Raw genomic sequence first — 144,179 nt, forward strand, 5'->3', positions numbered from 1 at the left:
ATCCTTGATGATAGAAGCTGCTTTCTTGAGACACCACCTCTAAAAGATGTCCTCAATGAGTAAAGACTAATGCCATGATGGTGGTAGCTGAGTTTACAACCCTCTGTGCCATTTTCCTGTGCCATGCATTGGCACTTCTGTACCAAACAGTGATACCACAGTCAGAAAGCTCACCACGGAACATCTTGCAAGAATTTTTGGTGATATAACAAATCTCTGATCTCCTAATGAAATATAGATGCTGACTTGCTGCCTTCATGACTGTATTGACATGATGGCCCTAGGATGGGTCATCAGAGATGTTGACACCCAGGAAGTTGAATTCTCCATTCTCCAATGTTTACTCCTCGATGAGAACTGGTTTGTGTTCCCCTGATTTCCCCTTCCGAAAGTCCACAATCAATTAGCTTTGTCAGCTGATCTATTTCACTCTGGTACGCTTCCTCATTGCTATCTGTGATTCTGCTGACAACAGTGGTGTCATCAACAAATTTGTAGATGGTATTTGAATTAGTCCAGTAGACTAGAAGACAAAGGAGCAGAAATAGGCCAGTCAGCTCATCGAGTTTTCCCTGTCATTTAATCATGAGCTGGTCCATTTTCCCACTCTGCCCCACTGCCCAGCCTTCTCTCCGTAACCTTTGATGTCCTGTCTAATCAAGAACCTATCAGTCTCTGCTTTAAATAAACCCAATGACTTGGCTTCCAGAACCACCAGTGGCGACAAATTTACCACACTCTGGCTAAGGAAATGTCTCGAATACCCTTCCAATCCTAAAGTTGTACCCCCTTGTTCTAGACTCTCCCACCTTTCTATATCTACTCTAAATATGCCTTTTCAACATTCAAAATGTTTCAATGAGATTCCTTCTCATTCCCCTAAATTCCGAAGATCCGCCTGTCTTCTGGAGGTCGCGACAATCCATCTTTGTATTTCTCTTGTAACCTTGATTAGAGGGAAGAGTTAGATTACTATTAACTTTAGGATTTTTTTCTTTTAAATAAATAGATTTATGGGGTTTAATTATGATTCTCCCTTTTTTCTGATTTTATTAAGGTAATAATGTGATTTGTTATTATAGTATTTAACTGATATATATGTATAATCATTTTAATAGACAATCACATTTAATAACAAGGGATGGAATTTAAAATTTGTCTTAATTTTATGTTATGCATATGTTATTATTTTGCCTTGCTTTATTAATATCTTGTGTATGGATTATTATGTTAAACTCAATAAAAATATTTTGAAAAGAAACAACATCACATCTCTATTCTTATATTCTATTCCTCTTGAAATGAATGCTACCATTTAGTTTGTCTTCTACACCAAGTCAATAATGAAGTTTAAACTCAGGCAATCCTACGTGAGGACTCCCAGATTCCTCTGCAAGAGATAGCATTCAGAGCGAGCTGAAACCTAATAAAAGGTCATCTTCAACAACTACTGTTATCCATTTCTTTCTGACATTTATCAGCCTTTCCATCTTCAAATCCTCCATCATCAACTTTGTTGGGAGTCAACTTCCCTAGAATTCAGGGATGTTTTAGATGGATGAGTGCACATCCAACAATATCCACATTCATAACACAGCACACAAGAACAATTGGATGAGAGAAAAAATGCATTTCTTCATTTATTTCAGAAAAGTGAGAATCTTTGGCAGGGGTAAGAGCAAAGAAAAACATTGGATGTTTGGAAGACAATTGTATGAAAGAAAGGCTGCCAACAACATCAGTAGCAATTGCCCAGTAACTACCACTGCAGAAGGAAGACCCCGAATTCAGAGCTCAGACAAATCTACAAACCCCATCAGAATGAACAATTCTGCTCACACAGGTCATATTAAGTCCAAACGGAGTCTTGTGATGTAAAAAAAAAATGATATTAGAAAAGTAATTCAAATGTGAAATTAACTGGAAGTTCATTGTACATTGGCATGCTTAAGGTGGTATGTGAGTGGGAAGGGAAGGTTGAGAATCACTGCTCTAGACCCAATTGTTACTGAAATATTTTGCTTGAGAAAAATTGTCATTGGCCCATTTCCTTTGGAGTTATGAAACCTTGCACATAACGAGTCAATGAGGCAGGATTAAAACAGTGGTTTTCAAACTTTCTACTCACATTCCACCTTAAGCAATCTCTTATTAATCACAGAGCACCTTTGGCATAGGGAATACATAAAGTGGAGTGTGAGTTTAGGGGTCAGTTTGAAAATCACTGGTTTAGAATAATAATAAAAGTGAAACCAGTCTGCTTTCTTTGATGGATTTAGTAGAGCAAATTTTTCATTTTGTTTGCAGTATTATTGTTCCCTAGATGAGGACAAAAATTAATTGTCACATTTGTTTCTATGTGAGTTACTCTGTGAACGTCAGCAAGTGCGTCTAACTGTAGCTACATGTTAAAAATACTTATTTGGGTGGGGCATCCGAGGTCATACATGTGCTGTAGAAATAAAGTTCTTTTTGTGTATCATCAACCACCCAAACAAAGACATTGATTTACACTGTATTAACATGGAAGCCAGCCACAACTGTACACTTCTTGTAAGCTTGTATATAATATCTCAGATATTTGCGCTTGGCATGTACTCGCAATGAAATGTAACAGCACTGAATATCTGCAGAATTCTTCTGATTTCCTATGATATGTTCAGTAGATCAGGCACAATCACAAAGCTGAATGGTTTAGTTATTATCTCATAGCGTGAGATCCTATGACATTAAAACTGTCTGGTTCTCATAATGCAGCACTAACTATACTTTGGTAGCATTTTGATGAAATTAAGTCATTTGGACATCCTGGAATTGTGGAAGTGGATGTAATTTTGCAAAGAATATTCAGTATAGAAGTACCCCTTGTTCATGGTCAGTATTCTGGGTTATTTTTCCACTGCTATCTGGCCGAGATTTACACAAGATATAAGAGCAAAATTATGCTGTTCTGCTCATCAACTCTGTTCTGCCTTTCAAATCATGGCTGATATATTTTTATTTCAATCCCATTTTCCTGCCTTCTCTCCATAACCTTTGACTACATTACTTATCAATCTCTGCTTTAAATATGCCCAATGACTAGGGCTCCACAACTGAAAGAAATTTTGACTGAAGAAACTTTTCATCTCTGTTCTGAAGGGACATCTTTTTATTCTGAGATTGTGCCCTCTGATCCTCGACTCTTCCACTGTTGCAAACATATTCTCTGTGTTGACTCTCTCCAGCCCTTCCAATATTTGGAATTTCTCAAAGAAATTCTCTCTCATTCTTTTCAGATCCAATCAGAACAGACCCAGATCCATCAAACGCTCCTCATATGTTAACTCTCTCAACCCTGGGATCATTCTTGTAAACCTCCTCTGAACCCTCATCAACACCAGCACATCTTTCCATAAATATGGGGCTAAAAACTGCTCACGATACTTCAAATGTGGTCTGACCAGGAAAAATTCATCCATTTCATGGAGCTTGTATGAAGCAGGCATTTCATTTCAACCTTGAAAAATATAATTGGATCAGTATAGGATGTGGGTAATATAAAAGAAACAGGATTTTTCAAAGCATTACAATCCATTGATAAAACCAGGATTCTCCAATCCATTTGAAATAAATGCACTGTATAAGATTGAGGATATTGACTATAAGAAAGAAACAATTATATTCAATCTTCCTATTACAAATGCCTCTGTAAAACAAATAAATCAATAAATAAGGGAGACTATTTGACTTGTTTCTTATCAATGATACAGATTAATGTATTAAGCTAATAAAAATCCAACAAAAATTAGAAAAAGATGTGAAAATAATACTAAAACAGCATCTGTGACTAGAATATCATGAAACAAGATGTATGAAGTGTACATCTGAAAAGTTGGAAATGGGAGATTGTGAGCTAAGGTGAACAAGCACTTGAATAATTATATGAATAGTGTTTCAAGAAAAGCTATTATTAGGATTTCAAATTTGTACATTTCCTAAATAATGTGTATTTATACGAATTGGACATTGAGGATTCAGTGATGGTGCAAGCCTAATTCTTAATGGTTTTGTGCACGTGCCCACCTTTTAATTTATACATGGAACATGGGCATCTCTGATAGAGTTGGCTGCTACTGCCCATCTTCGCAAGGCTTTAATGTATGAACTGCTGCAGTGTATGTGGTGAGCAGATGCACAAAATTTTATTAGGCAGGCCAATACACAAGCATCAGAACGAATGATGCAATGGGGGCTGAAATGGACAAAATAAAATAAAGCCTAAAGGCTCTGGAAGAAAAAGACAGAACATGGGACACAGACAGCAAAGGAATGATGGACAAGATCGACCATTTGGAAAATTTAAGTGGGTGTAATAATGTAAGAATTATTGGACTGATAGGAGAAATCGAGGAGAAAGACCCATTGAGATTTTTTGAAACCTGGATCCCACAAATGCTGGGGAAAAACAAGCTAAGTTCAAAGCTGCAAATTGAAAGGGCACTTGGACCCAGAAGAACCAGCGATCAATGACCACAACCAGTCCTGGTAAGACTTTTAAGTTACTGGCAGCGGGATGCGATCTTGGGAGCAGCCTACAAATATTCAAAAAATAACAATGGCCCAACAAAAAAGTAATGTTTTTCCAGGACTTCAACCCAGTCAAACAAAGAAAAGAGTTTGATGAGGTAGAGACAAATGCAACCCAAAAACTTAAAATCCTCAAATCACTTAATCAGCGATGCTGAGGGTTGATGTCTCAAATTGTAATCAAAGAATTTTCAAGAATAAGAATGAAGTGGAAGAATTTTTATGAACACTGTGAAAAGATTAAAGTTGCCAGATGAGAAGATTGAACAGTCCATTTTAAAACAGGACTAACTGAAAAATGTATCTTTTTTTCAATCTTGTAGTATTGAACCATCTTATTTTTACTGCTAAAAGGAAAAAATATCACTGTAATATACATGGAGAGCTCTGGAGAGAAAGGAAAGTGACAAGGTTGGGACTCCAATCTAAGGGGAAAATGGTGCTGGGAGAGAAGCAATTTTAAAAGTTCCACTTAGAAAATTTCAAGAGTCTTTTTTGTGGGCTTCTGAGTTTTACTGCTTATGTCACCATCAGAGCTAGGGATGTGCATGTTTCTTAAAAGGAAATGTTACTTGAATGGAAATGTTACTTGAAAGGAAAATGTTGCAGTATTATTCAAAAAGTCGGAGAAAGATTTTACTGTTATATAATATGTGTTTGAAAAATGGTCTGGATAAAACACTGATGGCATTAGTCTTAATATTAATGGGTTAAAAGGGATGGTGAAAATGAAAAGGGACTTGGCATACTTAAAGAAATTAAAAGTAGATATAATCTTCCTTCAGGAAACATATCTTACTATTGAAAAAAGGCTGGGTAGGACAAATAATATCATCTTCTTTTGGTTCAAAGGCAAGAGGGACATCAATTCTAATTAATAAAAATACATCAGTATTAATAGAAGACACATTGCTTGACTGGGCTGAAAGTATGTAATGGAAAATTGTAAAATTTATGGATAAGCATGGACACTTATGACTATCTATGCCTCAAATTATGACAATGAAGCCTTTATGAAGGATATATTCTTGAAAAAAGTTGAAGGAAGACAAAATATGTTGGTCAGAGGAGATTTTAATTTTTGCTTGGACCAAATGTTAGATAAATCTGCAAAAATAGTAATGAAGATGAAAGTGGCAAAAGCTACATTTCAATATATTAAGAATATAAATCTTATCAATATATTGAGACTAGAGAGAGAGAGAGAGAGAGAGAGAGAGAGAGAGAGAGAGAGAGAGAGAGAGAGAGAGAGAGAGAGAGAGAGACTATTCCTTTTACTTAAGGGTACATGATTCCTATACAAGGATTAACTATTGCCATAATGGAAAATCAAGAAAATGTATACAGATGGCATCTCAATGCCTCACTAAAAAGAACAAACTTCTGTGAGTTTATTAAAAGATAGATAGAAATGTTTTGTGAAATAAATCAGCCATCTACTAATAATAACTTTTTGATATGGGACATGCTGAGGGGACAAATTATATCCTATACAATCAAATCTTCAGAGAGAATATATGGCAGAAATAAACAGTTTGTAGAAAGATATTACAGTATTAGAAAGAAAAATTAAAAGAACAGGAATAAGAATAGAGACTACTGGAAATAAAATCTAATATAGAAACATAAAACAGAGAAAGCTATGTTAAAAACAAAACAAAAATATTATGAGTTAGGTGAATGGGTACAAAGTCTTGGCAAGTAAAACAGAGGACTCATCAAAAATAATAAATGCATAAAAACATTTGATACTCTAATGTATAAACAAAAGGAAATCAATGATATTTTTAGGCAATATTGCATGAAATTATACAAATTAGAATTTCTAGGAGACAAGAATGAAATGAAAGAATTTCTGTCAAATGTTGAACTTCCAAAACTAGAAGAGAGAGAAAAGATAGAAGTAGACACCCTCTTTAAAAGAGAAGAAATTGGAAAAAGCCCTGGGTACCTTATAGGCTAATATATCACTGGAGAGGATGGATTCCCTTCCAGGTTTTACACACAATTCAAAGAATTACTAATGCCCTTATTAGTGGATGTTCTGGACCAAGCAATAGAGACATAGGCCCTTCTAGAATCATTCTCAAATGCTATTATTACAGTATTATCAAAACAAACAAAAAATCCATTAAAAACATCATATAGACCAATTTCACTGTTAAATGCTGATTATAAGATACTAGCAAAAGCATTGGCTAATAGATTAGGACAATATCTAACAAAACTGATGCATATGGACCAGTTAGTATTTGTTAAACTAAGACATGCATCAAATAGTCAAGGAAGGTTATTTAATTTAATACATATGGCAAAATGCAAATAGAATCCAATTATTACAGTGTCCCTGGAGATGGAAAAATCATTCAACCATTTGGAATGGATTTTCTATTTAAAACACTGGAAAAAACCTAGCATGGACAGAACACTTTATATCACACATGTCAAACTCAGGCCTGCGGGCCAAATTTGGCCCGTGATATAATTATATTTGGCCCGCAAGATCATATCAAATATGTATTAGAGCTGGCCCGCTGGCTGCCATGCCAGTATAGCGCATGCACAGCTAATACTACAAATCCCAGAATGCTTTGCAAATATGTTGGCACCGGCCCGTCAGCCCGCTAATCGCCCCCCCCCCTCTCTTTACTTTCATTAGCATCTGCGACCTGTCGCCCAACTCACATGTAATAAACCCCTTACGAAAAATGGTCAAACCAAAGACAGAAAACAGGACCTTTCAAGACAGGCGGGAGGGAACTTTGACCCCAGAGTTTGATGAACTTGCATCTAAGAAGAGATGCCAAGTATCTGGTTTAGACCCAGGGGCATCAGAGTAAATTACAGTGTAGCAAGCTAAGCTTGGATTAATATTTTCTTTGGTTAACTTTGGACTATTCATAGTTGAAAGATTGGATTTTCATTGAAGCAAGTTATTATTTTTTTGACTTGTTGGCTTGTGAAAAAAATACATTTAAAAGGAGCTTAAAGGCTATAGAGAAATATTATTTATTGAATATTTTATTTCTCATTTGTTAATGCTTCTTCTGGAAAGAGTTTAACCAAAACTATTATTAAACATTTATTTTAATAAGAAAAAGTTTAACATTACATATGTTGAAAGAAGAGAAAACATGCAGATGTTGTTGAAAATTTTCAATAAATATTTAGTTTGGCCCACGACTTAGTCCAATTTTTTAATTTTGGCCCTCTGTGAATTTGAGTTTGACACCCCTGCTTTATATCATTAACCACAGGCAAAAATTATAACCAATAGCCAGATATCAGCTGTGTTTCCCTTGAGTAGTTCGAATAGACAAGGATGCCCTCTGTCCCCAGTGTTTATTATACTAGTGATTGAACCACTAGTAGAGATTTTAAAAAAAGAAGGGATCCAGATATAAAGGGCTTCCAAGTGGGTCAAGAAGAAAACAAAATTAGTCTATTTGTTGATGACATGCTATTGTACCCATCAGGCCCGGTAAAATCTTTGTAAAAATTAGAAGGAATGGAATATGGATGAGTATCTGGCTGTAAAATAAATATGAACAAAAGTGAGATAATGCCATTGACACATTTAGAATGTGAAAGGTATCAAAAAGGAAGTAAAATTAAATGGAAGACAAAGTGAATAAAATATCTGGGAATAGCTAATGAAAATAATCTACAGAATCTGTATAAACTATATTATGTTCCTCTTTTGGGTAAGATAGAAAAAGACCTGCAGAAATGGAGAGATTTACCAATTACTTTAATGGGAAGAGTGAATTGCATTGAAATGAAAGTAATAGAAACATAGAAACATAGAAGATAGGAGCAGGAGTAGGTCATTCGACCCTTCGAGCCTGCTCCACCATTCAACGAGATCATGGCTGATCTTAAAGTTCACTACCCCGTCCCCGCCTTCTCTCCGTAACCTTTAATACCCTTTTACTGAAGAAATAGATCTAATTGCCTCTTAAATATATTCAATGAACCTGCCTCTACTGCCCTCTGTGGCAATGAATTCCACAGATTCACCACCCTCTGGGTCAATAAATTCCTCCTCATCTCGGTCCTAAATGGTTTGCCTATTATCCTCAAACCATGGCCCCGGGTTCTGGATTTTCCCATCATTGGAAACATCCCATCTGCATCCACTCTGACCAGTCCTGCCAGAATTTTATAGGTCTCTATAAGATCCCCTCTCAATCTTCTAAACTCCAGTGAGTACAATCCCAATTTGCGCAATCTTTCCTCATAAGTCATTCCTGCCATTCCAGGTATCAGCCTGGTGAATCGCCTCTGCACTCCCTCCATTGCAAGAACATCCTTCCTTAGATAAGGTGACCAAAACTGCACACAATACTCCAGGTGGGGTCTCACCAAGGCCCTGTACAGCTGCAATAAGGTATCCTTGTTCCTATACTCAAACCCTTTTGATATGAAGGCCAACATACCATTTGCCTTTTTAACCGCCTGCTGTACCTGCATGCTCGCCTTCAGAGACTGGTGTACAAGTACCCCTAGGTCTCTCTGCATTTCCCCATCTCTTAATCTGTTGCCATTCAAATAGTATTACCAAAGTGGATAACCTCACATTTATCCACATTGTAGTGCATTTGCCATGTATCTGCCCAGTCCCTCAATTTATCCAAATCACACTGGAGCTTCCTGACCCCCTCTTCCATGCACACAACGCCTCCTAGTTTAGTGTCATCTGCAAATTATTACATCCAATCCCCTCATCCAGATCATTAATGTAAATTGTGAACAGCTGGGGTCCCAGTACAGATCCCTGTGGCACTCCACTGGTCACCGCCTGCCACTCAGAAAACGAGCCATTTATCCCAACTCTCTGTCTTCTACCTGCCAGCCAGTTCTCAATCCACATCAATACTTTTCCCCCCAATCCCATGAACCTTGATTTTGGAAGCCAGTCGTTTATGCGGGACCTTATCGAAGGCCTTTTGGAAGTCCAGGTACGCCACATCCACTGGCTCTCCCCCATCTATTTTACCTGTCACCATCTCAAAGAATTCCAATAGATTTGTCAAGCACGATTTACCTTTTGTAAATCCATGTTGACTCCGTCCGATCCCTTTTCTGCTAGTCATATGCTCCGCTATTACATCCTTAATAATGGATTCCATAATTTTGCCCACTACTGATGTAAGGCTCACCGGCCTATAATTCCCCACTTTTTCTCTACCCCCCTTTTTAAATAGTGGGGTAACATTAGCTACCCTCCAATCCATGGGTACTGATCCTGAGTCTATCGAGTTCTGGAAAAATCCATGGGTACTGATCCTGAGTCTATCGAGTTCTGGAAAATGCCAAGACTACAATCTTTTTCAATCGCTGCCTATCCCATTACTTAAAAATGTCTTTAAATTATATTAGATAGTTCCTATGTAATAACAAGGTACCAAGAATTGCATTGGAAAAACTGACATGGAGCTACAGGCTGAAGGGCTTAGACTTCCAGGCTTTAAAAAAATACTACCAAGCTGCACAGGCTAGATTTCTCCCAAACTTCTTTGTGGAAGACAACCATCCTCTTGGATTCAAATGGGAATGCACTCAAAGGGGGAGGGGGAAGCAAAGGATTTTATCTATAAATGGAGAGTCAAGTCACTAAAATAAAAGAGATAATCCCATACTAATGGTCAGAACATGCCAGGAAATTGATGGATGTATTGGGAAAAAAAGTAGGGATATCAATAAAAGCTCCATTGTGTAAAAAAAATTGTAATTGCCTATGAATGTAGACAATAGAATATTGAATTCATGGTATGACAAAGGAATAAGATATATTAAAGACTGTTACAAAGAAGGAACTCTTATGTCATTCGAACAACTAAAATATAAATGCGGAGTGGCCATTATGACCTTCCTATTGTTTTCTCCAGCTAAGATCATTCCTAAGAGAAAGATGGGGACCCCACTTGAAACCAGTGAAATGGAATGAACTGTATGGATGGAGAATACACCCAAATTTAAAACAAAAATGTATACTCTCCAAAGTCAAAGTGCAAAACTAGTTTTATAAGAGGTCAAGGGAAAGATGGGAGTTGGACTTGGGTGTAGTAATCTCAGAAAGAAACTGGTCAGATTGGTTTATGGACAGTATGACATCAATTATAAATGCAAGATATGGACTAGTCCAGTATCATTTTCTGCACAATTTTATCTTACTCCACAGAAGTTACATAGATCAAAAGCAGAAATTTCAGAGATGTGTTTCAGATATGGGACTGAAATCAAAACTTTTCTACATGTTACGTAGTCAGGCATGAAGGTGAGGTCATTTTGGCAAGATATCACAGAAAAATTAACCAGGACAACAGGAATGGCCTTTGCAGGCGACCTGGAGCTATATTTACTAGGATGTAGCAGGGTTGCTATAGTTATTGCTCGGGTTATATCTTGAGGCAGAAAGAAGACTCACACTGTTGAAATGGGAAAAAGATTTAGGTTTTATAATAGCTGAAGAAGCCTGGATGGAAATTTGTCAGAATAGTATTAGGAAATTGGTTAATGCTAGATTAGCGATGATTAATTACAATTTTATACATCAGTTATATTTAACACTGGAGAAACTAAAAAAGTTTGGTCTTGGTAAGTCGGGTTGCTGTTTTCGTTGTGACCAGACGGCTAATACTTTTTTGCATACTGTTTGGTTTTGTGATCGATTGCAACAGTTTTGGAAGGGTATTTATTCTATATTTAATAGTTTATATAACATTTGTCTTGAATGAGATCCTGGTATATTTTTATTAGGGAATATGCAATCATTAATTGATTTGGGCCTACAAGATCATCAGATTTCTTTTATCTAATTAGCTTTAGCTGTGGCCAAGAAATGTATAGCTCTTACTTGGAAAGATAGAAATATATTAACTTTAGATAGGTGGTATTTGGAGATTAAGTTCTGTTTGACTATGGAAAGGATATCTTTTTCAATTCAGGATAAGATGTCTTTTTCTAGGTTGAAGTGGACTCCGTTTGCTAAATAAGTGCATTTAAGTTTGATTTAAATATGTTTTTAAGTTTGATATTTTAGTATTGATAATTTTTTTTTCTTTTTTTTGATGTTAGTATCTTTATTTGTTATGTTTTATCTTCTTTTGTGTAAGGGGTTTTTTTATACATAATTATTGTTCATTTTATTAACTCTTCACTCTTTCACTCTTTATTTGGGGGGGTTGGACTAACTTTAAGCTAGGTCATTAATGTTGTGTACTAATTTGGGGAGGGGGGGTTTAGTTTATTTAGTCTGCCGATGTAGTATTGTCATTTTTATTACCTTATGTTTAATCTTTTTACTGTATCTTTCTATTTTATGCATGATATAAAAATCTTAAATAAAGTTTAAAAAAAAAGAAGACTCACACTAAGGGAATGTGATCAACATTGAATATTGGGCTGCAGCTCTTCCTTTTATAGGCAGCTGGCCATATCACCACAGGGGTGTGGTTTGAGCGAGGCCAGCCGCTAATTGATCATCCCGGATGCTCGGGCCCAGATTGGATCCCCTGTGATCCACTGGCTGTGGTTGGCTGATTTGACCACTATTCCTACAGCCTATGGGAGCGGGTGTCTCAGCCCGTGTGCTGACTGCCCGATTGTCGTATTCGACGACCGTTTGCTGTGTCAACCTGTGGAAGGGGCCAAGGGCCACTACAAGGACATTTTATTGAAATAAGCAACAAATTGGTTCAATATCCAATCTCATTTACAAAAATAGTACTGGTGGTAGCAAAAACAAAATGTATTGTGATCACTTGGAAGACTGACTCCCCTCTACTTATAGCATGACTGTGGAAATGAACAGCTATATACCTATGGGGAAAAAAAATCATATATAATTTAAAGAATAAGTATGACACTTTTGTAAAGATCTGGCAGCCATACCTGGACCACGTCGGGGCCCAAATTCAATAACAGAAAAGAATATAACTGCTGATATTAAGCATATCCAAAAGGGATTTCCCCAACTGTATTCTTATACATTTAAATGATATGATACAGTGTGCAGATCTGTATGTTTAGAAGGGGGGAGGAAGGGAGGCATCCATTAGAGCCAGGAAAGAGAGAGAATGTTAGTTTTCTGCAGCAAGGAAAGTGGGGGAGGGATGGGTAAAACAAAGGGAACATCTCTGATTGGGTGAGAATGTTTAACTTAACATATCCGTTGTTAAGATTGTCATGTTTCTTTGTGTTACGTCTCGCCAGTAGCATGACAGGTGGATGTGTTTCGATGGCTGGACTGCACTAAAAATAAGAAAAATATCAAGTCAAAATGTTGACAGACAGATATAACCAGTTCTGGAGTATTAGTTATCAAGTCAGGATTGTACTGAGACAGAAGAGTAGAGAAGGAAAGCTCCTGGTTCCCAGTCAGGAGGTTAGATGACAAAGCACCCAGCAAAGAAGGTATGGAACAGGATTGTATTGATTTGCCAGCAAAGGGCTGCAAAGAACATGATTTTATAGTCAAAATACATCAAGCTTATAAGGGAGCAACAAGGAATATGTATTCATTGTTTGTTTCACATTACTTTGATCCACCAAGTGCTGTCTTTTTGTACTGTCGTAAACCTTTTTGCATTGAAACACTGCACATGCTTTCAACCAACTCCATTTCCTAATATTCTTACTTTCAGTGCAGGCGTATCCAGGTTAACCAACAAGGATAACCAGCTATCTTCTCTGTGGGAGGCCTTTTGCATTGTTCCAGTGAATCCTAATATAAAGCTTGAGGAACAATACATCATCTCCAACATATGCATCATATACATCACCACCCCTGGCCCCAAGCTCAACTTTGAATCTTGTGTCAAAGAATGGAATGCTGTGGTTCTTGGCTGGTTCGATTGTGAGTAGATGACCTTTTGTGGTGCCACTTGTTGACTTGCAGAATTGTCATCCTGGGGTGTCAGCTCAATGTCTTTCCTCACTGACACTGCTTTGGCTGCTGAACACTTACAGCATTTTCTGTGCTTATTTTGGGTTTCTTTGAATGCATAGATGATTCTGTGTAGAGCTCGTCGAAAGATCCAAAGACTTGTTGATCCAAACCAAGGCTTTTATTAGCTAAAGACAGGAGCTCTTCACAGGTGGCCGACCAGTCCGGAATGATCCGACCTGGCTAGGGACACAACCCTTTAAGGCCCAGACAGTAGGCGTGGCTAAGCTTTCAGCCAATCGCTGTAAGCACAGTCATTACACTCTAGATACTGTAACTATGAAATCTCTTGGTGCCTGCCACATTGACCACCGCCAGTGCACTGATATCACCTCAAACCGTGCATCTTGGTGCCTCACAGTTCGGCGGGCAGCAACCTCCTTTGAAGAAGACCGCAGAGCCCATCTCACTGACAAAAGACAAAGGAGGAAAAACCCAACACCCAACCCCAACCAACCAATTTTCCCTTGCAACCGCTGCAACCGTGTCTGCCTGTCCTGCATCGGACTTGTCAGCCACAAACAAGCCTGCAGCTGACGTGGACATTACCCCTCCATAAATCTTTGTCCGCGAAGCCAAGCCAAAGAAGATACATTGGTGATAGGTCTGTACTATCACATTCTGATATGAAACATATTCCTTTCTTCACAAGTACTTTCTTGACCTGGTGAGGTTTCCCAGATTAATACTTAGTTACAGATTTTCAATAATTGCTGTATTCTGTACCTGACTTCCAGCAGTATGTTTACATTCTCACCTCTCTGTTCTCCCACTTGTTACAGCCCCTCCTTGAGAAATTACTTGCTATTAACAAGCTGCCTTCACTTTGGTTTAGTTTATACTAATACAGTAAAATCCCTGTTATCTGGAATGAAAACAACTGACCACTTCAAGCAACCGGCAAAAAAAAAGCACGGGTGAATGGCTTAAAAAAAAGGAAGTTTAAAATTGGTGTGCCTTGTTCTCCATTCATGCAACTCGCAGTCTCAAGCATCGGAGAAATTAACTCATCTGGGATCTACCAATCCCTATAGGTGCTGGATACCGGGTGCTTTTCATATGGTTTCTTTTGATTTCCATCTATTCTTTGTCCTCTCACCTCTCACCTTTCTCTGCCCACTTCCTAAATGAATCTTAATTCTACAAATGATCATCAAACTGAACTATGTCTCACTGTAAAGCTGCTCAATCTGATGAGCATCTCCAGGGTTTACTTTATTTAAATTTGAATTACATTTCACTGCACCATCCCACTTCCCCACGTGACGCCACAAGTTCTTTTCGATGAAATTTCTGTGCAAAGATTGCGCTCATTTAATCTCTGATGAATTATTGTGCAACAGTTTCACTGGAGATTCATTGTCAAAAGAGTGGCAAATGTTTCTGATCCTGCAAGAGACTGCATATTAGTTCCTATGCCAGCAAATGAAGAGCTGGGGTTTGTGTGTGATTTATATTAAATCCAACATTTGAACATTGATGGATAGATAAAGAATACAGGCTACCTGTGTCTTACTCCCACTTAATGATGGTGTCTCGGGTACTGTTATTAGTTATAGAATAAATTGCCATGAGTTTCTCAAGGGAGGAAAAGATAATAAATTGCAGCCAGGTTAATAATTGGAGGTAAGGTGTGTGAGCAGGGGAAGATTCTTTGCTGCTTCACTTGATTGGTTGAAGCTACCCCGGCATTTGGATGAAGTGTTGAAGATACCATTTTTGCTCAAAGCAATTCATTCAGTTGACACTCACTACATAAAAAGGAAACCTGTTACAGAGATCTTCTCTTCTCTTGAGATTTTTTCCTCTAGTGTTTAACTGAAATTTCATTCTGCACAACTTCAAATAATAAGCACTGGTGATTCCAAACTAAAACAAAATTGGCAGCATTGGTGGAGCTTCTTTAATAGCACTGCTGCTAGTGTGGACCTGGGAGACCAGGGACCAGAGACACAGAACTACTCCACAAGGTCTTACAGCCTGGTCTTCATGCTGACGGCTTTAAACCATCTGTTAATGGAGCTGGCAGTGTTTTTTAAAAAGAAGCCTTCAACCACAGAGACTTGTGCCCAAATGCAGTACCTCTAGCTTACCACGAAGGGTTGCAAACTCTGGGAGAGCAGTGGATCAGCACCAGAAATGGGGAGAACACCCTCTCTCCAATGTTGAGATGGAGAAGCATTGGAGAGCACCCTTCAAGGAAGTTAACTTCGACAGAAGACCAGCAGCAGGATGTGGGAAGATGTCAACTTGTGGTTGAACAACTCACACAGGCTGCAGGCTGCAGGTTGCTTGCGGTCGAAGGACCCGCAAAGGCAGCAAGGTGCTGGAGATTAGCTGATGGGAACCAGGTATTTGGAATTTGAGAGGGTGCTCAGGGCAAGAATGGCTCCCAAAGGCCCCCAGGTATTGTAGGCTTCCTGATTGTATCGGAGATTTGGACCTGGTGCTTAGGCTGCCAATAGTTTAAAAAGGAGTCCATGCGGCTGCAGAGGCTGTGGGAGCACTGGAGGCGAGTCCACAGATACTCAATGACTCTCTTTTGCTTCTCTTTCACTTATTTGCACCTGGCAATGGTCATGGCAATCCTTTGTTTGCCTTGTGGCAGTCAAAAGTTGAGTATATCATATATATTACATTTTTATGTAACAGTAAATGGCACCAAGAAACTTGATTGTATTGCATGATCAATTTCTGCACCATTTCGCAAACACTGGCATGGACGGGGGAGAGAGCAATACAGAGGCAGGGAAAAATACTGTGCTTTCTTCTGTCATTGGGAAGCTAGAATTAATGATCTGTGCTTATGAGCAAAGTCAGGTGAAGATCCTGCAAAAGCCCCTGGAAAAAGACAAAGGCAAAATGTTAGGGAGTCATGTCTTTGCTTTGTATTGTATCTATTCTTCTGGCAGCCCTAGACTGTGGATACAGTTTGATAGGTCTTTCTCCACCTCTTTGACAAATGTAATCTTGCAAAGGGACTCGTCTGCTTTAACAGAGGAAAGATTTGTTTAAAAGGACAACCATTTCAATTCTGTGTCACACTCTCACACTTACATGTCTGTCTGTGGCCTCATGTACTATCCCACCAAGTCCACCAACAAATTGGAGGAACAACACCTGATTTTCCATCTGGTCACTCTCCAGCCAGTTGGCATTAACGTCTGCTTTTCCAGTTTCTGCTAACCTGCTCTCCTCTTGCCTCTCCCTCCTTCTGTTCTCCTTCCCTTCACCTAGCCATCCCTCCTCCCCTTGATCGCTGCTGTCCCCTCCCTCCCCTCACAACCTTTTACCTCCTGCCTTTGTGAGCACCCCTCTCCCCCTACTCTTTTGTTCGGATGCCTGTTTGATCTGCTGAGTTTCTCCAGCAATATGTTTTGACTAATGGATTGTGAGTCTTCTTTTTCTGTTTGGGATAATGACTTGAAGCATTCCAAAATTAATTATTTGTTTCTTTTTCACACCAGGTAAGGTGGAATTCCAAAAGGCTGGTTAACTTTTAGCAAGTCCTTTTATTCCAAAATTCTTGTTTTCTAATCATCCCTCTCTCCATGCTCTGGTCCATTCCAGTCTCTCATCTTTTTACCCGGCCTTCTGTATATCTGTCTCACAATTGCTGCTTGTTTCTGCTCTCCTTCCCACATATTTGTGAGGCTCCTACTCTCGCATTAAATCCCATTATTGCTTCTGCCAAAGGCATCATTTTCAAGCATTAATGAGTAACACGAGAAGAAATTTGTGATTTTGGGAAAATTGCTATGTGGAGTATAGAGTGAGTTTAATCTCTTCTGGTTACAATAGAAACTAGAAAAGCCCCACTTCCCCAATGGTTTCTCATTGTAACTTAACACCTGGCGTCCAGGTCTTAATTTGGTTTTCATTCTTTTGGGCCACTCTATGCTTCCTAAAATGTGCTGCTCTAAATAGCGAACAGTAATGGATATTTATTCTAAACAGGATGTTTTGTTCACTAGTAGATTGTAGCATCTAATTTTCCAGTTTTCTAAATATGGAGGTCACTGTTGAATTAACCTCTGTATTCTTTTATCTGTTTGGGATAGTATACTGATCAATGTACAAGGACAGCTAATCCCTTTGACCTCAACAGCTTCTAGTGTTTTACAACTAACAAATGTTTTGTTCCATTATCTCTTCAGTTTCATATCCTGTTCAGTTACTTGTCAAAATTACAGAAACACATAGCACCTTGCATCTCATGATTTGTGCAAACCATTCTTTTGAACAATGATTTCATGACTTTGAGATTCAATGCAACAACTTTGTTCAGAACTTGTGCAGTAATTGTTTTTATGAAGACTTGGCATCTTTCTAAAGATGCATTGGCAGCCAAGGAGGGCAGATTCATGGGCAATTCTCACTCTGCTGTTTCGAAAGCAATACAGTGACCATAGCCCCAGTTTCCACAGGAAAGTCAGATAATACTGGTGAGACTATTAAAAGTTGAAACACTTGACAAGTGTTTCAACCACTGCTCATGAGGAATCACAAGTATTTAAACTTAAATCCACAGCCGTTGTTATCATGATATTGCACAATGTGAAAAAGGCTGATTGGTTTGAATTCACCCAATCTGTCTGGTACTAATAGATTTAATTTGTGCTTCATTCATTGTTCAATGTGTTTAACAGTGCAGAAAATTTAACTTGTGGTAATTAGCTAAAGAGCGTTACCAGTGTGTGCTTTGATATGTGATAACTAGGCAATATTCCTAAACCAAATTGGGTAATTCCAATAATAGGTTTTTAATATTTATTTCTGCACCTATTCCCCTGTTCAGATGGAGATGATAAGGGAGGTCAACTGCTATGTTCTATTCTGCTTGTCAATGCTCATAGCTGTTTGGAATTGAGAGGATCAGTGCTCATTATATTCCAGATGTTTTATTAACCTTCAATTCTCCAATAACATAGATTCTCGGATTATTTTAAGGCAACATATTTTAATTGAGCCAAAGGAATTGTTTCTGTCATATACTGTGTTAATGGTCCTACTAATAGTGGTTGCAATTTACTGTTAAGTTCCAAAATGACGAACTCCATTTGGCGTTCACATTGTAGTGTCCCCAACATTGGGGAAATGAAACTCGGATTGGATGATTGCTTCAGTCCACAGAAGTGACCCAGAGCTTCCTTTTGCCTGTTAATTTAATTCATCATCCCACTCATACTCTGATCTATCAGTCTATGGCCTCCTGTAAGGTCACCATAAGGCCCAATGCAAGCTTAAACATGTTATGTCACCCCATTGCAACCATTTGGATTCAAATCTGAATTCTATAACATTAAGTAACTTGATTTCTTGATCTGTACCAGTCATTCTTCTGTAATATTAGCCCAGCTTTATTTTTAAATCATTTCATCCTATTACTTTCTTTCTTTTCCTTCTGGAAGTGGAGGACATGTCCAACCTGATCTGCCAGGCATTTCACAACTCCCAAGTTCTTCTGTCTTTGCTGTTTTGTCTATGGTCTCTCTCTCTATTAGTTGCTCACATTTCCTCATTAACCAGATAACTTTAGATTCATGGTCATGGCTTTGATTTACAGTTAATTTCCATCGTCACCCAGGTTTACCCCATCAGAGATACCCTGTCTATCACTCTCCCTACAGCTTACCAAGATATCTTTGTCTCTTATGAAGGACTCTCTCCTAAATCATGAACCTTGCTTCTCTCCTATAGATGCAGCCTGACCTGCTGTTTATTTTTCCATAATTTCTGTTTTGTTTTCATGTTCAGAGTGCTCAGGTGGGATTTCTGCCCTCTCACTTTTACCCATTACCTGGGAATTCAGAAGGAATAAGTGGTGAGATTTTGCACATTTTGTTTTTTTTTGCAGTTGGAAATATGACTCATTAGAAAGCACATTAAACAATTGAGAGCATCTAGTGTAGTTAGAGAAGTCAGACATACTATATGTCTTGAGATATTAAGACTCTAATGAGAGGAATTCATGGATAAATAATGAAGGTTTTGCTATCATTAAGGATTTCAATAGATTGAATAGGGAAGGCCTACCTTGTCTGACAAAGATCATCAATTTTCTGTCAAGGCTAAGTAAAGAGAACTTTGAAGAATTTTTATCATACACTTAGATTGTGGAATACTTCACCACAAAAACTGGCTGGCGCAGATACCAATTGAATCCAATGATTGACATTTTTGGCAAAATCTGATGTTTTGAAATATTTGGAAATGCAAATATTATCAATGGCACTTTGCCACTTTAATTAAACAAAATACAATGGAAATCTAAATCTCTGTTGCAAAACCTATTTGGTACATTAAGGACATCTACATTTTTTCTTCTGTCTTTTATGGTGCAATAATTAAAGTTAAGTATCTCCTCATTTATTATTTCAAATTTTGTTCATTCTATCTGACATTTCAACATTAGAATAAGGAATGTAGCTGATTAAAGATTTAATGTGGTGAAGACATTCTGACTACACATCATTTGGGCATTGTTGGCTCATTGATGAGAACTTCACTTCTGCTATCAATCACTGTCATTTGACTGAGGTCACGTTGAAGTTCTGATTAGATGACTATACCCATCTCTGTATAAATTAGAAATTTTCAAAAATTATTTGACAGTAGATTTAGCCATTAGATCTTATAACCACAGCAAAGACCATATCTAATTCAATTTGATGACATTCCACTCTTTAAGTATCTGGTTCTGCAGGGCTGCTTTGAACAGTGCCTAATTTTAGCCCAAGCTTCTCCAGCTATGAGTTGTTTTTGTTCATTTAAATTGTACTTTTTAATTAAACATGACTAGGTGGCAGGGTGAGGGCAATGCTATACAATGTCAGTGATCGAATCCGGATAACTGGTTCGAATCCAGTGTCGTATGTAAGGAATTGTACATTCTTCCCGTGTCTGTGTGGATTTCCTCCAGTTGCTCTGGCTTCCTCCCACCCTTTAAAAATTTAGGCATTAATTGGTGTATTTGAAGAGAACAGGCTTATAGACTGGAAGGGCCTGTTACTGTGCTGCTTGTCTAAGTAGAAGGTGTGAAAGATGTTTGAATCGCTAAAGGACATGACATTAGCCTTCCATCTGTGTTGACAAATATCTACTGCCATCGTTAGTACAGGGTATATATAAGAAAAATAGAAAAGTATTGGTGAAGTTTAATGATTAGAGATATGCAGTTTAGCCCAAATCTGCATATGGCAACGTGAGAGGTGGAATATCAGCAGAGCAGAGTTGCTGGACCCAGCCCACAATTTCTTTAATCTCTTCCTACACCATTTTTATACAAGGAGCTGAATGAGTTAACCCTCCAGTGAGGTAAATTAATTTTTAGCAGTAAGCCTGAACCAGGGAGTGTATGTTACTTTTTAAATGTTTCTGATCCATTAATAGATCAAAATGTAAAATATTATTGTAAAATAAGGTTAAGAATAATAAAATACGTCAGAAATTTGTCTGCCCTGACTTTTATTCACAAGGTTGATGACTAGAAGTTAGCTGAAATTGGAAAAAAAAATTGTTCATGGCACTGGGTTTAAGGATGTCTTGCAGAAATATGATGTGTTGTTCTTTAAGATGTTAATGCTGTTGAGTTTATTTTTATGTCAGTTTTTATTTTGTCAGCCTTGGTATTCTTACAAGCTTCTGTTTTTTTAGTGAGTGTTACTTTGGGGGTTGGTGCCCAGTGCAAATCATCCATAGATTTCACAACATTTTTACAGACTACCTGGCACCATTGAGAGTTGACGATAAAAAAAGTAATGGCTTTGGCAGAAGAACCAAGAAACTATAGCATTTTACCAAGGAAAAACAGATGAGACACTTGCAGAGGATCATATGATTATGGGTCATATGTTTGGGACTCTTAAAAAAGGAGTATTTCAGTATTGATCAGCAGGTCACCTGTTAAAAACAGAGTAGGAATGGCCCTGTGAAATGGACAATTCTGATAATTCCCCTTAGAAGGAAGTCTTTTCCGTGACAACCGCCTCTCTCTATTCTAATTAAGTGTTTATGATATCATGATCAGGAAATTATATTGAGAGTTGCAGTACAGAACGCAAGAAAACACCAGACCCCCCCCCCCCCCACCTTGTGGGTTGGAAATAATAGAATATTTTTTCTATGTAGATTTGAGTCAAACTATTAGTAAACATCGCAAGGAATTTAATGTTGCTGTGTTATGGAAAAGGGGTATAAATTTTCTTTTTAGATACCCCGCCACACTTAAGGTTTTTTATGGAGAATTCCAATCACAATTCTTTGCTGATGAAGATGGCGGTCTTTTATTTGCTAACTCACTGCCTGACAACAAGCAGAAGGGGAATCAAGACCAGTCTTCTCAACAGGTGAAGTTGGCTCAAGAGAAGAAATGGTTCACAGAAGGTGGAATGTCATGAATTAACTGAAATTGACATTGATGATTATCAAGTTAATAGAGACGTGCAAGCGGCTTATCATACTTGAAGTATTATTGATTACTGTTGCTTTTATATTATTTGGTTTGGGGGAGGCAGATTTGTTTGTTTCCCCTTCTGAAGTTGCTGGCCACTTGGTGGCGTTGGTTGCTTCCCATAAAATAGAGTGAAGTAGTACTGCTTCTCTAAGTGGTGTATTTTTTTCTTTTGTTTTTTTTTAACTTTCTTTTTTATTCTAGGGATTTCTTTCTTTTCTATTGATGGAGATGTATTTTATTGTGAAGAATTGCCATGGATCAGAGTCCCCTCACTGTGGGTGGTGGGAATTTGATGTTTTTAGTATTAAGTACGTCGATGGCTAATTTGAATTTTGCAATATTTAATGTGAATGGGCTCAACAGTACAATTAAGAGAAAAAGGGTTTTAGCTTGTATAAAGAAAATGAAAGTAGATATTACTTTTTTTAAACAAGAGACTCATTTGACTGAAATGGAACATCAAAACTTCAAGAGAGACTGGGTCGATCAGGTTATAGCTTCTTTTAATTCAAAAGCAAGAGTTGTTGCTATTTTAACATAAGAAGTAGGAACAGGAATAGGCCACAAATGGCCCATCGAGCCTGCTCCGCCATTCAATATGATCATGGCTGATCTAATTTATGACCTAACTCCACCTACCTGCCTTCTCCCCATATCCCCTAATTCCACTATCATGTAAAAATTTATCTAACCAAATTTTAAATATGTTTAATGAGGCAGCCTCAACCACTTCCCTGGTTAGAGAATTCCAAACATTCACTACTCTCTGGGAAAAACTATTTTTCCTCATCTCTGTCCTAAATCTACTCCCCCGAATCTTTAGACTGTGTCCTCTCGTTTTAGTTTTCCCGGCCAGCTCAAAAAACCTTCCTACATCTATCCTATATGTCCTTCATAATCCTATATGTTTCTATAAGATCTCCTCTCATTCTTCATAATCCCTTCATAATCCTATATGTTTCTATAAGATCTCCTCTCATTCTTCTGAACTTGAGCGAATACAATCCTAGACAATTTAATCTTTCATCATAAGTCAACCCCTTCATCTCAGGGATCAACCTAGTAAACCTCCTCTGGACCGTCACCAAAGCCAGTATATCCTTCCTCAAATATGGAGACCAGAACTGGACACAGTACTCCAGGTGCGGTCTCACCAGTACCTTGTACAGTTGCAACATTACCTCCCTACTCCTAAATTCAATTCCTCTCGCGATAAAGGCCAACATTCCATTTGCCTTCTTAATAACCTGCTGCACCTGCAACCTAACTTTTTGCGATTCATGCACAAGCACTCCCAAGTTCCTCTACACAACAGCATGCTGTAGTTTTTCACCCTTTAAATAATATTCTGCTCTTTTACTTTTCTTGCCAAAGTGGATAACCTCACACTTACTGACATTGTACTCCATCTGCCAGACCTTTGCCCACTCATCCAGCTTAACTATATCCCTCTGCAGACTCTCCACATCCTCATTACAATTTGCTCTTCCACTCAATTTAGTGTCATCCGCGAACTTGGCTACACCACATTTTGTCCCCTCCTCCAAGTCACCAATGTAAATGATGAACAGTTGTGGGCCTAATGCTGACCCCTGCGGCACCCCACTTACCACTCTCTGCCAACCTGAAAAACTCCCATTTATCCCGACTCTCTGCCTCCTGTCAGACAACCAATTTTCAATCCAAGCCAATATACTTCCCCGGACTCCACTTTCCTGTAACTTACTGATAAGTCTCTTGTGCAGCACCTTATTAAACGCTTTCTGGGAATTCAAATATACAACATCAACCTGTTCCCCTCTATCCACCGCACCCATTATATCCTCAAAGAATCCTAACAAGTTTGTCAAACAAGATCTTCCCTTTCTAAAACCATGCTGTGTCTGCCTGATTGAACCCTTACATTCCAAAAGTTTCACTATTTCATCTTTAATGACAGCTTCAAGCATTTTTCCAACTACAGATGTCAAGCTAATTGGCCAATAATTTCCAGTCTTCTGCCTACATCCCTTCTTAAAAAGTGGCATGACATTTGCTGTCTTCCAGTCTGCCGAGACCTGCCCAGAATCCAAGGAATTTTGGTATATGACCACCAATGCCTCAACTATAACTTCTGCCATTTCCTTCAGAACCCTTGGATGCATATCATCAGGACCAGGTGATTTGTCTGGCTTTAGTCCCATTAGTTTCTCCATCACTACTTCCTTTGTAACAACTATTTTATCAAGGCCCTTCCCAACATTCGCATCCTTAACTCCGCACTTGGGCATGCTGGACGCGTCTTCCACCGTGAAGACTGACACAAAATATTTGTTTAATGCCTCGGCCATTTCCTCATTTTTTGCTACCAGTTTTCCTTTCTCATTCCTCTGAGGGTCCTATGTTAACTCTGGCCACCCTCTTCCGTTTTATATATTTATAAAATTTTTTGCTTTCTGTTTTTATATTTTGTGCCAATTTACTTTCATAATCCTTTTTCCCATTTCTTATTACCCGCTTTGTAACCCCTTGTTGTCTCTTAAAGTTTTCCCAATCTTCCAGTTTCCCACTGCTCTTTGCAGCTTTGTACACCTGTGCCTTCAATTTTATACTCTCCTTTATTTCCTTTGTTAACCATGGTTGATTTTTCCCTCTCTTGCTGCCCTTTTTCCTGACCGGAACATATATATTTTTTGAACATTACAAAATATTTCTTTGAAAATCTTCCACTGTTCCTCAACTGTTCCATCAATTAGCCTGTTTCCCAGTCCACTCTGCCCAATTCCTCCCTCATCCTATGGTAGTCACCCCTGTTTAAGCATAATATATTAGTTTTAGATCTAACTATTTCCCCGTCCATCTGAATGAGAAATTCAATTATACTATGATCACTATTTCCCAGATGGTCTCATTGCACAACACTAGGTCCAGGAGAGCATTTTCTCTTGTGGGTTCCTTAACATGCTGCTCAAGAAAGCTATCGCGGATGCATTCTATGAAGTCCTCTTCCAGACTCCCATAAATTTTAGTTTATGAAATTGACAACTGATCCTGATTTAAAAGACAATGATTCAGCGGGTAGATTTCTTGTTGTAAATTGCCAAATTTATTCAGAATTTTGAACACTTATGAATATTTATGCTCCAAATGTTGATAAGAAATTTATTCAAGATTCTTTTTTTAATTTGACGCAAGCATATGAAAACTTAATGATTGGTGGAGATTTTAATTGGTGTTTAGATCCATTATTAGATGAATCTCTGAAAACAGTGATCAAAACTAAAATGGCAAAACAAATTTTTTCATTGATGAAGGAAATTAATTTAGTAGATATTTGGAGAAGATTACATCCTAAGGAGAAGGATTATTCATTTTATTCTTTCAATATGATTCTTTTTCTAGAATAGACTTTTTTTATTAGGTTGTAGTGGCACACATCCTCATGGCGAACTGGCCCCACTTGTATCGCCACGTGGCGGGGCAGCCATGGGGAAATGGCGTCGTCAGAGGTTTCTCTCTGACTCCAGCATCCCTTCCAGCGTGCACCCTGGGCAGCGATTATGATGTCACAATGAACCAGGTGACTGAGCTTATGCTGCCCTTAAAGGGGCATGCTGAATTTGAATAAAAACAGTTGTTAATGACCCTGGTGGTTGTGTTTCTTCCACTGCTCACACCGCCACAGTGGTGACCCTGACGAGCCTAGATGTTTTTCTGAACTCAAAACAACATGGATTCAGCAGAGGTTAACACTGTCTCCATCAAGCTTCTCCCCTTTTGGACGCACTGACCAAGAACATGGCTCGGGCAGGTGGAAGCACAATTTCAACTCTGCAACATTCCTTAGACCCCACGATGTTCTATCATGTCGTGAGCACTCTGGATCAAGATATGGCAGCGAGGGTGGACGACATCATCCACCACACCCCCCCCCCCCCACGGCTATGGGCAAGTACACCACCCTCAAAGACTTGCTGCTTGGAATTTTCAGGCTAACTCCCCAGCAATGGGCTTCCAGGCCATTCACCTAGATGGGCTTGGAGACCGTAGTCCATCGGCGCTGATGGACGAAATGCTGGCCCTGGCGGAAGACCACAAGCCTTGTTTTCTCTTCCACCAGATATTCCTGGAACAGATGCCGAAGGACATCCTACTGCTCCTCACAGATGAAGACTTCTTGAACCCGAGCAGAGCAGCAGCCCACGTGGATGCCGTCTGGCACACAAAGAGGGAGAACAAGGCAGCCCTCAACCAGGTGGCACGACTAGGAGCCAGCCGACCGCAAGCTGCTCCCAAGACCAAGCCAGAGGAAGGCCAGTCAACCTGGTGTTTCTACCACCAGCGCTGGAAATGACCAGGCCAGCTGCCATTGATTGCTGCGACAGCTGGCCACGCAAACAGTCTCCTTCAAGTGACGGACAGATCCACCGGCCACTGATTTCTGGTGGACACAGAGGCTAAGCTCAGCATCCTTCCCCCCACACTGCATTAGAGACTCGAACCCGATCTCGAGGTCCAACCCTGCGGACGGCCAACGGCTCCACTGTCAGGACCTACAGCACCCGCAGGGCACATATCCAGATCGGGAAGGAGAAGTTCCACTGGAGGTTTGTCCTAGCCTCCGTGGGCACCGCACTGTTAGGGGCCGACTTCCTCAGAGCTCACGGCCTACTGGTTGACATGAAAGGCAAAAGGCTAGTTAATGCCTGAACATTCCACTCCACCCGAATGGACACAACAGAAGCCCGTAGGCCCGAAATTGTCTCTGTAGTCGCCACCAGGGACAAGTTTGATGAGATCCTCCACAAATTCCCCACCATCTTAGGACCACGTTGGGCTGTGGGTGGTATGCTGTGGTGTGGTGGAGCTTGACCCCAGGAGCTTTGCCATCTGAGTCCACAGGGCAGACATGAACTGCGCCCCTCTGTTGCTAGTGATGTGCACCAGGACTCCGAAACATTGGCTGACCAGAGTCCTGGCGCACGTCTCTGCGGAGGCCTCCTTAATCTGGATGGCCTCTGGCCACCTTGTGGCCCAATCCACCGCTGTGAGGAGGTAACAACCCTCCTTGGACACCGGCAGGGGCCCGACGACATCAACGCCACCCTGTCCCAGCATGGTGCTTTTCCACCACATCGCCACACATGGCCCCCCACTGCACGCTAGACCCAGACGGCTGCTGTCCGAGAAGTTCCATCAGGCAAAGGAGGAGTTCTCCAGGCTCCAGGAACTGGGAATCGTCCAGCGCTCGGACAGCACCTGGGCATCATCACTCCATATGGTCCCGAAATTGTTCAGGGGCTGGAGACTGTGTGGGGACCACCGTCATTTGAATGATGCAACCACCCCTGACAGGTACTCGGTGCCCCACATACAGGACTTCTCCGCCAACGTCCACGGTGCATGGGTCTTCTCCAAAGTAGACCTCATGCAAGGATACCGTCAGATCCCAGTGCATCCAGATGACATGGGTAAGACGGCTATTTATTACCCCTTTCAGCCTCTTCGAGTTCCTGTGTATGCCCTTCAGTCTAAAGAACGTGGCCCAAATGTTCTAGCACCTCATGAACGTGGTTGGAAAAGGCTTGGACTTTGTGTTCATTTCCTTAGATAATATTCTCATTGCTAGTCGCAACTGTGACGAACACAAAGCCCACCTCCACACACTCTTTGCCTGGCGGGCGGACTTTGGCCTCACGGTCAAAACGGCCAAATGTCAGTTCGGCAAGGAGACCCTCCAGTTCCTGGGGCACACCAATTTGGAGACTGGGACTGCGCCGGCGCCGGAGAAGGTAGCAGCTGTTCAACAATTCCCCAATCCTCCAGCCTGAAAGGCCTGCAAGAGTTCACGGGGATGGTGAACTTTTACCATTATTTCATCCCCGGAGCCGTGCGCACCATTGGTCATGCTCATAGCCACCAAAGAAAAGACTTTATCGTGGTCAGAGGAGGCGGACAAGGCTTTTATCGCGACAAAGGAGTCTCTAGACAGTGCCATGCTCCTGGTGCACCCGTGGCCGGAGGCGCACACGGCGCTCTCCGTAAATACCTCAGCTACGGCAGTGGGGGGGTTCTGGAACAGTGGCTCAATGGACAATGGCGCCCACTGGCCTTTTTCAGCAAGCAGCTGTGCCCGCTGGAGCTCAAATACAGCACCTCCAAACGGGAGTTCTGCCACTGTATTTGGCCATCCGCTACATGCTCGAGGGTAGGCCATTTACAGCCTTCACGGATTACAAACCCCTCACTCAGGCACTGGCGATGGCCAAGGATCCGTGATCCGCCAGACAGCAGCGCCACCTCTCGTACGTGTCTGAGTTCACGACTGACATCCGACACAGGGCTGGCAAGGACAATGTAGTGGCAGATGCGCTCTCCCTTCCAGCCATCAACACTCTCATGCCCAGCCTGGATTACAAGCAACTGACTCAGCCACAGAGGAACAATGCGGAGACGCAGGCCTTGCGGACCGTCATCTCGGGCCTCAAACTCAAGGATGTCCGGGTGCCCAGCAGCCCAGACACATTGGTCTGCGACGCCTTAACAGGCACAGTGCACCTGGTGGTCCTGCCGCACTGGAGGGCGAAAATCTTCAATCTGATCCACGACCTCACTCACCCAGAGGTAAAGACAACCGTGTGGATGATCACGGATTGGTTTGTGTGGCACGGGGTGAAGAAGGAGGTGGCGGAACTGGCCAGGAACTGTACTAGGTGCCAGACCTCCAAGATCCAGCAACACACGCGAGCCCCCATTCCGAACTTCAACCTGGCGTTGATGTCGTCGGGCCCCTGCCGGTGTCCAAGGAGGGTCGTTATCTCCTCACGGTGGTGGATTGGGCCACAAGGTGGCTAGAGGCCATCCCGATTAAGGAGGCCTCCGCGGAGACATGTGCCAGGACTCTGGTCAGCCAATGGATCACTTGTTTCGGAGTCCTGGCGCACATCACTAGCGACAGAGGGGCGCAGTTCATGTCTGCCCTCTGGACTCAGATGGCAAATCTCCACCACACCAGAGCATACCACCCACAGTCCAACGGGTTGGTGGAGAGGCACCTGAAGGCATCGCTTTTGCCCAGGCTCTCTGGACCAGACAGGGCGGACGAACTACTCTGCGTCCTCCTCGGGATTAGGACGGCACCCAAGGAGGACCAGCAGCCTTCAGCAGCGGCAATGGTCTATGGTGCACTGCTTTCCCTGCTGGGTGAGATTTTTGGCCCAGACACTGACACCACGGCCACCGACAAAAACCTGCTGGCAGACCTATGCAGGCGACTGGCCTCCCAAGCTCCCTCACCCCTAGCACGCCACGGCATCCAGTCATTTCAACTCTCCAAAGTTCTCGACTCAGCCCAGTTCATTTTTGTGCGGAGGGGACCACAAGGTGCACCTCTACAGCGACTGTACGAGGGGCCATACAAAGTCTTGCACCGGTCTGGCAGAACCTTCACACTGGACGTTGGGGGGGAGAGAGGAACTTTTTACAGTGGACCGCCTGAAGGCAGCCCATCTGGACTTATCACAGCCAGTGCAGACGGCCGCGCCCAAGCTCTGGGGCTGGCCGCCAAAGCGACAGGACGCGTAGCCGGTTCTGGGAAGGGTTGTGTGGTGGCGCACATCCTCATGGCAAACCGGCCCCATTTGTATCACCACGTGGCGGGGACGCCATGGGGAAATGGCGCCGTAAGAGGTTTCTCTCTGACTCTAACATCCCTTCCAGCGTGCACCCTGGGCAGTGATTATGACATCACAATGCACCAGGTGACTGAGCTCATGCTGCCCTTAAAGGGGCGTGCTGAATATGAATAAAAACAATCGTTAACGACCCTCAACGTGGTGGCTGAGTTTCCTCCACTGCTCACACCGCCACAAGGTAATGTTAAAATGTTGGGTTTGAAATTTAGATTGACTTAAATTGCGTTTTTGAAGATTTGCAATGGCTGTAGCAAGAAAATGTATAGCCATTACTTGGAAAAATGAGATTGATTTGGGATTGCAGAGATCATGTCTTTCATTGGAAGAAATAATGTATCTTATACATGATTATTATCTCTTTTTTTTGGAAGGTGTAGAGCCCTTATTGGGATTATATGGGTTTAAAATGTTGAATTCCCTGTGGCTCGTTGTGGTGGTGTTGCTCTGATTGTGTTTGTGATGGTTCAAATCTCCTGTTTTCTTTCTTTCTTTTGGGGTTTTTGGGGTGGGAGGGAGATGAGTGTTGGGGCTTGGTGGCAGGAGGAGGGAAGGGGGCTTTCATTTGTATTCATGTATTCAAAATTTTAAATAAAGTATTAAAAAAAGACTTCTAAGATTCAACTTTGGGAATGACTTCCTTATATACACACGCATACACACACACTTGGGGTCAAGGATAGATTTAAGGATGTTGTATTATGAGTAATTATTAATAAATATATTGTTTTAAAAAAAATACAACATTGTCTTGGTGAATTTCCATTGCTGCTGGTTTGCAATGTAACATTTTTTTTAATTGTATTCTAGGCAACTGGGAAGAGTTCCTGACTTTAGTAAGCGAACTTTAGATGTCTCTGAAGTGTTGGGGTAGTTTATCCTTTGTTTGAGAGTGTGAAGTTCCAAATTATTGTGTGCTGTTGACCTAAGTTTCAAGGAAAAGGGAGAGGGCAAATAAAATTCTATCTTCAGCTGCAAGACCAAGGAAGAAATCCTGCCGCACTCTGCATCTTTTCCAAACTTTACATTCAAAGTGGGGAGAATTTTTAGATGTTAGAGAATCAAAGGGATAATTAGTTCATGAAGGAAATTGTTGATTTAAAAGATCAACAATGTCGAACAGACACGAGACCCAATGATCTACTCCTGCCTCTATTTCCTATGATACTGATATATTCTTTTCTTCCTCAGTATTAGCTAAGTGACATCTTCACTTTTCCGTTTGCCTTGTCCTTTGAGCTCTACGCAAAGTAAATGCCTGTAAGCAAACTCCTTGTGACTACTTTGTCATTCAGACATTCAGATAAAATTATAGATTTTTATCTCCTGACAAATATTTTCAATTGCTTACAATTTGAAAAGGATTTAAGAATATTTTTATTGATGCTTTTTGCATTCTGAAAATAACTGGGAAATGTCCACCCACAGCTATAATGTCGTTGCTATTCTAAATGGTGAAATGCAGAATTAATCATGTTCCCTGTATTGTTTTACTTGTATTCATGAAATACTCTTCGAGTATAGATGAATCATTCCCTTCTGTTTTTTGTGTATGTGTGTGATTTCTGAATAGTGCCACTTTGTTGATGACTTACTAGTTATTTTGTCATGGTCTCCTTTATTACTTCTGCAAACTCTTCCTTTCTCACACTCTTGTAAGATAACATCTCCCTCAAAATTCACAAGGCATTAGTTTGTGGGCTCTGTCTGGTACAATAGCATTGATCTCCCAGTAGCCACCCATTTCAATTCCCGATCCCTTTCCCTTTGTTACAGAATTATGCTATTATTAATCTTTATGCTATAATATTATTTTTAGTAAAGACTGTGGTTTTAGAAACGAGAAAGACACATACAACATTATTTTACCAGAGACTGTTCAGCTGTAAACAGAGCCATAAAACTAGAGCTGATTGTTCCATTGAAATACAGAAAACAATGGATGTTTGCTGAGAGAAACATCTTTGTAAACAGAAAGCTAGTTTCTTCAAATAGAGCCAGTAGTGGTCATGCCATGTGATTGCAGCATTTCAATAAAGCATATTTAATATAATGAACCAGTTTCATCTGAAGTCAGAAATGGAGTAACATTCTGTGAGAAAGGACTGCTATTGTGTCCTCCTTGTCAAGGGAGGAACACAGAATCAAAATGGCTTCAAAAAAGATGGCCACTTTGAATCTCTTTGTTCAGAGAGAGCAGTGCTACTATGGCCATTGTAATGGTCATTTCATCTAAAACCATCATCATGAAAATCACAAGATCTGTAGCCTCCATGCAAAAGAGGGGAATTGTGAAAAAAATCATTCATATGAAGAAACATTTCTCTGAAAGCAACTTTACAAGACTTCATGAGTTTTGATAAGTCTGATGACTTGGTGCCTCACCTACTCAATAATTACTTTTGAACAACAGTTTAAAGATTCGGAATTTCAACTCAAAGATTTATAAAACTGAACTTTGAAAATTACTTTCCAGAATTGTGCCTGGATTGTTTGGAATATACCTCCCCCACCCTGGTGTATGCAAACACGCACGCACGCACATTAAGTTTAGAGTTATGTAAGTAATGTTATGTTTAAAAAATAGTTTTGAAGATGCCATTTAATTTTTTTTATCTTGGGGAATTTCTGCTGCTGCTGGTCTAGGACATAACACCCTTGCTGACATGGTCTCACGAACTGCCAGACTGAGACCACCCGCAAATTGAAGGAACAACACCTCAACTTCCAACTGGGCACCCTCCAACCAGTTTGTATTAATATAACCTTCTCTGACTTTCACTGAACACCCCTCCACCTCGCTTCTTCCCTTGTCACCTTCTCTAAGCTCGGTCTCTCTCCCTTTTCCCTGTCTCCTTTTGCACAGACGTAATCAATTCTCACCTCTCCCAGTGTTCCAATGAACACCTTTTGTTGGTCTGGACTCCTCCCCCAGCCATCATTGTCTGTGTTCTGAAATGTCCTGTTTATAGGCTCATTCTGCTTATTCCTTGAAAAACTCAGGCCTGAAATGTTGGCTTTTTATGGACCCTGGAAGACCTGCTGAGGTCCTCCAGCATGTTGTGTTTTTACTACAATCACAGAATCTGCTGACTTTTGTGTTTCACTCACGTTATGTTTACAAAATCAGGTGTTGCTATTGCTCACTGCTTTCGGATGAGACACGGGCGCATTTATGGTTTGAGCAGAAGGCAATTGCTCCAGTTACAAAATTTCAAGTCTATCCCAAGGGTTGGCCTTTGTTGACTCTGACCCTTTGTACATCTTTAAAATGAGTTGAGCTTAACTGTCATAGCTCAGTGTAAACTATCCATAGTATCCTCCACTGTTTCAGTAACATGTGTGTTTTTGAGGAAGAAAATGGTCTCTCAATACTCCTGTGACTTAGACCATTTCTAATGTAAAAAGATCCATTGTATTCTCTTCCATAATGCAGCTCCCATGTAGCCTCTTCATAATGAACTTGCATCTCATACTTCCACACCCTTCATCAATTCAGTTTCTCTGTCCTATCACCAATGGTTCGCTCAATGTCCTCCAATCTGCATCACTAGGATAATGGTGTAGGGGTACATCTTTTTCCATATGTCAACTAAAAGTTGACATTTAATATTGACATAGGCCAACCTTGGCTCAGCAATGAAGACGCTGTTTAGATCCGGTACCACACGGATGGCAGTCTCTTCAATCTGAGGCGCCTGCAAACTCACACCAAGACACAAGAGCAACTTGTCCGTGAACTACTCTTTGCAGACGATGCCGCTTTAATTGCCCATTCAGAGCCAGCACTTCAGCGCTTGACATCCTGTTTTGCGGAAACTGCCAAAATGTTTGGCCTGGAAGTCAGCCTGAAGAAAACTGAGGTCCTCCATCAGCCAGCTCCCCACCATGACTACCAGCCCCACCACATCTCCATCGGGCACACAAAACTCAAAACGGTCAACAAGTTTACCTATCTCGGCTGCACCATTTCATCGGATGCAAGGATCGACAACGAGATAGACAACAGACTCGCCAAGGCAAATAGTGCCTTTGGAAGACTACACAAAAGAGTCTGGAAAAACAACCAACTGAAAAACCTCACAAAGATAAGCGTATACAGAGCCGTTGTCATACCCACACTCCTGTTCGGCCCCGAATCATGGGTCCTCTACCGGCATCACCTACGGCTCCTAGAACGCTTCCACCAGCATTGTCTCCGCTCCATCCTCAACATTCATTGGAGTGACTTCATCCCTAACATTGAAGTACTCGAGATGGCAGAGGCCGACAGCATCGAATCCACGCTGCTGAAGATCCAACTGCGCTGGGTAGGTCACGTCTCCAGAATGGAGGACCATCGCCTTCCCAAGATCGTGTTATATGGCGAGCTCTCCACTGGCCACCATTTTCAGAGGTGCACCAAAGAAAAGGTACAAGGACTGCCTAAAGAAATCTCTTGGTGCCTGCCACATTGACCACCGCCAGTGGGCTGATATCACCTCAAACCGTGCATCTTGGCGCCTCACAGTTCGGCGGGCAGCAACCTCCTTTGAAGAAGACCGCAGAGCCCACCTCACTGACAAAAGACAAAGGAGGAAAAACCCAACACCCAACCCCAACCAACCAATTTTCCCCTGCAACCGCTGCAACCGTGTCTGCCTATCCCACATCGGACTTGTCAGCCACAAACGAGCCTGCAGCTGACGTGGACATTTACCCCCTCCATAAATCTTCGTCCGCAAAGCCAAGCCAAAGAAGGCCAACCTATATTATCTAAGATATAATTTACAAGCCTGAAATTGTGCAGGAGTTCTGTCCAGTTTTTTTTTCAAATTGACTAACTGGAACAAAAATAATTACCTGAGATTCTGCTAATGTAATGGTTGGAAATTCCTGGAATCACAGGTTCATCTCAGCAGTGGGATAATTGCAAATAACCCATTGCAATTTGCAAATTGGCGACTTCAGGGGTTTTTACGAGGCTCTAAAGGCTGTGTACAGCCCCTCACCCCAAGTACAAAGCCCGCTGCGCAGCTCAGACGGCAAAGTCCTCCTCATCGACAAGATCTCCATCCTCAAGCAATGGTCAGAACACTTCCAACCTCTTTTCAGTGCCAACTGCTCAGTCCAAGAATCCGCCCTGCTCCAGCTCCCTCAACAGCCCTTAAGGCTAGAGCTGGATGAGGTCCTCACCCGGGAGGAGACATATAAGGCAATTGAACAACTGAAAAGAGGCAAAACAGCAAATATGGATGGAATCCCCCAAGAGGTCTGGCCAAACTGCATGAGTTTTTCAAGCTGCCTCAGGACCTTCGTGATGCCATCATCATCACCCTGTACAAAAACAAAGGCGAGAAATCAGACTGCTCAAACTACAGAGGAATCACGCTGCTCTCCATTGCAGGCAAAATCTTCGCTAGAATTCTCCTAAATAGAATAATACCTAGTGTCGCCGAAAATGTTCTCCCAGAATCACAGTGCGGCTTTCACGCAAACATGGTCTTTGCCCTCAGACAGCTCCAAGAAAAGTGCAGAGAACAAAACAAAGGACTCTACATCACTTTTGTTGATCTCACCAAAGCCTTTGACACCGTGAGCAGAAAAGGGCTTTGGCAAATACTAGAGCGCCTCAGATGCCCCCCAAAGTTCCTCAACATGGTTATCCAACTGCACGAAAACCAACAAGGTCGTGTCAGATACAGTAATGAGCTCTCTGAACCCTTCTCCATTAACAATGGCATGAAGCAAGGCTGCGTTCTCGCACCAACCCTCTTTTTAATCTTCTTCAGCATGATGCTGAAACAAGCCATGAAAGACCTCAACAATGAAGACGCTGTTTACATCCGGTACCGCACGGATGGCAGTCTCTTCAATCTGAGGCTCCTGCAAGCTCACACCAAGACACAAGAGCAACTTGTCCGTGAACTACTCTTTGCAGATCATGCCGCTTTAGTTGCCCATTCAGAGCCATCGCTTCAGCGCTTGACGTCCTGTTTTGTGGAAACTGCCAAAATGTTTGGCCTGGAAGTCAGCCTGAAGAAAACTGAGGTCCTCCATCAGCCAGCTCCCCACCATGACTACCAGCTCCCCCACATCTCCATCGGGCACATAAAACTCAAAACGGTCAACCAGTTTGCCTATCTCGGCTGCACCATTTCATCGGATGCAAGGATCGACAACGAGATAGACAACAGACTCGCCAAGGCAAATAGCGCCTTTGGAAGACTACACAAAAGAGTCTGGAAAAACAACCAGCTAGTGAAATAACATCTACAAAAATTACCTTTTTGCTAAGAAATATCTTTGCTTTATTGGCAATAATAGAATTGTGAATTATTACAACAGGTCATGGTTCACCTTTCATTTCACAAACCTTCCTTTTAAGGCTGAAGTTGTGAAGACAGCAAGAGCCTTTCCACAAATATTGACAAGGCAGGCAATTGGCATATGACACATTTTTAATTGTGGCTTGGCTAAGAATAGTTGCATCTTCAAGCAATCTTAAAAATGAATTTTCTTGAAACATATTCTCTTCTACTGCTGTGCTTTTCACAGAAACTCTGGAGAAATGCTTTTCATACAAGGTTCTTACCTGGTAGAGTTTCAAAATCACATTCTATCTTTGCATTTTTGAGGTGGTTTTAATGATCATCATAGTCTCTCAATAATCTGAAACCTGTAGGATATTAAAGACTAGCAACGTAATCAAGAGGTACCTATAAGGTCATGATAGGGCCCACAGTGCTCTGTGGGACCATTATCAAAAAATATTTGAATATGAACCACATAAGAGAATAACACGAGATATATCAAAGAGGTATGCATTAAAGAGAATGTGAAAGTGATAAACCAGAGTTGCTGAAAAATTTCCGGAGCGTATTTCAGAGCTGTGATTGTCAGTAGCTGAAGGCACCGCAACCTTTACTGGAATAATTAACTGTGGAGACATTCAAGAAGAGAGCTGGGGGGAGTGCAGTTAACGTCAGAATTGAAGGACAAGGGGATACTGTAGACTTAATGAGGGTGAGGTTGTGACAATTGCAATGTGATACTACTCAGGATTCCTCACGTACACACCACATGGATTGCAAAACAATGCATGGTTGGTTAGTTTTCCATTTCACCAATCAAGAACATTATTGATGAGGAATTTTCTTTGAAGTCTAAAAATTTAAAGATGTTTGTCAGGACGTCAAAAGCTGTTATTTGGCCTGAAGAAAGAACTCACATGAGGCTGAGATTTAAAAGGGCTCTCAAGGTGACAGACGTGGCATGCACAGTTAATTCCATCACAGGCACCCACTTCCATCAATCAAAGAGATCTGCATGAGGTGCTGCCTCTGGAGGGCAGCCAAAATCATAAAAGACCCCCATTATCCTGGCTGCGTTTGCTTCTCGCTGCTACCTTCTGGTAGAGGGTACAGAAATCTGAAGTGTAGCACCAATTTCAATCACAACGGTCCTGCTATGTGTGTGGAAGCACAAAGCAAAAAAAAAGTGCTGGAAAATATCAAGACAGTCAGTTGACAGAAATAGCCAGAACATTGGACAATTTTTTTCAAAATGTTTGCTTCTTTAAAAAAAAGTTGGGGATTATGATAGATAATTTCAGATTTGCTCCATCATGTAGGAATTTGGAGAAACATTAAATTAATTTTTATTGAATTTAGCATGTTTAATCACTTAATAATGCTGACACATTGCATTAGTTCAACTGATCTAAAATGTTTTGCCACTGATTTTCACTTGTACTCAGCATCTGATGCCTCTTGTGTCAGTGTCCAACAATAGTCAGTCAACACTGATGGATTCCAGTTTCTCTGATACCGCTTTCCCATCGTCGCAATGCCCTGGTGAAATCTTTCACTATGTTCGTTATTGACTGCACCAAGATCAGCAGGGAAAAATGTCCAAGTGTGAATGCAGAAAATAAACTTTCAATTACATATTGCCATTCATGGTTTTGTGAGCTTGAAGTAGACAAAATATGACAGGAAATAAAAATAGGTTATATCTAAAAAAAATGGTACGTGATGAGAAATTTTAAGGCGATTTTCATGAACAGCAGCCCAAAATTCACATAAGACACCATTAATCGTCAGCACAATTTTAGCATATTTTAAGTCACGTTGATGGACAATCAAGTGACTCCACGAGGCAGTAGATTGGAGTCAAAAGGCTTTTGTTAGCTGGTGCTCAGAGAGCATCTGGCCTGGACCCGAGCAGGATGTGGGGTCAAAGTCTGGGTCGGGACCATTATTAGGGAATATCCTGGGAGGGGTCAGAAGGAAAGAAGGGGTGGTCCAGGCCCGTTATTACAGTGGTGTAATACCTCGTTCCACCACAGCTATTTAACCACGGCAAAAGTATAATGAAGCATTATTGCACATCTTGCACATTTAATAATCTGGCTCTGCGAGGTTCTATCTAGTCGCTTTCAATTTTTTTCTAAATGTTTGCATTAAACCCTGTGCAGCGGTCACCCTCAGTTGTAGTATTACCAATTAAAGTTGTTGAGCTATGAAAGCAAATTACTGCAGTTTCCAGAAATCTGAAATAAAGCAAACATAGTCACTGGGTTTTTCCAGTATTTTATATTTAAAACCATTGAGCTTCTTGATATAACACTATTGGGATATTCCTTATATTATGATGGTCCCATACTCTCTTGTCTTCCTTTAATATTTCCACACCTTTTAAAAACATTTTGTCAATTGCATTTGTTTTAATCTCCATCTTAGCACTATCGTCATTTCTTTGTCATTTTGTTCATTGTTCCTGCTCCTCTACAATGATGTAGAACTTGTTTCATAGAGGTTCACAAGGGTCATTTGTCATCTATGATGCCATTTCTTCTCTGCATCCATACTGCTTACTATCAGAACACTTCAAAAATAAATGTTTTTTTTTTCTATGATTTCCAATCAACTACTTAACTATTTTTTATACAACCTTTCCTTACCTGTCAAATCCAGATCAAGGCAAATGCCTACTGTCCAAAAGTAAATAGGGAAACATATGTGCAACTGATGTTCTTGTGTGCATAAAGTGCTATTTGGAACATATCAATTTCTCCCTGATATTGTTTCCAATTTATCAATTACCAGGCTGTAGAGCTCGTCGAAAGAACCAAAGACTTGTTGATCCAAACCAAGGCTTTTATTAGCAAAAGACCGGAGCTCTTCACAGGTGGCCGACCAGTCCGGAATGATCCGACCTGGCTAGGGACACAACCCTTTAAGGCCCAGACAGTAGGCGTGGCTTAGCTCTCAGCCAATCGCTGTAAGCACAGTCTAGGTACAGTAACTATAAACACTATGTACATTGGTGATAGATCTGTACTATCACACAGGCAAAATATGGTACCAATTTCCATCTCAAATCTTCTTTGTCTCTAGAAGAAATGAATGCAGCAACACACAACATCCAGAGAGTCTCCACAAAATGAGCTTCTGGTGCCGGCAGGCAAGAGCCTTGAGTAAATGTTTATGTTGGGGATTCGGTGCATATTGCAGTTTTCCATCACAAACCCTATGGAGAGAGGAATAGGAGATGTCAGTGGCATGCACTGCTCTGGGATGGTGTGACCCAATGCACAAGGATAATGCATGCCAGTCCAGACATGAGAATATTTATTTTTTAATGGGACCACAGGGCAGCAAGAGAGTTCACTCCTAGAACACTTTAGATCGCTCCAAACGTATGGCTGAATGGTAATGAGTTTGAAGCGTCAGTTGCGTGGTTGCTGCCAGAATTGGATAGGTGGTGTGATTGCAATAACCTGCACTAGTCCAATTGCTACAACTAAATTAAATTATTCCATGTAACTTAAACATTTTTCAATTTTGCAATCAATGAGCTATAATATAATGTATAAAGTTATGTCTTAATTAGACTCTGTCTAAATATTAATCGGAAGCCTGAGCTGAAAGAATGTATAATATAATGTATAATATGGCATTTGCCACGGAAATCCACCTGATGCTTATTAAATAATTTAGAAGATTATTGAAGTTCATGCTGTTGCACACAGCAGAAATTAATTCAATACCTTTACATTTAAATGTGTTAGTTTTCCTTATGTACTGATCACTCCCAATAGTTTCAGAAATTTCATACTCAGGGTGTTGCGAGCCCAGAGGACCCCAAAACCCAGCAGCAATAGATATTCACCAAGACAAATGGTTACTTAAACAAAAGTTGCTTTTAATTATCTTTAAACATTAAAAAAGGATCAAACTTTAACTCATTACTATTTAACTTAACCCCCTTCTAATTCTTAGCGCACATGTATGTAATGTGGGTGTAAGTTCAGAAAAGTTCTTTGATTCATAGTCCAATCTCACTTCTCATTCCTCCAGGTTTACTGGGTGCAGGCAGTTCTCATACTGTGCACAGAATTTGACATTTATGAAGTTCTCCAGACTTTGGTGCTTGAAAGGTAAATGGTTACCGCTCAGGAAGGTTCTTGTCAGTTTTCAGAGAGAAATTTGTTGCTCCTGGACTCAAATTGATCCCTGTTAATCAGCCATGTCAGTATCTTGCTGAAGAAATTTGCCCCATCAGGGTTTTCCAGATGATAACCTCTTTCTGGTGACCACAGAGCTCCTTTTTGTTTCTCTTATTTCAAGTGAAACATTAGGTAGCCAGTCCTCTCCTATTGTATGGACCACAAGGGGTTTGACCAGGCTGAACTAAGGACTTACAACCTGTCTGCAAAATGGGGTTCTGTTCCAGTCCCAGCTGCTACTGAACTGCAGAACTGATCTCTCTCTCTCTCTCTCTCTCTCTCGCTCTCTCTCTCAGAGAAAAGCCTGTTTTCCCTCTCTGCTTGCAAAAATCACATGACTCTCTTAGAACAGCAAGCCGCACTCCAGACAGCCTGCAGCTCTGAACTAATCCTCCGATCTCTTTCATCTGTTTCTTTTCAAACAATAATCCATCGGTGAAGTCTCTTGGGCACTCCCCAAAGTTTTTCAAAGACCCCCAGGAGCTGCCCTGTCTGGCTTGAGCAGAGCTCCAATATCTTAAATGAGATCTGTTTTGAAGTGTTTGTATGCGACCTGCACTAAAAAGCTCCCCCAATTTATCTCCCAAAAGCATATCTATCTACATTATAAACACAACATAATCTGTCACTAGGAAAAATAGAGAGTTTTTCCCAAGCTCTTTCTATCATAATATTGAAGCAGCGAACTCTCAGTATTTTTGAAGAGCATCATAAATTTCCTGTGCTTAGCCATTGAAATGGACTGCATGTACCCGCCTTTGAAAAGGACCCTCCTATCTAATCCCTACCCAAAATACTTCCAGCTAGGTTGATTGATGGAAAATAAAGGAAAAGGGTTTCTAGCCCCAACCCTGGCAATGACAGCCAGGTGGTGTCAAAACCTGAAAGTAATGTAAAAAGGAATTTACAACATAGAACCGAAGCAGCCATACTGAGGTGGCTGGGATGAATTTCTTTTTGGAACGAGTCAAATGCTTTGTTGTTGGGAAAGACTTGCTCTAGCTATCCCAGTACTGCAAACTGGCAAAAGCAGGATAGAGGCTGGAAACACTCTCTCCTACGTTGGGTTTCTGACATTCCTGCCGTCAGGTGATTTTCTAGTGAGGGTGCAGGCTTGGTGAAACAGAACTTTGAACCATGTTGTCCAATGCTCTGTGCAGTACCTAATTACCATGAAAAAGAGTTCATGCCTGAAAGGTTGGTTATATATCTTTACCTCTTATGAATGCTGTGAGAGCTGTTGAGTTCCTCCAGAATTTCTGAGTTTTTATATATAGAATGTATATCACTGCTGAGAATTTAAAAAATAAAAATGAGATATAAGTTTGCATGATATTAAGATAAAATTAGAGTATTAGGATTTAATGGAAGAGAAGGGCGGACACTATCAAATGCATCTTTTATTAAAGAGTTTATAGTTTTAAAATCCTGTCTATAATTTTATCTGACTTGCATTAGAAGAGCACAAATAGAGATGCCAAATGCACAGGCAAGCTGTTACCATGAAAATATTCAGAGTCATGGAGTTTTACAACATAGAACCAAGCCCTATGACCTAACTATACCATACTGACCAAGATTATCCCAATTGCCTACATTTACCCATATCCTTCTAAATCTGTCATATACAGGTATCTGTTTAAATGTCTTCAGAATATTACAATTGTACCCACCCCCAGTACTTGGTCCTGCAGGCTTTTCCACATATCTAACATCCTCTCTGTGATAGAGTTGTCTCTTATTTCCCTTTTAAGTCTTTCCCTCTTAACTTAAATTTCTGGTCTGTTGTTTAAGATGCCCCTATTCTTGGAAAAATGCAATGACTATTGACCTTATTTATACCATCCATAATGTCATTCCTTAGCCTCTTACACGTCGGAGAAAAGGCCCAGCCTACCCAAACTCGTAATTCAAGTCCACTATTCGCAATAATATCCATGTGCAGGAATCTTTCTAGCTTAATGACATCTTTCCTATAGTTGAGTAACCAGAACTGTACACAATATTCCACATCTGATCTTACTAGTATCTTGTACAGTTGCAACATGTTGTTCCAACTCCTGTGTTCAATGCCCATCCCAATGAGGGCAAACATGCCAAATTACTTTACTCCCTTGCCTACTTTGACAGCACTTTCAGAGAATTGTATACTGTGCCTGTGGTCACTGAGGTAGCATAATGAGAAATGATAGGTGAAGGGGGTGTAGGGTGATCAGTAATAGGAATAACCCTGAGAGCAGGTCCCTAAAAGAGATGCCATCAGGGTACGCCACATTAGCATATTGGGGGCTGGCATGGAAGAGATGGACCCTTTCAACCAGAGGGTCAGACTTTATTTCAGTAAAAGTCTGAACACCAGTTCATGCTTCAGTGGCTCCCCGTGTGACTAGCTCAGGAGGAGCCAGATCAGGTCTATATTCAGGTCGGCTGATTGACAGCTGGCCAGGAGGAGTCATCCCCCTAGGGGCTCTATTCAGATTGGCTGAATGACAGCCGGCCAAATGGAGTCAGCCCCTTAAGTGGTTTTCCTGCAGGTACAGAGATCGCCCCCCTGTAGTAGGCTGGTGGTCGTATCACCACAGTACCTATGGGTCTTTTTGTTCCACAAGACTCTTAAGGACCCTACTGTGTAGTGTAAGTCCTGGCCCGGTTTGATTTATCAAAATACATCACCTCTCATTTATCCAAAATAGATTCTTCCCCCAATTGATCTAGATCCTGTTGTAAGCTTAGATAACCTTCTTCACTCTCCACTACACTACCAATTTTGGTGTCATCTCCAAACTTACTAATCATGTCGATTACATTGTTATCCAATTTATAAACAACAATAGCAAAAGGTTTGAATAAAGGATTTTAAGGCAGCTGGCAACATTATGCAAATAAAAATATGAGAGTGAAAATTGTTGAAAAGTATTGAGAGAAAAGTGATGGAACATGAGCAAAATGGGACAAAAAGACCCAGGACACAAAAGACATTGCCATAGTTGCAAAACAAAGCTTTTTTATGTACAATTTACTGCCTGTAGAACAGAAGACAGATTTATTGGCAGCCTCTCACCAAGGTTGTTTAATAAATCAAAAAGCACTTGTAATAAGAGCTCCATTGAAGAACAGAAAGAAAAAAGAAAATCTTTAGGAAAGGAAAAATAGTTGTCATAATTATGACAATAATAACAAGCTAGAAAACTATTCTCTGGAAAAAAAAACAAGTCAGTTAAGTTAGCAGTGAATCAAGGAGCTTTGTTCAAAGATGCTGCCCGCATAGTTCCAAGATTTTCTATTTTTTCTCAGATTTCAAGTATCTAAGTATTTTGCTTTTCTAACCGAACACTGGAACCCAATTGAGAATTCTCAGTGCTCCTACCCAGCTCACTAAAAGAAGTATCACTTCTTACAGTACACCAATCTGCCAACTCCCTCCACCATCTCCTGACCACATTTTAATTTTGCAGTCAGCTGTGTTTTTTTAGCACTTTGAGACATTTCACTAAGACAGTCTATTTTCACAGGTGTCTGCTGTCATTGGGTACAGGATCTGTTGGACTACATATTAATTGACCTCTCATGTGATCTTTCTGGACCAGCTTTGTAAATATAATGATAGACAAAGAAAGGGGGATTGATATTGAACTATTCTTTTGACTCTGTTGCTCTCTGCAGTGGCCGAACCTGCCATTGAGTTATCTCTAACTGATAGTGTTAAAGGGAAGTGTGTGGCGGCCCGCAATCACGGAGATTGGGCTGGCACATCACGCGCAGCAGTAAACAGCAGCAAAACACACTGTAACACGTCCCTTAACGTAGCGAACTGGTGCAGTTAAAAGCTGGAACAGTACAAGGCCAGCAGCCCTAAAATGGTGCTGGCCAAGCTGCCCAGCTAACAGATCAATAACAGGCTGGGGAAGAAGGGTATTCACATGTAAGAATGTTCCCGCCCACTATGGTTATTCATGTGGCTAATGTCAGGCAATCAAACGGCGGGAACTCCAACAAAAGAGCCTTTCCAGCCTCAATAAATCTCGGGACCTTAACCTCCCACACTGCAAGTGTTTGTGCTTCTTTGTACTAGTCGGCTACAGGTGGCTCAATGTTATCGTGTCATAGCAAGCGTCTCCAGGGAATGAGCATTAACATAGCAGTTGCCCATGGGCTGGGATTTAATTGCATATGAACAAAAAATATTGTGATTGCATCTTGATTGTAATGGACTCAATTGGCCAAGGGATCTGGTTCCATTCTGTGTCACTCAATTCTTCTATGACATTCTCTGATCACTTGCTCAATTTCTTTAATTCATGTTATTTTGTTCTTTTTGCATTACTCCCAGTAACTATTCAAGGAAACTGGAGGTAGGATCCAGTACAAAATATGACTTCACTGATAAGGAAGTACGACTATGAGCATAACTGTGGTAACTTTGAGAAAGAACCACTCGACAACTTCAAGCTCGAAAGAACAACTTTATCTGGAGCAGCAAAACCATACATATACACCAGAGACTTGTCTTCTTCCTCTGTTGTTCCTCCACTGCACACAGCATGGCCTCCAAGCTTTATACAAAGCACACAGGAGGCAAAGAAGACAGATAGGAAGTAAACCCCTCCCAGCATCACTTTAAAAACAGCTCTCATGACAACACTTCTTCTCCCACCCCACCCCCCAGAATTAAACATGCGCCAAATATAAAGAACAATGGTGATTGCATACTCCTGAAACTTACAATAACATCTCAGCAACACTTTCAATAATATAAAAATATCCACAAAAAGTGGCAGATTCCACATTCAGTATACAAACAAAACTGTCCAATCAGAGATTTAGACTGTCAGGAGGTTTGTGAGTGCTCTGTGATCTATGCACTATCCCAGATGATCAAGCAGGCACCACTGATGAAGGTGTCTTGGGTGCAACTGGTGTAGGGGGCATGAGAGGAGTCTATGTGTCATTTTGGGAATGTCCATCCTCTTCAGGGGACCCAGGCCCATCTGCCAGTCTCTCTCTCTCTCTCTCTCTCTCTCTCTCTCTCTGTCAAAATCACTGGGGAACAATCTTCCACAGTAGTTTGTCTTGCCATTGGAAACTCCATAGAACTGTCCACCTCTGAGTATGTATGACACAAGTGAATGTGGTCTTGATGTCTGCGGAAAACACATCTGTCAGTCAACTTAACAATATAGGAGATGGGCCCACTCTGCTTAAGAAGAACCCCAGGTAACCATTGCTGATCGTTTCCACATAAACATTGTCATCTGGTTGTAACTGTTTTTCTCACACATGTTGATCATGTTCCACCTTCTGCTTTTCCTGCTTTCTCTCCACTCACCTTCATGTCTGGAATTGGACTTGGGCCTATGCCCCATTAATATCTCCACTGGCATCCGTGCAGCTAGAGTCTGTGGCTTTACCCTACCCTTAATTTAGTCTATGTGTCGTCTAAATCCAGCGTGTTCGTCAAATGAAGTGATAGGAGAAGGTATTCGGTTCAACAATCAGTTTATTACACAGCACAAGAATAAAGCTTAACAGAGCTCTGGTTCAGTCGTTAGTTCATAGGTCACTTGCACAGTGAGCTATTCCCCAAGACTGACCCCTACTGTCCAGTCTCTTCTATTTATATAGATCAACATTATTACACTGAACAAGAGTTGGCTTTCTTTGCTAGATTCCTTGCATAAGATTTATCTCAAGCAATTTCCTGCTCTGCAGTTATCTAGGGTGTAGACTCCCATCTTAATCCTCAAGGCCAGAACATCCTGTTGGCTTGATCAGAAATTAATTCATACCCCATATATTTCTAATTATTTCTTTGTTCTCATCTGGCCATATTCTTCTGTTCTACTCAACACCTCGCCAAGGCAAATAGCGCCTTTGGAAGACTACACAAAAGAGTCTGGAAAAACAACCAACTGAAAAACCTCACAAAGATAAGCGTATACAGAGCCGTTGTCATACCCACACTCCTGTTCGGCTCCAAATCATGGGTCCTCTACCGGCATCACCTACGGCTCTTAGAACGCTTCCACCAGCGTTGTCTCTGCTCCATCCTCAACATCCATTGGAGCGCTTTCATCCCTAACGTCGAAGTACTCGAGATGGCAGAGGTCGACAGCATCGAGTCCACGCTGCTGAAGATCCAGCTGCGCTGGATGGGTCACGTCTCCAGAATGGAGGACCATCGCCTTCCCAAGATCGTGTTATATGGCGAGCTCTCCACTGGCCACCGTGACAGAGGTGCACCAAAGAAAAGGTACAAGGACTGCCTAAAGAAATCTCTTGGTGCCTGCCACATTGACCACCGCCAGTGGGCTGATAACGCCTCAAACCGTGCATCTTGGCGCCTCACAGTTTGGCGGGCAGCAACCTCCTTTGAAGAAGACCGCAGAGCCCACCTCACTGACAAAAGGCAAAGGAGGAAAAACCCAACACCCAACCCCAACCAACCAATTTTCCCCTGCAGCCGCTGCAACCGTGTCTGCCTGTCCCGCATCAGACTTGTCAGCCACAAACGAGCCTGCAGCTGACGTGGACTTTTACCCCCTCCATAAATCTTCGTCCGCGAAGCCAAGCCAAAGTACTCAACACTTCCTTCTGTCTTAGCCTTCTTACTGAGTTAGTTTCCATTCTCTTTGTTTCTGACAGTCTCTGTCAGGATTCTCTTTGTTCTTGTCTGGCCATCGTCTCCTGTGCTAATCAACACCTTCTTTTGGCTTAACCTTCCTACTAAATTGTTTCATACATATTCTCTCTTTTGTATTTTGGGAGCAGGCAATTCTAAACCTACTGTAATCAGCCAACTTTGCTACATACTGTGGCTGCCCCTTACTTACATTACTCTTTCCCTTCACCATGAGGTAAATATTAAATTGTTACATAGTACTGAATTCATGTATACAAAATGTATTCAAAATGAATAGTACATAAGCATATATTCTACATATTTTCTAATGATTAATTAACCCCTATATTCCAACAGGCATAAACAAGAAACATGAAAGCCTGATCCCTAAGAGAGTCCCCTATCATCCTCTTTAGGACATCCTTCACCGTCTGAACAGCTCGCTCAGCCAAACCATGTGAGGCTGGGTGGAAAGGGACTGTCCGAATGTGATGAACGCCACTCTGCTGCATGAGCTCACTGAACAGCTCACGGGTAAACATCAGACCATTAGCAGTGTCATGCAACCCTTGGACTGCAAACAATTTCCTGAGTTTGTCTATGGTTGAATGGGCTGTAACGTGGCCCATGATGCAAGCTTCTATCCATTTAGAATATGCATCCACCATTACTAGAAAATTCTGCCCCATAAAAGTCCAAAAGTAGCCTAGACTAGGGCAGACTGGCCACTCCCGTGGGTGCAAAAGAGCTGCTGGTGGAATTTTCTGATTGATCTGACACTGAGTGTATGATTTTATCTTGTTCTCCAGATCTTGACCCATTCTTAGCCACCAGACGTAGGATCTTGCAAGGATTTTCATTCAAAGCACCCCTGGATGAGTCTCATGAACTTACTCCACAATGTCTGAACAGCCAGGGTTAGGCACAATGACCCTCATCACCCCCCCACTATTCCCCCCCCCCCAGAAAATGCAGCTATCCTGCAGACTCAGTTCTGTTTTTTATGTTTGGCATAAGCTTCAGTTCCTCTCCTTCCTCGATACTGGACCATCCTTGTAAAAGGAAAGCCTTGTCTTGAGAGAGGACTGGATCCCCTCTCTGTCCACTGCTTTATCTGAGTTGTCTCTGACAGCCTCTCCAATGAATCCACTGTCTCTGGAGGAACATATATAGTATCAGGTGTCTCAGGTAAAGGTAAATGACTCAGCGTATTAGCATTTGCATTATCCCCACCTGCTCTGTACACAGTAGTGTACTGGTAGGCTGACAATGTGAGAGCCCAATTCTGTATCCTAGCTGAGGCTAGAGGTGGGATGCATCTGGTCTCACTGAACAGGTTCATCAGTGGTTTATGATCCATATAAATTGTAAATGCATGTCCATAGAGGTACTGATGAAAACTTTTAACCAAAGAAACAGTGGCCAGACCTTATTTGTCTAACTGTGAATATTCCTTCTCAGCAGCCGTATAGGAAGCAAAAACAATAGGCTTCTCTGACCAATCCTCCATTATATGTGAGAGAACTGCCCCTACTCTATAGGGTGAGGTATCACATGAAAGGGTGACCTCCTTATCTGGGTCATAGTGAACCAGCAGGTGCTGAGTGGAGGAGTTCTTTCACGTCCTTGAAAACTGCCTCCTGCTCTTCACTCCACTGCCACTTGGTGTTATTGTGCAACAGCTTGCACAGTGGGGCCAAAACCCTTGAGAGGTCAGGAAGAAACTTGCCATAATAATTCACCATGCCCAAAAATGATCTAAGTTCTGTGACGCTCTTTGGGCTTGGGGCCTCCTTGATAGCTCTCACTTTGTCCTCCTCTGGGCAGAGCCCCTCAGGTGTGATCTTGTATTCAGGTAGGTCACACTCGGTGCCAGGAACACACATTTGCCGCGTTTCAGTTGCAGCCCTGAATCTGAGAGCCCCTTCAACACCTGTTCCAAGTTAGCCAGATGCTCTACATCTGTAGCCCTGTGATCATATCATCCAGATATACCGCTACTTGCAGAATCCTCTGCAGCAAGGTGTCCATTGTTCTTTGGAAAATGGTGGGGATGGACACCACTCCTTTTAATCCTCATTGAGCATCAGCTGATGGTAAGTATGGCTCATGTCCAGCTTTTTGAATAGCTTACCTCCTGACAGGGTCATCCACCCAAGGCAATGGGTACTCCACCAGTTCAAGGACCTGATTCACCGTAAGCTTATAGTCCCCACATCATCATCATTTTGTCTGCCTTCAAAACTGGAACAAAAGGAGCCGCCCACCTGGAAAACTGGACGGACTCAATGATGCCCAACTGCTGTAAACATTTCAGCTCCTCCTCGACCTTGTCTTTCATTGTGTAGGACATCGCCCTGGGCTAAAAAAAACGTAGTGTGGCCTCAGGGTCAACAATGAGTTTCACTGTCACATCCTTCAACGTGCCCAGCTCATCCCTGAAAACATCACTGTACCACTGCAGAATGTCCTCTGCCAAGTGTGGATTCTTAATTTCATGTCAGTTGAACCAGATTTTGTAAAGCCAATCGCAGCCTGAAAGACTGGGACCGCTCTCTTTAGCTATCACCAGCCTGGCTTCTGCCTTCTGAACCTCGGCTGAAATATCCACATATAACGCCCCTAAATGAAGCATGGGCTGCCCTGTACAGGTCCTGAGTTTGAGCTTCGACAGTTTGATGGGAGGCAGGTTAGACCCCCATGTCCTCATGTAGCTCACCTCACTGATGACCAATGTTGTGGCCCCTGAATCAATCTCAAACTTAATACCCTCTCCTCTAACAGTGATGGTGGCAGAATATGATTCAGGTGGTTCCTCATCTGTTTCTACTCCAAACATATTGTAAGCACAGGCTGTCTCTTCATCTGCTTCTTCTAGGTAGTGTGTGGATGCTGGCACCCTTTTGGCTTTCCTCTGCCCTGGCTTAACCTTACCCTTTGAACTCCTGCACTTCTTAGCTAAATGTCCCTTTTTGCCACACCTATATAGACAGTGTCTGCGAATTTGTACTCATTTGCATAATGTGTCCCTCCACACCAAAAACATTCCACCCACTTTGCTTGTATATCAGTCTCTCTCCTGACTTTGTACGCTGCTGCTCACTGCAGCCCCCCACGTCCTTGGCATTATGAGCAGCCATTTCTATGCCTTGGGAAATCTCTAGGGCTTTCTTGAAAGCCAGTGGTGGGGTTTCTCCCAACAAACAGCGCTCTATAGCATCATTATTAATGCTGCATACTAATCTACCACGGAGGATATCATTCAATACGGCCTCGAAATTACAATGCTCCGAAGCTCAGCCACAAAATTGTGCTGGCTTCCAGTAAAGGCTGTGAAACGTAAACCCCTGGACTATCACAGAAGTTTTCAGATTAACATGGTTCTCCATGAGCTTGACTAGTTTGTCAAATGGAACTTCCTCCAGTTTCTGCAGCGTGGCTAAGTTCCTTATCAACTTGTAAGTCTTTGCCACACACACACTCAGGAGAATAAAGCACTTCCTAGCCTCCTTAGTATTTCCATTTGCACTGAAAAAGTGTCCCAACCTTTCTTCGTACTCCAACCAATCCTCATTTCCATGAATTCACCGATAACCCTGAATGTAGCCATCCAAATGTACAGCTCCAGTTCAAAACGGATCATTGCTTCCACAGAACAAGTTCACCTCATTGCCAAAAGTATGTGGTAACTTCTACTTTGAGAAAGAACCACTCGACAACTTCAGGCTCGAAAGAACAACTTTATTTGGAGCAACAAAACCATATTTCCACACCGAGAGGCTTGTCTTCTTCCTCTGTTGTTTCTCCTCTGTACACAACATGGCCTCCAAAATATATACAAGGCATACAGGAAGTAAAGAAGACAGATAGGAAGTAAACTCCTCCCAGCGTCACTTTCAAAACAGCAATAACCAGTCTCCAAATCATGCATAAAAAACCTATTATCATCTGATGAAAGTTTCACAAATGTGATCATTGAGAAACATCCAATTTTCAGTTCTCATATGATTAATGTACCAATATTTCACAACAAAACAGAGTTCTTTATGATTCTGGGTGAATGTCATTACGATTTCTTTTAGTGTTGCTTTAGATGTTCTCATCTTGGTTGGATTTTATGATAATAGTCTCTGGAAGAGTGAAATTACTTAATAGAAAAAGTTTGACATGATCTCTCTAAAACTACATCATTGTTATTGGTGAAAATATGGGCACTTATCTTCTGTCTGGAAGAGATACTGTTTCTGTAGACAGCCACAGCTGTTTTAAAGTAAAAAAAATTTTAAAAGCTGCTGAAGTGACATTCCAATTTTCTGTCATATTGATGGTGATTTTCCCCTCCAACACAGCGACGGTAATGATACCTACCATTATTTACTGGAAATTGGTAAAGCAGCCATCAGGCAGGAAGCAAAACCAGGAGTTCACCTCCTGGTCACACATTCAGCATTGGGGCACATTCTTACTGACTAACCCACCACGCCAGCATCTATGAGAATTGCAGCAGTACCAGAATTTAGAATAGGAGAAAATAGAACATTACAGCTCAATGTGGGCACTTTGGCCCACAATTTTATGCTGACTTATGTAAACCTGCACAATAATCAAAAGCTTCATTACTTCACACCCATGATTCTCTATTTTCTGACATCCATGTGCCTAACTAAGAGTCTTTTGAATGTCCTTATTGTGTAAGCCTCCACCACTACCTCTGGTAGTGCATTCCAGGAACCCATCACTCTCTGGGTAAACCAAACCTACCTTTGTCATCTCCCCTGTACTTTCCATCACTCACCTTAAAAATGTCATCTGGTATCTGCTAATGTCTCCTCGGATAAAGGATGCAGACTGTCCACCCGATCTAAATACTTCATTACCTTATATACCTCTCATCCTACATCTTTCCAAGAGAAAACACCTGGCTTGGCCCAACCACAAACATTGCAAAGAGGTTGAAGGGTGAAGGGGGTTGTTCAGAAAAAAAGAGATGAAATGATGAGATAAGAATGAAACTAATGATCTACTTAATAATTGAAAAATGTAGTCCCTTCCAACTTTTTCACACTAAACTGATTTCACTAGAATCAAACTTTGAAACCAAATACACTGTTGGTTTCTCCCTCTCATCACCCACTGCTGGGGACACCCTCTCATCACCCACTGCTGGGGACTCCCTTGCATCACTCACTGCAGGGGACTCCCTCTTATCACCCACTGCTGGGGATTCCCTTGCATCACCGACTGCTGGGGACTCCCTCACATCACCCATGTTGTGAAGACAAATAAAATACTAATTTAGTTCTTTGGTAATCTTTTGACTCCATTATTTTTCCAATGTCATTTTCTAAAGGTACAGCTCTCTTTAACTTTCCATGTTCTTGAATAAGGTGTTTGTATTCTCTTTGATATTATTTGCTAGCCTACTTTCAAACTTCATCTTTTTCCTCATGAGTTTTTGACTTTTGTTTTGCAAGTTTTTAAAAACTTCCCATTTCTTTATCTTTCCACTGATTTTTTCTTCCTTGTATTCCTTTTCTATTGGTTTTGACTTGGCTTGTCAGCCACAGGTATCACATTTTTTTCATTTAGATATTTCCTCTTTTATGATATGTATCTATCATGCACCTTCCTCATTTCTCACAGAAACTCCATCCATTACTGCTCTGCCCTCATCCCTACTAGTACCCTCTTCCAATCTGCTTTGGCCACTTCCTCTCTTATGCCACTGTAATTTGTTTTATTCCACTGAAATACCAATACATCTGACTTTAGATTCTCCTTGTTAAATCTCAAATTGACTCAGTCATATTGTGATCACTGCCCCCTAATGGCTCCTTTAATCTAAGCTCTCCAATCATCTCTGGTGCATTACAGAAGACCTAATCCAGTGCAGCTGATCAATTTGTGGGTTTATCAACATTGTTCTCAAAAATGATCTCGTAGGCTTTCTACAAATCTCTCTTTTGGAATCCAGTCCCAACCTAGTTTTCCCAATCTATTTGCATTTTAAAATTCCCCATAACATTGGCCTTCTGACATGCTTTTTTAATTTGCTGACAACATTCAGACTACTGTTTGGAGGTCTATATATAACCGTCAAGTGTCTTTTAACCCTTCCCATTTCTTAACTCAACCCACAATGATTCTATATGTTGTAATCTTATGTCATCTCTTTCTCATGATTTAAAAGGCTAGAGCTGGATGAGGCCCTCACCCGGGAAGAGACATATAAGGCAATTGAACAACTGAAAAGTGGCAAAGCAGCAGGTATGGATGGAATCCCCCCAGAGGTCTGGAAGGCTGGCGGCAAAACTCTGCATGCCAAACTGCATGAGTTTTTCAAGCTTTGTTGGGACCAAGGAAAACTGCCTCAGGATCTTCGTGATGCCATCATCATCACCCTGTACAAAAACAAAGGCGAGAAATCAGACTGCTTAAACTACAGAGGAATCACGCTGCTCTCCATTGCAGGCAAAATCTTCGCTAGGATTCTCCTAAATAGAATAATACCTAGTGTCGCGGAAAATGTTCTCCCAGAATCACAGTGCGGCTTTCGCGCAAACATAGGAACTACTGACATGGTCTTTGCCCTCAGACAGCTCCAAGAAAAGTGCAGAGAACAAAACAAAGGACTCTACGTCACCTTTGTTGACCTCACAAAAGCCTTCGACACCGTGAGCAGGAAAGGGCTTTGGCAAATACTAGAGCGCATCGGATGCCCCCCAAAGTTCCTCAACATGGTTATCCAACTGCACGAAAACCAACAAGGTCGGGTCAGATACAGCAATGAGCTCTCTGAACCCTTCTCCATTAACAATGGTGTGAAGCAAGGCTGCGTTCTCGCACCAACCCTCTTTTCAATCTTCTTCAGCATGATGCTGAACCAAGCCATGAAAGACCTCAACAATGAAGACGCTGTTTACATCCGGTACCGCTCGGATGGCAGTCTCTTCAATCTGAGGCGCCTGCAAGCTCACACCAAGACACAAGAGCAACTTGTCCGTGAACTACTCTTTGCAGACAATGCTGCTTTAGTTGCCCATTCAGAGACAGCTCTTCAGCGCTTGACGTCCTGTTTTGCGGAAACTGCCAAAATGTTTGGCCTGGAAGTCAGCCTGAAGAAAACGGAGGTCCTCCTTGGATATTAAGCTTCCAAAGACATCCATTATTTAGCCACAACTCAGTGATGGTCACAACATCATACTGGCCAATGTGTAGTTGTACCACAAGGTCATCCACTTTATTTAATATACTGTCTGCATTTAAAAACAAAACCTTTAGCTCTATATTTGTTACTTTTGACTATATGTCCCTGTTGCAATGCATCTGATCCCACTGGCTGCAATTCAGCCTGTCCTTCTACACAGATTCTCTACCAGCTGTGCTGACTTGTGCGCTAACCATCTCGTCCTCTGACTCTTCACTTTGATTCCCAAACCACTGCAAATGCAGTTTAAACCTCCTCCAACACCATTAACAAACCTCCTTGCCAGGGTATTGGTTCCTCGAGTTCAGGTACACACACACCTCCTCTGAAGCAACACTTGTGGGAGTGATCTACTGCATCCACTGCTCCTTTTGTGGCCTTCTCTGCATCTGAGAGACTGGACGCAGACTGGGAGATTGCTTTGCTGAGCACCTTGTCCCCATCAGTGACCATAATCTCTCAGCAGCCAACCACTTCAATTCCGAACCCCACTCCCATGCTCACACGTCTATCCAAGGCCGCGTGTACTATCTCACCAAGATCCCTGTATTTTGGAGGAACAACACTTGATTTTCTGTCTGGACACTCTCCAACCAAATGACATTAACATTAATTTCTCTGGTTTCTGCTAGCCTACTCTTCATTCTCCATCCCTTCCCTTTCTCTTTGTCTTCTTTCCTCCAGATCTCCACCCTCTTCCTTCTCTATTCGCAGAGCCATCCCTCCTCCCCCTGCTTGCTGGTGTTCCGTCCCTTCCTTTTCACCTAGTACCTCCTGCCTTTGGGGTCATGTTCGTCTTTTGCCTCTCCCCTCCAACCATTTGTTTGGGCACTTGCTAACATTTTTTGATACCTTGATGAAGGGTTCAAGCCTGAAACATTAGTTATCTTTATCTTTGCTACATGAATTATCCTGTTTGACCAGCTGAGTGTCTCCAGTGTTGTGTTCTGCTGCCTGTCCCAGATTGATCATCCCCCTCGGCAGTATCCGCAGCAGTATACTTGTTGCTGAAGGCAATGGCCACATGGGGTACCCTATCCTGCCTGTCTATTTCCTTTCTCTCTCCTGATTGCCATGCAGCTACTTTCCTACTGCCTCCTGTGACAGAGTATTTAGAGGTGGTTTGGGAGGAATTGTTAGAGCAGCCTACACACAAATGTTTTTAAAATACAGAATATTTGCAGGACTTTTGCAGAGGGCTTTTTGCAAAAAGATCAACAAAGTTGTTGCATACAGCTTGCCTGGGAGGGCATGTGACTTCTGCAGGCAGACAGAACAATTTTGCTCTCAGAGAGGGAGGGTGTGAAACAAAGAGCAAGGAGACAGAAATCAGTTCCAGAAGGACAAAGCTGGCAAAGTTTTGGAATACTGCCTGGTCAAAGGGGAAGACTTGCTGTCTGAAAGGTGAACTGAAAGAAGGAGGATCATCTGGAGAACCCTGAAGGGGGCAATTTTCATCAGCATGACTGATTAAACAGGAATCAGGTGCAGATGTCCTGGAACTAAAGGAATCTCTCTCTGAAGACCAACAAGAACCCTCCTGAGTGGTAACAATTTTGCCTGTTAAGCACCAAAGACTGGTGAACTTTGTTAATGCTAACTTCTGTGCACAGTACAAGAATTGCCTGCAACCAGTGAGATTGAACTGTGGTCGAAAGAACTTTCCTAAGCCTATTTACATGGTACACACACCTGCACTTAGTATTAGAGGGGGGGATTAAGTAGGTTAAGTAAGATGATAGTAATAAGTTAAAGTTTAATTCTGTTTTCTTGTTCAAATATAATTAAAAACTACTTTTGTTTAACCCTGTGTTGTGGTTCATATCTATTGCTACTGGTTTTTGCGGTCCTCTGGACTCCATAACACTCCTAACTGTGAACCCTCAACATCCCGAATGATCCAGATTTCATCCAGCTTCAGCTCTAATTCCCTATCATGGTCAATAAGGAGCTGCAGTTGGGTCCACTTCTCGCAGATGAAGTAATCAGGGACACTGTTAGCTTCCCTGACTATCCACATTCTGCAAAAGGTGCAATTTCCTGCCCTGGTCCCATTTCAACTGCCTATTAAAGACGAAAGAGTTAGAATAACCTGTCCTTACCTTCGCTCAATTCTTACCCCTCCATCTCAGCCTCTGCTCACCAAAGCCACTCACACACTGGTCATTCCATAATTGCCCCTTCTAGGGACTCCCTTGCATCATCCATTGTTGGGAAATCCCTCACAACACCCTTTGCTGGTGACCCTTCACATCCCTACCCACTGCTTGAGACTCTCACACAGCCCACTGCTTTGGACTCTCTCGCGTCACCCACTGCTGGGGACCTCCCTCGCATCACCCACTGCTGGGGACTCCCTTGCATCCCCTCCCATTGCTGGGTAAATCATTACACCACTGCCTTCTGCTACTTTACCCTTTTGGAGGGTTTTCCTCTGTTCTATTTAACTCCCCCTCACTGCTGTCTCTGCTATTAAAAACTTTCTTCTCTCATTCCTATTTTTGACATGTGGTCTCAGATCTGAAAAGTTTCCAATATTTTCTGTTATATCAGATCCACAAGCATCTGTATTATTTTTTTTTCATGGCTTTGATAGAGAAACTGGGATCAATTACCTCATCACTTTTCATGGCTTTGATAGAGAAACTGGGATCAATTACCTCATCACTTAGTAGTGAATGTGGTTCAGTTGATTGCTTCACTGGAATTACAGCCAATCAACAAATGGACAAATGTTTGTTCTTCTGTTATGAGCCCAGAGGACCCCAAAACCCAGCAGCAATAGATATTCACCATGACAAATGGTTACTTAAACAAAAGTTGCTTTTAGTTATCTTTAAACATGAAAACAGAATCAAACTTTATTGACATATTTAACCTAAACTTAGCCCTCTTCTAATTCTAAATGCTTGTGTATGTAATGTGTGTGTAAGTTCAGAAAAGTTCTTTGGTTCACAGTCCAATCTCACTTCTCATTCCTCCAAATTCACTGGTTGCAGGCAATTCTTATACTGTGCACAGAATTTAACGTTTATAAAGTTCACCAGGCTTTGGTGCTTGAAAGATAAATGGTTACTGCTCAGGAAGGTTCTTGTCGGTTTTGAGAGAGAGATTTGTTGTTCCTTTTTAATCAGCCACTTCAGTGTTTTGTGACAAAACTTGCCTCTTCAGGGTTCTCCAGATGATAACCTCTTTCTTTCAGGTCTCTTATTCCAAGTGAAACATTAAACAGCCAGTCCACTCCTCTTGAATGAACCACAAGGGCTTTGACCAGGCCGTCTTCCAAGCAGGGGATGTTTCATAAGCTTGCCAGCTTGTCCTGTTCCAGTTCCAGCTGCTGTCTGCTGGCTGTAACACTGTACAGGTGATCTCTATCTGTCTGTCTGTCTGTCTCTCTCTCTCTTTCTCACTCTGAGAGAAAGCCTGTCTGACTCACTCTGCTTGAAAAACCACATGACCCTCTCAGAACAGCAAGCTCTCTTCCAGATAGCATTGGCTCCAAGATGCTCTTTCATCTTTTGCCTTTTGCAAACAACAATATATTAGTGAAGTCTCTTGAGCATTCTTCAAAAGCTTTTACAAAAGCTCTGGAGTTGATATATCTACCACGGGGTAGAGTACCGGTATTTTAAATAAGATCTATTTTAAAGTGTCTGTATGTGACCTCCTCCAACAAACCTTTCCCAATTTATCTCCCAAAAACCTATCTAAATATATATCTATATACTCTGTCACACTTCTACCATTTATTATGAGCAGCATAATGTAGAAACCACTGGATAGTCCATGGAGGATTTCAGTCAAACCAACAATCCAATCACTTTCGGGATTGTTCAACTTGACGATTCAAACAGTTAGGAACCTCTATGTTTGCACAAATGCTTGGAGCCTGACAAGTTTTACTCAACTTGCATTTTAAAATGGAATGAATGAGAGGAGAAAAATAATTGGAAAAACAAAGAAATGGAAAAAAAGAGACAAAGTCAGTGAGAAAATACTGAGTCGGCAGGCAGTAACATGATCAGCTGGTTTATTGTCCTCGACCGGCATCACCTACAGCTCCTAGAACGCTTCCACCAGCGTTGTCTCCACTCCATCCTCAACATTCATTGGAGCGACTTCATCCCTAATGTCGAAGTACTCGAGATGGCAGAGGTCGACAGCATCGAGTCCACGCTGCTGAAGATCCAGCTGCGCTGGGTGGGTCACGTCTCCAGAATGGAGGACCATCGCCTTCCCAAGATCGTGTTATATGGCGAGCTCTCCACTGGCCACCGTGACAGAGGTGCACCAAAGAAGAGGTACAAGGACTGCCTAAAGAAATGCCTGCCACATTGACCACCACCAGTGGGCTGATATCGCCTCAAACCGTGCATCTTGGCGCCTCACAGTTTGGCGGGCAGCAACCTCCTTTGAAGAAGACCGCAGAGCCCACCTCACTGACAAAAGGCAAAGGAGGAAAAACCCAACACCCAACCCCAACCAACCAATTTTCCCCTGCAGCCGCTGCAACCGTGCCTGCCTGTCCCGCATCGGACTTGTCAGCCACAAACGAGCCTGCAGCCGACGTGGACTTTTACCCCCTCCATAAATCTTCGTCCGCGAAGCCAAGCCAAAGAATTGTATTTGAATTGATAGTTTGCATCAGCTGGAAATCAATGTAAGGGTTTAATAATGTGAGGGTTTAACAGGATTTATAATGTGGCTGTATTTATCCTTCTTGTAATCCAGTATTTTTCAGAATAATTCCTTTTTCTGTCATAGGTACACGATTGGCATTAAGATGAGCAAGAAGAAATAATGTCTCAATCAAACTAATCACTTAAGTTTTGAGAGACAAAAACCACAAACTGCTAATAAGACCTAATACAAAAGAGAGCTACATCCTCGCTCGCTGAAAACAAATCAGTGTCAGGAGAGATGCCAAGTAGTGTCAACAATTGTCACCAGTCCCTTTTTTTTTGTGGGGGGAGGGCTCTGTTACTCAGTCACAACATGTTTTTATTCTGCCCCAACAGGTCCAATTAAATACTGATGGATGGGAACTGTTATAGAATCTTACAGCATCTTTGGCTCATTGAAGTCATGTGGACCATCAATCACCCATCATGATTCATCACATTTCCATTGACCCTTCCCCAACGCTTAGATCCTATCTCTCACCTGCAGACCAGATGGCATTTACAATGGCCAATTAAGCTATCCACCTGTATGTGGAAGGAAACTTAAGTGGCCAGGAATATCCAAACTCCATACAGATAGTGTTGAAGGTCAGGATAAAGGTCAAGGCAGCACTACCTGCTATACCACCTTATATTGTTAAATCAAAAGCTAGCTGCTGCAATCCTTTGTTATCCCAGACACCTGCTTTCAGCAATGTTGATGTGATTTATATAGTTATTAGCAAGATTTAAAAAAAGACATATTTTTTGTCAGTGGCCAAAATCAGAGCATTGTAGAAATATGTCACAAGAGGAAGTGATTTTTTGACAAGATATTCCAGTTCGGTCTCTTGCCACTATTGTCAGTTCTTTACACAGTTTAGCTCCACCAATATAACTCAGTTCAAGGTCCAGGCCCAAGCCTGCACTACATGTTCCAGTCATGAAGCCACACCATCAGCATTGTACTGAGGTCTTGCTAATTGTCTCACATGTATAAGAAATTGTGGCTGTACCAGAAGTTAAAAAAAAGGGAATACAAGGAGGTGGTAGAGTTGAGGGAAGTTGCTTAGAAAAAAAAGCAGTGGGGTTGTGAAGGGATATAGAAACAAGATTTCACAATTCATGTACTGCTGGTGTGGGAGATCATGTAGAGGAGATCCATTTTATTTTGATTATGACAAAACTTGTCCATCTGTCCCAACCCTGCAGTAACCTGTGCTGATGTATGAGTGCAATCATCCCTGAACCTCTTGATCAAGGACACATTGAGGTCACTCTCCAGATTGTTCTGATTTCCTTTGGCAGCTTGTCACTAATAAAATAAGACCTATGAACTATTTAAAAATATTTTTAATCGTCAGAGGTTTAAAACTAATTCAAGTATATTGAAATACAAAAAAAACCCACATATTAAAACATTTAATTAAATCATTAAGAAATGGCCTTTAAAAGAAATTAAAATATAGTGAAATAATAATTGAACTACCTTTCTTTCCAGAGTTGGTGATCCATTCAATGACCACTACCCTTATGCCTGCTCTGTGATGAGGCATAAAGACATATTTTGCCTGAAATGTCATCTATCCCTTTGCCTCCACAGATGCTGTTTGACGCGTTTGAGTTCTGACAGAAGTGCATTTTTCTGCACAAGGTTACAGCATCTGCAACCTCGTATGTCAAAAGGAGAACCGAGAATTTTCAGTTGCTTACTGTATGAACTTTCCAGCCTTTTCTCTCTCCGACCTTTCTGTTGATTGCCTCTGGCACAGGTCCAGCAAAGCCCAGCACAAGCTTAAGGAGTTGCTCCTGTGTGAGCAAATGGCAGTCTTGAGGACTCAATATCATATCAATAACTTTCAGGGGACTCAACTTCTTTGTGCATCGAAAGTGCCAATTTCTGCCATAAGATTATCCATGTGCAAGATTAACTATTTTTTTTCTCTCTCTTTCCATGCACTGTCTGATCCTTTGGTCATTTTCAATGTGATCCTTTTGATTTTGGATCTTTACAATACCTCTGGTCTGCATTTCACAGATTTTATATTTCTTTTTATTTGTTTCTCTTTAACAATCCTCATTAATCTATTAATCAAATGGGCTCTGCAAACAGCTTATCAGTACAGTCAACTTGGCCTAACTCTTATGGTAATAACCCCTTTGACCTTTTCTCCCAATTCTAACAAGAGTTTTTGGCATGAGAAGTTAACTGTTTCTCGTTCCTTCTGATGTGCTTTTTTTATTTCAAATTCCTTGAACTTTCAGCTCTTGGACTTTCAATTACTTGGCTTGGGTTTGTAGTGGAGCTGCTGGTTCTCCTGTAATGCTTTCTGCATAAAATATTAAATTCACTTTCTTTGGTTTGGCTTCGCAGATGAAGATTTATGGAGGGGAATGTCCATGTCTGCTGCAGGCTCATTGGTGACTGACAAGTCCGATGCGGGACAGGCAGACACGGTTGCAGCAGTTGCAGTGGAAAATTGGTTGGTTGGGGTTGGGTGTTGGGTTATTCCTCCTTTGCCTTTTGTCAGTGAGGTGGGCTCTGCGGTCTTCTTCCAAGGAGGTTGCTGCCTGCTGAACTGTGAGGCGCCAAGATGCACGGTTGGAGGCGAGATCAGCCCACTGGCGGTGGTCAATGTGGCAGGCCCCAAGAGATTTCTTTAAGCAGTCCTTGTACCTCTTCTTTGGTGCACCTCTGTCCTGGTGGCCAGTGGAGAGCTCGCCATAGAACACGATCTTGGGAAGACGATGGTCCTCCATTCTGGAGACGTGACCTACCCAGCACAGTTGGGTTTTCAGCAGCATGGATTCGATGCTTGTGGACTCTGCCAGCTCGAGTACTTCGATGTTGGTGATGAAGTCATTCCAATGAACGTTGAGGATGGAGTGGAGACAGCGCTGATGGAAGCGTTCCAGGAGCCGTAGGTGATGCCGGTAGAGGACCCATGATTCGGAGCTGAACGGGAGCGCGGGTATGACAACGGCTCTGTACACGCTGATCTTTGTGTGCTTCTTCAGGTGGTTGTTTTTCCAGACTCTTTTGTGTAGTCTTCCAAAGGCGCTATTGGAGAATATAAAAGATACACTGGAACTAAGCAAAAGTTTGACTAATATTGCTCCCACATCTCAAGCTATCAAATAAATTAATGAACTGTTTTCTGTTCTAATACATTGCAAAATGCAAATTCATTGCCACACTAAATATTCAGTGCTGACTAATATTGCAACACACATAAGTGCAGAAGAAACTGAGACCTAAAATGTCACCTGACTTTTACTTCCTTTTGATGCTGTCTGACCTGCTGAGTTTCTGCAGCACTTTTGTGTGCTGCAGTGGACCACCACAACTGTAGCATTTCTCATTTACCTGTCTAACTTATGGATCATTTTCAAGTTTCTCTGCATCTTTACTTTGTCTTAACCCCCACGCCTTGGCAGGTCAAGTTCTAATGTGCCAGAGACAGAGAGAAGCAGTAAGCAACAACTACCACTCCCCAAAGCAGGTGCACTGTCTGCACCTGAGGCAGCAATATCAGTCAATGTGGCTTGGCACACAGACATGAATGTGAGGAGTTTCAAACTCAGGAGGAACTTTAATAAGTCAGCCAATCCCAATTGATGTGAATGCCTGCAACACAGCAAAAACTGTCCAATCGGCAATGGCAAAAGATTGGAGTGAAACAAAAAAAATGAGCATTACACAAATGCAATTTTCTTTCAAACAAAGCGCACACTGAAAGGAAGTGATAAATGATCCAGAAGATAATTATAACAAAGAGGGAATTGTGTCGAAGCGAACAGGAAACGGAATATCAGTTCTTTGCAGCAACAAACCTTGGAAATGAGGTGCCAGCAACTGTGATGCTCGATAACACACTTAAAAGACAAGGCTATACACAAATAATTATGTTAAAATGTATTAGGTTATAATTACAGCTAATACTATCATTCTTTGTTAAGGCAGCCATATAATCATTGCACTAGTCTAATCCTGTTGACTTGTCAGTGATGTCCCTTCAATCGCATAAAGAGGAAGGAATATTCATTGATGATAATAGAAAGTTTAATTCCATTCACAACTCATCAGCAAGCATTTGAGCATGAAGTAATGAGTGGGAGGCATTCGCTCTCTCCCTGCAAGACAAAGTCTCACCAACTACCCTTGACATTTAATGGACTTATTGGTGAGTTGCCCACCACCCACATTCTGAATTTAACTCGACCAGGAATTTCACTGAACCCGAAACAAAACACAATGGAGAAATTCAGAAGGTTAAGGGGCATTTTTTGGAAAGAAAAACTATCTTTGTGTCAGGACTGCAAATTTAATCATATTCAATAATCAGCAAATTGCTCCGGTCCTATAAAGAGCACAGCCATAAGAGGAAGTCGAAGAATGGGTGTCTGAAAATTGTTTCATCTTCTCATTTCCCCTCCCTTGTCTGCTTCAGAGTTGTTCCATCAAAAACGATCAAAAAACTCAATGTCATTCAGGGAAAGCAGTCCAACTGATTGGCTCGCCTAAAGTTTCACACCCTTCTCTGTCAATTTCATTTCATTCAGTTCAGCTGCTTCAATAGTGATTTCTAAATCAATTAATCCAACGATTGAGAAGAATAAAAGGATCTCAAGAAGCTATCTACCAAGAGGTTCCCTCCATGTCCCTTACCATCCTGAGTCTTAGCATAAAAATAGAAAATGTTGGAAATACTCAGCAGGCCAGGCAGCAGCCAATGGAAAAGGAAAGAGCTTATATTTCACATGCAGCTTTAGTAGCAGAAAGAAGGGGAGGGGTGGGTAGAACTGTCCTCTCACCCATCACCGTGTTGCTTCCCAATTGCAAGATGCCCACAGCTTTAAAGCTTGATTTCCTAATTGGCTGAATCATCCATGATTCAGCCCTTCATCTACCAGGTTTGCTAGTACCTGGAACCCAAGACTCATCTCCCTAACTGCAACTCCCTTACAGATCACGATAGTTGAATGGTTCTCAACCTTTTTCTTTCCACTCACATACTACTTTTAAGTAATCCCTATGTCATAGGGGTTCTGAGATTAGTAAGGGATTATTTAAGGTGGTGGGGTGGGAAGAAAAAGGTTTGAAAATCTGTTTTAATGGTACCTAGTTGACTCATCATGTGCACTGTTTCATAACTCCAAAGGAAATGGGCCAATGACAATTTTTATAAAGCAAAATATTTCAATAGCAATTGGGTCTAGAGCAGTGATTCTCAACCTTCCCTTCCCACTCACATATCACCTTAAGCAATCCCTTACTAATCACAGAGCAACGATGGCTTAGGGATTACTTAAAGTGGTATGTGGCTGGACCTCTAACATCTAGATTGTCAGCACAGAAATTATTTTCCTAAAACTGTTGGGTTCAATATTTTTTTCCCCTTTGGGCACATTCTTTTTTTTCATTTAGATTCAAATTTTATGAGGTGCTGCATTTTGAAATACCTCGCTTGGGCAGGTCCTGAACAGCAAAAGGTCAGAATCTGGGCAGCATAGGAATCTAGGAGTTCAGGGACATAATACCTTGGAAGTGGCATCGCAAGCAGATAAGGTGGTCAAAAAGGCTTTCTGCATATTGGCCTTCATCAATCAGAATAGTGAATACAAAACCGAGGAGGTCATATTGCAGTTGTATAAGAGGCCCCATTTGGAGTACTTTACTGTACCCTGTATCTTGTTTTGATTACCATGCTGCAGAAAAAGATCTTGTCAAGCTGGAGAGGAGGCAGAGAAGATTTATGAGGATGTGGCCAGGTCTTTAGCGTCTTGGGGGATAAGGATGAGCAGGATTGGGCTTTATTCTTTGGACCAGAAAAGGATAATGTATATAAAATAATGGGAGGAATAGAATAAGTGAATGCAGAGAGTCTTTTGCTCAGAGTAAGGGAATCTGTAATCAGAGGACATATGCTTAAGGTGAGGGGATGGAGGGTGGGGAGAGATGTAACAGGAACCTGGTAATTTTTTTAAATCAGAGGGTATGGAATGGGCTGCCAAAGGAGGTGGTTGTACAGTTATAATGTGTTAGAGAAAAATGAAAATGATGATTTTAGAGGGTTATGGACCAAATACAGGCAGGTGGTACTAGTGTAGGTGGGGCAATTTGGCTGGCATGCCAAAGTTGCATGATTCTGTAATTACACCACTAGGTCACCAGGGGTCATCCCAGTGACCTTATATATAAAGCAGTCAAGCCTTCCAGGTTTGTCTTGCAGAGAGTCAAGACCTCTTAGTATACATATTAGTTTATTAAAGCTGTCTTATACTCACACTTCTGTTGTGGTTATTGTCAGTACACTCAGAACACTCATCTAAATGAATGCAGTCATAGAGTTTTATAGGATGAAAACATGCCCTTTGGCTCAACTTTCCCATGGAAACCATGTTGTCCACTCAAAATAAAGTTAAAGCACAGAAATGCTGGAGTAACTCAACCGATCTTTTCAACGTCCAAAAAAAGTAAAGATATATTGCCGACGTTTCGGGCCTGAGTCCTTCTTCAAGGAATAAACAGAATGAGCCAGAAGCAGGAAATCTCCGAATTCAGACAATACCGACTGGGAGAGGAATCCAGTCCAACAAAAGATGTTAATCGGATGTGATAAGGGAGAGGTTAGAATTTTTCATGTTTGTGCAAAAGGAGATAGGGAAAAGGGAGAGAGACAGAGCTGGAGGAAGGCAACGGGAAAATAAGTGGGGGAGGGGATGGTTTTGATGAAAGCTAGAGAAGTCAATATTAATGCCATCCGATTGGAGGATGCCCAGTCGGAAGATGAAGTGCTGTTTATCTAATTTGCAGATGGTCTCAGTCTGGCAGTACATGACTCCATGGATAGACATGTCACTAAGGGAATGGGATGGGGAATTGAAATGGATGGTTGCTGGGAGATTCACGCTATTGTGGCAGACTGAGCTAGCTCTGTCTTGCTCAGGCCCAAAACATGCACAATAAAACTTTGCCTTTTTTTGACGCTGTAAAGACTGACTGAGTTCCTCAAGCATTACTGTTTTTACAAAAATCACAGCATCTGCAGACTTCTGTGCTTCACCCAAAATAAAGTTGTTACCCAAACAAAGAGTTTTGGAATACTTCACTCTGTATGAAGTGGTATGTAAATACAAATTCTTGTAGCAAATTTGACTACAACATCGAACCTCATTTTAAAATTCAGTTTAAGGCACCAAGAATAAATTGGAGGAACAACATCTAATTTTCTGTTTGGGTACGCTCCAGCTTGATGGCACTAACATCGACTTGTATGGTTTCTGCTAACCTGCTCTCCTCTTCCCCTCCCTTCCCTTCCCTTCCCCCTGTCAGCTCTCCATCCCCTTCCTTTTCTATTCACCCAGCCATCCCTCCTCTCCTTGCTTGCTGCTGTGCCCTTCCTCCCTTCTCCACTTATCACCTCCTGTCTATGCATCCACGCCCCTCTTACCTTTTTATTCAGATGATTGCCAACATTTTTCCATACCTCGATGAAGGGCTCAAGCCCAAAATGTCAGTTATATATTTTTATCTTTGCTGTATAGAGGACACTGTTTAACCTGCTGAGTTTCTCCAGCATTGTGTTTTGACACCAGGAAAAAATGTTGGCTTTGCCAGCTATGCCGTTGTTCAGTGAATGAATAAAATAAATAAGTAATCGTGCATTTCTTTTCAAAGGCATCTTCAGTCAACTTACTGCGAGATTTAAAAAGTGTGCTTCCTTTATGAAGCCAGGGAGCTCTTGTAACATGTGGGTGTCAATTAAATATTTGATGTTTAATAGCCCTAAAAGTACTCTTCTCTCTTTCTTTGGCTTGGCTTCGAGGACGATGATTTATGGATGGGTAAATGTCCAATAGACAATAGACAATAGACAATAGACAATAGGAGCTGGAGTAGGCCATTTGGCCCGTCAGGCCAGCACCGCCATTTTAGATCATGGCTGATCAGCTGCAGGCTTATTTGTGGCTGACAAGTCTGATGTGGGACAGGCAGATACGGTTACAAGGAAAAATTGGTTGGTTGGGGTTGGGTGTTGGGTTTTTCCTCCTTTATCTTTTGTCAGTGAGGTGGGCTCTGCGGTCTTCTTCAAAGGAGGTTGCTGCCCGCCAAACTGTGAGGCGCCAAGATGCACGGTTTGGCGGTGTTCAATGTGGCAGGCACCAAGAGATTTCTTTAGGCAGTCCTTGTACCTCTTCTTTGGTGCACCTCTATCACGGTGGCCAGTGGAGAGCTTGCCATATAACACGATCTTGGGAAGGCGATGGTCCTCCATTCTGGAGATCTGACCTACCCAGCGCAGATGGATCTTCAGCAGCGTGGATTCGATGCTGTCATCTCGAGTACTTCGATGTTGGAGATGAAGTCGCTCCAATGAATGTTGAGGATGGAGCGGAGACAATGCTGGTGGAAGCGTTCTAGGAGCTGTAGGTGATGCCGGTAGAGGACCTTAAGCTTGTCGAAATTTCGTTGATGTGAAGGTGACCATTGAAACTTCACATCCTCTTTCAGCAACTTGGAGTTTGGCTGTGTAGTCTGATTGGCTTGGGGTTGTCGGACTCTGGCTTTACCCTACCCTCAATTTAGTCTATGTGTCGTATGAGTCCAGCGTGCTCGTTGAATGAAGTGATAGGAGAAGGTATTCGGTTTAACAATCAGTTTATTACACAGCACAAGAATAAAGCTTAACAGAGCTCAGGTTCAGTCGTTAGTTCATATAGGTCACCTACTCAGTGAGCTATTCCCCAAGACTGACTCCTACTGTCCAGTCTCTTCTGTTTATATAGATCAACATTATTACACTGAACAAAAGTTGGCTTTCTTTGCTAGATTCCTTGCATAAGATTTATCTCAAGCAATTTCCTGCTCTGCAGTTATCTAGGGTGTAGACCTCCCATCTTAATCCTCAAGGCCAGAACATCCTGTTGGCTTGATCAGAAATCAATTCATACCCCATATATTTCTAATTATTTTTTTGTACTCTGGCCATAGCCTTCTTTTCAACTCAACACCTCCTTATGCCTTAACCTTCCTACTGAATTGGTTTATACATTTTCTTTGTCTCCGACATTCTCAGTCATGGTACTCTTTGTTCTCGTTTGGCCATAGTCTTCTGTTCTACTCAACACCTCCTCATGTCTTAGCATTCCTCCTAGATTGGTTCATACATTTTCTCTCTTTTGTGTTTGGAGACAGCAAATTCTGCACGTACTATACTCAGCCAACTTTGCTACATACTGTGGCTGTTACTTAATTGCATTCCTATTTCCCTTAAACAGTATACTTGAAGTAAATAGTAAATTGTTATATAGTACTGGATTAATGAATACATAATGAATAGTACATAGGCATATTTTCTATGATTACTTAACCCATTGGCTCCAACAGTCCCCCTTTTGGTCTCATTTTCATGAGACCAACCAAACCACCCGTTAACTTATGGGACCTCAGGAGTTTTGGCAAAGACTGGCATCCACGACCCCTTATTAAACTTAACCTCATAAACTTGGCCATTATGAACACACTTCAGTCCAGTGGGGGCCCCAACACTGTGTTCAGGAACATCAGTCCAATCCGCAAAGTACTGTTTCGGTTCGTTATGGGCCTCCCAGGCTGACCACAAACACTTTGTACAGTTGTTTCCTTCTCCAGATGCTTCAAAGGCTAGGAACAACATCACCCATAGTCCCCACATAGTGTCCATCACAGCCCACTAAATTCTGTTGACTTCAATATAGAAATATCACTTCAAATACTGAAATACAGTCACCGTAATCCAAGTCTCTTTAAAGGGACCCGTTCAAAAAGTTCTTAGTCCGTAGTTGCTTCACAGGTTCTCAGTCACCTCCGTTCGAATCTGTTCCAGTGTCCGTGTTGGTGGGTCCGTTGCCTCACACTGACTCCAATGATACCACGTCTCGCCTTTTCCCAGTAGTCGAACCGCGTGGGACGTTCTCTCCACCACTCTGTAGGGTCCTGTCCACCTGGGCTCTGACCACTTTCTCTTGATCACCTTCAGTAGAACCCACTCAGCAACGGATGATATTGGGGTTTCACCTTTTCGTTCAGTATTTGTGACCTGTTGTGAAAAAGCTGATACCAGAGCCATTAGTTTATCATAATAAAGCTTACATCTCATTGGACTTACCTCTTCCTTTGTGGTATGAATCCCGGCTCCAAGTCCCGGAAACTGGTGCCCCGTTTGCAGTTCATACGGAGTAAATCCTGTCACATAACTTACCGAACTCCTTATTGACATCAATGCCAGGGGCAGCGCATCCACCCAATTTAATTTGGTCCGTGCCTGCACTTTCCCGATCTTACCTTTTATTGTTTGGTTCATTCTCTCCACTTTTCCTTGGGATTGTGGATGATACACCGTTCCAAAGGCATGTTTTAACCCTAACATCGCTGTTACCTCCTGTAAATCTTCATTCTTAAAATGACTTCCATTATCTGACCTGATCTTCCTAGGAAACCCGTGTATAGGAATATACTGGTTGATACTTAATTACCATCTTTGCATCTTCTCTTTTGGCAGGGATTGCCTCTGGCCAACCTGTGTGCACATCTACTGCTACTAAGAGGTATCGATATCCCCTTGCCCTCTCTATCATGTCCGTGTAATCAATTACAATTTCCTGCCCTGGTAACTTAGGCAACGGAAACTGTCCTTCGTGAGGTTTCACAGTCACCTTGACATTATATGTTATACATATCTTACAATCTCTGATATGATTGTCCACCATCGCCGGCAGGAAGGGGTGCCACCAATGTATCAAATATCTTATCATCTGTTTCTTCCCACAGTACGTTAACCCATGCGCCTCCTCCAGGAGGGGTTTCATGAGTCCAGATGGTAATACTGGCCTACCGTCCATTGATCTCCACAGTCCTTGCTCTTCGGTTGCCCCCCTTTCTTTCCATACCATCATTTCCTGGGGTGATGCCTTCGCTTGTTCCTGAATTATTACTCCTACCTCACAAGGTGGCAATAAGTCATGTGCCATTCTATATGCCTGCATCATAATAAACCGAGGGCCATACCCTGCTGCCCTTTTTGAGGCCGTGTCCGCTTCCTGATTTCCCCAAGCTACCATCGTATCTGTTTTATCATGGCCCTTACATTTAATAACTGCTAATGTCCTTGGTTTCAGGAGGGCCTCAGCCAATTTCCTAACATCCTTCTCATGTTTAATTGGGGTCCTTGCTGCTGTTAAAAACCCACTTCTAATCCATTGACTAAGCTCAACCTGTATTGTCCCTACCACATATGCTGAATCTGTATATATATTTACCTCCTTTCCTTGTGCCCATTCTAATGCTGCTATCATTCCCTGTAGTTCGGCCAGTTGTGCTGACTTTTTTCCTCTCACTGTCCCTGTAATAATTTCTTCAAATCCTTCTGTAGTTTTCCGTACTACTGCATAGGCGGCTTTTAATCCGTCCGTGGGGTGTCTGTAACAACAACCATCTGTAAATAAGAATTCATCTGGTTCTCTCAATGGTGTAGCCTGTAAATCAGGTCTTATTTTAATGCACTGTTCAATGCACAGGGGACTCTTTTCACAACAGTATGGTTCTCCCTCTCCCATATTGTCTGCCATGTTAATGCCTTCATGGGTAAACATAATATTTGGAGCATTCAGGATCTTTTCCAGTCTCGTCTGCCTCAGTGATGTCATTGTAAATGCTGTCGAGCTCACAAATGCTACAATACTATGTGTTGTTAATACCGTCAGGGCATGTCCCATCACTATGTGTGCCACCTTTTGTAAAATTTTTGCTATCCCTGCTGCATGTCTCATACATGGTTGGTGTCTGTCCTCAATCGGATCCAGTGTGATACTCACATACATGAGCACACATCTTCCACCCCCTTTTTTCTGAAAAAGGACACCATCAATTGTGTGTCCTTTTTCAGAAACATCCAAAAAGAAAGGGTCTCTATAATTTGGAATCGCTAAATTTATAGCAGTTGTAAGAGCTTGCTTAAGTAGAATAAAACTCATCTCAGCCTGTGCAGTCCAATCAAGTGTAGCTCCCAGATTCCTCATCCCCTGCTCATTCACTAAAGTTCACAGTGGATGTGTCAACTCACAATATGATGGGATAAACTGCCTACTATAACCCGTCAAGCCCAAAAACGAAAGCATTTCCTTAACTGTCTTTGGTCTTGGATGATGTAGTATCGCTGTTCAATGCACAGGGGATATCCCTGTACCTTTCGCTGAGACCATTCTTCCTAAAAAGGAGACCACTTGTCTGCAACATTGCAACTTTAAGTGAGAGACTTTAAAACCTGCCTTCAATAGCTGCAATAGCAGGAGCCTTGTAGCCTCCAAACAGGAGACAGGCTCAGGTGCTGCCAATAAGATGTCATCTACGTACTGGATCAGAACTACCCCACCTGGCAGTATTAGCCCCCCCAGCTGTTCTTGCTCTCTCTCATTTGTTTTTTTCCAGTCGCATACTAGTTTCCTTTACTTTACATACATCATTCTGTATTCCCTTGATCAATTCCTTTATTGTCTCCACACTTTCCTGCACAACTACTTTAAGTCTCTCTTTTACTCCTGAAGTTCTTGTCCTGTTAATTCAGTGACATTCACTATTCCCTCATTTATCTGCATCACTGGCCTCTGGGGAATCGGATAAGGTGGTGGCCACATCTCTGGTAACTTTGGATAGAGCGGGGCTGATGGCTTAACCTCCCCTGTCACCTCCTTCCCCTTTTCCTCCTTTGTGATAGGGGATGCCTTTTTAGTAGAATGCTGAAGGTTTGTTTCCACAGACATGTAAGCCAATGTCATATTATGTAAATTTGCCCTTCTTTGTTCCTTCGCTTCCTTCTGTTGTTTAAATTTTCTTCTATTCAAGATAGACCCTTGTCCCTTATTCTCAAGTTCCTGTACCTCCTTTGTCACCTCCCTTTCGGCTTCTCCTAGATACCATACAAGCTTGATTTTTTCCAATCCTAGCAGCACCTTCCCCTGACTCTGCAGCTCTTTCCATATCTGATCATACTGTTTCATAACCTTTCCTTCCTCCCACTTTCGCAGTCCTCCCAGCAATTGACTCCTTGTTTTTTCCCACTACTGGTTCACAGATGGAGGAATCCATATGCATCCCCCATACTCCTGACATTCCCCTAATTCTCCTTCCATCTTTCGTTCCTATCTTTTTTTTTCCTTCAGACCTCGTAATTCAATGAGTCTCTCACCTGGTAGAATTTTACCACCCTTCAACCTACTGTGAACCTTAACGCTTTCTCGTAACCACAAAAGAAAAACTTAACACAATACTCAACCAAATAACTCTAATGCAATACAAAAACAAATAACTCTTATACAATATGTTAACTAAATGGCCAAGACCTTTAACTTTTATATCTATGACTCTACTAGGGGACTCTAACCCCTATTCCTCTAGGGGGCCTCTAAACCCTGTTTTTTCCAGGGGACTCTAACCACGTTTTCTCCAGGGGACTCTAACCCCCGGTTTCTCCAGGGGACTCTAACCCCCGGATTCTCCAGGGGACTCTAACCCCTGGATTTTTAAGCTTTATTCCTTGGCTTTTGCTACTTTTGCAGAGTAGTGACAACACACAATTTTATTGTTGCCAATAGCAGAACTCCTTTTGTTGAGTGGCCACTTGTTGTTATCACCACACCACAATCGACCGGTGTTTCGTCTCTTTGTCTTCCATCACTTCTCCATCTTCATCACGTCGGGGGGTCACCAAATTGTCGGACTCTGGCTTTACCCTACCCTCAATTTAGTCTTGTGTCGTCTGAGTCCAGCGTGCTCGTTGAATGAAGTGATAGGAGAAGGTATTCGGTTCAACAATCAGTTTATTACACAGCACAGGAATAAAGCTTAACAGAGCTCAGGTTCAGTCGTTAGTTCATAGGTCACCTACTCAGTGAGCTATTCCCCAAGACTGACTCCTACTGTCCAGTCTCTTCTGTTTATATAGATCAACATTATTACACTGAACAAAAGTTGGCTTTCTTTGCTAGATTCCTTGCATAAGATTTATCTCAAGCAATTTCCTGCTCTGCAGTTATCTAGGGTGTAGACCTCCCATCTTAATCCTCAAGGCCAGAACATCCTGTTGGCTTGATCAGAAATCAATTCATACCCCATATATTTCTAATTATTTCTTTGTACTCATCTGGCCATAGCCTTCATAACACCTCCTTACGCCTTAACCTTCCTACTGAATTGGTTTATACATTTTCTTTGCCTCCGACATTCTCAGTCATGGTACTCTTTGTTCTCGTATGGCCATAGTCTTCTGTTCTACTCAACACCTCCTCATGTCTTAGCATTCCTCTTAGATTGGTTCATACATTTTCTCTCTTTTGTGTTTGGAGACAGCAAATTCTGCACGTACTATACTCAGCCAACTTTGCTACATACTGTGGCTGTTACTTAATTGCATTCCTATTTCCCTTAAACAGTTTCTTTTGGCTTGGCTTCGCGGACGAAGATTTATGGAGGGGGTAAAAAAGTCCACGTCAGCTGCAGGCTCGTTTGTGGCTGACCAGTCCGATGCGGGACAGGCAGACACGATTGCAGCGGTTGCAAGGGAAAATAGTAAATTGTTACATAGTACTGGATTAATGAATACATAATGAATAGTACATAGGCATATTTTCTATGATTACTTAACCCCTTGATTCCAACAGGGTGAAGGAACTTATGTACTGGACGAGGCGAAGGAAGCTTCTTAGTTCCTTTATGTCCTTTGGGTGTTCTATTTCAGCAATGGCTGTTATCACCTCTGGGTTTGGCCTGACCCCATCAGGTGTGTCCACCATTCCAAAGAATTATGCATTTGTCTGAATTGAGTTTAATGCTGGCCCCTCTTGTTCTTTCCATGGCTTTGTGTAGGTGAAGATCGTGGGTTTTCCCATCTCCACCATAGACCTGGATGTTGTCTGTGATGCCAACAGCGCTCTTGCATCCCCTATAGGTCTCATCTGTCTTTTGCTGGAAGATGTCTTGGCTCACCTTTAGGCCAAAAGATAGTTGCAGGAACTTGCACTGGCCAAATGGAGTAATGTACATTGTGAGCAGTGTCAATTCTTCATCCAGCTTCACGTTCCAATATCCATTCTTTGCATCTAGATTTGCTAAAGACTTTGGATCCCGCTAGTTTAGAAGTGATGTCTTCCAGCGTTGGTGTTGGATAGTGACCTCTTTTGATTGTTTGGTTTAAGTCTTTGGGGTCTAGACGTATCCTTAGGTGGCCATTTGGTTTTTCCTTTATTACAATGGAATTCACTCAGTCAGTTGGCTCTACCACTTTCCCTATCACTCGTTTTTCTTCCATTTCTTCAAGCTCCTGCTCTAGCCTTTGTTTCAGCTCTATTAGCACCTTCCATGGAGCATGGATTATTGGTTTGCCTTCTGGGTCTATGGTTATGTGGTATTCAAAATTTCCAAAGCACCCGACTGTGTCATCAAAGCATCCAGGGTACATGTCCATGAGTCCAACCTTGTTTGTGATCAGAGAGTGTTGCTCAAGCGAGATGTAGTTATTGATAATCTTGGACAGTTTCTTTTCCCCAATCTCATTGTTTATAGAGATTATCTGTAATTCCTGACAACTATTCAGGCCTAGGATTGCTAGTCCATTGGCGTCAACCATGAAGAATGTGCATATAATGCAGTTTCCTTTATGTCTGCCTTTTATTTGGACTTTTCCGAGTTGTTTAATCACAGGGCCATCATAGACTGTGAGGGTGACATTTACGGCTTCTCGTGTGCCTTCCTCTAGGTACCTGTTCACCATGTTCTCGGGGAACATCTGACAGGACAGTCTGAGCAGGAGGACGTTGCTTTATGATCCTGTGTCTCACTTTATTTTCAAGTTGAATATTGTCGGTTTGTTTCCTATGTTTCTTTTCACTTGGATCGTAGTGGGCAATTCACTTTTTTCTCCCTTCCCTTTCTTGGATGTCTCAAGAAGGAGTATTGTTTCGATATCAAGCATCAGTGTGTCGGAGTCATGCTGTTGTTTCCCTCGACTTGGTGTACTTTCCTTCTGTATTCTTGTTTTTTCTCTCTCTCTCTCTTTTCATGCCAGTCCTACATATCATTTCCTAGTGATTGACCTTCCCACAGGTCCTGCACTTCGAACCATATGCGGGATATTCCTTGTGGTCATTGAAGGGATGTATTCTGCTGCACCTCCTGCAGTTCTCAGATGTCTGCGGCTTTCTCTGTATGAGCTTTATGGCATCAACCCTTCTGTCACTGTGTTGTGTGTGGGCCTGCATGGAGAGGGATTGCATTTGACTCCTAGTGGCCTCAAGGCCCTAGCTGCATCTATGGCATCTGCTAGTTTCAAGCTGTCTTTTCCTATGAGAGCTTTCTGCACTTCAGGATAAACCCTTCCCCAGATTAGTTGGTCTACTATTCTCTCCTCTATTTCTTTGAACTTGCATTTTGCTGCAATGTCTTTAGCCTTGTGAGGAAATTATCTACCGACTCGTCAGGCTCTTGTTTTAATCCCTGGAACTCTAATCATTTTATTCTATGGTTGGATCACGGTTCCAGATGAGAGGAAAAATTTTCAAATATCCTTTCTGGGTTATTTTCTTCCTCCTCATCCAGCTCCCAGTTATTAAATAGGTCTAGTCCTCTCTCCCCCATCCAAAGAACGATGTAACTAATCTTTTCCTCTGTTGTAGCTCCCTTGAGGAAATTTTTGAATGCCAGGTTGCACTTTTGCTTGAACTTTTTGAAAGCCTCTACGACGTCGGTGGCTTCCCCATCCATTACTGGGTGCAATGCTCCTGCGGCTATTTTCTTCTCCAGCACTGGTAATCAGATAGTGGGACTTTTTCTTTGTTACCTTCTTCCATGTTTATTTCAATTTTTTTTCTATATGGTGTGGGTTTCGATCTCTCCCACCACTCCCACCATGTTGTGTCCGGGTTGTACCATCAGAGGTCTTAATAAACACTAGAAAGGCTTGCATGTTTAACAGCACATTTTTTTACTACCATTCAGCTACTGGGTCGCATATTGATCCAATGTGTCTCACCATGCATGCACCACTCTCAAGTGATGTGGCTCTTACAGTGTTAGAGTTCATGCTCTAGCATAAAATAGTCCTAGGATGTTCAAATATAGAGTTTGGAACTACCTGCACTGATGACCTCTAAAACAGGTATAGGAATTTAAGACTGATATAAAACAGATGTTTTAAGCAGTATGATACATAATAAGCATCAAGACCAGCCTGTTGTAACTGGAGAACATCAACCATAAGATCTCTACTTCCGAGAGGCAAACATTTACAGAAAAACAGGATCTGCAACATTTTAGCTGTATTTTTGCCTTATTACCCGATATTTTGCAATCCAAAATTTCAATGGTTGTGGCTCTTATCTTTGGTTTCCAGCAGAAGAAATCAAGGTAATAAAGCATGATATCCATTAAAACAGGCTGTCTTGATGGACTGAAAATTAATGGTGTACATGACTGGGACAAGAACCAGTGAGGTGGATCTCTAATGCTATTTCCTGTCTCTAGTACCTGGGGGATAAAAAAAAAATGCTGGTTGTTATTAAATAAAAGTAATCAGAATGAAGCATTACATTTAGCTCAAGCTGTCAGAAAAATGACCTTGAATGTATATAACATTGTTAAGCAGAATAAAGCATGTCTAGCTGCTTCACAAGAAAGTAGTCAAATTAAATTTGACTTAACCTCATGGATGATGTTGGGGGACTTGGCCAAATGGTTGGTGAATAAGATGGATTTCAAAAGGAGTAATGTAGAGGAAAATAGGGGAGACAGTTTGGGAATTTTAGGGAGACTATTAAAAGAGGAAACAGATATTGTAGCCCCAATATTCAATAAAATTGTGGCTAATCTTTTAACAGTACTTTTTGAGGCCATTTCAGATAGCCCAGTTGAGATGTCAAAATGGAGAAACTCCGCCAAAACGCATAATCATCTACCTTTCTGAATGTGTGGAGGTGGTCTCCGAACCACATATTCCAACCCATCTCCAAGAGGGATAATCTCCGCAGCACAGCCATCCGCCGATCAATCTGAATGTACAGCTGTGCTAAGTGATTGTTTAGGGACAGGTTGATGATGCTGTCAGTCTGTCACCCATCTACCCACTCACCCCTCTCCCTCCAAGTCAGGGGTGGCGGGGAACCCTTGGGGCAATTGGGGCAGCGGGGTCAGTCGGGGCAGCGGGGACTGTAATGGCAGCAGGAGCTGTCAGCGGGGACCGTCGTGGCAGCAGGAGCCATCAGAGGGTGGCCGGTGCGGGCTGGGACAGCCACACTGGGCCGCTTCGGCCTTCGGGGCCGCTCTCTGCGGCTCAAAATGTGGCAGAGCAATGGCTGTCTTCCCAACCCATAATCCCCCACACTGCTGGAACTGTTCTGGGAACGATAGAGTCATTTCAGCTGCATGGAGGATTATGAGTAGAGAAGACAACCATTGCTTTTCTGCATATTTTTGACAGGTGGCACTATGGCACCAATTGCCCCACCTCCGTCAGATCCAGAGGGCGCTACAAGGCGCCTCTGGATATGAATGGGACGCTGGAGCAGCCTTTTCGGGCTGCTGTCAGAAAGGTAAGTTCCCATTATTCCATCCGTTCCATAGCCGGTCTCAAGGCAGAGGCCCAAAAATGAAATGAAATGGCCTTTTGATAGTGAGTTTATTGTCATAACACTGTACATTGTACATATGTCCAAAATTCTTACTTGCTGCAGCTGAACAGATACTTTTATACAGAAATAGTACAATAGTAAACAAATTGAATTAAATAAAAAGAGACAAGATACGTTTTTGAATGGTGGGAAGAAACCAGAGCCCCAAGTGAAACCCATGCAGACATGGGGTGATCATCCAAATCCCTACAGACACTGTAGATTCAAACCCTGGTCCAGTCCCGATTGCTGGCACTATAAATTGTTGCACCAACGCTAAGCCAACCAACCACCCTCCATATGAAAGTGCATATGAAGAGTCAGTTCTGGAAAAAGGCTATAGTAGCACAAAGATTAAATTACAAGACTAGCAGTGAGAGTTCTGGACCCTAGATTTGCAAATACAAGTTTCATGGAAGCTAGGAATTTAAATTCAAATGAAACAAAATCTACCTTTCTTTGAACAGGTAGGGAGTTAACATCCACATAAAACATCACAAGTGATGTTTCACCCGTGATCACTGGTACTGATGTCAGGGAGGCCTTCCACCAGTAGACCCCATGGTAAATGATAGGCCCAGATGGAGTCCTGGGATGTGTTGCAAGAGCCTGCATGGATCTGCCAGAGGATATATTCATAGACATCTTTAATCTCTCCCTTCAACAGGTCAAAGTCCCCACTTACCTCAAGAAGGCCACCATCATGCCAGTCCCAAAGGAAAGTATAATAATGAGTCTAAATGATGACTGAGCTGTGCTTTTGGCATCCACCATCATGAAGTGCTTTGAGAGGTTGGTCTTGGCTCACATCAACTCCAGCCTACTTGCCAACCTTGACCCATTTCAATTTGCCAGTCACCACCACCCTCAATCTCCATTTTGTCCTAGAACATCTGGATGGCAAGGCCACCTATGTTAGACAATTACTCATGGATTACAGCTCTGCCTTTAACACCATCGTTTCCAGTGAATTCAGTACAAACTTCAGGATCTACACATCAGCATTATTTGATTCTCCATCCACCCCACCCACCAAACCTTTATTCACAATGATATATTTTGTCATTGCGTTTTGGACCCAAATTGTGTAAATAAAAGCTTTCTAGCTGTGGCTAGAAAAGTAAATTTGAAAATATTACTTTAATGCAAAATGATTTAAGAATATGAAATAAATGACTTTTGATCGGTTTTTAACTGAAGTCCAGGGGGAAAAAATGTCATCATTCCCTGTGCAGCATCTTTCAAAAATAAAGTTTTGGGCCTGGGCCCAAGGTGTGGCATGACCTGCTGAGTTTCTCCAACACATTTGTGAATTGTACGCAATCCCAACATCTGGAGATTTTTTTGTTTAACTCCGCTCATCATTTACTGTGTTGCTTATTGGTATCTTTGACATTATCACAACACAAATTAATGCAACATGATATTATCCCTGTTTTGATTCAACATAATAATTAGGGCTGTCAAGTGACTAAAATGCAATTGTAATTTATTTTTATTGTTAACCTAATTGTTATTTTGATCACAAAGATGACTAATAATAGAATGTTAATATTTTTGAGCATACAAAATAAAAATATTTTGCTCTCAGAAGGGAGAAAAAAGAAATAGAACTGGAGAGGGGGAGGAGAAGGTGGCGAGAGAAGGACTGAGAAAGAAAATTAGTGAAAAAGTGAAGAAGGCAAAAAGGAGAAATAGTGATTGGGGCTGGAAGAGAGAGATGGGGAGCAGGGCCAAAGCAGGACATGGGGAAAGAAGAGGGAGGGAGAGAAAGTGGGGTATAAAGAGAGAGAGGAAAAATGGGGATGGCACACAATATGAAGAAGGGGTGTGTGTGTGAGAGAGGGAGAGAGAAAGAGAGAGAGGAAAAACATGAAGTGTGAGAAAAGAATGGTTGAAGAATGGAGTGGTAAAAGATATAGAAGTGCTGTTCCATGGCTGAAGAATAGGCACTGAATCACAGCTTTAAACTAAAGGAATCAAAATCTGGTCTCCATGCCTAAGAGCAATAGTAACTCTCTCCAGCATATCTTCCTCTCTGGAATGGAGGGTTTGAATTACTAGGAGAGATTGGATTGGCTACGACTATCTTCTGTGGATCAAAGGAGGGTCCTCAGAGAGGTTTGTAACATTATGAGGGGCATAGAGAAGTCTTTTTTCCCCAGGTCAGGGGCATCGGAAATTGGAAGGGAAAGATATGAAGGGGATCTTAGGGACAAGTTTTTCATACAGACATTGGTGGCTTTATAGGATGAGCAGTCAGAGGGTGTGGAGATGCGGGGGCAATTAAAACTTTAAAAGACATTTGGTGCAGTGCATGGATAGGAAGGAATTGGAGGGATACAAGCCAAACATTACAAGTGGGTTAGTATCAATGGTCACTATGGTCAGTATGGACAAGCTGGAGCCCTTTTGAAGGGTAGGAGGAAACCAAAGGAAACCCATGAAGACACGGGAAGAATGTACAAACTCCTTATAGAGAGCACCAAATTCAAACCTTGGTCACTGGTGGTATAACAGTGTTGCACTAACCGCTACGCAAATCATGATGGCCCAAATGTATAAATACATTTTCCTCTTGTATTTTTTTAACCTAAACTTTGAATTTGTTCTCCATCACGAACTAACAATTCTTTTAATTTTGTTATGGACGAGAGAGACTTTGTCAGCAGTAACAAAGGAACAGCAATGGCAAAAATTCACCAGACAATAGTAAATTCAAAATAATAGTTTTTATTAAACTATAATAAATGACATTTCTTACTTATCTCTAATGTAAGCTGTAACTTAAACTCTAAATTTAAACCTCCCACTATGTGCAAATGTAAATATGTGTGTGTGTGTTAAAGTCCCAAACTGAAAAGTCCATTTTAAAACTTCAGCATCACTTTGGTCTTGGTTGAAGGTCTTAAATTTTCAGTTCAGAAATAATTATGGAGTGCTTTTAAGCCTCTTCATATCTTCAAACCTCTTTAAGCACACAATTCTTTCGCTGAGTTGTCCTTCAGAGAGATTTTCCTTCATATGAGTGATTTTGCAAACTCCCTCTTAACTTGCCTAAGAGTTCCGGAGGCTGTTTACTTTTATTGAATGAAGACTTTTGAAATCTGTGTTCCAAACATTCAAAGTTCACTCTTTATCCAGAGGCAGTTAGAAGTGGGCTGACTTATTTCAAAGCCACTTATTCCGTGTTCCCCTATTTCAGGAGTGTAGAGCTCGTCGAAAGAACCAAAGACTTGTTGATCCAAACCAAGGCTTTTATTAGCAAAAGACCGGAGCTCTTCACAGGTGGCCGACCAGTCCGGAATGATCCGACCTGGCTAGGGACACAACCCTTTAAGGCCCAAACAATAGGTGTGGCTTAGCTCTCAGCCAATCGCTGTAAGCACAGTCTAGATACAGTAACTATATACACTATGTACATTGGTGATAGATCTGTACTATCACAAGGAGTAACATAGACAGCTCTTTCACCATCTGCTGGAAATATTGCTGCTGGTCATTCCTGCATCGTAACAGGATGGCGAGACTTCTTTGTCTCAGATTTCAATAATATATTTCTGGCATATCTCTCATGTCACCTGGTATGTGACATCATTTCTTTCTTTGAAGTTCATAATGTCTTTTCACACTGCTGGGCTAAAAGCATCTAAGTCCCTCCGTGATGTCTGTCCACGTGGACACAAAATATCTGTGCATTTACACAGGTGCTTCTGAGATAACACATTGTTTTTAGTATCTCAAGAACCGTCATAAATGCATTTATCTTTTGTCCTTCAACTGCAATCAGCAACCATTCTGGCTTCTGTGGTCATTGGTGTTTAAAAAGCAAATGTGTTTGTTGATGCTGAAGCCAACTACCAATTGCAAAGAACCATGTATGTTTAAAATGCTAGCGTGTTGTCTTTGTTACCCTGACCACCCAAAACTAACTTATTAAACCATATCTAGATAAAAAAAAAGTTTTCTGATCAAACTAAGGATTATCATTAACACAGATTCATTACATCTCCCAGTGAATAAACCATCAGTAATCTTGCTCCCGCTTTTTCTGAAACCAGTCATATAAAATGTATTGTAACATAACAGTTTTTCAAAACCTAGCAAGCTAAGCTGAAGACCTTGAGATATGTGAGGCTTGAACAAGTCTAGTGATGTGAATCATATGGTCTCAAGGGATGTGACAAAAAAATGCAGAGCTGAATCTAAAAGCCCAATCTGAGGGGAACAGTCCACCATAAATTATTAGCATAAGCTTCCCCCTAAGATTAATTTTCCATATCTTTTGTTCTTATTTTATAAACCTGCCCTATGGTTTTGTGCCATGCAACAGCAAACAAAATTTGCCCCAAATAAATATCATCATCTATCAGATTCATGCCAATTCAATCATAGTAACACAATTTAGTTCAGAAACGTCTACAGCTTGCTTGTAAATCTTTAACGTTTCGCAAAGGCAGTGATTAGTAATGAGAAACAGTTAATAAATGCATCCAGGTCTCTCAGATATGACTACATTTTGTGATTACAAGATATGTTATGGAAAACCTGAATTCAGTAACATGAATGATTCCTCTGAGTGAATGCATTTGCTGAAGAGGCCTCAAGGAAACCAACGAGTTGAATAATTCTGCAGTTATTGCATATAAACATTTACAGAGTAGGCCAAGGAAACAACCAATTCACTAATTAAGTATTGAAATCAATGAGACAGCAAGTCTGGTGTAGAGCAAAGAAAATTGAAAGGGAAAATGGAAAACACTAGAAATATTCAGCAGATCAGATTTCAGATCATTCTTACTTCAGTTCTCCAACACTTGCAGTATTTTGCCTTTGGAAGGAAGAGTGAAGATTATTGTACTAAAATATAGTTTGCTACCCTAAGTGGGGAGCCACTTCCTTGAAGCACCCAATCATTTTCTTTGCTGCCGTGAAGAATCATCACCTCAAACATATCTGGCTGCATCTGATGGAAATATAGATGGGGACCTTGATCTTGGTGCAAATTGTTGGGCTTACTTTCTTGGTTTACTTTTCTAAATAATTTTAAATTGGCCAGTGCCCAATACTATGAAATTATATCCAACAAGAAAGTAAAACCTTGTAACTGATTTATAGCATGGTTTTATGCAGGTTGGACCCATGTCATGAAAGGATTCAATTTTTACAGATGGTCATTAGCTGGCTTTGTAACCATGTAGAGAACATAGAAATTTATAGCACAATATAGGCCCTTTGGCCCATAGTGATGTGCCAACCTAATAACATACTAACAATTTCCTAGAATTTCCCTTCTCCCTCTATTTTCCTCAGTTCCATGCACCTATCAAATGGTCTCATTAAAGATCCTCTTGTATCTATCTGCCTCCACCTCCATTGCCGGCAGCACGTTCCATACACCCACCACTCTCTGTGTGAAAAACTTACCTCTTACTTCCCCATAGGCATATCTAGGGTATGGCAGGTGGGGCAGAGAACAGGGCCGCCAATTGCAGGGGGATGCTACTGCCCTTGCCTAACCTGCCCAATATCCAAGTCTTGAGCCTAGCCCAATAATTAATCTTCATCCTCCCAGGGGTGCAGTGCTGTGCTGCCAGGGCTCACTTGAATGCCCTGGAGCACCACTCCAGGCCACCATCTCATCGGGCTGCTTTAGGGCCATTCCAGGGCCTCTCATCAGCACCAGTGTGGGATCAATGGGAAAAAAAGGCCTTCTTCCCTACCAATTATCCCTCACACAGCTGGAACCACCCTGCTTGTGCTAACGCAAGCCAGGGAAACACAGAGCCCTACTGGCTGCCCCAACTGCCCCGCAAACAGCCCCACTGGCCGCACCCTGACTGCCCAACCGGCCACCTGCCCCAATCACCTGCTAACTGCCTTGGTGACAGCCCACCCCGACTGCCCCACAGACATCCCTGCCAGCCTCCCCCTGACTGCCCCACCAGCCCACCACAATCAATTGCTGACTGCCAGCTCCGGTTGCCCCCTGACTGCCCCATTGGCCACTTTGCTGCCCCACTGACAGCCCATCCCGACCAATCCCTGACTGCCCCACCAGCCGCCCGCCCCAATCACCTGCTGATTGCCCTGTCAACTGCCCACCCTGGCTACCCCCTGGCTGCCCTACTGGCAGCCCTAACTGCCCTGTAGACAGCCCACCCTGGTTGCCCCCTCACTGCCCCACTGACAGACCGCCCCAGCCACCCCTTGACTGCTCTGCTGGCCACCCCGACTGCCCCAAAGACAGCCTATCCCGGTCTACCCGACTGCCCCCTTGCCATCCTAACTGCCCCACAGACAGCCCACCCAGTCGCCCCCTAACTGCCCCACTAATAGCCCACTCCTGCCACCCCCAACTGCCCCACTGGCCACCCGACTGCCCCACAGACAGCCCACCCCAGCCACCCCCTGAATGCCCTGCTGGCCACTCCGACTGCCCTGCAGACAGCCCACCCAAGTCGCCCCCTGTCTGACCCACTGGCCGCCCCAACTGCTTCACAGACAGCTCACACTGTTTGCCCCCTGACTGCCCCACCAACAGCCCACTCCAGCCACCCCCTGACTGCCCCACTGGCCATGCGACTGCCCCACAGACAGCCCACCCCAGCCACCCCCTGACTGCCTTGCTGGCCACCCCGACTGCCCCGCTATCAGTCCACCCCAGTTACTCCCTGACTGCCCCACTGGCCACCCTGACTGCCCTGCCAACAGTCCACCCCGGCCGCCCCTGACTGTCCTACTGACAGCCCGCTCCGGCCATCCATGTGCCTCACCAGCTACCCAACCCAGTCACCTGCTGACAGCCTGCCCCTCTTACCCTGCTGACAGCCCGCCCCGGTGGCCTTTCGACAGCCCACCCCGGTTGTATGCCGAGAGCCTGCCCTGGTCATCTACTGACTTCCCTGCTGACAGTCTGCCTCAGGTGCCCACTGACTGTCCACCAGCTGTCCAGGCAGGGACAGAATGGTAGTTAAGAAACACAGACTTCTAATACTGTAACACAATGTGTGTGTAATTAACGGGGATATGTCAGGTGATAGCAGAACGGTTGGTGTGTGGTGGTTTTTTGGCACTTTTTTGATGGAGGCACAATCTCAGTGACAGTCCTAAGGTGCAACTTGACCAAGATACACCATTGTACTTCCCCCTTGTACTTGCTCTCAAGCAGCTTAAAACTCTGCCCCCTCGTGTTAACCATTTCAGTACCGAGGTAAACCCTCTGGCCATCCACATGATCAATGCCTCTTATCATCTTATATACTTCGTTCAGGTCACCCCTCATTCTCTGTCACTCGAAGGAGAAAGGACCAAGTTCACTCAACCTCTCCTCAAAAAAGTATAGTCTGAAAAACATATAAGACTGACAAGAAAGAAGAATTAGTAAAAGTAGAGAGAGTGAAAAAACTAGCTCTCTCATTTGTAGGAACAAATGCATGTGCGTAAATCAATTTTGAATGTAATAATGATGCTAAGTGTGCCAAGGATGTCCTTTTTTTAACTAAGCCAGTTGTGGCAGTGAGTATCGAGGGTAGGAAAGGCCAGTGTTTACTGCTTGTTAAAATGTGAAAGTGTGACTGTTTAATGACCACATGGTCATTCTGTCACTGCCAGTGATCAACCTTTCAATGTATTCTCATGATCATTCAGCTTTTAATCAATATCTACTATCAAACTTGCTGCTGATGTGAAGAACATCATGGTGGGTCTTAGAATAAATCATTCACTCACGTGAAACCAGGAGCTTGGAACACGTGGCAAGGTGCAAAAGGATTTCCATTTCTAATTTCTTTGGGCTTTGAGGTGCATCTCTACGTGAGTCGAATATGTAGAATATGAATTGAGATTGTAGGAAGAAGTTTGCTTGACACGCTGAGCCCTACTTAATCAATACATTCACTAAGATAGTCCAATCTTCCTTCTGATAGTGAGATCTTCTCTGGTTCTGAGAGCAAGGCAGATTTTGATTCAATTTCTGATTGAACAAAGAAAGCTGTTCCTCAGTGGTATGAAGTCCACCACTGAAGTCAAAAATTTCCGTGATTGCATCAAGACTGTGAAGAATATGGATGAACAAAGTTTCGGAAAATTAAAATTAAGGACCCAAAAGTACAATGTGGTCCAATTAAGGTTTTTTTTTTCAAAAAAACCTCTCCAAATGCTATTATTCACATATTTTACAAGATACTCATTAACTAGCTGTTCACATATTTTTACAACATAAAGGGGGGCATTTAGTTTTTACCAGCTCTCGGTGTCTTCCCACTCACCCTATGCCTCCATTTGTTTCCCTTTAGCTCATGTTTCGCACGTGGTCATCACTTCCACTGATAACTCCGATTTCTATAGGGAGACTGAGAGTATGCCAACATTGCACAGTCAGCTTATCAGGGCAGCCATGAATCTGAATGGCAGCAACGCTGACCGGCTTTTTAGAAGGCTACATTTTAGATCAATGAATTGCTCCCTACTACTTCCTGAGACACCACAGTGCAAATATTGCTGAAGTGTTATCATATGTTCTTATTTGGTCTCACTGGTTCAATCCATTGAGGCACTGTCTTTTATCAGAACCTTACACGTTAAGATAAGCAGCAGTTTTATTAAGGTTGGTAAGATAAAGTGAGCAATAAAGCAGAGGTGAGGAATTCAAAAAGTTCATTGGGTTGAATGAGCAAGCAGGTTGGCAGAAAATATGAGTGAAGTGAGCAAATGAAAAAGGACACAAGGGTTTGTAAATCTGAAGGAATAAGATTGAAATAAATGACCTGGAAGCCATTTGAATGTCCAAATCTATAAGGTTTGAAAATCGAAGAAAAGAAAGGAAAATAACCAAAACAGAACTGAAGATAAAATAAAAACAGCGAGCAGCTTACCTGTCTAGCATTTTGTGATTCCTTTTCAAATGTTCGGCTCAACGTCTTTTTATGATTTTTTATGTTAGTTCCAACATTTCTCAATCACAACGGACCAGTCAAACGCACGACACACTTTGCAGTATAAAGCCTGCAACATCTACGGACCATGATGAGGTCAAGGTGCAGTCAAATTAAAGGCTTTCCTTTTGGTGTTGGGAACTGATTTCAAAAGTTTTATTCTTGACCCCTTCCTGATACAAATATCATAATTTGTCTTTTTTTTGACAAGATACAGATGTTGCAGCAAAGACCAACATTTATTCACCATTTCCTAATTGGTAAGAAGTTGGTGAACTCCTATAATTACTAACGTACCAGTGAAGATATTCCCACTCTCTTTTCAAATGGCAAGTTCAAGGATGAAAAAGGGAATGGTTATTTCCAAATGAGAATGGTTTGTGACTTGGAAGGGAATCTGTCAGTTGTGGAAGTGCTCAGGAAACCTCTGATATCAGAAGTTAAGTGGACTCTGGCCTGATTGCTATTTGGACACAAGATGACTGAGGAAACCATGATGCAAACCACATTGATGCCTGATCTTCTCCAATATGTATAAGCACCTGTCTTTAAATAATAGAAATTAATTTCTATACTTTCTAAGAGAGGACAGTTAGACACTGATGTTCACTGTTTTGCTGAGGGGGTTTTTGGAGCATTTTCATTTTTATTTGTTTGCCGGAAGCTGTGCATCCAATAAAGCCAGTATATAGATTTCATCCCTTAATACCCCTCTGCCATTTCAAATAGTTCTTAAGGGTTAACTCCATTCTGAATTTAAGAGTCGGTCACAGAAGAGGTCCAGCAAAAGGGCAGCAGATGTCATTCCCTGTAGGACGTTAGTGAAACAGATGAGTTTTATAGCAATCCATCCTTTTCATGACCACAATAAGCATGTTACCATTTCATTTCAGATTGATTTAATGGCTAGAATTTAAATTCCCTAATTTCTGTAATGGGTTTCAAGCTGTCTCCAGCTCACTTGTCTCATACTTTGAATCTAGTCCAATAGTTTGACCATTCTCTGGCATGTCCTCTTTCATCCCCCACATAGTACAGTGTAAGGAAATAAAGGAAAGCAAACATCAGTGGTGTTTTATCCCAGATGTAATCAATCTCAGCTGCATCAGAGTTCAAAGGGCAAAATAAATGAAAAAACAAAAATTATTTTTGCTTGTGCCAGATGCAGTTTCCTTTGTCCATGGGTAAATAACATTTGCATGAAAACAACACTCCAGCTGCCAAATTTCACTTGTTTTCAGTCACTCTTCTATCTAAATAAACCTAAGCTGCATCTATCTGCAATTCTGCATATTGTGAAGAAAAATAATTTAATTGAGGCTATAAATTATTGCCTTTCAATGATCCATAAACAAAATTTGTGCACTGGAAACCTTGAGAAAACAAACTTGCCCTGTACTATTTAGCTGTGTAAAACTTGGGTCATTACAGTAAGAAGGTTCCTTGGAATTAAGAGATTTAAACTAGGCTATTTAGAATAGAACAAGCTGGAAATATAAAACATCTTAATCCGTATTTATGAATAGATGATATCAGATAGCAACATGTATCGGAATCTGTATCATTTTTTTCTGTTTTTACTTACATTTCTGACATTCTTATTTCTGTTTTTTGATCATTCTGAGTCATGAGAGCTTATTGTCATATACATAAGTACACTGTACAGTAGAGTGGCCATTCCAAAGGAGGACATGGTCATAGGTTTGGAATGGCCACCCTAATGTGTAGGTGTGCTGAAATTTTCACTTGCTGCAGTCAGACATGTACATAAGATACATCAACTGGAATAGGATACATTAAATTACTCTGATGTGCCATGTCAGAAATAAAATATAAAATATATAAAAAGATAGATAGGTAAAAATATACTATTATATTTAGTACAAGAAAAAATAAATTTTAACAGTGTAAACAGATCTTAAGGTGGTCCTGGACTATCTTATGATTAGATACCATGGGGAGGTTCAAGAGCCTGATAGCTGTTGGATTTTTTAACATGTCCTTAAACTGAGAGGTTCTGGACTTCAGGCTTTTGAACCTTCCGCTTTCTCAGTATAAATTCAACAAATTCAGTAACGGTTGGTTTTATGTTTCAGCTGTTTACAGCAGAACCCGGTAATCCATCAATCTTGGGATTAGGTGATGCTGGACTATGGAGCCAAGAAATGGAACATATCATCCCAATTCTAGTCTCCCTCCACTGGCTGCCAATACAGCTCAGAATAGATTTAAAGTTCTCCTGTTTGTTTACAAAGGCCTTAATGGACTAGCCCCCTCTTACATCACCATCTCCTAACTCCATCAGATCGGCCAATTTCGGGCGCTTGGCTATTCCATGCTCAAATCGCAAACTCGGGAGATCGCACCTTTGCTATTGCATCCCCCAAATAGTGAAACAACATTTATCCCTCCATCAAATCAGCCTCTTCCTTTAATTCTTTTAAATACAGGCTGAAGTTGTATTTTTGCTTGCAAGAGTTTTGAGGTGATTGCTGATTGTTGCCATGTTGTATGTACAATTCTAAACCTCGAGTACCCGTTTTATACTGCACTTTAAATATCTATTTAAATTGAGATGTATTTATGATCTGTACAGAAATTTGGTCAATATGAGTTGTTTTAAATATGTTATATAAATAAACTGAACTAAACTAATTCGTAATACTCCCACACGTCTAAATTCTAATTTTTAGATATTACAGAGTAGTACAATAAACTTTCCAGTGCATTTCATCATTTTAAATTAACCACAGGTAACAGACTCAAGCATTTAAAAGGAAGTCAGGAAACTTCACATAGTATGGGGAACCATCAGGAATTTTGAACAATTTCATCAAATTATCAGTTTTAGTGTAGCAAATTAACATTGCATATATTTTTTTAAATTACCATTGCAATGTACAACTTTATCATGTTCCATTAAAAAAAAATTAATAAAGATTTTAAATCAAATTTCTGATAAATTAGATTTACTTTGGAAACCTTTTCTTCAGTGAGTTGACGAAAAAGACCCTGCCTTCTGAGAATGTCACAACAACCTAATTAATGATCATTTAGCACATTACAGTTACACACATATCAACTTCATGTTTATTTCAAGGGTTCATTCCAAAACTATCAAATTTAAGTTCTCATACAGGCCTCACAATATGTTACTTCAGGGACACAGCACCATTAAATATTAAGTTTGCAATGAAGTAACATGATTTTGTGTATTTTGGAGAAACTTTGTTATTTTTGAATCTCGGGCCAGCTACGAGGAACCATAGAATTACTTAATGAAATGAGATATAGGCACGGATTGTAGGAATTGGTAAGTATAAAGATACAATTCCTGGAAAGAGAAATTGGATCTAAGCACTGTGTAGATGTAATCAGGAATGCAAGCTCAGAAAATGAACTTTCATGATAAGCCAATTAATTTGTTGATATTCCACATGATAGTTACTTATATGTTCAACTCCTCTGAGAGGTACAAAGTTTGTGTCTCAAGAATTCATTAAAGAAGAAAAAGTCAGGGATATTTAAAGAGATACTGATTTGCAAATGGGAAAATAGAAAAAGTTGTGAGAAATCTACATTGGAAAATTATATTTTTGTTCAACCTCTGTATTCTTACTTCTCTAACGCACTAAGTTCAAAATACAAAGGCTGAAATCACCACGCCACTCCAGGAATTCTTGCCTTCATATCAGTGAAATGTGCGATTCAATATAAGAAGGGAAAGCTGATCTACATGCATCCAAGTGTCTGTGATTGGGGTCAGTTTTCCTTTTCTCGTTAGTTATTATATTCTTTATTTTATCTGTAAACAAAGTTTCCAATTGAGTGAGTTAGTTAATGGAAATGATGTAATCATTTTATGAATGGAAATGCAAATGGGGTTTAATTTGAAATAGAAGCCCAGTCATCTCCATCCAACTCAATTTGGATAGGATAGTGAAGTAAGCAATTGCTCTGATATCTATATAAGTCAACCTGTCATAATTTTACTTCCTATCTGCATCATTGATAAGAATGAAGAGTGTGTTATAATTATTGCTAAAATGTTCTCTTTTTGTTGATGGTTTTTTTTGCAGAGCTTTAAGGCTCCAGTTCAGACAATTTGAAATGGACTTGTTCCTCCATTTCCTATTGCCTTATCATTGGACAATGCCATTTACTATCAACTTCAGCAAAAAGCTTTGAGCTATCCCATTGAAAATGGGTTCCAATTTTATTTAATTAAACGCCAAAGTTTAAAGTTCAAATTTAATGCCAGAGTACAAACATGGCATCGTATACAACACTGAGATTCTTGTTTCCTGCAGGCGGGGCAGAATTTCTACTTACTGGCAGCACAATAAACTATACTCAAGAAAAGATAGTGATGGATGACACATTTTCACAAGCTTCATGATTGCAATTGTTTTTGACACTTAAGCTTATTTTTGTATTTGATTTGAGCATTACTAAGAGTACTGAAGCATTAGCTAGGCATCTTGAGCAGGATGGATATATTCAAAGGTATTTTTAAAGCAAAGTTTTTCCTACATGGTCACAGGAAGGTGTTGTTTTCTAGAATATTAAATCCCCCGATTGAAATATTGTTTCTTTGGAAAATGATGAGCTTAATTGCTGCTTTGATGTGAACCTTGGTAACAAATAAGCTAAATTCAATTTTACGTGACAAACATTGTGATATCATGAGTAACCAATTCCACCTCAAAGTGAAATGCTAGAATTATTGATATTTTCTCACAGCTAACCATCTAAAGAATTCGGAACTACAATGTATTAAGATGTCTATAAACCAAAATTTAATATACAGATGCAAACTACAAGTTCTACCAGTTTAGCTCATGGAGAAAAAAATTCAGCAACAGAATTGGTTTCTACCTTCTGTAGGGACCACTCCCTCCGTAACTCATCACTCCCCACCACCCTCCACCCCCCACCCCTCACCGGCACCTTCCCCTGTGGCCAAAGGAGATGCCACACTTCCTCCCTCACCACAGTCCAGGGCCCCAAACAGGCCTTTCAAGTGAAGCAACTCTTCACTTGTGTATTCGCAGGTCCGATTTATTGCATCCGGCCCTCCCTTAGTGGCCTTCTCTACATTGGAGAGACTGGGCTCAGATTGGAAGGTTGCTTCGCTGGACACCTTCACTCCATCCGCACCAGTGACAGAAACCTTCCAGTAGCCAACCATTTCAATCCTGTGCCACACTCCCACACTCACATGTCTGTCCATGGCCTTATGCACTATCCCAGCAAGACCACCCACAAATTGGAGGAACAACACCTGATTTTCTATCTGGGCACTCTCCAGCCTAACATAAACTTTTCCCGTTTCTGCTAACCTGCTCTCCTCTCCCCCCACCCCTTCTACTTCCCCCTCCCTCTTCCAGCTCTCCTCCTTCCCTCCCTTCACCTAGGCATCCCTCCTCTCCTTGATCACTCCCTCCCTTCTCCACCTATTATCTTCTGCCTTTGCGCCTGTGCCTCCCCCACCCCTCCTTACTCTTTTGCTCTGATGCCAGCTGACATTTTTCTGTACCTTGGTGAAGGGCTCAAACCCAAAATGTCGATTATGTATTTTTACCTTTGCTATATAAAGGACACTGCTTGACCTGCTGAGTTTCTCCAGCTTTGTGCTTTATTTGGTTTATAATTAACCTTGGGAGATATAAAAGAAATATTGCAACACAAATTATTTTTGAATTATAGAATGATTAACAATGATTACTCCTGGGACATAAGAAATTAAGCAAATATATGAGGAAGAATATGTAAAAATAACTGTGGGAATTAGTTTGAAATGTATAGAGTGAAAGAGCCAGAAAAATGAAAAGCTGAAACAATACTCTCCACTTGTGCCATAAATCCAAGATTTTATCTCTGTGTGCAGCCTGTACATGTTATTACCACCACCCTTCACACACTGATGACAATGTAATGTGCTTCAGCAAATGGGGTGAACAAGAAGTGGTTGTGACACATTCTTTATCTCCAACCTGCTGAGACAGCCACAGTTAGCCAGAAACATTTGCTAGAACCAGTGTTTGCATTTGTGTGGTCGTATTTACGAAACTCTATGTGTTTGTGCATTGATGCAATCATGCATAACAAGTCTGCCCATAAGCTGTAGCAAAGGAGTTAAATGAATCCTTCCAGCTCACAGAGTCCTGTGATGTCTTTTTCTTTCAAGACACATATACCATATATTTCAGCGTAGAAGTCGACCTTTAGATAAGTTGAATCCCCATTTTCAGCCTAATTTTCATGGTTTTATCATATATCGGGCATATAAGTTGAACCACCCAATTTTCTGCAAGGAATGTAGCAGAGACTGGTGTTAGGGCCTCCCAGCAACAGCCCAAACTTTGTTACAACGCCCCAGTCACCAAGTAACAAATTTGTAAATTATGCAAAGTTTTTAAAAAAAACTGAAAAAATAAATCTTTGCCTCTGGCCGAGAAGATGCCAAACAGAGCTGGGTCCAAGTCTTCATCATCGGCTGCAACCGGAGTTGCCGACTGCGACTCCATTCTCAACATTGGGTGTGGTGCCGCCCCCCCCCCCCCCCCCCCATTGAAGAAGTCACCTCGCTGACCAAATGTGCTCGGTGCAGGAACCATGGGTACATGTCGGCTCCCAGGCAGGAGCGGGGACCGTGGGCTCCCGGGCCGGGGCAGGGATCTCGGCCTACCAGGTAGGACCAGGAACCTCAGCCGACCAGGTAGGACTGGGCACCTCAGGCTACCGGGCAGGAGCAGGGACCTCAGGCTCCCGGCAGGAGAGGGGATATCAACCTACCAGGCAGAAGCGGGGACCTTGGCCTACCGGGCAGGAGCAGGGACTTCAGGCTCTATAATTGTAAAATGTAGGGGTGAGTTTTTTTTTTAGTTGAATTTAAGGTCTCATTTCTGGCATATGTCAACTCCTGATATTTGAGTGCTTTTTGAGGGTTTCAAGAGTCGATTTATTACCAAAATATATGGTAGAAATGTTGCTATTATAATGATACCTCTCAGTGCTAGAATTTTGTCACTTTGAAAACAGAATTTAGCCTGATCTTAAAATGTCAGGCCAGACCTGCTTTCCCTCTGACAGAGATAATATAAATTATAGCCTGCAGACCCTATGAGTGATATGGTTTTTACATCACCTTAATACTAAATCTGAGATGTGGTAAATCTATGCAAAATTAATTCAGACTAAATGCTTTGAGCAGAGGAATAAAATGTCCTCAAGAATTCTTTCAGAGGAGATCTGAATCATTGATCTGTTTGACACAGGGGTGAGAGATGAGAAGAAGGGCTTCCATGACTGACACTAACCCATGGTGCTGAGAAATAAGCAGGCCACAGGGTCACAACAATTCTCTCATATGGGCATTAAAATATGTCTCCAAGCACCGGGATTTGAAAGGATGGCCATCAGACTCTTTAACAACAAACTCAATCAGGGACTCATTTAAGGACCCTTACTTTTGCACTTTATCGATTTTTTGTTATTGTATTGCACAGTCTGTTTGTTTACATTTCTTTATTTGTTTTTATGTGTACCTTGAGTACAGGCTTTTTTTTGCACTATCAATTCTGCTGTGCCCACAGGAAAAGAATCACAGGGTTGTGTGTAATATTGTGTATGTAATCTGACAATACATCTAAAACCTGAATCTAACCCATTCCCCTTCCCTAGAAGAAAATATGCTGAGCATTGTCTATTTTTCAGTGTGAAATACAGTTATGGAAATATCCAGACCAAATCATGTCACACTGGAAATGTTCTGTTATAGGAAGTGCTTGTGCCAAGACAGAGGCTCCAGGCCACTCCCTGTCCAGTGCCCCAAGAAGACAGTTCTCAGGAAACTAGTTCATCTTATTTTGTCTCAGGATAGTCATGTTTTAATCATGTGCTCCTCGCAGAACCCAGCAGCAACCCCATTTAGCTTTTTCTCTTGAGTATCTTCACCCATCAAAATGATGCTCCCTCCCCCATGACACCGCTCCTCCTCACAATGACACCTCCTCCTCCTCCCCATGACACTACCCCTCCTCTGCATGATGCCACCCTTTCTCTACACGACGCCGCCCCTCCTCCACCTGATGCCACCCCTCCTCCACATGATGCTGCCCCTCCTCCACATGACATTGCCCCTTCTCGCAATGATATTGCCCCTCCTCCCCATGACAATGCCCCTCCCCCCATGATGTTGTCATCTCCCACATGTTGCTGCCTCCCTCATGCACTGATCAATGCCTGATTGACCACTTCACTATGAAATGACAACTGGATAAAGAGTCGGTGCTTGAACCCATGAAGGGTTGAATAAAGTAGATGAGGAGAAGATGTTTCCAGATTTAGGAAATTCTTGGACCACAGGGCAAAGCCTCAGAATATAAGTATGTAACCTAATTATCTAATTAGATAACTAGTATAGTGTTTTTTTTAACTTCTTTTCAATGTAATGTAGGTTTCAATACCATTTTTATTACTATATAATATTTGTTAATAGTTTATTTTGTTGTTATTTACCTATGTAACATTTATTTGATGAAACCTATAAAAAAATTGAAAAAATATATAGGTATGTCCCTTTAGCACAGACATGAGAAGTTTCTTTAGTGAGAGGGCGGAGCCCAAGTTATTGGATATATTTAAAGCAGAGGGCATCAAAGGTTATGAGGAGAAGGCAGGAGAGTGGGGTGAAAGGAATCACCTATGACTTATCTTGGTTCATAGTCAATATAATTCTGTGAGATGCAATTTTGAAATGCAGCAGACTTGTGTGTCATTTGACAATAGTTTATTTGCAATGATCCTTGAATGAAAGGACAATAACAGGTATGAAAATATAGCTAAGTGAAAGAAATACATCCTGATGTAGTTACTGTGGTGGAACACTGTAATAAATGCATTGTACTAGTTGGCACACCCTGATACTATGACTCCTCCCCCTCAGGATCCCTAATAAAGGCCATACCGCCCAATCCCCTCCCTCAGTACTGCCTTGGAATTGGGCCAACAACATGTAAGCGATGCCTGTGAGTTTATAGTGATTAAAGCCAATTAATCTTGACTTCTTGTCTGAAAGGTCTAATTGATAGCACTACAGTTATGTTAACATTTCCTACATTTCACTGAAATTGCAACTCACCTGCAGAATAAACTGACAACAGCTATGGCCATGCCTTAGTTCTAAATTTCCACTAATGACTATGAGGGAAATATCTCACTGCTATTGATTCAGCATTGTTGATGAGAGTAGCTAATTATTTTGTTTATCTGACTACAGCATGTGATATTTTCTTTGTAAATCCTTCTTGAATTGGAACCTATTGGCCTGCCTTACAAAAAAAAAACATTTGGCTTGCTTCAGGCTGCTCAGATAAACACACAGCCGATGGTGAGTTTGCAATTGTAGCTTGAAGAAGTAAATGTAAAACATCTTGGCAAGATGATAGTATTAAAATCAATATAAATATATTAAAGGCACCATGTTGCCCTGAGGGCTATTTAGAAACATTATCTTATAATAGAACACACTGGAAGGGTCAATTTACAGCAATGACATAGAATTACACAGTAAGGATTTGTTATTCTCAAGTGTTGGGTGCTAACAAGTCTGTATGTATTCCCTTGTTGCCTGCCTTGAGAGGTTCCTGATGGGTCTTGTTGACACACTTGTTGACACATTGAAGACCATGATGTTGCTCACCCCTAGTGTCCTTGAGAGGGAATCGTATCATGTTCATCCTACAAATAGAAGGATTATATTCCCCACATGTTGCTCCTCTGGAGTCATTCTTCAAGAAAGGCATTGGGCCGAAAATGAAATAAATTGAACAGAACAGCATGGACCACTGAAGCCAAGGGCCGAACTACTAATAAAGTGGGACATGGCTTCCTAGTTATTAAATAGCTTCTTGGAAGTGATTTTGACCTCTAAATAACAGATTGGCAAAGTTAAGACGATTGAATGAGCTGTAATCTGCTGTAAAAGTATCCCTATACCATTTTCCAGATTGTGTCTTCAAAATTCACAAGAATAATTTCTGGATTGAATGAAGGGATCAGCATGTGAAGAATGTTTGATGGCTCTTGGAGTTCTGAAGAATGAGCATGGACCGTGTTCATAGAAGCATTTTGAATGTTGAAAGGCTTTGTCAGAGTAGATGTGGTAAAGTTGTTTCCTGTGGTAGGGGACTCTAGGACAATAGGGGACAACTTCAGGATTGAAGGCTGCCCATTTAAAACAGAGATGCGGCTGAATTCCTTTAGCAAGCCTGTGGTGAATTTGTTACCATGGGCAGCTGTGGAGGCCAGGTCGTTGGGTGTATTTAAGGCAGAAGTTGATATGTATTTGAATAGATGGGGTATCAAAGGTTGTGGATAGAAGGCAGGAGATTGGCGCTGAATGTTTATGATGGAATGGTAGAGCAAATTCAATGGGCCGAATGGCCTATATCTAGTCTAATATGAAAGAAAATCATCATAAGGTCAGCTCAAGGGGGAGGTGGAAGGAAGGTGTGACTGGAAACCATGGAAGGCTTTGGCCTCAGGGTCACAGTAGCTTGGATGATTTTTATGCATAATTGAGTCAAAAATATTTTTGTGCACAGATTAAAAATTGTTACCTTTTCTGCGTTATGTCATAAATTGTTCCTTATAATGGTGGCTCAGCACAGTCACAGGTTATGACTGAAAGTTTTAGCAATTCTGATCCCTGAGTTGACCAGTGAGCAGTGAAACTGCCTGCATGTAAAGGAATGACATGGAAATTTCCATGTAGGTGATATATTTGCCTTTTACTTCACTCATATTTTTTCAGCCTTCAAATGTCAAAGTAATTCACTTAAATGAAAGCCTCTTACAGTGAAGGAAGTAGATTAAAAGTCATAAACCAAATTTAATGCTAGTATAAGCTGCAAGCAGATTGATTTGGTCATTGAAAGCGGGGAATAAGGTAACCAAAAAAAGGAACGGTTAGTGCAGTCAGACAGGCCTTTGTTCTGCAGGATAACAATAGATTTTTGTGCTATCTGTTCAATTGATTGCGTCGAACTTGAAACCAATATGTCACTTAAAGTAACTTAGGGATATCGATTTAGTTCTCTAATTTATACCAGTGGTAAAATGGTGCATTTGTGAAAATACTGCACCTGTAAACCTGCCAAGTTTAAATTGTTTCCTAACAAAGACCTTGCCAGTCTTTCATGCATACTCATCAGTTGTTGTCTTCGCAGAGTGACTTTCTCCATGCTTCATAATTAATGAAAAGTTGTATTTTCTTCTCTCAGGATTGCTGTTCTCTGGAGCCAGAGGTTGCTCCAGTTCAATTCATGCATTACTTCCTTCTTGTTTTGTTTTAAAGCTAAGGGACATAAAAAAGAGTTAAGAGAAGTGAGCAGAAAAAGAAGCAAGTCACTAAGAGTGTGTGATTGAAAAAAATTCAATTACACGAAAAACTGTGAGCTAAAAAGACACTGGATTGTCGACACAATCTTCAGTTAAAAATTTAAAGTCTCAGTCAAATATCCTGCTCTTTTTACAGCTTATCTGAAGTCAGCCCCAGGAATAACTACATAAATCATAAACCTTGTGAGATCCTTTCTCTTTCAGCCTCATCCTCATATGGTATTGTTTGCAATGTCTCCAAAAGCAATAACCCCAAATCCCTCTGCATATAGCCTACTTCTATTAAGAACATCACTGCTGTCTACTAGCAATGACACAAAATTCTCCTTGAATTTGCTTTTAACCACACCAGAGTTCAGTTTAGCCTTTGAAGCAAAAATAATTTAATATACATTGAAATGAAGCAATGAGATGCTGAAGCAAATCAATGGGTTAGGCAACACCCATGGGTAGAAATTGTCAGTCAGTATTTCCAGTCAGGACTCATTGGGATGATATTAAGTATTTGAAGGGGTGAAAAAAAAGCTTGGGAGAGGCTAAAATATGATAGGGTATTGGAGTGATGGTGGGAGACGTGGAGGTACAAGTAGAGACCATTATGGGGAGCGGAAAGGGGAATTGGAAAAAAACATAAGAACAGGAGTAGGTAAAGAACAAATGGAAACAATGGAAGAGGTAACCAAAAATTAGAAAAATCAATGTTCTTTCCATTGGGTATAAGGCTGTCCAGCAGGAAATGTTATATAGTCAGAATAATGTGAACTATTTTGTAACCGTGTAAGAATACACCCTTCTCACTGTTTTTACTGTAGTGCACCACTGTGGGGCGTATGTATGAGTGTATGAACATTTTCCCGAGATGGTAGAAGGCATCAATAAGTAAAGTCTTTTTTGTTATTTGAATCTCTAAGTTATTTAAGAAGCCTCCCAAGTAACATTGAGACACAACAGGAAATATGGCATTTTATGTTTTGCTTCACCCTGGCAATGGATAACGCTGAGGACAGACATGTCTATATGAAAATTCTGCAAGGAAATGAAACAATTAGTTGCTGGGATTTCAAGCTTAGACCCATAGGTGTTCGGTGAAGCAGTCACCCAATCTCTACTCTCACTGATGTAGAGGAGACTGCACCTAGTAGATAGGTTGGATAATGTGCCTGGTTAGCTCTAGCTAACGTGAAAGTTAGTTTGCGATCCTGGATGGAGGTGAGGGAGGAGATGTAGGGAGAAACTTTGCCTTCCCTGCGATTAGAGTGGGAAGTCCTTAAGAGGGTGAACAAGTAGTTGGGGAGGGAAGAGTAGGCCAGGGAGTCACAAAGAGAATGATCCCTGTGAAGGTGGATAGGGGTGGGAAGGGGAAGATGTGGCAGATGGTAGAATAATGAAGTTGGCTGAAGCATAATGCCAGAGGATCATGTGTCACATACAGATCTGAAGGGATAGAAAGTGAGAAGCGTCGGGGACAGTTCAGGTAAATGTAAGAGCAGAGTGGAAGTTCCCAGTGAAATTAATGAAATTATTGCGTTCTCTAAGGGAACAAGGGGTGGAACCAATGATGTAGTGGCAAAAGAATTACAGAATGGTACGTGAACATGATTGGAACTGGCACTGTTCCACATATCCAACAAAAAGGCTGGCATAGTCAGGGTCCGTAGGCATGTTCGTAGCTACACCATGGATTTGGAGGAAATGGATGAATCTAAAGAGAAGTTATCAAGCATAAGAATATTTCATCAAATGGGGGAGAATGTTATGAGATAAGGTCTGAATAGTTTTGCATTCAAGATAGAAGTTGAGGGCCCTTGAGGCAATTTGTTTGTTTGAGATTCCAGCATCTGCAGGTTTTCTGTTTCTCTATTCACGAATTTCACTTCCAAACTTTTATTGAGGCAAAAAAAAGCCAGAAGATGAAGGAGGCTTTAATTCCTAACACAAGCAACAAGAAAAATGATTCTGCCATAAAAGACAGTGAGCTATGTGATAGAAAATAATCCATCTAATGGTCCTAGTGGCATATGGATGAGATTACTGAATACAGAATCCAATATAAAGTGAAACACAAAAGTCTGCAGATGCTGAGATTGGAGTAAAAAACACACAGAAATGCTGGAGGGACTTAGCCAGTCACGCAGTGTCCATAGGTGGTAAAGATATATTACTGACATTTTGGGCCTAAACCAAGTTTAGCAAAATCCAGGCAGACATCTTGATTAAAGACAAGAGATGAAGGGGGAAGAATGGGAGGGGGAGGAGTCCAAACCAACAGACAATAGGTGTTAATTGGATATGATAAGAGGAAAGATGAAAATTGATTTTGACTCTGTGAATGGAGGCAGAGGGAAAAGGAAAGATAGAGAGAGAGATGGAACTGGAGGGAAGGAGATGGGCAAGAAGGGGAGGGGGTTCAATAGAAACCAGAGAAGTCAATATTAATGCCATTAGTTGGAGGGTGCCCAGATGGAAGAAGAGGTGCTGTTCTTCCAATTTGCGAGTGGTCTCAGCCTGGCAGTGCATGAGACCATAGACAGACATGTCCGCAAGGGAGTGGGACAGGGAATTGAAATGGGTGGCCACTGGGAGATCCACGCTATTAGGGCGGACAGAGCTGAGGTGCTTAGTGAACCAATCAGCCAGTCTTTTTGATGCAGAGGAGACCACAACAAGAGCACCAGGGTAGAGTAGTTGAACCCGCAGATTCACAAGTGAAATGGTGCTTCAATTGGATTTTTCATTTTTAATAGAGTCCTTGTGATCAAATACTACCACACCTGACAAATTTAAAATTAATTAACTAACTAATCTGGAATAAAAAGTTTGCATTAATAACAATAATCATGAATCTTTTAGAATTGTATTAAAACCCACCCAGCTTGTTAATGTCCAAAGAATTTATAACAGAAATATATTGTAAATATAATATACTGTAAATAGCTCAAACTTTTAAAAATTTGTCTTTCTTAAAATATCTTTAATAATGCTAATATAATATCAAAATCTATCTTTAATTATCAAGTAGACTTGATAAATACAACAGGGATTTAATTATGTGCAGGATAAAGTCAATGATCAATTATATTACTGCTTGGTCAAGGCTATTTATTTTCACCTGCCAGCAGAGAAAATGCACGACATTAAGTGGAATCGTTTTTAAACATTTTGATGCTTATACTCAGTGATAAAGTTGAAGTTATGGTTGTGTTGTAATGTCTTTGGAAATTATTCTTATCTATAGTAAAGTGTCCTTTGTTTTCTGAATAAGAATCAAAGGTAAATTATACAGAACAACTTAAGATTTATGTTCAAACCATTCAAGACTAAACACGTTAAGGAGAAATGTTAATCCACATAAGACAACAGTTGAATCACGTACAGAAAAAAGATGTTGTCTGAAGATAATAAATGTTAAAATAAGATTATATTGAAATTAAAATATGAATCTATATTTAACCTATGCAGGCTTATTAATACTTGATTTTAGGGGGCAATATCATTGCAAAGATGTTGAAGTAATTGAAAGTCACAGAGTTCTGCAGTACGGAAACATGCCCTTCAGCCCAACATGTTGATGCTGTCCAAACTAATCCTACTGCGTGCATTCAGCACATATCCCTCTAAAGTTTTCCTATCCATGTACATGTCTAAATCCCTTTTGAATGTTACAATTATCCCTGCTTCTATCGCTTCCCTTGGCAGCTCATTCTATGTACCCATTACCCTCTCTGAAAAAAGTTCCCCTCAGGTCCCTTTTAAATCTTTCCCTTCTCATCTAAATTCTAAACCCTCCAGTTTTAGATTCCCATGTTCACTTTTCCTACGCCGCTCATTGTAACGTGATCGATAGTACTCAGAAACTTGAGAGGAGCACAAACTCGCTTTTATTAGCTTCTAACTAACAGCCGGTATCTACAGTAGTCTTCAGGTAAATCGGAGGTAAGGCAGGAAAACAAGGTTTATATTAGGACCAACGGGGTGTGAAACCAAGAGGAGGGGCCGGCTGTCTAATTTATACATAGACAGTGAATGCCAGTTCACTATATTCACCCCTTCCTTCAGAAAAGAACCTGCGGGCGAAAACAGAGACCACGTTCAGCAACACAGATTTTTACAATTATTTACAAGTTGAGTCCGTTTGGGGGCCTGGTTATTCTGGTCAAGTGCCTTAGTACTGGTGGAATTTGCACTTCCAGAACTTCCTGTGCCTCCTGTGGTTCTTGGATAGTGGGATAGTGGGACTCAAAGGGGGACTTGGTGGAGGGGGGGGGGGGCGGTCCCAGATCTGAAGGTAGCTCAGTTGGAACAATTTCGTCCAGAACCCAGCAGAGTATTTGAAGGTTCCAGGCATATTGTGAGCGTCGGGACCTCAGTTCCTGAAAGTGCCAGTTCTCTGATCGAGACTGTGTCCTCCCTGCCACCCGGTCATCCCATGTAGGCATTCATCAGATTTGCATGCAGTAGGTGGACTTTCTCAACCAGCGGGTCCATTTTGCTTCTCCTCACTTGTTTTTTCAGCAGGACCGCTCCTGGTGTTGTTAGCCATGCTAGAAGAATGATACCTGACCTGGATTTCCACAGGAATGCATTGGTTGTCGTGCAGACCTTATGGAGTGGAGTGTGGTGGGCAGATCCTCCTGCCAGCATGAGTCTGGAAGGCCTTTAGACCTCAGGGCCAATTTTACAGCCTTTCAAACCGTTATGTTCTCCTTTTCAACTTGTCCGTTCCCCCAGGGGTTGTAGCTAGTCATCCTGCTGGAATCGATGCCTCTTGCGAGTAGGTATTTGTGTAGCTCTTCAGTCATAAATGATGAGCCCCGGTCACTATGAATAAAGCTGGGATACCCGAACATGGTGAAAATAGAGTGCAGATCTCTGATGACTGTTGTGGTGGAGGTGTCTGGACAGGGGATAGAGAGTGGAAAACATGAGTACTCATCAATAACGTTAAAAAAGTACACGTTTCCGTTGGTGGAAGGTAGGGGCCCCTTGAAATCACCACTGAGTCATTCGAAGGGGCAGGAAGCTTTTATCAGCTGCGCTTTGTCAGGGCGGTTGAAGTGCGGTTTGCATTCAGTCCAGACCTAGCATGACCCAGTCATCTCCCTGATGTCTTCATTAGAGAAGATAAGGTTGAGAGCCTTGACGAAATGGGCCTTGCGGAGCTTGTTGTGAAGTGACCGCAACTGGCTGGTGAGTGCAGCAGCACATATTCCTCAGGATAGGGCATCTGAAGGTACACTATCTCATAGTTATAGGTGGAGAGTTTGATCCTCTACCTCACGATCTTGTCATTCTTTACTTTACCCCCTTTACAGTTAAGTGCACAGTACAATACCCCTGAATAGTCGCCGAATACTATGACAACGCTAGATAGATACAGATGTCCGTGGGGTAAACTTTTAAGTTGTACCGCTGAGCTGACGTAAGGTTTATAAAGCTCTCAGTCGAGCCAGTGTCTATTAAACAATCCATCAGATGTCTGTTTACCCTTACCTCCATTGTCGAGTTGCTCAGCTGATGGGGTTTCTCTTGTTCGAGGACGACTTTTGTCAGTGCTCTGGAGGCTACATTGCTCCTGCTGCTAACGTCATCTTTATCTGAAGGCTGGAAAGGTGGCATCAACCACAAGGAGCAGCAAGATTACTGCAGTTCCCGCCGTTGCTTCTCCCAGTAGTGGTGATGGCTGCCATTCCCACCATTACTCCTCTTCCGGTAGCAGTTCCCGCCACGAGGCATTCCAAGATGGTGGCAGAAAGCAGCATAGAGAGATAGGGGCCTGCACATCTGGGTTTAGGCATGGGGTCTATGACTGTTTGGGGAACACACACACGGTAGCCTTCCTGGGGTTCCCCTTTGCCCAACAGACTTTCGCCCAATGTCCTCTCTTACTGCATCTGAAAACACGGAGGCACAGGGGTGTTAGGCCTGTCTACAGAAGTAGCACTCCTGGTCGTGTGTCGCCGCGGTAGTCAGTACATCAGACAGCTTCCTCTGCAGGCCTGGCTTTCCAAGAAGCTGCTGCTTTCATTAGCGAGGTGGTCCGCTCCCAATTGGGCCTGCTCAGGGGATTTCACCAGGATTTCTCAACCCTTTTCCTTTCCACTCACATACTTCTAAGTATTCCCTATGCTATCGGTGCTCTGTGATTAGCAAGGGATTGCTTAAGGTGGTCTGTGGGTGGAAAGAAAAAGTTTGAAAACAACTGTTTTAATCATTATGTGCACGGTTTCATAATTCCAATAGAAATGGACCAATGACAATTTTTCTCAAGCGAAACATTTTAGGAACAATGGGGTCTGGAGCAGTGATTCTCAACCTTCCCTTTCCACTCACAGACCCACCTTAAGCAATCCCTTACTAATTAATCACAGAGCACCGATGGCGTAGGGATTACTTAAAGTGATCTGTGAGTGGAACGAAAAAGGTTGAGACCCACTGATGTAGGGCTATAACGTAAAAAACAGGACCAGTGTTTGATGCAGAAGTTATTTCTATGTTTATTAAAAAGATGAAACAAGCCAATTAAGACCTCAACAATGAAGACGGTGTTTGCATCCGATACTGCACGGATGGCAGTCTCTTCAATCTGAGGCACCTGCAAGCTCACACCAAGACACAAGAGCAACTTGTCCGTGAACTACTCTTTGCAGACGATGCCGCTTTAGTTGCCCATTCAGAGCCAGCTCTTCAGCGCTTGACGTCCTGTTTTGCGGAAACTGCCAAAATGTTTGGCCTGGAAGTCAGTCTGAAGAAAACTGAGGTCCTCCATCAGCCAACTCCCCACCATGACCACCAGCCTACCACATCTCCATCGAGCACACAAAACTCACAACGGTCAACCAGCTTACCTACCTCGGCTGTACCATTTCATCTGATGCAAGGATCGACAAAGAGATAGACAACAGACTCGCCAAGGCAAATAGCGCCTTTGGAAGACTACACAAAAGAGTCTGGAAAAACAATCACCTGAAGAAACACACAAGGATCGACGTGTACAGAGCTGTTGTCATACCCACGCTCCTGTTCGGCTCCAAATCATGGGTCCTCTACCGGCATCACCTACGGCTCCTAGAATGCTTCCATCAGCGCTGTCTCCGCTCCATCCTCAAAATTCATTGGAATGACTTCATCACCAACATCGAAGTACTTGAGCTGGCAGAGTCCGCAAGCATCGAATCCATGCGGCTGAAGACCAAACTGCGCTGGGTGGGTCATGTCTCCAGGATGGAGGACCATCGCCTTCCCAAGATCGTGTTCTATGGCGAGCTCTCCACTGGCCACCAAGAAAGAGGTGCACCAAAGAAGAGGTACAAGGACTGCTTAAAGAAATCTCTTGGTGCCTGCCACATTGACCACCGCCAGTGGACTGATATCGCCTCCAACCGTGCATCTTGGCGCCTCACAGTTCGGCGGGCAGCAACCTCCTTTGTAGAAGACCGCAGAGCCCACCTCACTGACAAAAGACAAAGGAGGAAAAACCCAACACCCAACCCCAACCAACCAATTTTCCCCTGCAACCGCTGCAACCGTGTCTGCCTGTCCCGCATCGGACTTGTCAGTCACAAACGAGCCTGCAGCAGACGTGGACATACCCCTCCATAAATCTTCGTCCGCAAAGCCAAGCCAAAGAAAGAAAAAAGAGAAAAAAAAGATGTCATGGCTGAAGCAAAGGCATTCAAAAAAAGGTAGTTAAAGTGGGTCAGGCCAGATTATCTTTATCTTCGTATTACAAGTGAAAGACCGGTACTGGCTGCTTAAGGCTATTCCTGCATTGTAATTCAATGAGCGAAAGAAAGGCAGTAAAAGAAAAACAAATGGAGAAAACCTGTGAGAATAACATGGTCACAACTATTCATGTAACAGTGATGACTGCAGAATAGCATCCAACTCAAGGAGGAACAAATGAAAGCTATAGTTATCCAAGGATGTTGTTTCAGAAATGAGTTCTATTTACAACTGCAAATTCAGTCCTGTATTGCTATGTCTGCAGCTCTGACAGCATTTACAGGGCTTAATTGTTATGCTGCTTGTTCCTTCTAGATGCCAAGTGCCAATATCACAGGAGTCAGTCACGATGCATTATACTGATGTGCTCAGGGAGATAAAGATGCCCTTTGCACCAGTGGTGAAAGGATCATCATATTCAGCTCATTATATGTTCATGAAGTTCGCAATGTTCAGGGGATGATTGATTATACACATAGAAATATATGCTTCCATCCAAAATATAGATTTGCAAGCAATTAAAGCTGCAGAGTTATACAGTGGCACAATGGTTTGATGTAACAGTTCAAAGCAAAGTGGCAATTCCGGAGGAAGCTAGAGACAGAGACAGATACATGCCAGCTTTGGCAGGGAGTGCAGGCCATTATAGCCTACAAAGTGAAGAAAAACATTATAGATGGCTGTAATGCTTCACTACCTGATGGGCTGTACACCTTCCATGCTCTGAGAAGAAGAACCAAACAATGACTCCTGGAATCCCTGAAGACTCTGTGATATCTGTCTCTGAGGGCAACATAACATCAGAACATCATTCAAGAGGGTCAGGTCCTAACCGTATACCTGGCAGGGTACTGAAAACCTCCGCCAACCAACTAGCTGGAGAGTTCACGGACTTTTTCAACCTCTCATTGTGACAGTCAGAGGTTCTCACCTGCTTCAAAAGGGCATTAATCATCTTGGTACCCAAGAAGAGTAGCGTGAGCTGCCTCAATGATTACCACCCAGCAGCACTAAATTTTACTGTGATGAAATGCTTTGAGAGGCTGCCATATCCAGAATTAACACGTAGCTAAGTAAAGGTCTGGACCCACTGCAATTCGTCTATACTCACAATCGCTCCAAGGCAGATGCAATATCGCTGGTTCTCCACTCAGCTCTGGATCACCTCAAAAACAGCAATTCATACATATGGCTGCTCTTCATCGACTACAGTTCAGACTTCAATACCATTATTCCCTCAGTGCTGGTCAAGAAGCTACAAACTCTAATTCTCTGTATTCCCCTTGGCAACTGGATCCTTGACTTTCTCATTGGAAGACAACAGTCGGTACAAATTTGGAAACAACGTCTCCTCCTCACTGATTATCAACATAGGTGCACCCCAACGAAACATGCTTAGCTCTACTTGTTATACACACACGACTGTGTGGCCAGGCACAATTCCAATGCCATCTACAAGTTTGCCAATGACACAATAGTTGTCGGCAGAATCATAAATGGCAATGAGGAAGCATACAGGAGGGAGATAAATCAGATAATTGAATGGTGTAATGACAACAACCTTGCACTCAATGTCAGTAAAACAAAGATAACTGTGGACTTCAGAAGAAAGTCAGGGGAACACGACCCAATCCTCATCAAGGTCTCACTAATGGAAAGGGTCAAGAACTTATAATTCCTTGATGTCAACATCTCCAAGGATCTGACCTGGTGCCTCCATGTTGATGCAATCACAAGAAGGCTCGCCACCGGCTATACTTTGTGCGGTGTCTGAGGTGGTTCAGGTATGTCACAAAGACTCTCTAAAACTTCTACAGGTGTACCGTGGAGAGAATTCTGGCTGGTGGCATCACTGCTTCGTATGGAGGCGCCAACTCTCAGCACAAGAATAACTCCAGAAGGCTGTTAACTTGGCCTGGGACATCACAGGCACCAGACTTCGGTCTATCGAGGACATCTATAAGAGGCGTCTTCATAAAGCAGCCTCTATCCTCAAAGACCACCACCACCCAGGCCATGCCCTCTTCACTCTGCTACCGTTGGAAAAAAGGTACAGGAGCTTAAAGACAAACACTCTGCAACACAAGGACAGCTTCATCCCCGTTGCCATCACTTTCCTGAACAATTAATGAACCAAAGACACCACCTTACTTTTCCTCCACTATTATTTTTCTTATCATTTTATTTTATGTTTTATAGTAATGTTGTAAGATGCTTATAATATGAACGCTTGCCCTATGAGGCTGCCGCAAAACCCCGAAATTCATGACTTGTTCATGACAATAAATTCTGATTCTGATTCTGTTTACCCCAGTTTTATGGTAATCCAAAGTTTGGTTCTTTTCAAAATGGGGAGAAGAAGGAATGGATGAAATGATATTAATATATTTCATGTATGATAGTTGGTGCAGACCTAATTTCACGCTGAATGACTATATAGCTATGAGTTAAGGCATCAAGTTGACTGTTAAAAAGTAAGAAAGCCTTTAATAATTGTTTATATTCTGAAATTGTTGGCGCTGACATCAGTTCCCCACCTGTAAAGCTGATTGTCATGGACCTCTGCTTTAAGTATATCCCCTTTCAAAGCTGCCAGAATTATCCTCCCCAGAAATTTATACGTACCTTCAGAATTTTAAGTTCGATGAAGTTATGCAAGGACAATGTTAGCATGTAGACCTTGTCAAATATTTTTTGGAGTTGTATTCATCCTGACAAGTGGCAAGTACTCCACATGTACAGAGGATTTAGGGAGTCAAGGAGTGTCACTAGTTGCAGTATACCCAGTCTCTGACCGACTCTTACAGCCAAAATATTTATGTTGTGGTCCAAAAAAGTTTCTGGATAACTATTGTGTGAGGAAGAAACGTGGCCTCCTTGCCCATCTGGAAGCTACTTCACTTGTCAATCAGTGTTAGATTCTGGCCACCCATTAATGCACACCTTGCCGTTGGCTAATTTAAATCACTTGGGGTCATTATTGGCTAGAAGACTGATTAGTACTGCATATAACACCCAAGCTCAGCAATTCTTTCTCTCTGCCTCATGGTCCAAGCCCCCGACATCTGTGGACGTCGCGGGAAGTGTCACGGATAAAGTGTGCACTACACTGAAGCTGAGCTGTTAGTACTGCAATAGGTCGGTACTCACAGAGAGCCACAATTCCAATGGTACAGGGAACTGGGTGTGTGTATAAGAGTTCCTGTTTGTAGTGTGTGAGCATGTGGAGTACAGGTTTACTGTTATCAGAGTCCAACCAAAGAATGAGGTGAGTGTCTATATTGTTGCCTAAGTGAAATAGTAATCAAGTACCAAGTAATTGCATAATCAAGTTATGTGAGATTGTAACGCATATATTCAGATTTGTCCCTCTTTGAACCCACTGAACTTGATATTCTTCCCGGCATGACAATAACAGTGATTCCTAAGGATGTTGACAGTCACTTGCTGTTTTGAGGCATGGACAGTGTCATTTGGTGAGGAATTGCAACTTCAATTATTAGTGAGCACCTCCATATCTGACCCTGTAATGGAAAGCCCATCTTTATACAGCTGACATTGGTTGGGCTTGTTGCGAAGAACACCGGCATTAGTGTTGTAATTCCTTTTTTTGTGAATTGCCAGCATTCACCAACTACTGTTCCAAATCACTTGCTTGATTATAAAATCTCAGCACAGATACAGGCCCTTCGGCTGTGCCAATCAATTATTCTGCTTAGCTCCATAGCCCTCCGTACCTCTCCCATCTATGAACTGATCTAACCTATGTCCACACCAATTTGAAAGAGTGCATTAAGATTTTTTACTCTTCTTTTGTGGGAAAACCAAAGCATCTTGCCTATTACTTAGTGACCAGATCTGTATGTAGTACTTGTACAGCTGGAACATCAATTCCTCACTTTGGATTCTCACCCCATTGATATAAAAGCCATGAACCATTTGAAGGAGGAATAGATTACAATAGCTACCAACATATCTGACATTAATGTTGTGTGATCCTTAATATCTCAGTATATTTTCACCCACAATCTTGAGGTATCTGAAGTTTAATGTCGTAGGAGCTCACAAAGCAGAGCTCAATGCCTTTGATTGGAGCCTGGACCTTGGGAAAGGCAATGATTCCATAAAATCAATGTTGTGCCAAAGGTGAAGAAATCTTTTTCTATACTGTTCGATTTTTTTTTAAGTTTGCAGAGGAGTCGTTGAGTGATTTGAGATTGGTAACAATACCCTGTAAAATCCAAGAACCAAAGGAGAGCAGAATGCACTTTTGCTCTATAGTCAACCACTCTTGCAACACAATTAAAATACAGAAATGCTAGAGTAACTCAGCCGGTCTTTTCAGCATCCAAAAAAGCAAAGATATATTGCCAATGCTTTGAGCCTGAGTCCATCCATCTTCAAAGGATAAGCAGAATGAGCCAGAAGCAGGAAATCTCAGCAAGTCTCAGAATTCAGACAGTGTCGGCTGGTGGAGGAATCCCGACCAACAAGAAGTGTTAATTGGATATGATAAGGGATGAGGTAAGAATTTATCATATTTGTGCAAAAGGAGACAGGGAAAAGGAAGAGAGAGAGACAGAGCTGGGGAAAGGTGATGGGGAAGAAGTGAGGGGGTGGTTTTAACGAATGTCAGAGAATTCGATATTAAACCCATCTGGTTAGAGGGTGCCCAGTCAGGAGATGAAGTGTTGTTCCTCCAATTTGTGGGTGGTCTCAGTTTGGCGGGGCATGAGACCATGGATAGATATGTCAGCAAGGGAATGGGGTGGGGAATTTAAATGGGTGGGCACTGGGAGATCTACACTATTGAGGCAGATAAAGCTGAGGTGCTCAAAAAAGCGATCTCACAGTCTGCATGCTGTCTGTCCGACGTAGAGGAGACCACAACAGGAGAACCGAAGGAGAGTAGTGGACCCCTGTAGATTCACAAGTAAAATGCTGTTTCACTTGGAAGGGATGTTTGGGACCCGGAATGGTACTGAGGGAGGAGGTATGGTAATAATAAGTATATCCCAACCCCACCCAACCAATTTTCCCTTGCAACCGCTGCAACTGTGCCTGCCTGTCCCGCATCGGACTTGTCAGTCACCAACGAGCCTGCAGCAGACGTGGACATACCCCTCCATAAATCTTCGTCCGCGAAGCCAAGCCAAGAAGAAGAAGAATGTAATTTGACTTGTGCTGGCAACTTAGAAGTTTGCAAATTTCAAAGGCATAATGTTTAATATGGTTCAGAAAAAGTTTTGTTCCTATGATTAACATTTTTATTCCAGTAAAGGGCATCATGCTCAATGAATTCATACTTACAATGTGGTCTGGGTGATGTTAAAGGGATTCCTGAAAGCTGGTCGAATCTCAGAATTGCAATTTTTGGAGCCTCGGGAGGAAATGTTGCCTTGTTGCCTCATTTTCTAAATTCCCTGTGTAAACCCTTGAGCCTGGGTCTTGCAGATAAGGACAAGCCACCTCAGCTCATCGGCCTCCTCCGACTTCTTTCCACCGTTAATTTGTGATTACTTTTTCAGCAGTGAAGGTAGGGAGAGGGCGATAGGTGTAGAATAGCTCCTCCCCAAAGAACAGAAGAAAATAAAATTTGGGACTTGGCCACATCCTAACGATCAGAATAGTTAATCTTCACTATATTCTGAATTAGTGAATAATAGTAACATTTAAAGGGATTAATAAAAACAAAAAAATTGGACAACTGAGATTGTCAAAATACTAATACATGCCAGAATCAAGCACGGTCACTCTTCCAATCAATACAGTCCCTTCTCCCGCTCTTCCTTGGTACAGTTTCTTCAGTCCAATTCCAAACTCCCCATTTGTAACTTGAATTCATTCTTTTATTTAATTTAGACATCCAGCACGGTAACAGGCCCCACGAACCCAATGCTGCCCAATTACACACAATTAACTGACCACACGCATATGTTTTGAAGGTTGGAAGAAAATGGAGTGCCTGGAGGAAACCTGCGAGGACATAGGAGAATGTAACAACTCCTTCCATACAGCACTGGATTTCAACCTGGCTTGCTGGCGCTGTAACAGTGTTGCGCTAACTACAATGCTAACTGTGCTGTCCTGAACTTGCATCAACATCTAATTATCCACATATTCTCTCAAAGTTGGGTTAAAGCTTGTTAAGATCCATCCCCATTAAATGCCTGTCCCATCTTTGCTCCATCTTCTGGCATTCCTTTTTCCTTCACCAGGATTAAGATATAGAAGATGTCCATTCGAAAATGTGCACAGGATGACAGAGGAAATAAAAATAAATTCAAGGCCACTGATTATTTACTAAGATAAATAAAGAGTCTTTTCATTTGGCATGGCTGGTTGATTGAAAATTTTGCTTCACTGACTGTGAATAGTTAATAGAATCAAATGTGTGGACATGAATACAAATGGAAGCTGATGGTATAGGTGAGCAAACATTAAATTCTCCACCCACAGTACACTCCAGTGCCTGAAGGCTGGAAATGAATATCTGTAATATTTGGAGATTCACTAGGAGGTAGAAGAATGAGTGAGGATCTCACTGCAATTTATAAAGTTATACCAGGACTTGAAAAACTGGATATGGGCCAGAGGTTTAATGTAGTGGGGTTTGGGGGTGGGTCGAGAATGAGGGTTTGCAGACTTAGGATATCAGGTAAGATACATAGAACTGAGTCGAGGATTGTGGAAATGGGCTTTTACAGTCACACAGAAACCTTGAAAAAGCAATGGGAGAGGTAGGTGCTCTTTTCATTCCCTCCATTGGCCAATTAGATGTAGCTAATGAAAAGAGAGGAAACTCAAGCAGAGCCGCCAGTGAGTGAGTGGTTCAGTGTAGGAGTGGTAACTTGAGGCTTTGGCTCATGAGGTTTAGATGAGCACAACCTGTGAATGTTCAGGAGTTGAGGCAAGAAAAAGAAAGAATTTTCCTTTCTTTTTCTCTATTTCATAGATAGAGGGAATGACAGCCAGGTCAGGGACATGCTCTTCTTGCAGAATATTGATAATCAGGGAAGGCAACAACACTATCCCTCATCTTCATCTGTGCGAAGTACACCCACCTACAGCTCCTGACTGACTGTGATAGGGAATTGGAGCTGCAGTTCAATGAACTCTAGATCATTCGGGAGGTAGAAGGGATGGTGAACAGAAATTCCAGGAACACAATTGCATCTAGGAGGCAGGAGGAAAGTAGCTGGATAACAGTCAGGAGGGAAAGGGGACAGGCAGGCAGTGCAGGGTACCCCTGTGGCCATCCCCCTCACTTTAGATACTGCTGGGTGGGGGGTGGGGGGATGACAAATCTGGGCCAGGCAACAGCAGCCAGACCAATAGCACAGTGGTTGGCTCTGAGCCTTGGATGAGAAGGGTGAAGTTAGGTAGAGTAATAATCATAAGGAACTCGAAGGTCAGGGGAACAGAGGAGATTCTGCAGCTGCACAAGAGACTCCAGGATAGTGTGTTGCCTCCTGGGTGCTTGGGTCCAGGACGTCTCTGAAAAGGCTCAGAATATACTTAAAGGGGAGAGTGATCAGCTGGAGGCCATGTACATATTGGTAACAATGATATATGCAGGAATGGGATAGAGGTCCTGCAAAGTAAATTTAGGAAGTTAGGAAAAAGGATGGAGGAATTCCAAGATGGTTATCTCTGGATTGCTCTCAGTACCACGAGTAAGAACAGGAAGATAGAGCAGTCAAACATGTAGCTGAGTAGAGGAAACTGCCAAAATGTTTGGCCTGGAAGTCAGCCTGAAGAAAACTGAGGTCCTCCATCAGCCCCCCCACATCTCCATTGGGCACACAAAACTCAAAACGGTCAACCAGTTTACCTATCTCGGCTGCACCATTTCATCAGATGCAAGGATCGACAATGAGATAGACAACAGACTCGCCAAGGCAAATAGCACATTTGGAAGACTACACAAAAGAGTCTGGAAAAACAACCAACTGAAAAACCTCACAAAGATAAGCGTATACAGAGCCGTTGTCATACCCACACTACTGTTCGGCTCCGAATCATGGGTCCTCTACCGGCATCACATATGTCTCCTAGAACGCTTCCACCAGCGTTGTCTCCGCTCCATCTTCAACATTAATTGGAGCGACTTCATCCCTAACATCGAAGTACTCGAGATGGCAGAGGCCGACAGCATCGAATCCACGCTGTTGAAGATCCAACTGCGCTGGGTAGGTCACGTCTCCAGAATGGAGGACCATCGCCTTCCCAAGATCGTGTTATATGGCGAGCTCTCCACTGGCCATCGTGTCAGAGGTGCACCAAGGACTGCCTAAAGAAATCTCTTGGTGCCTGCCACATTGACCACCGCCAGTGGGCTGATATCGCCTCAAACCGTGCATCTTGGCGTCTCATAGTTCGGCGGGCAGCAAACTCCTTTGAAGAAGACCGCAGAGCCCACCTCACTGACAAAAGACAAAGGAGGAAAAACCCAACACCCAACCCCAACCAACCAATTTTCCCCTGCAGCCACTGCAACCGTGTCTGCCTGTCCCGCATCGGACTTGTCAGCCACAAACGAGCCTGCAGCTGACGTGGACATTTACCCCTCCATAAATCTTCGTCTGCGAAGCCAAGCCAAAGAAAAGAAAAAAAAGAAGAAAGAGCTGAGGAGCAGGGCTTAGGGTTTCAAGTTCTTGAATCTTTTGAACCATTTCTGGGGAAAGGGGTGACCTGTGAAAATAGGACCATTTGCACCTGAACTCAAGGAGAACTAATATCCTGGCAGGGAGTTTTGCTAATGTTGTTGGGGGTGAGGGTTGAAGTGTTGAAACAAAATTAGCAGGGGTGTTGGAAGCAAAGTGAAAAGGCAGAGGAAGAAGTGGTTGGGAAGATGCTGGAATCTATTGTAAAGATGAGGTTACGGAGTATTTGGAGGCACACGACAGGAAAAGCCAAAGCCAGCATGGTTTCCTGAAGGGAAACTCTTGCTCGACAAACCTATTGAAACTCTTTGAGGAGATGACAAGCAGGCTGGATAAGGGAGATGCAGTGGATGTGGATTTTCAGAAGGCTTTAAAAAGGTCCTACACATGAGGCTACTTCACAAGATATGAGCCCATGGTATAACAGGAAACATACTAGTGTGAGTAGAGTATTGGCTGATTGGCAGGAAGCAGAGAGGTGGAGGAACAGATACTGTAGAAGGAATACAAAGGCTGCAAAAGGACTTAGACAGATTAGGAAAATGAACAGAGAAGTGGCAAATGAAATAGAATGTTGGAAAGTGTACAGTCATGCCCTTCAGTATAAAAAAAAATAAATGGTCAGACTTTTAAATGGGGATCGAATTGTAAATACCTGATTGCAAAGGGTCCTCGGAGTCCTGATGCAAGATAGCCTGAAGGTAAACTTGCATGGGAGTCCTTGTGCAGGTTAGTGCAGGATAGAAAAATGCGGATAAAGCTTGCCAGTGAAAACAGTGATGTACAAAATGATTTAATAGGGTCAGCAGTCTGTGACAGTGCACAGCAACTGCAAAAGGATTTGTCATTCTCCAGAAAGGAGCTGTAAATGAGGCAACAGAGAGGCAGATTAGAGATTTTTATCTTACTGAAGTGAGAGATAAAGCTCTCTCTGCTGACAAAATTAAGAAAGGGCCAGCTGGATATTATTTCAAGGAAGGTGTATCAATGAGGAAGTGGAGATCACCTACTATTACAGCTGATGAAGAATGGGCAGTTGTTCACCAGATTGTAATTCATAAAGCCTATAGGGATGAAATTTTAACATTGGCTAATAGTATATTTCTAGGTGGTCATCTTAGGGCAAAGAAAGCTATCTATAAAATTATGAAGCAATTCTATTGGCGTAATCTGGAAAAAGATGTTGACATTTTGTTGAACTTGTCAGGTTGCAGGGAAACCTAATCAAGGTCCCAGAATTACTCCTTTAAGACCTATTCCTACTTTTGGAGAACCTTTTTCCAAAGTTATTGTGGATTGTGTTGGTCCATTGCCCAAAACGAAAGCTGCAGATGAATATTTGTTGACTATCATGTATACAGCTTCCAGATTTCCAGAAGCCATATCACTATTAAAGCTAAAACTATGTCAAGTGCTCTTATGAAATTTTTCATTTTAGTAGTTTGTCTAACAAGATACAATCTGATCAGGGGAGTAACTTTATGTCAGAATTGTTTCAACAGTTAGTTTATAAATTGAGAGCTAAACAGATCACATCATCTGCATATCATCTAGAATCTCAAGGGACTTTGGAGAGATTCCATTCAACCCTAAAAGCCATGATGAGAACCTATTGTCTTAAGAATGAGAAGGATTGGGATGAGGGTGCCTATTTGCTCATGTTTGCAGTGAGAGAGTCTGTACAAGAATCATTAGGGTTTAGTTCTTTTGAGTTGGTGTTCAGACATGAAGTTAGAGGATCGTTAATGTTGTAGAAGGGACAATGGGATAATAAGGATGTACAGTTGAATTTGTTAGATTATGTTTCAAAGTTTTAAGATTACTTGCAGAAAGTCTGTAAGACAGCTGAGGAGAATTCAAAAGTGGTGCAAGACAAAATGAAAATCTGGTATAATAAAAAATTCACAAGAGAGAATTTGTATACCAGGAGATAAAGTGTTAATTCTGTTCCCAATAAATTTTAACCCTCAGAGCAAAATTTTCTGGACTGCATGAGGTAAATCAAGTTAACTACATAGTTTAAACACCTGATCAGAGTCATAAAATGCAGAGTTGCCATTTCAACATGATAAAACCTTATTATGAGAATATAGATGTTAGCCAAAACTGAGGAGGTTATGGATTGATGCAATGATAGAAGCTGATTCTTGTGAGGGTCACTTAAATGAAAATGTTGTCCTAGTTTGTCTATCTAATTCAAGTATTTTTCAAAATTTGGTTGAGAAGTTGCCTCATTTACAGCCCCAGGAAAAGGAACAAATGAAACAGTTAATTTAAAAAAAGGAATTTGTTTCTAGATGTGCCACAATAGCTTGTAATCATGTTGATGATGGAGATTCAAAACCTATCAAACAACATCCATATTGAATGAATATTGAAAAGTGTATACTGGTAGATCAAGAAATTGAACGTATGTTAAAGAATGACATTATTAGGCGTTCTATTTCAGATTGGAGTTCACCTTGTGCCCTGGTACCTAAATCAGATGGGATGGCTAGATTTTGCACAGAGTATAGGAAAGTTAATACAGCAACAAAGACAGATGCTCATCCTATCCCTAGGATGGGTAGTTGTGTGCATAAGCGTGGAAAGGCTAAATTTCTGACAAAGGTGAGCTTATTAAAAGGTTACTAGTGTGTTCCCTTAACAGAGAGAGGTAGAGAAATTTCTGCATTCTTAACCCCATCAGGTTTATATGAATACAATGTCTACAATGCTCTCGGAACATTTTAAAGGATGATAAATTCTATGATTCAAGATTTAGAGCATACCAATGCTTATATTCATGATTTAGTCATGGGGATTGATACCTGGGAAATACATATGTTTGCATTAGAGAAATTGTTCAATAGACTTATAGGAGCAAACCTTACTGTTAATTTAGCTAAAAGTGAATTCTGTCATGTTACAATTGGTCAAGGAAAATTGTCACCTGTCCAGGTGAATGTTCTGATGATTTCTGAGTTTCCTGTACCCACGGGTAAGAAAGCTATTAGGAGATGTTTTTTGGAAATGGTAGGGTAATGTCGAAAGTTCTGTAAAAGCTTGGCTGAGATTGCCATTCTAACCTTCTTAAAAAAAGGGTGAAAAGTTTATTTGGACAAGAATTTGTCAGGAAAGATTTGACAAACTAAAAGCCATTTTACGTTACAAGCCTCTGCTTAAATCACCTGACTTTGGAAAGCCATTTTCTTTAGCAGTAGATGCTAGTAATGAAACGATAAGAGCTGTTCTATTACAAAAAAATGACTGATAATATTGAACATCCAGTGTCTTATGTATCTAAGAAATTCAATCAACATCAAAAGAATTATTCCACTATTGAAAAAAGAATTATTGTCCCTTGCATGAGCTTTGCAGCATTTTGAAGTGTATATTTGCAATGTAAAAGGACCAATTGGGGTTTACATTGATCACAATCTCTTATTGTTTTTGAGTAAAATGAAACATAAAAATAGACAATTGTTAAATTGGAGTTTGATTTTGTCTCTTGATCAGAGGGAGGTCAGAGTAACTGGTCACTTTTTAATTGAAAGAAAGCAAAATTAATCGTGCATTTGAAACGTAGCCATTTTAAAATTGTTTCTTCGTTCACTCCTTGTCAGAATTTATGAAATCATCCTGGAAGAAAACCTAAGTTTTGAAACCTCTGTGCAAAAGAGGTAAATCATTCGTTTGAAGAAACAATTCTCTGAAAACAATTCTATAAGAATTTTGTGAGTTTTGAGAATTCTGATGCCTCACACCTTCTCCATAATTACTTTTGAGCAACAACTTAAAGTATCGGAGTTTCAACACAATCGTGCCTAAACTGTAAAGGTTTGGGTTTTGCCATACACACATATGTGCATAGAGGAGCTACATGAGAGTTAAGATTAGATTTAAGTAAGAAGCATTCATTATGTTATTAATAGTTATTAATAAAAATTATTGTTTTGAACATATCATTGTTTGTTGCAGCTGGTCTGATGTGTAACAAAGAGGCTGAAGATAAACTTGCATGTTGCGACGGTGTTGAAGAAGACAAATGCAAAGCTGGCTTTCATTTCAGGTGGAATAATATATAAGAACAGGGATGTGATTTTGAGGCTTTATAAGACCTCACTTGGAATATTGTAAGCAGCTCTGGGCTCTTTATTTGGGAAAAAAAAAGATATGCTGAAGTTGAAGAAGGTTCAAAGGATGTTCACTTGGATCATTCCAGGAATGAAAGGGTCATCATATGAGGAGGGTTTGACAGCTCTTGGCCTGTATTCATTGGAATTTAGGAGAATGAACGGTGGTCTTATTGAAGCATTTTTAATGTTGAAAGGCATGGATAGGATAGGTCTTCTTCTTTCTTTGGCTTGGCTTCGCGGACGAAGATTTATGGAGGGGGTAAAAAGTCCACGTCAGCTGCAGGCTCGTTTGTGGCTGACAAGTCCGATGCGGGACAGGCAGACACGATTGCAGCGGTTGCAGGGGAAAATTGGTTGGTTGGGGTTGGGTGTTGGATTTTTCCTCCTTTGCCTTTTGTCAGTGAGGTGGGCTCTGCGGTCTTCTTCAAAGGAGGTTGCTGCCCGCCAAACTGTGAGGCGCCAAGATGCACGGTTTGAGGCGTTATCAGCCCACTGGCGGTGGTCAATGTGGCAGGCACCAAGAGATTTCTTTAGGCAGTCCTTGTACCTTTTCTTTGGTGCACCTCTGTCACGGTGGCCAGCGGAGAGCTCGCCATATAACACGATCTTGGGAAGGCGATGGTCCTCCATTCTGGAGACGTGACCCATAGGATAGGTATAGAAAGGTTATTTCTCATGGTGGGAAGGTTTAGGACAAGAGGGCACAACTTCAGCATTGAAGGGTGTCCACTTAGTACATGTAGGAATGCGAGGAATTTCTGCAGCCATGGTAAATCTGTGGAATTTGTTGCCACGTGTGAATGTGGAGGCAAAGTCGTTGGATGTATTTATGATGGAGATTGATGCCTTAATGGTTAACTAGGTCATTAAAAGTTATGGGGAGAAGGTCAGGCATTGGGCTTGAGAGGAAAAAAGTGGATCAGCTCATGATTAATTAGCAGGGGAGATTCGAGGGACTGAATAGCATATTTCTTCTCTGATGTCTTATGAATTGGGTGAAATTTCTTCACTGAGTGGATGGTGAGCTCTACCCTCGAGGCAAAGTCATTGAATATATTTAAGAGCAAATAGATAGATTTAAGACACAAGGGCATCAATAGGTACTGAGAAAAGGTAAGAATATTGTATTGAGATAGAAGATCAGCCCTGATAGTACTGAATGGTGGAGCAGAATCAAAAGCATGAATCATATGCACCTGTTCCATTTTCTGTGTTCCTATGTTTAGATATTTTATCATGCTGGATTTAATTTATTGTAGAGAGACCTTGCACGATACAGTGTCTTGAGGGTATTCATTATTTTTTTTTAATATTTTTTTTAATTTAAAACCATAAATAAAAAAAATACATATATCTATATATGTGTGTATATAGATATATGTATGTGTGTATATCTATATATATCTCCCCTTATCCCTCCCTCCCCACCCCATCACCTATCAACCCCAAAGATAAAAGAAAAAAGAAGATAAAAGGAGAAAGTTAAAAATAAAAATATAACCTCAATTCAAATAGCTATGGAGCTGAGAATTACCACTGGAATGAGATGTTTCAAACCAACAAACTTTCAAACCAACATATTGTAAGTATGGGCTCCATATTTTCAAAAATAACCGATATTTATTATATACAAGTTGTAAGTTATTTTTTTCAAGTGGAATACAAGAACATAATTCAGGGTGCCCTCTCTGCATTCCTAGATCTACATCTGATTTCCAAGTAATGGCTATGCATTTTCTAGAAATAGCTAAACCTAATAGTAAGAATTCAATTTAATACATAGTTAGTTTAAATTTAAGACTAATCATTTTAACATTACCAAATAAATAATAAAGTTGGATCAAGTGGGTGTTTTACTTTTAATATTTTTTTTTCCCAAAAGTACTTTCTCCTCTATCTGAAAGGGTTTTACTCTGGGGTATTGCCAAGTAGAGTGAAAAAATGACCCTTCTTGAGTACATCTAAAACATAATTTTGAAAATGTAGGATTTTAAAAATATTTTGGGGGAGTTAAATATAGTTGATGTAAAAAATTATATTGAACCGCAATGTCTATGTCTTACATTAATAATTTTCATCATGCTGTCTTTATATATCTGCATCCAATCATTCTCATCGGTCTTTCTTTCTAAATGAACCTCCATTCTTAATCTTGATTTATGAATACCTAACTTAGGAGCTTTTCTTTGAAGTAATTTATACATTTCTGAAATAAATTTATTCATATCACACTTAGTTATTAATAATTCTAATTTATTCTGTCTAAGTCATCTCAAATTTTGACCTAATTTATCAGCCAAAAAGGCTTTAATTCGATAATAACAAAAAAACGATTTATTCAGGACATTAAATTTTTCCTACATTCATTGAAAATTTGTACATTTACCAGCTTCAAAACAATCTTCTAATTTCTTGATCCCTATTTGACTCCAAATCTTCAAAAATTGGTCTATTTTGATATGAGGACTTTCATTCTTGGCTGAAGGATGGAAGGCAGCTACATTCATTGGTGGGCTTGCTGATGAATCGCTGACCTGCAGGATCTCATGGATGGCCATGTACAGGTCACATCAGGATTTCTGTGACCAAACCAAACGGAAGAGTTAATTAACTTCAGATAGCAACTTGTAAGATGGAACTGTTGAGAAAGATAAATAAGTACCCTGATGACTGGGTGGATCAAGAGAGTGTAGTTTTGTTTTTGGTTTTACGAACTGAAAAGCACTTTAGAAGGAAAGTGACTGGAAATGCCACCTGTTCAGTCACAAATGGTTCTAGCTGTTGGATTCCAGGCTGTCTTTGCATTTCCAGCAAGTTCTTTCAGTGATTGGAAGATTGAAATATTCCCAAAAATGTTCAGTCTGTGATCATTGGGGCCATTTCTCTCGATGGGGAAATAGGAGAGGATGTATGATCACTGAGAAGCCATGGCTCCAGCCCAGCCAGGCCACCCCACGACCTGTCAGCTGCATATTGCAGGAAATCTGATTTGTGCCTTCAATGGAAGATGGGCTGTATATGGAATAGGTGGTTCCCAAGGTAACTCTTAATTCCCTCTTTATAAACAAGGCTGAACCATTCACATAACCAGGTTAGTATAGAAGTTAGCACAACGCTGATTAGCCAGCGATTGGGACTGGGGCTCAACTCCTACACTCTCTGTAAAGAGTTTATATGTTCTCCTTGCATCTGCAATGGGTTTTGCCCAGGGGATCCAGTTTCCTCCCACCCTTTGAAATGTCCAGGGTTTGTAGATTAATTGAGTGTAATTGGGCAGCATGGACTCATGGGTTATTAACGTGCTGTATGTCTAAATTAAAAAAAAAACACATTGGTTTGCTTTCTTAAGACATCCCTTGGGGTTTTATTCCCTTTGGGTTTCTTTGATTTGTTTGGTGCAATTTTTTTTTTCTTTGGCTTGGCTTCGCGGACGAAGATTTATGGAGGGGGTAAAAAGTCCACGTCAGCTGCAGGCTCGTTTGTGGCTGACAAGTCCGATGCGGGACAGGCAGACACGGTTGCAGCGGCTGCAGGGGAAAATTGGTTGGTTGGGGTTGGGTGTTGGGTTTTTCCTCCTTTGTCTTTTGTCAGTGAGGTGGGCTCTGCGGTCTTCTTCAAAGGAGGTTGCTGCCCGCCAAACTGTGAGGCGCCAAGATGCACGGTTTGAGGCGATATCAGCCCACTGGCGGTGGTCAATGTGGCAGGCACCAAGAGATTTCTTTAGGCAGTCCTTGTACCTTTTCTTTGGTGCACCTCTGTCACGGTGGCCAGTGGAGAGCTCGCCATATAACACGATCTTGGGAAGGCGATGGTCCTCCATTCTGGAGACGTGACCCATCCAGCGCAGCTGGATCTTCAGCAGCGTGGACTCGATGCTGTCGACCTCTGCCATCTCGAGTACTTCGACGTTAGGGATGAAAGCGCTCCAATGGTGCAATAACAGGTTAATTTGAGACAAATCGTTATGAGAAAACCAGTGAATTCACATTTTTTTAAGTATGGTTAGACCTGGAGTTGTGATGGTGACAAACACAAGAGATTGAAATCAGCCTTTTCTCCCTGGAAGCTGAACTGGTGCAAAGCCAATAGCAGCAGGTGTGAGAGACTGCTGCACAATGCCTCTCACTCTCAGGAGTCAGGAAGACACTGTCTGCTCTGCTTTTACTCTGGTTTAAATAGCTTTTCCAGTTTGAATTTTAGGAGCCTGAGGCTTTGGAATTTTTACTCACTCATTTCATTGCTGGATGAAACCTTTTAGTCCAAAATTAAAGCATTAGAACCAAATAGGACATCCAATACATTATGTAGATATCAGTGCTTTGATATGGATGTCTAATTAGTCCTCTTATCCACCTCAATCCAAAAAGGACCCTCGATTTTTATTTCCTTTCACTACTTGTCCATTTCCTTTATGACAATAAGAACATTTTGAATCTTGAAAGTTTTGTGTATTCTACTTCGGCCACAATTTCAAGCAATGAGCTTCGCTGGGCACATTAAAATTAAAATCTTTTCCCCTCTTCATTCCTTTCTTTCCTTCCCCCTCCTACCTGTACTCACCTATTATCTACCAGCCTGTGCTCTTCCCCTCCTCCCTTCTATTTGGGCACCCACCCGGTCCAGAATATCGACTGACTATTGCTTTCCACGGATGCTGCTTGACCTGTTGAGTCTCTCCAGCACTTTGTGTGTTGCTTCACTAAAACAATATACTGAGTGTCACCTTTGACAAAAAACTCAAATGAACCAATCTGACAACCAAAGACCTTTCCGTCATCCATAAGATGCAAGTTAGTAGAATGAATCAATGCTCTTCAGTTGCTGATTTGAGTACAGTTCCAAAATATCCAAAATCTTGAAACCAAGCCAGACCAACAATTGGTATGACTGACATTCTATCAATGGCCTAAACATTAATTCACTCCACTATTTGGGTACAATGGCTGCTATTTGTTCCATCTACAAAATACACTGCAGTTGATCATTCAGGCTACTCCATAGCACTCACAGGCCTCTACCACCCAGATGGATAAGTGTTTCAGTGCATGGGAACAGTACCTCTTTCAGCTTCCCTACCCAGCTCCAAATGGAAATGTATTATCTCTCCTTTATCATTGTTGAGCCTAAGTCCTCAAACTTCATTCCCCAGCATCACTGTGATAATATATTTACCAGAAGAACAGTGGTTTTCACTGCAACTAAGGGTAATTATGCATGGACAATTAATGATGACCTTGTTACTGATAACCAAATTATGATACATTAATCTCAAGGGACCATAAACCTAACTGAAGTTCAGCATATTTTCTTGTGAAAACATGTACACTTAAGCAAACGGTAACAAACATTAAATTTGATCTGTATATCCAAGGCTACAATAGATTCTATTGGATCAATACCAGTCAAGGCAATGTGAACTACCGTTGTAACGATGGTCCATGGTTAAGTAAAATGGATTGTGAAAAAGGCTTAACCACCTATTATAAGATAATTTGGGACGAAGTGTGCTTTACACACCTGTATCTATTCATTTATTGTTTAAATGAAATGATTAATCGTAACAAATTAGGATTCTAAATCACTCTACTAATATATTATTAAGTACAAAAGGTAATCAGGTATAATTTAATTATGGATATTTAAATAACCTCAAGCCTGTTAATGATATAAAGCACTCAATTCAATGGTAGAAATAAAGCAAATGAACACAAAGAACCTGCAGGGTGCTCCTCAGAGCTGGTGATGTTCTCATCAGCCCAGAAAAAAACATCATTACTTTAATTTGCATTTGTCCTCACTAGACTTCAGGAAATAATACATGCAAAGTGCAGCGACTGCTATCAGTAATTGTCACCATCTCTCCTCTTCAGGGGTAGCAGCACTGCTGGGAGAGAGAAAAATGTTAGAAATCAGATGGTAAAATTTAGCATGTCAACTAGCTGAGTGACCCCATTTACACAGCAGTCTCTGCAGGATGCAGCCACAGCTGTTCTACAAGCTGTAGACTGAAACAAACATATTAGCAATGGGGCTGTAGTGGATCACTGCACATCTCCCCCTTTTTGGCAAGAAGATCCTGAGATAGACATAGAAGGAAAACCATATGGAACAATGGATTTAGGAAAAAAATATTTCTAAAGCCTTTGCCTTGGGATCTATCACTGTAACTCATTCAAGGCTATATATAGATTGAGATGGAAATCCAGTTTCATCTTAAAAGCAGAAAAAATGCATGGGTAAAGATAACAGTTTGTTTTCACTGATACACTGTTTGTGCCACTTTTCTTGTGAGATCCATTGGGGTTCAACTGATGCACAGCAATTTGATTCATATACTTAAGGAGCATACGGCCTGCTTCTGGGCAGGTGGCATGGATACAAAATTGCATGAACTATGAGGAAACCCAGTATACTCCCAGTCGAGATGTTACACTTCATAATTTGATGGGCTAATGCTCATTTTATGATTAAAACACAGACCCAGTTCCTTCTCCTTTATTTCATCAGTGAGGATATTTATTAGAGTGTGAGGATTGTCATGAATATCCATTTGACTTGAACCTCAGCAGTACAGTACATATACTCTGGGCACTGGACAAATGCAGACAAGAAATTGCATTACATGTAGAATTACAGTAATGAGTCTAATGCAGGGGCAATGGTGTGCAAAGGACAATCAGACAGAGTTTTGATTTCAGCATGGCACGGGTAGCTGGGTTGAATCCAGCTTGGTCTGTAAGAAGTTTGTATATTCTCCCAATGACCTGTGTGTGTTTTTCCCAGGTACTCCTGTTTCCTCCCACCTTCCAAATGTACAGGGTTGTAAGTTAATTGGGAGTAATTGAGTGGCACTAGTTTCGATGGCCAGAATTGGCTTCTACTGTGTGGTAAATAAAATGAAAAAAATTTTAAAATTTAATTTGAAGAAATACTTCAGTTGTTCATTGCACTAATGGTTGTTCAGTGACTTTTTGTTGAACTTTTGCGCTGAAATTTGTAATTTTAATTGCAATTTGGAGGGGTATCAATGCGGAATTTATGGCCTGTATATCTCCTTAACCAATCAGAATAAAGATGCATTGTTTAAGAAAAAGCTTGATCTAGGGAGATGCACAAAATAATGATTTATTTAGTCAAATAAAGTACAAAACATGAAATAAATGGAAATGATGGTGTTAAGAGGGAGAGATAACAAAAGTGTAAAGAAATTATACAAGTGAGAATGTTTTCTAGAAGTTTATCAATAACTAACATTTATCACAGTCAAAATCTATGTGCAAAATTATAACACTATAACATTTCAGCATGTCTGGAGGGTATCTGTCTGTATCATGTCTGGAGGGTATCTGTCTGGAGGGTATCTGCCTGGAGGGTATCTGTCTGTATCATGTCTAGAGGGTATCTGTCTGGAGCGTATCTGACTGGAGGGTATCTCTCTGGAGGGTATCTCTCTGGAGGGTATCTCTCTGGAGGGTATCTGTCTGTATCATGACTGGAGGGTATCTGTCTGGAGGGCATCTGTCTGTATCATATCTGGAGGGTATCTGTCTGGAGGGTATCTGTCTGTATCATGTCTGGAGGGTATCTGTCTGTATCATGTCTGGAGGGTATCTGTCTAGAGGGTATCTGCGTGGAGGGTATCTGTCTGTATCATGTCTGGAGGGTATCTGTCTGTATCATGTCTGGAGGGTATCTGTCTGTATCATGTCTGGAGGGTATCTCTCTGGAGCGTATCTGTCTGTATCATGACTGGAGGGTATCTGTCTGGAGAGTATCTGTCTGTATCATGTCTGGAGGGTATCTGTCTGGAGGGTATCTGTCTGTATCATGTCTGGAGGATATCTGTCTGTATCATATTTGGAGGGTATCTGTCTGGAGGGTATCTGTCTGTATCATACCTGGAGGGTATCTGCCTGGAGGGTATCTGTCTGTATCATGTCTGGAGGGAATCTGTCTGTATCATGTCTGGAGGGTATCTGTCTGGAGGGTATCTGTCTGGAGGGTATCTCTCTGGAGGGTATCTCTCTGGAGGGTATCTGTCTGTATCATGACTGGAGGGTATCTGTCTGGAGGGCATCTGTCTGTATCACATCTGGAGGGTATCTGCCTGGAGGGATTCTGTCTGTATCATGTCTGGTGGGTATCTGTCTGTATCATGCCTGGAGGGTATCTGTCTGTATCATGTCTGGAGGGTATCTCTCTGGAGGGTATCTGTCTGTATCATGACTGGAGGGTATCTGTCTGGAGGGTATCTGTCTGGAGGGTATGTCTGTATCATGTCTGGAGGGTATCTGTCTGGAGGGTATCTGTCATCAAATCAGTTTTGCATCTTCACCCTGATTTCCTTGGTGAAAATCTGGTGTAGCAGAACAGGAACAGCTTAGTCTTTACCACCTCACCTCTGCATTACCCTGCTCATGCCTGGTGAGTGGAAATCACTGAGAGACGTAGCTTGACAATGGTGAAAACTAATCCAACTACATTATTGGAGTCATAAATTAAGGTGGGTTAATTACATTTACTGAATGTTTTTGAGAGAATGTCAAGGCTATATTACAATGTTATAAAGATGTGAAAAATTGCATAAAATATCTAGTTTAGTTATTGATTGCAAGTCTCAGGCTTGAAACATACTGAGCATATTTCACTTATTTGCACCAGGCTTTTGTTCAACTAAACCAGTGGTTTTCAAACTGACCCCCCCCCCCCACCCCCACCAAACTCACATCCCACCTTAAGCAATCCCTATGCCATAAGTAAGGCTGGGATGTGAGTGTGATGTACCATCAATAATCACAAAAGACTGATATTGTGAAACTATCAGGTTTTTATAGCCTAAAGACAGGAACTAACATCAACCTCATTGACTGATTGAAGCAAAAAGAAAGGGGAACATGCAAGGGGCTATGGATATGATCGGACTTGGGAAGCATGTCCAGCCGGCAGCAGTCAATCAGGGCACAAAAGTGGTTTACAACATTCACCCCTCCTTTTTAAGAAGAGACCTGCAGGGTGAGAAAAAAGAGAGAGGGTGAAACAACTATACATATATACCTTTTATAGGGTGAGTCTATCAGGGGGTCTCCTCTGCTGCAGCGAGCGATGTGGCGATGGTTAGGGTTCTGCTGCAGTGTCCTGAGCAGCTTGTGAGATTGGCCTGTAAACAGTTTGTCGAGGGGTGGGGACTGGTGGTCGGGGAGGGTTGTGCTGGTATATCATTGGCGACAACAGTGGGTAGGGGGTGGTCAGCTGCAAGTTCCAGGACCCCTAGGGTTGAAGTGGGAGAGGGTGTCTATTGAAAGTCAATGTCAGGGAGGCCCCCCCGATGGAGCAACATCCCAGATGGAGACTGTGTTTTTGCGCCCATCAGGGAAGGCAACGTAGGCATACTGGGGGTTCAAGTGGAGAAGGCGGACCATCTTGACCAGTGGGTCAGCCTTTAATTGCCTGATGTGCTTCTATAGCAGGACTTGTCCTTTGGAGGTAAGCCAGGTAGACAGTGTAGACACTGATGCAGACTTCCAAGGGAAAACAAACATCTGTTTGTGAGGAGTGTTGTTGGTGGTCATACATAAAAATGACCGGATGTAGTGGAGTGTGTCTGGGAGGACTTACTTCAATTGGGAGACAGGGAGACCCTGTGACCTCAGTGCCTGGAGGATGGTCTTCCATACAGTGGCGTTCTCACTTTCTACTTGCCCATTAACCCTAGGATTATAGCTGGTGGTCCTGCTCGTGGCGATGCCCCTGACTGAAGCAACTCATGAATGAGGTACCATGATCACTGTGGATTAAACCAGAGAGTGAAAATATTCTGGAGGGCCTTGATAACTGTGGCCGTGGTCATATTCGGGCAAGGTATGGCAAAGGGGAAATGGAAGTATTCATTGATGATGGTATGGAAGTAGACATTCTGGGTTGTAGGATGGGAGGGGTCCCTTGAAATCAATGCTGAAACACTTGAAGGGGCAGGTAGCCTTGAGCAGATGCGTCTTGTCTGGCGGAAGAATTAGGGTTTGCATTCAGCACAGACTTGGCAGTTTTTAGTCATTGTCCTCAACGAGTATGTTAAATTGTGAGATTTGATAAAATGCAAAAACTGAATAACTCTGGGGTGGCAAAGGTCATTGAGGAGAGCCAGCAATCTGTCCATTTGAACATGAGCACATGTTCCTCTAGAAGGAGCGTTTGGGGGCTCATTAAGTTTGCTGGGCTGGTAGAGAATGTCATAATTGTAAGTGGGCAGTTTGATCTTCTCTTTCTTGATTTCGCTCCTTTGCGTATTATTAAACATGAATGCTACTGCTCGCTGATCCATGAGGAGGGTGAATCATTTCCCTGTGGGATGGTTCCTCCAGTGGTATACAGCATCCACCACAGCTTGAGCCTCTTTCTTGATGGAGGAGGGGCGAATTTCAGGGTCTTGGAAGGTTCCTGAGAAAAAGGCGACAGGTCTGCCTGCTTGATTAACTGTGGCAGCCAAGGCAAAGTCAGACGCATCGCTCTCCACCTAGAACAGTGTGGACTCAACTATGGCATGCACGGTTGCCTTGGTGATGTCGTCTTTGATATTTGAAAGCAGCTTGGGGTTTTGCTGACAGGGGAAATGTGGTGGCTTTGGCCAATGGGAGAATCTTGTTTGCATAATTGGATGGAGTATGAGAAGAACCCATGGCATCTCTTCAGAACTTTGAGGGTATGTGAGAGAGGTAGCTCCATCAATGGACACATGCGGATGTGGACTGGGTTGTGGCCAATGTCATCATTCTTGACCATGCAGCCAAATATGGCTAGCTGTACTGTCCGGAACACACATTTATCCTCGTTATGTGAGATTCATGCACTTTGCTGCCTGGAGGAACGTGGATGTTCGCATCATGATCTGACAGGTCTTGGCTGCAGCTAGTAACGTAATCTAGATATGGGAAGGTGGCCTGCAGATCATAGTGCTCCACCATTTGGTCCATCTCCTGCTGGAAAATGGAGACTCCATTTGTGATGCCGAAAGGGACCTAGATGAAGAGGTAGAGGCAGCCATCTGCCTTTAATGTCATATATTAGTGGTCTTCTGGGTGGATTGGGAGCTGGTGATAGACTGACCAGGTCATTTGTGGAGAATACCTGATATTGTGCGATCTGGTTGACTATATTGGATATACGGGGAACGAGGTAAGCATCGAGCTGCGTATACCAGTTGATGGTCTGGCTGTAGTCTATGACCATCTTATTCTTATCCTCATTCTTCACCATGACCACCTGGGCCCTCCAAGGGCCATTACTGGCCTCGATGATGCTCTCGCCCAATAAGCGCTAAACCTCTGCCTTAATGAATGCCCTGTCAACTACTCCTGGTGGCCACTGGCCTGCAATCAGAGGTGAGGTTGGTGAACAGTGGAGGGGGGTCAACCTTTGGTTGATAGACCACACATTGCCTGCAGGGAGTTGTCTGTGAACTGTTTATTGCAGACAGTGAGCGGGGGGAGGGCCCCATCAAAGCGCAGAGTGTATTTCTGAAAATGGCACTGGAAATCCAGTCCTAGTAACAAGGGGGCATAGAGTTGTGGGATAACGAACAGTCTGAAGCATTTGGTACACTACGTCACTACATCAGTGAGGGTCACTACACAGGACTCCTGGGTGACTGTCGTGTATGATTTGGATGCGAGTGATATCCTGTGCTTGGCAGGTCATACTTTAAGGGACAGTCGTTTCATAGTATCGGGGTGAATTAAGCTTTCTGTACTCCCGATATCAAATAAACAGTTGATATTGCGCCCGTTTACCTGGACGTCCATCATGGACCTGGCGAATTCATGTGGAGCCTCCTGGTTCAGGGTGATGGAGGCCAGTATGAATTCATTGTCCAAGTATGATGGGTGCTCCTGCACCCAAAATGGCTGCCCTCAGCCCCAAGATGACTGACCTCGACCCCTCATAGTACTGTATGCCTGGAAAGATGGTGTTTGACATGCAATCCAAAATGGTGGCCCACATGATTCGCACATGGCATCGCCAATCACGCTGCTTGGAGTGGCGACTGTAGGCACGCGACACTGCTAGATATCATGGATGGTTTGGACTGGCAAACTTTGACATATGGCCCCTTTTTCTGACACCTGGAGCACACTGCATCCTTGACAGGGATGCTGACCCTGCCCGCATAAGTTGCACACAGAGAGATCTCCTGCAATGGCGGCTGAAGTCAGATCACTAGTGTAGTAGGATGATGTAGGGGACCAGTTACTCATGGAACTGGATGATGCCCTGTCCTAGGATAGTGGCGCCCATGGTAACCATGCAGTGGAGTAGTCATCTGAGTTCTGAAGGGACACCTCCAGTTCAACAGCCCTTTGCAGATTGATCCAATAGCCATTGCTGTATGTACCTTGAGTGGATACCGGCCACAAACACATCTCTGATGAGGTCTTCTGCATTTTGGGCAGCCAACATGGCCTTACAGTCACACCCCCTACACAGGATCCAGAGGGAATGCAGATACTCTGCACTCGACTCACCAGGTCACTGTTTTTTGGTGGCCAGGAGATGCCTAGCGTAGACCTCATTAATCTTCCTGCGATACTGTGCCTCAAGGGTCTCCATAGCTGATTGGTACAAGCTGGCGTCGCTGATCAATGGGAGCACTTGGGCCCCGACACACAAAAGGAGTAGTCCCGATGGTTTGCATCCATGGTGATGGTATCCTCGGCCAGGAAATCTTTGGAGCAGCATAGTGAAATTTCAAATGTGTACGGGGCATCCGGTGACCGGGGGAGGGGGGGGGGGTCAATGATGAGGCCTCTCAGGTCTCAGGTGCTGTTTCATGATTTTTTTTTTTCAAAAATTTAGTTAATAAAATTGATATACCATCAATAATCACAAAAGGTTTTTATTAACTAAAGACAGGAACTACCATCAACCTCATTGACTGATTGAAGCAAAAAGAAAAAAGGGCAACATGCAAGGGCCTATGGGAAGGACCAATCTTGGGTGGTGCGTCCAGCTGGCAACAGACAATCATGGCACAACAGTGGTTTACCACAGAGTGGAAAGAAAAGGTTTGAAAACTACCGTTTCAATCGTACCTCGTTGACTCACTATTTGCACGGTTTCATAACTCCAAAGGAAATGGGCCAATGACAGTTTTTTTCAAGCAAAATATTTCATTGACAATTGGGTCAAGGGCAATGGTTCTCAACCTGCACACATCACCTTAAGCAATCCCTTACTAATCACAGAGCGATGGCATCGGGATTGTTGAAGGTGGAATGTGAGTTGAGGGAGCGTTTGAAAACCACTGGTTACTAAACCAATGACCTTCCTGAGACCATTGGCCATGACTCACTAAGGGAAACCATTTTTTAAAGGGTCTCAGTGTCTTTCTCCTTTGCTCTCTAAGATGCTAAAAATTATTGGTAATTTACATTAACAATATATTTAAACAAATATAATCAAATGTAGACAAAAGCTTACAGTGTAAACCAACATTCTTATTATACCCTTCTTCCCAGAGGGAAGCAGACTAGAATGTTCCATTCAAAACAGTATTCTAATGAAATAGACCAGTTGGTTACATGATACAATTCCTATTGGGATACTAACCAATAACACAAAGATAAAGAGTTCTACAGGTTACACATAATGGCTCTGGTTTGTTTCATTTTTAGCCTATTCATGATCTGGCAGCTAGCCCTGCATAAGATCTAAATGTATTCTCCAAGACTCACAAACCACAACAGGATATCCAGTAAGTCTGCTGTTAATAAGGTCTGGAGTTCAGAATGACCTTTGAAATGCACTGCCATCCATGGTAGTGGCAATAGTTTCATGCAAGACATTTCTTCAATGTCCCTCGATGGCAACACAGTAAGTAACCTGTTTACTTGTTTTTAGTCCTTTACCAAGAAATTTCATCAAAATGGGTTCAGTATTTGTCTGCTTATGTTGTCCACTTTCATTTCTGTACGTACATTTACTTGTAGAGTTAATGCACACTAAATTCCAGTTTAGTTCTGTTAAGAGTTGTTTGTGATCAGTGCCAATTCTTAAATTACCACTCCTGTGGGCAACTTGCCTGTCCCCATTTGCTTTTAGAATAAGGTATGTCCTGCCTGAACTCCTCTGAGCTACAAAATTACAAATCCAGAATTGCTGGAGCAGAGAAAAGTAACAATGAGATTTTCTAATAAATCTTTGTAATGACCAAATTTCAGATTATTTAATTTCTTGTCTGGAAGAGTCCATCGGATAGCTTGAAGAACAGCCATGTCTCTTCCTCATGCTGTACACTTCATTTTGTTTCCTGTGCCTGGCAAACCCTTTAGAGAATGACATGTGAATAACCAAGTAGAAGCCAGATGCTCACGATTACATTGTACTTTGGTGACAAGTCACCGTTTCACTACACTGAAAAAAAAATGGTGTCTGAGGAGAGAACTAATAATTGCAGTAACTAAAAAAAAATTTAATATAATGCAGAGAAATGTAGGAATAAGGGCATTTTTGCATGCTTTATATTTATTGCAAGGCTGGGGGTGACAATCAACCTCAATGTAGTGCTAAACCATTGCTGTCTTTCATACATGTCTGATTTTCATTCCTATTACTTATATTGATTTTATCCTTATTTTACCTTGTCAAGGTTTAGGTTTAACCTCACTGCTTTTTCACAGATTGTTTTAGATTGAAAATCACAGAGTTTGAAAATAAGACAGATTCAGCTACATCTGAAATGTTTATCCCTCATAATAATACACAAGTCCTGACAGAAAATATTGGGCAAATTTAATGTTATCAGCTTGCTACTTGTCTCAAGGGTGAAGAATGGGGCATGCAAATATAGTCAGCAAACCCATCATAAAGGGAGCTTTAACAAATCATAAAATTGAATGCCATGGAATTTCTGAGACTTAATTTCTACATTTATAAGATGATTACTATTCAAAGGTTGAAAGACCAGCTGATAATTATATTCATGCATGTGAATACCTGTCAGAAAATCACTGGCAATGTTTTCTACATATGACTGAATTTACCCGTTAGCTCTTTGCTGGTTGTCAACAGAATTTTATATTTTCCTCATCTGCTTAAGGTCAACAAAGCCCTTTTTGTTAGTTCCTGATGCAAATCACACTTAACATAACATTAATTGGGTCGCACATTTTTTTCACTAGGCCAGGCATCTTTCCATTGGCATTAATGAATATTGCTCTGAGTCACCCCAATTCTCCAAATACCTTTAAAGAACCTCCTTCACATTCAGATTCACTTCTCTTTCCATTTGTGTTTTCTTCTGAGTCTTTTGAACTCCTCAGGCATTGTTCTTCCTGTCTATTCAAATAGAACTTATTCATCACTGATAACATTTTTCCACATGCAAGAACAGAACTCTCATGCAAGTAGAGTATATTGAATTGTTGACATTTGGCCAAAACTAAGAAATTGGGATGGACAGAGTGGATTTTTTTTCCGCATTCCTAGGTGTTAGGAACCACTGTCCAATGGCTGGTTTTACTGTGAGCATTTTGTGCAGGAGACACTAGTTCACAACACTCACACTGCTCATCCAATGTTTGTCATCCACACAAGCATAAACTCCTCAAATTTACATTGAACACCCATGCAAATATAATCCATTCAGGAAAATTAAAAGCACAGTTTAGTTAACTACTGAAAAGCTTGTAAACGACTGTATGAAAATCTATTTCTTTCATAATGCTTTGCTGTGGGTGGTGGTTAAGGCTGGTGCAATAGGGAGATTTTTAAGTCTCTTAGATAGCCATATGGATGTAAGAAAAATAGAGGGTTATGGGTATGAGTTAGGGAAAAATTCAATTGTTGTGTAGGTTTAACTAGGTTGGGCAGAATGGTCTGTACTGTGATGTAATGGTCTCTCTTCTTTGGCTTGGCTTCGCGGACGAAGATTTATGGAGGGGGTAAAAAAGTCCACGTCAGCTGCAGGCTCGTTTGTGGCTGACCAGTCCGATGCGGGACAGGCAGACACGATTGCAGCGGTTGCAAGGGAAAATTGGTTGGTTGGGGTTGGGTGTTGGGTTTTTCCTCCTTTGCCTTTTGTCAGTGAGGTGGGCTCTGCGGTCTTCTTCAAAGGAGGCTGCTGCCCGCCAAACTGTGAGGCGCCAAGATGCACGGTTTGAGGCGTTATCAGCCCACTGGCGGTGGTCAATGTGGCAGGCACCAAGAGATTTCTTTAGGCAGTCCTTGTACCTTTTCTTTGGTGCACCTCTGTCACGGTGGCCAGTGGAGAGCTCGCCATATAATACGATCTTGGGAAGGCGATGGTCCTCCATTCTGGAGACGTGACCCATCCAGCGCAGCTGGATCTTCAGCAGCGTGGACTCGATGCTGTCGACCTCTGCCATCTTGAGTACCTCGACGTTAGGGGTGTGAGCGCTCCAATGGATGTTGAGGATGGAGCGGAGACAACGCTGGTGGAAGCGTTCTAGGAGCCGTAGGTGGTGCCGGTAGAGGACCCATGATTCGGAGCCGAACAGGAGTGTGGGTATGACAACGGCTCTGTATACGCTTATCTTTGTGAGGTTTTTCAGTTGGTTGTTTTTCCAGACTCTTTTGTGTAGTCTTCCAAAGGCGCTATTTGCCTTGGCGAGTCTGTTGTCTATCTCATTGTCGATCCTTGCATCTGATGAAATGGTGCAGCCGAGATAGGTAAACTGGTTGACCGTTTTGAGTTTTGTGTGCCCGATGGAGATGTGGGGGGGCTGGTAGTCATGGTGGGGAGCTGGCTGATGGAGGACCTCAGTTTTCTTCAGGCTGACTTCCAGGCCAAACATTTTGGCAGTTTCCGCAAAGCAGGATGTCAAGCGCTGAAGAGCTGGCTCTGAATGGGCAACTAAAGCGGCATCATCTGCAAAGAGTAGTTCACGGACAAGTTTCTCTTGTGTCTTGGTGTGAGCTTGCAGGCGCCTCAGATTGAAGAGACTGCCATCCGTGCGGTACCGGATGTAAACAGCGTCTTCATTGTTGGGGTCTACATACTATGATTTAATACGGAACAGATTTTGTACAAAGTGAAGGGAGGAAAGTTGAGGTGAGACATTAGGAGTATATTCTTTACACGGAGAGTTGTGGGTGTCTGGAATGCGTTGCCAGTGGTCGTGGTGGAGGCTGAAACAATAAGGGCATTTAAGAGACTCTTAGATGGGCACATGGATGAAAGATGGTTATGAGGTAGGAAGGTTTTAGTTTTTTGTTGTTAAGTGTATATGGGTCAGCATAACATCGTGTACAATGCTGTAATCATCTATCTTCTATGTTCCATGTTTTATGTTAAGGGGGTTTAACATTTGTTTTAGGTTCCCAGCAGTAATGTATGAAATATCAATGAGCTAATAATATATCTTGGTAAACAAAAAAAGCTGCAAATACTGGAAACATGCAGCAAATCCAATAACATCTGAGGTACCCATGGTTGTTGATGGAGTGGAAATCCCTTCATGTTTGATTAAGGACCTTGTCTTTTCTTCTTTGGCTTGGCTTCGCGGACGAAGATTTATGGAGGGGGTAAAAGTCCACGTCAGCTGCAGGCTCGTTTGTGGCTGACAAGTCCGATGCGGGACAGGCAGACACGGTTGCAGCGGCTGCAGGGGAAAATTGGTTGGTTGGGGTTGGGGGTTGGGTTTTTCCTCCTTTGCCTTTTGTCAGTGAGGTGGGCTCTGCGGTCTTCTTCAAAGGAGGTTGCTGCCCGCCAAACTGTGAAGCGCCAAGATGCACGGTTTGAGGCGATATCAGCCCACTGGCGGTGGTCAATGTGGCAGGCACCAAGAGATTTCTTTAGGCAGTCCTTGTACCTTTTCTTTGGTGCACCTCTGTCACGGTGGCCAGTGGAGAGCTCGCCATATAACACGATCTTGGGAAGGCGATGGTCCTCCATTCTGGAGACGTGACCCACCCAGCACAGCTGGATCTTCAGCAGCATGGACTCGATGCTGTCGACCCATTCAGAAATTGACTGATGAAGGAGTCACACATTACCATGTTCTCAGTCACCATAGGTGAAACTCAACCACGAGTTGAGCCTCGCATGAATGGTTGTGGAGAATGCTTTTGTCGCTGGAGGTGTCTCACCAAACGACTGGATATTAGTACCACTTTTGTGTCTGAGGTTGTTGTTGGCTGATGTATCCTGCATAGCATATGCATGATTAACTAGGAACACTTCTAGGAAGAGTGGGTGACTGAGGAGACAGACCTACCTCTGCCTGATGGGGTACCTTATTGGGGTCAAACAAGCTGGGATCACCAGGATATACATGAGGCTATCATATCCGTTTGAGTGGGCATGAAGCAGACAACTGAGGCACATCCCAGAAAGTAGTGCATCTCAACATTTTCAATTTTGGGAATTAACATTTGAAAAGCATGTGTAATATCATATAAACTTTTTAACTGCTAACCTATGAAGAATAAAACTACGTACAATTTGTAAAACCTCATGCTTTCCAAATAAATTGTTTGTCGTCCAAAACTATGTACATGGAATTCACTTGTCACTTTAAGTCCTCCTTCTAATAACTGAACTCAAGAGGTGGTGAAAGGGGGATTGAAGGAGTCATCTACAGACAACTCACCACTACTCGGTAACGATTGTGCAGATGCTGAAGAGGTAGGATTCTAATTGGGGGTGCCCATAAGGCCGGGGGGGGGGGGGAGGAGCGAGAAAGCTGGAACTCTGAGGTATGAGGGAGGAGAATGGGAGGAGGAAGGCTGATGGTGGAGCGAGAAGGGAAGAGAATGGAAGGAGGAAGGCTGATAGTGGAGGGAGGAGGAAGGAGTATGGAAGGAGGAAAGCTGACAGTGGAGGGAGAAGTATCAAAGGAGGAAGGGTGATGGTGGAGGGAGGAGAATGGAAGAAAGAAGGCTGATGGTGTAGGGAGGAGGGAGGAGAATGGAAGGAAGAAGGCTGATGGTGGAGGGATGAGTATGGAAGGAACAAGGCTGATGGTGGAGGGAGAAGGAATGCAGCTGCAGAGAAGAGGAAACAGTCTGGCAGCAGGAAGAGAAAGGAGACTGGAGGGTGGAGGGCCAAGGCTGGAGGGCAGAGGACGAAGGTTGACTGCATGCAAGAACACCAATCGATGATGCGAGGTCCTTCATCACTCCCTTCTGGGCCTGCATCTCCTAGCGGGTCCCTGAAATCAGCCTTGTGAAACCATCATCATTTGCCTGGTGCTCCTGCTTGTCAGCCCCCCCGTTCCTTCCCCTCCATCTCCACCTGCTGTTACACTCACATCAGTATCTGCCTCTCCCAATGCTTACGGTCACATTCGTGGTCTTCCTTATCCATCTAATGCAGCAACCCATGAACCTCATCCACTGCCATTACCCCATCCACTCCCACCACCGCATCCACTACCTTTACCTCATCCATTCCCACTACCCCATCCATTCCCACTACTGCATCCATTATCTTTACCACCTGTGTCACCACCTGTGTCTTCGTTGACACTCTCCTCTTCTTATTCCCTTTGTTTCCTGGATAGCAGTGTAATACATAGGAAATTAGAGAGATGGCACATTATAGTCAAGAACTCATAAAACACAGTAGACAAATTGGACAGATGAAAAACCAGTTGTTACCCCAATCTGGCCCAGCAGCAGATAAAGTGCTGGGGCCACCTCCTCTTCTCGAGACAGTTGAGGTCCTCAGGGTGGCTGAGTTGCTGAAAGTGGATGGGGTACTGGGTGTGGCTGTGGTAGTGGGAGTGGATGAGGTAATGGTAGCAGATGAGGTAGTGGGAGTGGATGGAGTAGTGGGAGTGGATGGAGTAGTGGGAGTGGATGGGGTAGTGGGAGTGGATGGGGTAGTGGGAGTGGATGGAGTAGTGGGAGTGGATGGGGTAGTGGGAGTGGATGGGGTAGTGGGAGTGGATGGGATAGTGGGAGTGGATGAGGTAGCGTGAGTGCATGCAGTAGTGGGAGTGGATGGGGTAGTGGGAGTGGATGGGGTAGTGGGAGTGAATGGGGTAATGGGAGTGGATGAGGTGGTGTTGGCTTGCAGTTACAGGGGCTCTGCTGACTTGCTGGTGCCCTGATAATATAGGCCTGTCTATAATATGGCCGGACTTGCTGCTCCCTCCCACTCTCCCATTGTGATCCATAACCTGAAGAAACTTCCTCTGAAGAGTCTTCAGTCTATTGATAACTTGGGACTTGCCCCTCTAGAACCCTGTGTCCCTGAGCCAATCCGTTCATGAAATGGGCCATCTTTAATGGTCCTCATTATTCAATGGATTCAGCCTCCTCTAACCTCAGTGAAAGGAACTCCTGCATCTATCTCCCTATCCCCCTAGTTTGGGACCATAATTTTTATTTATATTTTAAATTAATCACTAAATTGTGCAGAGGTTGACCTACTCTGTACATTACCTGATAACTCCTGCAGTCTGTTTCAACACATGGTCGAGCACTCTCATGCAAAAATATCAGCATGTCATTACTTTGTCACTGTCCCTTTCACACTGGGATAATCAGCTCGCAGGCGTCAGATGATCTCAGGGATGATACAACTACTTAGGCGGTCCATCCCCGGCGTGATATGCTGCCTATGTGCCAATTTCTGGAGCTTTCAATCTGGACCCTTAACCAGTAGGTTTGCTGTTAATTATTAGAACAAGGTGCCAATGTGAAATGGGCTAATGTTTCACCCAATGACTTTTACCAAATCAAAATATTTAACAATGACTAGTTTTTATTCTCTGCAAATATTGGTTGGCCAGTTGAGTATTTCTAGCATTTTCCCTCTTTGTGCCCAATTATTTGCTTTTCAGGCATCCTTGGGGGATGAATCAATGCCACACTAAATTTATACTTCTAGTGCCAATTTTCCTTCTGCCACACCATAAGGCAGGTCACCAGCACTCACAATCTTATTTGACATTTTTTTCCAATATTAAAAAATAATTATCATTCTTTTACCTGGTATCAGGCCCATCTGCAATTCTCCATCTGGAAAGCGTGTGGAATTCTTCCCTTCAGACTATTTGCAAATTGCTGACAATCTTTCTGTGGCACTCTGTGTAACAGAAGCTCAATTTATTTGCAATTACACCGAGGATTTTCAGATGAACTAGCCTACAGTTTATAGTAAAAGAGCGGCTGCTTGGCTGGAAATAAAAGCAAGCTGGGTTGTAAATGCTTGCATCTGGAATTGCTCAATGGATGTTTTGTTATAACAAGTTACAGTATCTCTAGAATCGATATGCTGCTGGGTCTCACAGGACAACAGGGAGAGTTACCATTAGGGAAATTCATTAGGGAGACCATTCTGAAGCATTAGGTACTGGCATGGTTGGACAAGATTCAATGAAGCAAACTATTGTAAACTTGGACCTAATTCAGTTATTCTAAACAGCACCTTAATTAAAATGGTAGTTGCAAAAGTAAGCATAATGTTACCTACCATTTAAAATAGATTCTAAAATTAAATGAATTTGCAAATTGTACAACTAACAATCATCATTTTATTTCAAAGTTTGGTGAACAGAAGCCCAGTGTAAAATATATACTGTAATGTTCAAAATGTAATGCCAACATGGTATTTTTAATTATTCATTTTTAATGGGCTCTGTTTTATGTTTAAAACTAAGTTGCCATTACGGATATGCCAGAAAGATCCCATCAATTATTGACAATTGTTGTGGTCGGAATAATTTAATAGTTGAGACACAGATGGGTACTGATCATTTTACACTCGTCAGGTAGAAATTGAATTTATTTTTCTGGAATTTTTTCTGGCTCTATACTATAATATTAAATCTGCATTCTCAGACAAAACTGACGCCAGTCTTTCCTCGCCACAATCAATGGTATATGTTCTTTCAGAAAGATTCAGTTATTCAGTTTTAAAAATGTTTGATTGAGGTCTATTTTGTTATTATTTATTCAATATTTTGGCCAAATGCTGTGAGGCTTTTAAAGTACTTGAGTTGTGTCCTCTATTGACTGATTAGCAGACCAGCATTCCTTATTCTGTGGTTTAATTATGAAAAAAAACTAGATGCCTGTAATATAATTAATGGTTTTCCTGCACTAAACTACTCAAGAATAAAGCAACATGCGCTTTTTATTCAATCAGCAATTACATATTTATTTCCTTTGCAGATTTCCTCCTCCTGTGTCCTTTATATTAAAAGCAGAGATATTTTGTTGTCATGCAATATTCTGCATTTCAACAAATTAGCCATCCTTCAAAGGTTACAGCTTCCAGTGTTTCATGTGGTCAGCATTTTAGGGAACCGAGCTTCATATTGTGCATTCTTGAATACAGTTCAGAAACAATAGACTCCACTACTTCCCTATTGCTAGTCTAGCTATTCAAATGGTTGAATTGTCCAAGCCTGCAGCTGAGTCCAAAACCAAAATTTACATCCAGTAGAATGTAATAAAGAAAATAATCAGAATCAGGATTTATTGTCATGAACAAGTTGTGAAATTCAGTGTTTTGTAGCAGTATTGTAGAGCAAACATTCATATTATAACCATCTTACAACATTACTATAATAAAAAAATAAAAATAATAGTGCACAAAAATATAAGGCATTCATTGATTATTCAGGAATCTGATGGCAGCGGGGAAGAAGCTGTCCTTGTGCCGGTGAGTGCTTGTCTTTAGCTCCTGTACCTTTTTCCTGAAGGTAGCAGTGAAGAGAGCATGGCCTGGGTGGTGGGGGTCTTTGAGGATAGAGGCTGTTTTAAGATACAGTCTCATGTAGATAGAGTGGTGCCTGTGATGTTAACAACCCTCTGGAGTTTATTCTTGTCCTGAGATTTGGTGCCTCCATACCAGGCCATGATGCAACCAGCCAGAATGCTCTCCTGTAGAAGTTTACAGTAGTTTTCGGTGACATACCAAATCTTCTCAGACACCTCACAAATTATAGCTGCTGGCAAGCCTTCTTTGTGATTACATCGGTATGAAGGTTCCAGGACAGATCTTTGGAGACGTTGACAGCTAGGAATTTGAAGTTCTTGACCCTCTCCACTTGTGAGCCCTCAATGAGGACTGGGTTGTGTTCCCCCGACTTCCTCCTGAAGCCTACAATCATATCCTTGATTTTGCTGGCTTTGAGTACAAGGTTGTTGCATTTACACCATTCAACGAGCTGATCTATCTCCCTCCTGTATGCTTCCTCATTGCCATTTGTAATTCTGCTGACTTTGACATTGTCATTCCACATCTCTTACATTGAGGACATCTATGTTCTCTATGTATATCACCTCTTTTATCCTGAAGGCCTTTCTTCATGTATACATTTCAGTAAAGCAATGGGTTTCAAACTTTTTCTTTCCACTCACATACCACCTTAAGTAATCCCTTACTAATCACAGAGCACGTATGACATTAGAGGGGTAGGTCACGTCTCCAGAATGGAGGACCATCGCCTTCCCAAGATCGTGTTATATGGCGAGCTCTCCACTGGCCACCGAGACAGAGGTGCACCAAAGAAGAGGTACAAGGACTGCCTAAAGAAATCTCTTGGTGCCTGCCACATTGACCACCGCCAGTGGGCTGATATCGCCTCAAACCGTGCATCTTGGCATCTCACAGTTTGACGGGCAGCAACCTCCTTTGAAGACCACAGAGCTCTCCTCACTGTCAAAAGACAAAGGAGGAAAAACCCAACACCCAACCCCAACCAACCAATTTTCCCTTGCAACCGCTGCAACCGTGTCTGCCTGTCCTGCATCGGACTTGTCAGCCACAAACGTGCCTGCAGCTGACGTGGACATTACCCCTCCATAAATCTTCAACTGCGAAGCCAAGCCAAAGAAAAAGAAAAGAAAATGTGAGTGGAAAGAAAAAGTTTGAAAATCGTAACTAATTGACTTGTTATGTTCTCAGTTTCATACCTCCAAAGGAAGTAGGCCAATGACAATTTTTCTCAAGCAAATTATTTTAGTAACAATTGGGTCTAGATCAGTGGTTCTCAACCTTTTTTCCCCCATTCACATATCACTTTAACTAATCACAGAGTACTCATGGCATAGGAATTACTTAAGATGGTATGTGAGTGGAAAGAAAACCACCACAGTAAAGTAACCAGCCCAGCAACGTTGCTCCTTGCCTATGTTTCACATTAACTGGGGTTGTATGCTGGGTCTTGAATATTACAATAGTTAAGACCTTCTTGGAGGATACACAAAACAGAGCACACACAGTAATCATACTATTTCCTAGAGGATCCACATGGGTTTTTTGGGATAGGACAGTGCTTCTCAATTTTTTTTCCATTCACATATTACCTTAAGTAATCCCTTACTAACCACATTAGGTGCTTTGTAGTTAGCAAGGGATTACTTAAAGTGGTATGTGAGTGGAAATAAAAAGGTGAGAAATGCAGAGTTAACAGTCCTTCATTAAGTATCTTTTGCAAATCCTATTCCAACAATCATTGGGCAGTGAACTGAAAACTAGAACAGGTGATAAATGGTTTCTGCAACTGGGGGATTTCTGTGAGTTGTTTAAAAATGGTGGGTAAATTGGTGTCAGTTTTTCTATCAGTATTTTTCAACAACACTGTCACTTGTTTCATTCTCCTGAATCAGAAGCTTGGTTGGAATCACCTGGAGAAACAAACTGCAATTGTGATTAATCATTAAAATAATTGTTATGTAGGTTTCAGCATATTTGCAGAACCAATTACCTACCTGGAATAATGCTTAAATATGACCAATGCAGTACACAGTAATTATGAAAGCACCCAATTCTGGATCATCAGAGATCATTCAGAGTTCTTATAGAAAACCTGCTGGATTTTTAACCTTTGAAGTTAAAGTATTCTGGCAGCTTGTAGATGAGTAGCACCTTCCAAAATCAAGGGCTGATATCGGAATGGATATGAAAGAACTGGACAGAGTAGATGTGAATAGGATGTTTCCCTTGGTAAGTGAATTCAAGAGGGCACGGTCTTGGTATTAGAAGGTATCCATTTAAAACTGAGATGAGGAGGTATTTCTTCAGCCAAAGGGTCATTGATTTGTGGAATTCATTGCCACATTCAGCTGTGGAGGCCCAATTGTTGGGGGAGTTTAAAGGGGAGATTGACAGGTATCTAATTAGTCAAGGGATATGGGGAAAAGGCAGGAAATTGGAACAAGAAGTGAGAACAGTTTAGCTCAGGGTGGATTTGTGAAGCAGACTCAATGGGCCAAATGACCTACTTCTGTTTCTTTATCTTGTGATCATATTTTCCCAGAAAGCACACTGAAATTTCAAAGCACCAATGGAGAACTACATGTAAGAGATTGGCTAATCTGGAATCAACAGAAACTAGCATTAATTTGCTTTCCATGTTAATTATTTTTGGCACAAGACTAGAACTTCTGAATCTAAGTCTGTACTGGCATCGGCTGAAAGCTGGGATTCTATGGGAAGTGGCAGAAAGTTTCCTACAGGATCCCAAGACATGAAAAAGGCAATACTCACAGAGAATGTTAACTAACTTAGTGAGAAATAGAAAGGCACCTGCTGTCTGGGACAGGAGTTGACACCATCTTAGAAGTGTCAATCAAAACTGAAGCTGTGAAATGGTATAATCTTTTAAAGCACATCATCAATATTGTAATCTTCTTGGAAGAATTTGGTCTGACATTTACTACTAGTTCATCGCATCGATTTGGTGATTCAAACATTTTAGGACTCCATGTGGAAAGAAGCCAAATTGGTTGTGTCAAACCTAAACATAGAAATGAAACTCTCCTTATATGTGGTGGAGTTGGCCAAGAGGGCAAGACTGCATGATGACGGCACACCTGATGCTAACTTGGAGGAAAAGAACGACACAGATGCTATGCTATCAGAGGACTAATTCAGAAAGTATATGCTTTATGTTTATGTATTGCAGGATTAACTGTCCGCTTCAATGCTGTTAAACAGTTGGCAAAAAACTTTGATTTCTTGTGGAAATATCTCACCATGATGAAAGTGAAGTGGCGAGAAAAGCTTTATCTTTATCAGAACACTTATCCAGGTGATGATT

The 144,179-nt window shown here is 41.8% G+C and overlaps 1 protein-coding gene across 2 annotated transcripts; it reads left to right on the forward strand.

Moving 5' to 3' along the window:
* Positions 1 to 28,896: 28,896 nt before the first annotated feature.
* Positions 28,897 to 111,672, forward strand: LOC138752360 (uncharacterized). Of its 2 annotated transcripts, XM_069915252.1 has the most exons (4): positions 28,897 to 29,825; positions 30,455 to 30,480; positions 39,988 to 40,067; positions 111,246 to 111,672. In XM_069915252.1, exon 1 carries the CDS (start codon positions 28,925 to 28,927, stop codon positions 29,759 to 29,761), a length of 837 nt encoding a protein of 278 aa, XP_069771353.1. In that variant the 5' UTR covers positions 28,897 to 28,924; the 3' UTR covers positions 29,762 to 29,825; positions 30,455 to 30,480; positions 39,988 to 40,067; positions 111,246 to 111,672. The 2 variants fall into 2 exon arrangements, with proteins under 2 accessions (XP_069771353.1, XP_069771352.1); XM_069915251.1 differs by lacking the exons at positions 39,988 to 40,067; positions 111,246 to 111,672 and having other exon boundaries at positions 30,455 to 30,932.
* The last annotated feature ends 32,507 nt before the right edge of the window (positions 111,673 to 144,179 follow it).

This window comes from Narcine bancroftii, chromosome 2, assembly GCF_036971445.1.
Source record: "Narcine bancroftii isolate sNarBan1 chromosome 2, sNarBan1.hap1, whole genome shotgun sequence".
NCBI lineage: Eukaryota > Metazoa > Chordata > Chondrichthyes > Torpediniformes > Narcinidae > Narcine > Narcine bancroftii.

Excerpts from the sequence above, each read along its gene's own strand:
- LOC138752360 (XM_069915252.1), top strand. The coding sequence starts at position 28,925 with ATGTCTGCCCTCTGGACTCAGATGGCAAATCTCCACCACACCAGAGCA.